The sequence below is a fragment of the Pseudocercospora fijiensis genome (genome assembly GCF_000340215.1).
Source record: "Pseudocercospora fijiensis CIRAD86 unplaced genomic scaffold MYCFIscaffold_7, whole genome shotgun sequence".
Taxonomy (NCBI): Eukaryota; Fungi; Ascomycota; class Dothideomycetes; order Mycosphaerellales; family Mycosphaerellaceae; genus Pseudocercospora; species Pseudocercospora fijiensis.
In genome coordinates, this window is record NW_006921538.1 from 822202 (window position 1) to 956607 (window position 134406).

General features: G+C 47.6%; 41 protein-coding genes across 41 annotated transcripts; 16 read left to right on the plus strand and 25 right to left on the minus strand.

Annotated features, from left to right (window-relative positions):
* Positions 1-18130: 18130 nt before the first annotated feature.
* On the minus strand, positions 18131-19288 carry MYCFIDRAFT_176973 (uncharacterized protein; the record flags this gene model as incomplete). The annotated part of the gene is made up of 10 exons (XM_007930869.1): positions 18131-18424; positions 18457-18529; positions 18561-18603; positions 18653-18764; positions 18806-18904; positions 18939-18956; positions 18989-19154; positions 19191-19213; positions 19245-19253; positions 19280-19288. The coding sequence occupies 10 exons, from the start codon at positions 19286-19288 to the stop codon at positions 18131-18133; spliced, it is 846 nt and encodes a 281-aa protein (XP_007929060.1).
* A 26-nt stretch (positions 19289-19314) lies between these two features.
* MYCFIDRAFT_176974 (uncharacterized protein) lies at positions 19315-20954 on the plus strand (the record flags this gene model as incomplete). The annotated part of the gene is made up of 10 exons (XM_007930870.1): positions 19315-19540; positions 19568-19691; positions 19762-19837; positions 19883-19909; positions 19941-20137; positions 20169-20221; positions 20247-20252; positions 20297-20372; positions 20404-20625; positions 20657-20954. 10 exons carry the CDS (start codon positions 19315-19317, stop codon positions 20952-20954), a joined length of 1305 nt encoding a protein of 434 aa, XP_007929061.1.
* Positions 20955-20978: 24 nt separating this feature from the next.
* On the minus strand, positions 20979-22152 carry MYCFIDRAFT_208434 (uncharacterized protein; the record flags this gene model as incomplete). Its single annotated transcript, XM_007930871.1, has 7 exons — positions 21515-22152; positions 21390-21485; positions 21344-21364; positions 21303-21318; positions 21261-21273; positions 21162-21223; positions 20979-21123 (listed from the first exon to the last, which is right to left on the minus strand). The coding sequence occupies exons 1-7, from the start codon at positions 21732-21734 to the stop codon at positions 20979-20981; spliced, it is 573 nt and encodes a 190-aa protein (XP_007929062.1). The 5' UTR covers positions 21735-22152.
* Positions 22153-22172: 20 nt separating this feature from the next.
* On the minus strand, positions 22173-22823 carry MYCFIDRAFT_31918 (uncharacterized protein; the record flags this gene model as incomplete). The annotated part of the gene is made up of 1 exon (XM_007930613.1): positions 22173-22823. The coding sequence occupies one exon, from the start codon at positions 22821-22823 to the stop codon at positions 22173-22175; it is 651 nt and encodes a 216-aa protein (XP_007928804.1).
* Positions 22824-23037: 214 nt separating this feature from the next.
* Positions 23038-23633, plus strand: MYCFIDRAFT_56530 (uncharacterized protein; the record flags this gene model as incomplete). Its single annotated transcript, XM_007930660.1, has 3 exons — positions 23038-23264; positions 23317-23408; positions 23467-23633. The coding sequence occupies exons 1-3, from the start codon at positions 23176-23178 to the stop codon at positions 23631-23633; spliced, it is 348 nt and encodes a 115-aa protein (XP_007928851.1). The 5' UTR covers positions 23038-23175.
* A 224-nt stretch (positions 23634-23857) lies between these two features.
* MYCFIDRAFT_211925 (uncharacterized protein) lies at positions 23858-24692 on the minus strand. The gene is made up of 2 exons (XM_007930872.1): positions 24343-24692; positions 23858-24293 (listed from the first exon to the last, which is right to left on the minus strand). Exons 1-2 carry the CDS (start codon positions 24412-24414, stop codon positions 23895-23897), a joined length of 471 nt encoding a protein of 156 aa, XP_007929063.1. The 5' UTR covers positions 24415-24692; the 3' UTR covers positions 23858-23894.
* A 685-nt stretch (positions 24693-25377) lies between these two features.
* On the plus strand, positions 25378-25858 carry MYCFIDRAFT_77778 (uncharacterized protein; the record flags this gene model as incomplete). The annotated part of the gene is made up of 2 exons (XM_007930706.1): positions 25378-25505; positions 25564-25858. 2 exons carry the CDS (start codon positions 25378-25380, stop codon positions 25856-25858), a joined length of 423 nt encoding a protein of 140 aa, XP_007928897.1.
* A 580-nt stretch (positions 25859-26438) lies between these two features.
* On the minus strand, positions 26439-29181 carry MYCFIDRAFT_77779 (uncharacterized protein; the record flags this gene model as incomplete). Its single annotated transcript, XM_007930707.1, has 3 exons — positions 26439-28295; positions 28348-29089; positions 29141-29181. 3 exons carry the CDS (start codon positions 29179-29181, stop codon positions 26439-26441), a joined length of 2640 nt encoding a protein of 879 aa, XP_007928898.1.
* A 551-nt stretch (positions 29182-29732) lies between these two features.
* MYCFIDRAFT_198333 (uncharacterized protein) lies at positions 29733-32291 on the plus strand (the record flags this gene model as incomplete). Its single annotated transcript, XM_007930873.1, has 3 exons — positions 29733-30075; positions 30129-32183; positions 32233-32291. 3 exons carry the CDS (start codon positions 29733-29735, stop codon positions 32289-32291), a joined length of 2457 nt encoding a protein of 818 aa, XP_007929064.1.
* A 326-nt stretch (positions 32292-32617) lies between these two features.
* MYCFIDRAFT_86729 (uncharacterized protein) lies at positions 32618-33664 on the plus strand (the record flags this gene model as incomplete). The annotated part of the gene is made up of 3 exons (XM_007930874.1): positions 32618-32812; positions 32877-33149; positions 33251-33664. 3 exons carry the CDS (start codon positions 32618-32620, stop codon positions 33431-33433), a joined length of 651 nt encoding a protein of 216 aa, XP_007929065.1. The 3' UTR covers positions 33434-33664.
* A 449-nt stretch (positions 33665-34113) lies between these two features.
* Positions 34114-34481, minus strand: MYCFIDRAFT_176982 (uncharacterized protein; the record flags this gene model as incomplete). The annotated part of the gene is made up of 4 exons (XM_007930875.1): positions 34114-34176; positions 34211-34331; positions 34397-34413; positions 34449-34481. The coding sequence occupies 4 exons, from the start codon at positions 34479-34481 to the stop codon at positions 34114-34116; spliced, it is 234 nt and encodes a 77-aa protein (XP_007929066.1).
* A 749-nt stretch (positions 34482-35230) lies between these two features.
* On the minus strand, positions 35231-35392 carry MYCFIDRAFT_18535 (uncharacterized protein; the record flags this gene model as incomplete). Its single annotated transcript, XM_007930555.1, has 1 exon — positions 35231-35392. A coding segment is annotated over one exon (162 nt), but the record flags the coding sequence as incomplete, so codon positions are not given.
* Positions 35393-39946: 4554 nt separating this feature from the next.
* Positions 39947-42010, minus strand: MYCFIDRAFT_49717 (uncharacterized protein). The gene is made up of 4 exons (XM_007930635.1): positions 41922-42010; positions 41727-41857; positions 40234-41671; positions 39947-40168 (listed from the first exon to the last, which is right to left on the minus strand). Exons 1-4 carry the CDS (start codon positions 41965-41967, stop codon positions 40098-40100), a joined length of 1686 nt encoding a protein of 561 aa, XP_007928826.1. The 5' UTR covers positions 41968-42010; the 3' UTR covers positions 39947-40097.
* Positions 42011-44074: 2064 nt separating this feature from the next.
* MYCFIDRAFT_18029 (uncharacterized protein) lies at positions 44075-44587 on the plus strand (the record flags this gene model as incomplete). The annotated part of the gene is made up of 2 exons (XM_007930552.1): positions 44075-44218; positions 44303-44587. Coding segments are annotated over 2 exons (429 nt in total), but the record flags the coding sequence as incomplete, so codon positions are not given.
* Positions 44588-44960: 373 nt separating this feature from the next.
* MYCFIDRAFT_211926 (uncharacterized protein) lies at positions 44961-46529 on the minus strand. Its single transcript, XM_007930876.1, has 3 exons — positions 45706-46529; positions 45563-45635; positions 44961-45491 (listed from the first exon to the last, which is right to left on the minus strand). The coding sequence occupies exons 1-3, from the start codon at positions 45776-45778 to the stop codon at positions 45179-45181; spliced, it is 459 nt and encodes a 152-aa protein (XP_007929067.1). The 5' UTR covers positions 45779-46529; the 3' UTR covers positions 44961-45178.
* An 802-nt stretch (positions 46530-47331) lies between these two features.
* Positions 47332-48087, plus strand: MYCFIDRAFT_204406 (uncharacterized protein). Its single transcript, XM_007930877.1, has one exon. It carries the CDS (start codon positions 47345-47347, stop codon positions 47597-47599), a length of 255 nt encoding a protein of 84 aa, XP_007929068.1. The 5' UTR covers positions 47332-47344; the 3' UTR covers positions 47600-48087.
* A 313-nt stretch (positions 48088-48400) lies between these two features.
* Positions 48401-50107, minus strand: MYCFIDRAFT_56540 (uncharacterized protein; the record flags this gene model as incomplete). The annotated part of the gene is made up of 3 exons (XM_007930661.1): positions 49994-50107; positions 48673-49928; positions 48401-48609 (listed from the first exon to the last, which is right to left on the minus strand). The coding sequence occupies exons 1-3, from the start codon at positions 50068-50070 to the stop codon at positions 48401-48403; spliced, it is 1542 nt and encodes a 513-aa protein (XP_007928852.1). The 5' UTR covers positions 50071-50107.
* A 645-nt stretch (positions 50108-50752) lies between these two features.
* MYCFIDRAFT_49725 (uncharacterized protein) lies at positions 50753-52064 on the minus strand. The gene is made up of 3 exons (XM_007930636.1): positions 51846-52064; positions 51066-51766; positions 50753-51002 (listed from the first exon to the last, which is right to left on the minus strand). The coding sequence occupies exons 1-3, from the start codon at positions 52029-52031 to the stop codon at positions 50795-50797; spliced, it is 1095 nt and encodes a 364-aa protein (XP_007928827.1). The 5' UTR covers positions 52032-52064; the 3' UTR covers positions 50753-50794.
* A 956-nt stretch (positions 52065-53020) lies between these two features.
* On the minus strand, positions 53021-54178 carry MYCFIDRAFT_77787 (uncharacterized protein; the record flags this gene model as incomplete). Its single annotated transcript, XM_007930708.1, has 1 exon — positions 53021-54178. One exon carries the CDS (start codon positions 54176-54178, stop codon positions 53021-53023), a length of 1158 nt encoding a protein of 385 aa, XP_007928899.1.
* Positions 54179-55362: 1184 nt separating this feature from the next.
* MYCFIDRAFT_155820 (uncharacterized protein) lies at positions 55363-58363 on the minus strand (the record flags this gene model as incomplete). The annotated part of the gene is made up of 1 exon (XM_007930878.1): positions 55363-58363. One exon carries the CDS (start codon positions 58361-58363, stop codon positions 55424-55426), a length of 2940 nt encoding a protein of 979 aa, XP_007929069.1. The 3' UTR covers positions 55363-55423.
* A 533-nt stretch (positions 58364-58896) lies between these two features.
* MYCFIDRAFT_211929 (uncharacterized protein) lies at positions 58897-59725 on the minus strand. Its single transcript, XM_007930879.1, has 2 exons — positions 59694-59725; positions 58897-59646 (listed from the first exon to the last, which is right to left on the minus strand). Exon 2 carries the CDS (start codon positions 59233-59235, stop codon positions 58996-58998), a length of 240 nt encoding a protein of 79 aa, XP_007929070.1. The 5' UTR covers positions 59236-59646; positions 59694-59725; the 3' UTR covers positions 58897-58995.
* Positions 58897-60340, minus strand: MYCFIDRAFT_86734 (uncharacterized protein; the record flags this gene model as incomplete). Its single annotated transcript, XM_007930880.1, has 3 exons — positions 58897-59646; positions 59694-59964; positions 60052-60340. 3 exons carry the CDS (start codon positions 60338-60340, stop codon positions 59412-59414), a joined length of 795 nt encoding a protein of 264 aa, XP_007929071.1. The 3' UTR covers positions 58897-59411.
* Positions 60341-60811: 471 nt separating this feature from the next.
* On the minus strand, positions 60812-61624 carry MYCFIDRAFT_204410 (uncharacterized protein). The gene has a single exon (XM_007930881.1). It carries the CDS (start codon positions 61529-61531, stop codon positions 61220-61222), a length of 312 nt encoding a protein of 103 aa, XP_007929072.1. The 5' UTR covers positions 61532-61624; the 3' UTR covers positions 60812-61219.
* A 1582-nt stretch (positions 61625-63206) lies between these two features.
* MYCFIDRAFT_216059 (uncharacterized protein) lies at positions 63207-66393 on the minus strand (the record flags this gene model as incomplete). The annotated part of the gene is made up of 1 exon (XM_007930882.1): positions 63207-66393. One exon carries the CDS (start codon positions 66391-66393, stop codon positions 63250-63252), a length of 3144 nt encoding a protein of 1047 aa, XP_007929073.1. The 3' UTR covers positions 63207-63249.
* A 484-nt stretch (positions 66394-66877) lies between these two features.
* Positions 66878-70019, plus strand: MYCFIDRAFT_166405 (uncharacterized protein). The gene is made up of 4 exons (XM_007930883.1): positions 66878-67595; positions 67645-68432; positions 68829-69090; positions 69148-70019. The coding sequence occupies exons 1-4, from the start codon at positions 67043-67045 to the stop codon at positions 69612-69614; spliced, it is 2070 nt and encodes a 689-aa protein (XP_007929074.1). The 5' UTR covers positions 66878-67042; the 3' UTR covers positions 69615-70019.
* Positions 70020-70157: 138 nt separating this feature from the next.
* Positions 70158-70997, plus strand: MYCFIDRAFT_204413 (uncharacterized protein). The gene is made up of 2 exons (XM_007930884.1): positions 70158-70585; positions 70659-70997. Exons 1-2 carry the CDS (start codon positions 70190-70192, stop codon positions 70719-70721), a joined length of 459 nt encoding a protein of 152 aa, XP_007929075.1. The 5' UTR covers positions 70158-70189; the 3' UTR covers positions 70722-70997.
* A 361-nt stretch (positions 70998-71358) lies between these two features.
* On the plus strand, positions 71359-72228 carry MYCFIDRAFT_141217 (uncharacterized protein; the record flags this gene model as incomplete). The annotated part of the gene is made up of 2 exons (XM_007930885.1): positions 71359-71561; positions 71622-72228. Coding segments are annotated over 2 exons (810 nt in total), but the record flags the coding sequence as incomplete, so codon positions are not given.
* Positions 72229-73414: 1186 nt separating this feature from the next.
* On the plus strand, positions 73415-74263 carry MYCFIDRAFT_77793 (uncharacterized protein; the record flags this gene model as incomplete). Its single annotated transcript, XM_007930709.1, has 3 exons — positions 73415-73876; positions 74015-74047; positions 74099-74263. 3 exons carry the CDS (start codon positions 73415-73417, stop codon positions 74261-74263), a joined length of 660 nt encoding a protein of 219 aa, XP_007928900.1.
* On the minus strand, positions 74230-74893 carry MYCFIDRAFT_211934 (uncharacterized protein). The gene has a single exon (XM_007930886.1). It carries the CDS (start codon positions 74830-74832, stop codon positions 74380-74382), a length of 453 nt encoding a protein of 150 aa, XP_007929077.1. The 5' UTR covers positions 74833-74893; the 3' UTR covers positions 74230-74379.
* Positions 74894-76637: 1744 nt separating this feature from the next.
* MYCFIDRAFT_176992 (uncharacterized protein) lies at positions 76638-79241 on the minus strand (the record flags this gene model as incomplete). Its single annotated transcript, XM_007930887.1, has 19 exons — positions 76638-76686; positions 76712-77182; positions 77213-77272; positions 77309-77340; positions 77383-77526; positions 77554-77708; positions 77739-77750; positions 77786-77984; positions 78020-78073; positions 78129-78139; positions 78169-78398; positions 78436-78515; positions 78544-78627; positions 78672-78711; positions 78736-78850; positions 78896-78971; positions 79001-79052; positions 79104-79187; positions 79231-79241. The coding sequence occupies 19 exons, from the start codon at positions 79239-79241 to the stop codon at positions 76638-76640; spliced, it is 1959 nt and encodes a 652-aa protein (XP_007929078.1).
* A 21-nt stretch (positions 79242-79262) lies between these two features.
* Positions 79263-81767, plus strand: MYCFIDRAFT_141872 (uncharacterized protein; the record flags this gene model as incomplete). Its single annotated transcript, XM_007930888.1, has 5 exons — positions 79263-80246; positions 80299-80523; positions 80630-80684; positions 80751-81405; positions 81524-81767. 5 exons carry the CDS (start codon positions 79263-79265, stop codon positions 81765-81767), a joined length of 2163 nt encoding a protein of 720 aa, XP_007929079.1.
* A 25-nt stretch (positions 81768-81792) lies between these two features.
* MYCFIDRAFT_176994 (uncharacterized protein) lies at positions 81793-82218 on the minus strand (the record flags this gene model as incomplete). Its single annotated transcript, XM_007930889.1, has 3 exons — positions 81793-81983; positions 82019-82151; positions 82192-82218. The coding sequence occupies 3 exons, from the start codon at positions 82216-82218 to the stop codon at positions 81793-81795; spliced, it is 351 nt and encodes a 116-aa protein (XP_007929080.1).
* A 32-nt stretch (positions 82219-82250) lies between these two features.
* MYCFIDRAFT_176995 (uncharacterized protein) lies at positions 82251-83849 on the minus strand (the record flags this gene model as incomplete). Its single annotated transcript, XM_007930890.1, has 1 exon — positions 82251-83849. The coding sequence occupies one exon, from the start codon at positions 83847-83849 to the stop codon at positions 82251-82253; it is 1599 nt and encodes a 532-aa protein (XP_007929081.1).
* A 295-nt stretch (positions 83850-84144) lies between these two features.
* Positions 84145-85968, plus strand: MYCFIDRAFT_155830 (uncharacterized protein; the record flags this gene model as incomplete). The annotated part of the gene is made up of 1 exon (XM_007930891.1): positions 84145-85968. The coding sequence occupies one exon, from the start codon at positions 84145-84147 to the stop codon at positions 85915-85917; it is 1773 nt and encodes a 590-aa protein (XP_007929082.1). The 3' UTR covers positions 85918-85968.
* A 149-nt stretch (positions 85969-86117) lies between these two features.
* On the minus strand, positions 86118-87391 carry MYCFIDRAFT_211935 (uncharacterized protein). The gene has a single exon (XM_007930892.1). It carries the CDS (start codon positions 87103-87105, stop codon positions 86275-86277), a length of 831 nt encoding a protein of 276 aa, XP_007929083.1. The 5' UTR covers positions 87106-87391; the 3' UTR covers positions 86118-86274.
* Positions 87392-87864: 473 nt separating this feature from the next.
* MYCFIDRAFT_198351 (uncharacterized protein) lies at positions 87865-88408 on the minus strand (the record flags this gene model as incomplete). Its single annotated transcript, XM_007930893.1, has 2 exons — positions 87865-88164; positions 88223-88408. 2 exons carry the CDS (start codon positions 88406-88408, stop codon positions 87865-87867), a joined length of 486 nt encoding a protein of 161 aa, XP_007929084.1.
* A 324-nt stretch (positions 88409-88732) lies between these two features.
* MYCFIDRAFT_198352 (uncharacterized protein) lies at positions 88733-89201 on the plus strand (the record flags this gene model as incomplete). The annotated part of the gene is made up of 2 exons (XM_007930894.1): positions 88733-88855; positions 88911-89201. The coding sequence occupies 2 exons, from the start codon at positions 88733-88735 to the stop codon at positions 89199-89201; spliced, it is 414 nt and encodes a 137-aa protein (XP_007929085.1).
* Positions 89202-90703: 1502 nt separating this feature from the next.
* On the minus strand, positions 90704-91723 carry MYCFIDRAFT_31463 (uncharacterized protein; the record flags this gene model as incomplete). Its single annotated transcript, XM_007930592.1, has 2 exons — positions 90704-91089; positions 91138-91723. The coding sequence occupies 2 exons, from the start codon at positions 91721-91723 to the stop codon at positions 90704-90706; spliced, it is 972 nt and encodes a 323-aa protein (XP_007928783.1).
* Positions 91724-91981: 258 nt separating this feature from the next.
* On the plus strand, positions 91982-93892 carry MYCFIDRAFT_204417 (uncharacterized protein). The gene has a single exon (XM_007930895.1). The coding sequence runs from the start codon at positions 92004-92006 to the stop codon at positions 92991-92993; it is 990 nt and encodes a 329-aa protein (XP_007929086.1). The 5' UTR covers positions 91982-92003; the 3' UTR covers positions 92994-93892.
* MYCFIDRAFT_86738 (uncharacterized protein) lies at positions 92689-94358 on the minus strand. The gene is made up of 4 exons (XM_007930896.1): positions 94266-94358; positions 94191-94208; positions 94075-94135; positions 92689-94012 (listed from the first exon to the last, which is right to left on the minus strand). The coding sequence occupies exons 1-4, from the start codon at positions 94270-94272 to the stop codon at positions 93421-93423; spliced, it is 678 nt and encodes a 225-aa protein (XP_007929087.1). The 5' UTR covers positions 94273-94358; the 3' UTR covers positions 92689-93420.
* An 18814-nt stretch (positions 94359-113172) lies between these two features.
* On the plus strand, positions 113173-121446 carry MYCFIDRAFT_177000 (uncharacterized protein; the record flags this gene model as incomplete). The annotated part of the gene is made up of 16 exons (XM_007930897.1): positions 113173-113181; positions 119559-119666; positions 119706-119808; positions 119844-119874; positions 119901-119960; positions 119984-120006; positions 120043-120057; positions 120081-120104; positions 120161-120213; positions 120241-120858; positions 120883-120913; positions 120954-120981; positions 121012-121047; positions 121073-121100; positions 121151-121184; positions 121211-121446. The coding sequence occupies 16 exons, from the start codon at positions 113173-113175 to the stop codon at positions 121444-121446; spliced, it is 1437 nt and encodes a 478-aa protein (XP_007929088.1).
* Between the last annotated feature and the right edge of the window lie 12960 nt (positions 121447-134406).

Here is a 134406-nt window from a genome sequence, read left to right on the forward strand (position 1 = left end):
TTTTAACATTCTTCGCTAAACCTAGGTCGAGACCTTAGGCTAAGTCGAAGCAGTAGTATCGTTTTAGTAAGTGCCTAATTAATAGCTTAGGCGATTAATACCGTAAGATCGTTAAGGTCTCCCTAGTATCGGACCTAGTATAGGCTCGGTAGGAGTTCCTTAAGTCTTTCGATATACTTCGCTTCGTCTATCTTACGGTAGCATCGTTTCTCTACCTAGGGCGCCCTCGGGATAGTACACTTAACTAGTGTAGCGACTAGGAGGTAGTTAGAGTGCTTATCGAGTAGAGACTAGGTCTAGCATTTAATAATCTACTCCTATATTCTCTCCGTACCCTATACTAAGTCGATAGTAGTTCCCTATTGCTCTATCGAGTCCGGTAGCCGTATAATCGTTCCTAGTTCTAGATATAGTTCTAGTCTAAACCGGGAGGCTATCTTAAACTATACTATATTCGATGCGGCGTGTCTACCGCCGACTACTCGGTCGGCCTATTTCTCGTAATAGAGATTAAAATCGCCGATTACGATCTAGTTATTCGCCTTAGTTGCTTCTAGCGCGCGAATAAGTATAGGTAGTATACTCTTCTCCGGGAGCTCTTAGAAGGTTTTATTATAAGGCGCTTTCGGTAGCGGGTTATATATATTATAGATAGTAATAGGAGTGCTATCTTATAGGCGAATAGTAAGCGAGGAGTTATACCTCCCGTAATCCTAGAGCTCTAACTTCTCCTTCGGGATTCGGCGGGAGACAAGCTAGCAGATCTTCGGCTTCCTTACCTCCGGTAGCACCGTATAGTACCGATCCTTTAGCGGGTTATATACTATTCTAGTACGTAGATTAAGCTACGGTTCCTAGAAGGCGATAATATCGTACTATAGTACGTTCTTATCTCGTAGGAATTCCGCTATAGTACCGTATAACTTCCTTATATTATACTATATAATGTTTAGGTATTCCGGATTGTTACTTATTGTAGGTATTAACGTCGGATATACTCTTTGCTCGCTAACGCCTTACCCGTAGCTTATAGCCTAGGTCGTTTATTCGCGAGTATTCGCCGGCGTCCTTACGCTTCGTACGTCCGCTTAACGTCGATGCCGTAGACTAGCTTATTTCCGAGTCGTCTCCTCCTATTGCTATTAGGTCGTCGTCGGCGGGTAGTCGCCGCTATATAAGCTCCGACTCTTTATTCTCCTAGTTCTCTTTATCTGCCTCTTTGTTTTAGGGTTTGTCGAACGCGAGTTTTCTAGTAACGGCCTTCGGGGTCTTACCGAATCTAGCGTTCGCGTCCTTGTCTACTAGTACTCTACAGATAGTATTTACGTCTACGCTCTTACTAGACTTATAGTATAGGCTGCCTAGGAGTAAGCCTACCTTTCTCTTAGTTGTCTTCTTCTTTTTCTATACTAGCGTAAATCCTTCTAGTTCTTACTCTATCTATAGATTAGCGGGCGCCCTTAGAGGTAGTGCTAGTAGATCTGTATAGCTTAAGGACTATAGTTGTACGTTTATAGAGCTTCGGCGGCTAATTACGACTTACGGCGATCTATGTGTCTTAGGGTTCGGAATAGGCCCTTTTACGGAGGCCTCCTTTAACTAACTATTAGCCGCTTTGTCGTTCCCTCCTATTGTTTGCGAAGGGCGTATACTAATTGGCGTTTTCCGAGCCGCTAGGGTCTTCTTAGGTTTAGTAGAGATAGATAAGTCCCCGCCGTTAACCGTAGATAGCCCTAGAGTAATATCCTTCGCTATCTCGGGGAAGAATAGGTTGTTTTTTACCCTCTCCTTTGCCTATTTAATACGCTAGAGTTCTGCCTTACGGTTCTTGCATTTAGATAACTACGCGCTATACGGGCTATAGTAGAGGGTACACTTCTTCTTACTTCCTAGCTAAGAGGCCTCGTAGCTCTTCTCTAAGTGCGGTAGCTCCCTCGGGTTCTCTTCTTTAGCTTTCTTACTATACTATCCGCATACGAATAGTTTGAAACAATAGCGTACTACGTAACTATATTGTTTGCAAATTTAGTACTACGTAACCCGGCATTCGTAGTCGTATTTAACGACTCGATAGCTGCGTCCTTTCTAGACGAGTTTGCCGGCGGCGAGTACTATATTTGTATCTTCTACGGTTCCGAACTTTACAACTAACGTACCTATTAGCTTCTGTCTCTACGGGACTACGAGCTATCCTATCTAGGTAATGTCTACGCTTCCGAGAATATAGTAGTTGTTTGTCTAGAGTAGTTTACGCTCTACGCCGGACCTAATCCCTCTTTCGGATCCCTTTAGTATCTAGTCTAATATTCTGACTGCCTGCATTACTATTCCGTATTCCGGCTAGACTACGGTTGCTTTATCGCCTAGGTATCGCTCCTATTAGGCTATTCCTTCGCAAGCTTAATTAGGCGTTTAGCGGTCGCTCCGTTTACTATAGTAAGGATAATATCGCCGCTTTTAAGGAACTTAGCGCTATTAACCTATTTATGCTTCCTAGGCGCAATTGTTAGTACGTTATTAGTAATCTTTCCCGATTAGGATAGCGTATTATTAATATACTCGACTATAGCGAGTTCTAGCGCGGCCGTGTTTCGTAGAGCTACGGCCTCCTAGGGATCTCCTATCTTAACCTTAATTTCGTAGAGCTCCTACTTATTAATCCGTGCTAATCCTATCCTATTCCGGGCCTATACTAAGGCCGGAATTGTAGTAGGAGGGGGGGGGGTATATAGCGGCGGCGGCGGCGTAGGAATGTATTCGGATACTCGTAAAGGCGGGTCCCGCTCTAGTCTTTATCTCGGAGACTATAAGATTCGTCTATTTCGTAGATACGGCGATATTAGTAATACAAGTAGCTAGCTCGTCGAACTTCTCCTCCTAAGTACAAGACGCGTCGATATAGGCGCCGATAGACTTAGAGAGGGCCTTAAATACTACCTAGGGTAGTGCCTTCGGGGATTAGCTATTAATTGTCGCGTATTCCCGCAGAGCTATTAGCTCCTACTAGAGTATAGTAGCGTATACTAATACGTATTTAGACCGTATACCGACCGAGGGCTATTTACTCGTTTTTAGCGGTATCGCGCGCGGCAGCGCAATAGCGCGCGTACTAAATAGCTAAATAGACTACGGCGGATACGATAGACAGTGTTTTAAAAGTGTATAGGTAACTTCGTACTTAATGTTGTGTTTTTTAGTCTTGCCCTACTATACTTAGCTAACTACGATAGGGGTTAATACCTAACGGTAGTACTATACAGTCCTCGAAGGGGGTCTCGGTCTCGTTTCCGTATACCTGCTATTAATATAGTACTTTGTAGCTAGTATAACGCCTAGAAAAGTGCTATACAATCTCAAACGAGTAGTCTTATTAGAATACCTACGAAGTCGAAGCTCTAGGTCAACTAAGAAAGCAGCTTCGTAGCAAGAAAACCCGATAACGCTACGTCGCAGCTCTAAAGCCTAGATAGTATCCGAGACGAAGGATATAGAAAGACAGGAGTTAGTGCTAAGAGTGCCCGATAGGACGAACGCCTTCTCTAGCGTAGAGTTCCGGCTATAGAATACTTATATTACCGTGCTAAGGTAAGCGTGCCTACCTAGGGTCTATATGCGTCGTTCGCGAAGCCTACTAATTAGTTAGTAAACCCGAACACCGAGTAGCTGCAATTAATCGTATTATTACTAGCATACTTATCGTCGCTTTTTTAATAGTATAGCCGTTCTTAGGTATTATTAGTCGCCTAGAATAGCGCGTACGGCTTAGAAACACGCGCTCCCGTACCGTACGCGTATACCGGAGGATTAGATTACCTTTATTAAAGATCTATAGGTAGAAGGCTATTCTAATCGTAGTATCGTACGGAAGACTCGTATTAGTAGGCGCGCCGTCGATACCCTAAGGATTAATATTATATTGTTTAGCGAGCCGTATCTATAATAGGCGAAGAAAGGACCGTCTCGAGCCCTTACTTTAGCGTAGGAGGTACGTATAATCGACTATCTTCGCGATCGACCGACTTCGTACTATTCTAAGACCGTATAGTTTATATTCGACGAGTTTAACGTTATAGTATCTAAGTCTACGGTTAGCAATATTATTAAGAGGTATAACTTCTCGAAGAAGAAGGCGTAGCGTAAGGCACTAGAATAGAGCTACGAGTTACGCGAGAACTAGCGGATACTGTAGAAGGGGATGCTAATAGATCGTATTTATTGTATCGACGAGTCTAGTTTAAACGAGCGCACTAGATAGAGGAAATATAGCTATTCTAAGGTTAATATACCGTATAAAGATATCGGGGGCTCGAAGAGGTTAAAGAGATAGTCTATACTACCTACTATAACAAGTAAGGGTTATCTAGACGATTACCTAATCTACTAAGGCTCTATTAAAGCCGTAGACTTCGAAGACTAGCTAGAGTTGTTTATACTACCTCGACTAGATAAAGGTATGTTTCTTACTATAGACAATGCCTTAATCTACTATAGTCTACGCGTTTAAGACCTATATAATAGGTTTAGCATTTACCTGCGTTACTTGCCGCTATACTTACTAGACTTCAATCCTATTAAGATATCCTTTAACTCGCTTAAAGTATAGATTAGACGCAATATAGACCTCGTAAAGGCATACAAGATATTCGGTCTGTTTCTTTAATATGCTATAGGGTGGGTTAATACAGCATTATACTTAAAAGCGTAGTTTTAGGCCTCTAGGTACCGATACTAATCGGATCTCCGACCAAAATATATCCGGTATTCGTAGGTCTACCTTATATACTCGGCGGTTCGCTAGATAAGCAAACGGTTACTAATTTGTTAGATAAAGTTATACTAAGACAAATCCTCTATTATCGTATACGGATTTCGACTACCGTAGGCGTAGTATTAAGGAGATCTCGTCGTTATTAAGTCGCTCGGCTTCTACTCGGATTCGCTCGGCTTTGCTCGGAGCTAGTAAAGCCGTATATCTCTTGTTACTTTCAGCTTCTACATAACTATTAGAATACAACAACAATATATAATACTTATCGTATAATAATTATTTCTCGATAGTATACGTATATAATAAGGCCGTCTCTTTTTTTTAGTGTTTTTCTGCGGTATGCTATTATATAGAAACTCTATAAATCTTAAAGCCGTCTATCCTTTATATACCTCCGCCCCGCTTAGCGGAAATACTCCTATTGCCCTTCTTTAAAGCCTAGTTTACACTACTTTCCTTTAGTTATACCGATATATCTCTATAACCTAAGCTCCCTGTCTTTAAATACTCGCTCTATATGCTCTAGGTCTTTTAATCTGTAGCTCTAATATGTCCTTTAACGAAGCTAGGCGAAGAAATCGTAGATTTAATCCCTTAGGTCTACCTATTCTGTATCCGGTTATAAGCTGCGTAGTAGACTCGAGGGCAGCTGTTCCTTTACTACTATAGAGCTAGGCATATAATTATTAACCGTTACGCCGCTACTGTATCTACCGTTAACCTTTGCGCTCTTCGCACTTTAAGCAAATAGATTGCGAGCTAAGTTGCTTATATAGCGCTGCTTATAGCGCTATATCTTATTAACAAGTATAGAGCCTAGATCTATAATAGTAAGCTCGCCTCTCGCTACTATTCTAGCCGCCTACGCTATAGCAACCTCTTTAAAGATTAAGCAGTAAGTAGTATCTAGGTTAGAGCCGTTATAATAGCAGTACTAACTATACTAGTTACAGATTGTCTTCTTATACGCCTATATACGCTTTATTATCTCTCGATAGTCGCTATTATCTTCCTTACGAAGCTCTTCGGCTAAAGGCGTTTGCCGTAGATTGCTAGCCTCTTCTTCTAACTCGAGACGCCGCTACCGACGCACTTTATCTAACTACCGCTAAGTCGCAGTTACCCTTTAAGAGCTACCGGGTGTTAGTCGCTACTATTGCCTCGCTCGTAGTTATATAGGCGTCTATAGCGGCTTTAGATCAACTACTAGCATATCTATAGTTATAATAAGGCCTTGCCTATTAGCGTTATACTAGTCGTCGAGTTAATTAAGAATAGTAAGCTATACCGAGTCTTGTTCTCGCTTATTACCGCCGATACTTATTAAGAAGATATCTCGCTATCGAAGACTATAGTACGAGCACTTAACGATAATCTCTCGATAGTCGTATTTGTCTTCCTACCCTTTATACTACTTATTATGTACCTTAAGGAAGTTGCGCTAGGTCTCGAAGCTAGTTACTCGCTATACGCGTAGTTAACAATCTCTATATAGGCGTTCTTTACTATAGGATATATATACTAGCGTACGGAAGTTATACTTAATCTCGGCTTCTTGCTACGCTTCTACGTCCTTATTCTCTTTATTAACCCTCTCTTTATCGTCCGCTCTAGTAGGCGCGGCTTCGTCTATTACTTCTACTCCGTCGTCTATAGGCGCGTCTTAACCCTCTAGATAACCGCTAGCTTCTAGCAATTAATCGTCTAGTTACGATTACTAATCGGCACTATTCTATCGCTTCTTCGAGGTACCTGCTTTAGCAGTACGTTTACGCTTCTTCTAAGTAGCAGTAGACTAAGCTTCTACTATAATAGCGGCGCTCTCGGCGGCCTCTTTAGCTTTACGAAACGCGTCGGGTTTACGGCAGAGAGGTATAGTTTAGTCGCTTAATCGATAGTAGGCTCGAGAAATACCTCCTTCTTAACCCTAAGCGTAACTACGAGTATAAGAACCTAAGCAAGTAAAGTCTCCTATTATGCCTTAGCAAGCCTATATAACAATTATGTAATGTTATTACGTATACTGCGGTGCTGTCTCGCCGGCGCAAAGCCTACTTAGCGTATACGCGGAAAAGCTCGGTCGCTCGTACGGATATACTCGGTTGCCGGCTCGGTATATATACTATTCGTACGTAGCCTAGTTAATAGTAAACGCTCTGCCCTGTTCTAAAAAAGGCACGGTTTAGTTCTACTTTCTACTATAGCGATTAGTAGAGGGTATTCTATACGTTGCTATATATCTATTTTCTTATAGTTCTAAACTGTCTACCCTTCGTAGCGGCCTATAGAACCCCGAAAGATGAACGTAAGCGATCCGAACGCGCCGGGCGCGGGAAACGCGTAGAATAATGCATTAGGAGCGCCTATAGTATTAGAAAACGACGCGGCGATATAATAAAACGAAGCCGAACATTAGGCGCGCCGAGAAGCGACCTGCCTACGGCTCGAACGATTTCTAGCTAAGCAAGAGGTACTTAGGCTAGAAGTCTAGGCTTAAGAAGCTAAGCGAGAGAATGCGCGTCTTTGTGCCCTTAGGGACGCCGGCGATGCGCTAGCTCCGAGTAGCGGTACCGCCGGCGAGGGTTCTACGATAACCCTATCCCTAGGCGACGACGACGATAAGGACAAGGAAGAATTAGCTAATAAGTCGATTTAGAGGCCTAAATCTTAGAGAGCTAAATCTGTCTCGTATCGACTACCTCTTTCCGGAAGTACGCTAAGCGTAGCTACTATACCTAGTATAAGCTACGTAGTCGCTAGTCTTACGGCTATTAAGCCTCGCCTAAAGGAACCTAAGCCCTTTAAAGGCGATACGATAAAGGAATCGAGGCGATTCCTTCGAGAACTTTCTATTACCTTTATACTATCCGGAGCTACCTATTATACGGACGAAAGCAAGGTGCTTTATAGTATTATATACCTCGTAGGCGATGCGTAGGAGCGATAGTACAATAAAAACAGCCTTAAGGACCTATAGAATTATATCTACTAGGACTTTAAAACCTTCTATCGGGACTACGTCGGGGACCCTATAAACCGTATACTAGACGTAACCCTCGAGTATAAGGCAGCCCGTTAGTATAAGGGATAGTTAGTCTAAAGCTTTGCCCTTAAGCTCGCAGTACTCGAAGATTAACTTAGCGACTATAGCGAGGAGTATAGAATCCGCTATCTCCTCGTTAAACTCTAGCCGGCGATTCGTAGCGCGATTATTAAATACTATACGGTGCTAACGACGCGTTACGAACTCGTAGAGCTTGCGACGCGCATCGAGACCCCTAATAAGCCGTCTAGTAAACGCAAGGATCGTAACTACGATAAAACCGGAGGCAGTAAAGGTAAGAAGCGTCGATCTAATAATTAGGCCCGCAAGTAGTAGTTAAATCGCGACCGTAGCGTAGGCAGAAAGTATACGAAGGGCGATAACTCGTAAGGCGGGTATAATATTAGCAAGGTCGAATGTTATAGCTATCGCTAGAAAGGCTATTATAAGAACGCGTACCCGAACCGCTATCTCTAGAAAAACGATAACCCTACGGTACGTAAGGTAGCCGCTAACGCTAAAGAAAAGAAGAACGACTCGAAGGCTAAGGGAAAAGATAAGGCACCTCCTAAGAGCTAGGGATAGGTGCGGAATCTTAACTAAGTAGCTTAGTAGTAGTAGTACCTACGGGACGCGTACGCGGAGCAATCGTTACGTAAGAAGGGGAAGTGTCCGTCGAATGCTTATTAGATAATGCTACTAACATTAATATAGTATCTTAAGAATTCGTTCTACGATACTAGCCTTAGCGGATTGTTAATGCCGTACTACCTAGTACCGATAGTTTCTAGAGTAACCGAGGATACTGCTACGGAGCGTATTATCTACGCTTGCGGATCGCCGACTCTATAGGCTAAGAACGTATTACTACCGGAGTGTTCTACGCTTTCGAGATACCCCTCCCTAATATTATTCTTAGTAGGCCTTAGAGGCGCGATTAAAAGGTAATCGTCGATAGCTCGACGGATGCCTAGACCTATAGGAACGAAGCCGTAGCGCGTTCGATACGCGTACGGGAACTATAGGAATTCTAGAAGGATATACGTAACGCCCTATACGTATATATAATTAGCGTTCGCTAGCTCCGCGATATCGCTAAAGGTTCCTCCTTACTAGAAGAATTTAAAGACTTCGAAGACGTCTTTATAATAATGCCCGAAGCGAGACGTAAGCTCCCCGAAGACGTAGAGTATACGATTAACCTAATCCCCGGAACGAAGCCGCCTTATAAACCTCTCTACTATTCTTTAGGAAGAGAGCTTAGCGACCTTCGTAATTACCTAAGCTTAGCCTTAGACAACGATTAGATCTAGCTTAGTATAAGCGAGGCGGGTGCGCCGATCCTGTTTATACTAAAGAAGGATAGTAGTCTAAGACTCTACGTCGATTATAGGGGGCTAAACGAGATTACTATTAAAAATCGTTACCCCCTGCCTCTTATTAGCGAAACGCTTAATAGGCTTAAGGACGCCGAATAGTATACGTCCTTAGACCTTTAGGATATATATTACCGTATCTATATTAAGCGAGGCGACGAGTAGAAGACTGCGTTCCGTACGCGGTACGGGCACTTCGAGTATAAGGTAATGCCTTTTAGGCTTACTAATGCCCCTACTACGTTCTAAGGATACATTAACAGGGCATTAGCTAGCCTTGTTAATATTTGCTATATCGTCTACCTTAACGACATTCTCGTCTATAGCAAAACGCGAGAGGACTACGTACGAGACGTACGCCGCTATCCTTACGCGGCTCCGGAAGTTCGCCTTATATACGAATAGAAAGAAATGTTCCTTCTAGAAGAAAGAAGTCGAATTCCTCGGGTTTATCGTTAGCACTAAAGACGTATCGATAGATTAGCGTAGGGTAAACACTATTACCGAGTAGCCTCGCCTATTAACGCTAAAGGAGGTTTAATCCTTCCTTAGATTCTACAACTTCTATCGGAGGTTTATCCTAAATTACTCCCAAATCGTTATACCGCTAACCGCCCTATCGAAAGGCGCCGTAAATAGCCGGAAGCTAGGTTAGGTCCCGTAGGGCGAAAGCGAGGAGTAAGCGTTCCGCTAGCTAAAGGCTGCCTTTAGCTCGGCCTCGATATTGCGACACTATAATCCTACGAAGCCCCTACGTATCGAAACCGATACCTCTACGTTTGCCTTAGTAGGAATTATATTACAATAGAGCGAAGATAGGAATTAGCACCCTATTACCTTCTAGTTACGGAAAATAGTCCTAGCCGAGACAAATTATAAGACCTATAACTAGGAGCTCCTAGCGGTTGTCGAGTCCTTTAAGCATTAGCGCCCGTACCTCGACGGCGCCTAGTATACGACCCGCGTAGTTATCGACTACGCTAATCTTAAGGGCTTTATAAAGATAAAGTAGCTTATTAAAAGGCAGGCAAGATAGGCAACCTTCCTTATACCTTTCGACTTTACTATTAAATATCGGGCTAGTAAACGAAATCTAGCCGATACGCCTTTACGACGTAGCGACTACGAAAGCGAGTCGTAGGCGGTAAACAACCTTCTCCCTATATTGTAGTCGAAACTAGCTCTATAGTTAAATCTGCCCGAGGATATCGAGCCGATTGTAAAACGTATCTCTATTATATATATAGGGATACGAGACGCTAGTATAGCGCTAGCGGAACGCAAGAGTTTTATTAGCAGTCCCGTAAGAGTAGCGGCTACTATCGTTAGGAATAACGGGCCCTACTACGAGATATCTAATATAATCCTTAGTTTCGTATGTACTCTATAATAGTTAGAGTAAGCGAGAGGAGGAGGCTTATACGAGACAAGCTTACCGTCGGGTAGCTTAGCCTCGTTAAGTAGTTCTAACCTCCCGCCTAGCTATTCTCGTCGTAGTAACCTTATTTACTACGGCGATACGCTATATATCCCTAAGGACTACGTATTACGTGCGCAACTAATACGTATATACTACGACGACCCTTTAGCTAGACACTTTAGTATAGCTAAGACTATAGACCTAATACGCCGAAAGTACTTCTAGCCGAAGATAGCCGAGGACATTACGGCCTATGTCCGCACCTATAGAATTTGTTAATAGTCGAAGGCGAAGCGCTATCGCCTATATAGCGAGCTTGCTACGCTACCTATACTAACCCGACTATAGCAAGAATTAACGATAGACTTTATTACTAATCTCCCGCCGAGCAAGCTCGGTACCTACGTATATACTACGATCCTCGTAATAGTCGACCGCTATACGAAGATAAGCCTCTTTATCCTAACGACGAAGAAGTATATAGTAGTAGAACTCGCGGATATCCTTTAAAGGGAGGTAATTAGGCGTTTTAGAGTGCTATTAGGCATTGTTAGCGATCGTAGATCGCTTTTTACTAGCTAGTTTTAGAGCGACTTCTGCTTCGAAGCGTATATAAAGCGTAGGCTTAGTATAGCCTTCTATCCTTAGACTAATAGGCAAACCGAACGCGCGAACTAGACCCTCGAGCAATACCTACGATACTATTGCTCCGAGAACTAGGATAATTAGGCTAAATTGTTGCCTTAGGCGGAGTTTGCCTACAATAATAGCGTTTATCCTACGTTACGTATAAGCCCCTTTAAGATACTCTACGGCTTTAACCCTAATTTAATGCCGAGCGCAAATAAGCTACTAGCTCGGGACGAGCTAACTAAGGGAAGGGTACTAGTAGCTATCGACGCTACGGAGCGACTACGGAAAGTATATAAGACGCTTACGGAACGCTAGTAGAAAGCAGCAGAATACTAGGCTAAGCAATACAATGTATACTATACTGCTAAGATATATAGTATAGGCGACCTAGTCTTACTATCGACAAAGAACATTAGCTTAGATATCCTAAAGAAGAAACTTAGCCCGAAGTATATAGAGCCTTTTCGCATTATCGACATAGTCGGAGCGTAGGCGTACCGCCTAGTACTACTATTAAGCACGAAGATCTATAATGTTTTCTATATTTCCCTCCTCGAGCCTTAGTATAGGCGCGATAGCGAGGAGTATAAGATAAGTATGCCTATCGCTAAAGGTAACGAGTAGTAGGTAGAAACAATCGTAGCTAAGAAGATAAAAAAGCGGAAGGCGTACTACCTTATTAAGTAGCAAGGTTAGCCTAAAGAATATAATACTTAGGAGCTAGCTGTTTATATTAAAGATTCTATAGCGTTAGACGAGTTCGAAGCTTAAGCGAAGCGCAAGCGTAGGCAGTAATTAAAACAAAAGAAAATAAAACTTAAGAAAAATAGTAGACACGTACTCGTTTCGCTACTAAAAAAGGCCTATTAGCCTAGCATATATAAAGAAGGCGCCGCGTAGGCGCGCCGACGGCGGGCCGTCTACTCTACTTATCCTTAGACTCTTCCTCTTCGTCCTCGGCCTCGATACCTATAGCGGTATCGATAGCGGCGACGGCCTTAGCGCCGACGCGCTAAGCGAGGTTCTAGTACGGTTAGTATACGAAGCGCAAGTAAGACAAGGCTATAGGGAAAAACTATACCTAACGACTAATCTCTACTAAGCCGGCTAAGTTAGTACCGATGTTCTCGAGAGCACTAAGTAGGTTAATATCCGTAAGGGACCCGCTAGCGGCCCCCTTACGGGCTAGGGCTTTACCGCCTAGGGTTACCTTATTCTTATTAATATAAAAGGCATCGAGCGTAGATAGGATAACTAATAACGAGGTTAGTATGCAAAGCGTAAGCGGAGCGTATAAGAAACCTACGTACGACGACGGCGTCTAGGTTAGCCTAAAGTACCTCTAAGGCCTCGTTAGACTCCTCGACGGAGTCGTAGCCGTCTAGATCGTAAAGGTCGCGCGTAGCGCGTACGGCGCGAATGCGCGCTAGCAGCGCTACGAGCGCGCGTGCCGTAATAGGAGTATAGGTATAGTAGCTGCCGCGGTAGCGGTCGCAGTTGCGCTTAGTAGTAGGGTCTATATTGCCGCCTATATATAGCTTAGATAGGTCTACTAAAGCGAGTTAGTTACGAAGCGCGTATACGTAGCAAAGGGCGAGAAAACGTACTATTAGCCGTTATATACCTAAAGCAACGGGTATAGCCCTCTAAGACTTTTAGTAGGTACTAGGTAGGCGTAGTAGGTATCGAGGGCGGAGCGCCTACGGCGCGCTTGCCTAAGGTACGCGAAGGAGTAGCTATACTAGTAATGTTTTTTTTAGATAGATGTTTAAAAAGAAAAATCTTTAAGTAATACTAGGGGGGCGCGAGGGGGGAGTAGGCGGGGAGTAGGCGGGTAGTATTCGGAGCGCTTAGAAAAAGAAGAAGTTTTTAAGCGAGCTTCGAATGCTTTAAATACTCGCCTCGCTTTCGGACAGCTTACGTTCTCGCGTAGCTACCGCGTTCTTAGAAATTTAGGCAACCTCTAGTTAGTGCTAGAAGTAGCTACGCTTTAAATCTATAAACAAACAAGCAACTACGAGGCAAATTATAACGTACCTAGCAACTATAGCCTAGCGACAAGTACGTATAAGACGCGCAAGTGTAGCGTAGAGTATAAGAAATAGTATAATTTACTATATTGCCCTATAGCTAGGATAGCTATACCGGGGGAAGGAGATAATTATAAGAACCTAAGTAAGTAAAGTCTCCTGTTATACCTTAGTAAGCCTATATAACAATTATATAATGTTATTACGTATACTGCGGTGCTGTCTCGCCGGCGTAAAGCCTGCTTAGCGCATACGCGGAAAAGCTTAGTCGCTTATACGGACATACTCGGTTGCCGGCTTAGCATATATACTATCCGTACGTAGCCTAGTTAATAGTAAACGCTCTGCCCTATTCTAAAAAAGGCACGGTTTAGTTCTACTTTCTACTACGGCGATTAGTAGAGGGTGTTCTATACGTTGCTATATATATCTATTTTCTTACAACGAGCGAGTTAGGTACGAGAAACTACTATAGATTCGCGGTTGCTAACAAACTAGTAGGGTCTACGAACCTCGCGTAACTAGCGCGAGGTAGGCACGCTTACCTTAGCAGCACAGTATTCTTAGCGACAAAAACCCTAAGCTTTTTAAGCTACGGGGCAGCTAATGCCGCCCCTATACTATCTATTATACTAATTCTACTACTATTCCTAATATACTGTACTAATAAATTCTATTAATTTCCTAATAAATACTATAAGCTCGCAGCTTTATTCTAATATAGATATCGACCTAATTAGTAGTATTGTTATTACGTAAGAATATAACGCAGATACTAGGGCGTATAGCGAGTTACTAAGTCGACCCGCTAAATACCTATTTTCTACTTTCTTAGCATTCTACGGTTTGTATAATGCACTAATATATACTATAATCGCAAGACACCGAGTTAATATATAATACAATAAGAATCTTCGTCGCTATTGCTTCTACTATAAGGTATAGACACGTAGGACTAGACTAAATTGCCTAACTTGTCGCAAATCTATACGGTTCCTCTACCTCTAATTCTCGAAGAAACACTACTACTAAGCGACGCCTTAATATACGATAATACCGACGATATTATAGCGGCGGAAGAAGGATTAATATATACTAAAAGAGATCTAGTAGATATTGCTTTATTATAGGACGTAAGAAGGTAGACTAGAAGGACGAGAAGTTAGATATAAAGCTAACCTCGATAGTCCCTACTACTACCTCCTATGCCTCCTAAGAAGCGTACGCCGAAGAGCGCTAAAGATGCTTATTTGCTAGCAAAACAGCTGGAAGCGGAGGTTGCCGCTACTTAGGCTAGTAGCTAGTCTACGAGTAAGAGGAGGACTTCTCGGGCAAGCTTAATAACAACTTAACAAGTGCCTCGAAGAAGGTAAAGAAGGTCTAATTTAAGGCTACTAAGGTCGCTAAGACTTAATAAAGCGATATTAGCTCGCTAATAAGTAATATACTTCTACTAGAAGAACCTCTACTAGAAGAACCTCTACTAGAAGAACCTCTACTAGAAGAACCTCTACTAGACGAGCCTCTACTAGACGAGCCTCTTCTAGAGGCTATTAAGCAAGAAGTTACTATTATACGGGTTACTAAGAGGGCTAAGAAGCCGCCTAAGAAGGCTATTATCGAGGAGGCTATACTAAAGCCGACTAAGAAGAAGGCTTCTTCTTCTACTATTAAAGCTACTTCTACTGCGAAGAATGTAGCTTTAAGGGCTTCTATAATACCTAAACCGGATGCTATTAACGTCGAGCTGTAGGTCTACTTTAACCGTAAAGACCTTAGCAAGGACTATAGTATTATAGGCGATAGTGCCGTACCTATTCGACGGTTAATTAACGAGGCTTCTACGAAGGTAATAATCTACGCTACTAAGAATAGCTTCAACTACTGCTTAATCCGTCGCTATTGCGAGATATAAGCCCTACTAGTAAAGAATAGCAAGCCCTAGTCTAAGGACTTCCTTATAATAGAAGGATAGTAAGAATAGATAGGCAAAGGTTCTAGTATCCTTAAATACTTCCGCTAGATAAAGCCTCTTAGTATTTAGGTCCTTATAACTAAATACTAGAGCTATAGAGCTAATACACCGTTTGCTAAACTTAGTCTAAGGATTGACTGTAAACCGGCGGCAGTGCAACAGCCTTCTTTATAAGCAGACCCGCTATCTTCCGATACTATTAATATACTATTAAGTCTACTACCTCGAGAGCCTAAGCCTAGCAAATAGAAGAAGAAGAAGGATAGCAATAAGGTTATAATAGACGAGACCGACAGCCGGCTTTAGTAATATAAGGCTATTCGTAGGGCGTACGCCTATATCGACCTATAGTATACCCTTAGAAGGTAGGCTAACGTTATAGGCTATTATAAGCTTATAGGTCTATACTATAAGCTAACCGCTGCAATACTAACCTTCTAGAGGGACTAGATGTCTCTTAATAACAAGTGCTTAGTCGAGGCACTAAACAAGAAGGTTATCGAAGAGATAATACAGTGCTATAGGGTTAAACACCCCGACAATAACGACTAAGGCAAGGCTAGCAAAGGTAAGAAGCAAGAGCCGGCGGTATAATAGAAATATTACTATTATAGTGCGCCTTAACTATTGCCTAATCTATAGTTATATCCGCCGCCGCCGCTATACTATTATTAGCAACCTATTACTCTATAGGCACCTTAGTTAAGCGCTCCTTAACTAAGCGCTCTACGGTTAAGTCCGCCTATTGCTAATAACGAGACTAATATAGCCGTTCTTGTTGTCTATTGCCGCTAGCTTCGGAAGCGCTATCTAATGCTTGCTATAAGCATTAAGGTAGGACAGGATTAGATAGCTTCTAAGGACTAGAGCTTAGATATAATCAAGGATAAGGAGAAGGCTATAGAGCTACGTAAACAGGTGCCTTCCGACGGTACTTATTTTAGGCTAAAGAGTAAAGTAGACCGGTTCTTAAGGCATTATAGGGCTAAGCGGATACCTAAGGATATGTTAAGTCTACTAGAAGAGGTAGAAGATAGAGTAGAGGGCTAGGCGTATAGCAAGCCGAGGAGGTCGGCTTTGTAATCGCGCTATAGTACTACTACTACGCAAGAGATCGTTACGAAAGTTATAGATAAGTCGGTCTATATAGTTTGCTTAGATCCTGTCTATTTAGTTTTTCTATATATTATTTATATAGTGTATACTACGTACATTTCGTCGCCTTAATCCTCTTAGTCGTGCCGCTAAGACCCCGCTTTTAGACCCTAAACCCTCTCGGCTTTTCGTAGCTTTTCTATATATATCTTAATACTATACTATAGAACATATATAGATAGCGAAGATACATTTCCTAATCGATTCTATATGTCTTTAAATAATTTACGAAAAATCGGTATATCGATACGTACTATATATACTATATTATAGACGTTTAAAATATATAGAGTCGGCTTCTATAAGACAAGCTTGCGACTAGGCGTCTTAGCACTATTATAAAATGCAGTATACTATATTCGAATCGATACTACTCGACTAAACCCGATCCGATTAGGACTATTTTTGAATGCTATTATAGCGCTAATACTAAGCTCTTATTTCTGTATCTAATCGCCCTATTCTAACCGCTAGAAGGTGATATATAAAGCCGACTTACTAGGCGTTAATACTAGCTCTACGGAAGAGCTTGCTATAGTCTATACCCTTACCCTAACTATTAATTGCTAGCTATAAGAAGCGCTTAAAAGCGGCCTGCTAATCGTCTCCTAGACTATATTTAGGCATTATATCCTAGTGTCTCTTTATCTAGTGTTTAAATAAGCTAAATAAAGGTTCTATTAGGTTCAAATATAGCGAATATAGTAGCAAGAAGTTAGCAATAACGCCGTACTAACGGTATATATTGCGGACGGCTCTTCTATTATAAGTTAAGCAGTTATCTATAATAATAACGGACCGTAGACCTAGAAATAGATTACACTAAGGAAGGACCTTCGTTTAAAGCTAATTTAGGAAGGACTAGCTATCGATACTGCCTTACTTAATAAGTGTAGCACCTAGAAGCTAGCCGTCTATTATATATACTAGAAGCATACTATATCGTTATAGACGGTATAAATAGTAAGTGCTTATATAAGGGAAGCCTTTAGGTGCCTATCTACGCCTTCGAATAGCTAATCGCTTACTAGTATATATCTCGTCTATAAAGACAATCTACTCGCTTATCTAGTAAGATATATTAATTAGGTATATAAGTTCTACCTCTTTAGAGCGTTAAGAAGCCTTCCGCTATACGACTTTGTATATAAAGTCCTTCTAGTAGACATACCGCTCTATTATCCTTATACTAATATAGGTCCCGAATTTAAGTAATAACTAGTCTTATATCTCGTCTATCTAGGTCGTATCTTTAGTAGTAAGAATGTCTATTATAAAATCCCTTATATATAGCAATATCCTCTTCGGCCGGCCTAGTTATCCTTAGCTATAGACTAAACGTAACCTCTTCTAATTCGTACTATACCGCTTTACTACTATAAACGACCTATTTAAATGCTCTTTACGCTACGATAACTAGATGTCCTTCGCCGATATACTATCTACTAATAGCTATCTAATAATGGCCTTATCTTGCTTAGTAAGAGGCGCTATATTAACTAGAAAGACCTCGAAGGCGAGTCTAGGGCGCGGTAGAAGAAGCGATAGTAAGGTATAGCGATAGCGGCGGCGATCGTAGCGGTAGAAACTCGATAGACCGATAGCAAGAATAATAACGAGTAACAACACCAATTATTGGAATTATAGACTGGATACAGCGATAGCTAATTGCTCAGTTTGTCACCAAATTAGTATAAGAGGCAGAGCTAAGGAAGTGCGGCTCAAAAAGCTCAGGGTTTTTGTCGCTGAGAATAATACCAGCCGCACCATTCGGAACTGCAGACTGCATCAACCATCGTCATCCTCTCCAAGCGCCCACTCAAGCCACTGATCGGATTTCTCAAATCGCAGCTCAAAGCCCAATTTGGCCAATCTTGTTTGCATACGACCGCGCCGATAGCACCTTCCTCATCTGGACGCCATTGCGCGCGGCCCCATTCCGCATCAGATTCCTCGGGCTTTCGAAAACGACATAAAGCGAAGTCCAGCATCACCACTCTATGCTCGTCGCCATCCGGAACTGACTACCACTGATTGAGGAATGTGTATCATTGACGAAGCCGCCGGTCTTCGTCATAAACACCACCATGTCCTGCTCGAGCATCGATCCTCCACGATCCAAATTCGGCCTGCCAGGCTTGCTTACAACGAGCCCAACACGCCTCCCAAAGAGATGCAGAAACGACATTAAAGAGAGAGAAACCTACATCATGACATTATGCTCCGTGAATAGCAGAGGCAGGAAGCACCACACAAGGCTGAAACAGTCGGAGGCTGATACATGACAAGTTTGCTGGCTGAGACTGCATCAACACATGGTGCTTCGTAGACCATGTTGGAGCACTTGTGCGCCTCGGAATCAGCCTCAGCCATGACATCTGCGTACTCCTCAATCTATATCGGACTGTGCGCGTACATCGTGTTGGTTTGTCAACTCGTTGATGTGCTTGCCGATCACTGTCCAGCCAGATCGGCATGTGCTCATTCACACAGTTCATGAGATGCTTCGGTGCCACGCTGTGCAGCTATTCAATACACAAGATCGGCAGCGGACATCTGGAACCCATTTCAACAATCAAGCACCGCACAGCCGGCGCCTCCGAAATAGCCAGCACTCGCACAGCCACTCCTTCATTTCCAAGCGAATGGTTTGGGTAGCCCAGGAGACTCAATGGCTGCAGGTTCAGTCGCAGAATCCGCTGTGCCTTCCCTTGAGCAGCCAGGAACACCAAGATCCCACCGGCACTCTCTCTTCTGTGGAGAATTGGGTGTCCTTCCTCGCTAATGCACGCAAAGTCCGCGCTTCGGACGGACTGCAATGTGGTGATTCTTCGCATCACACACTCTTCTCAACTATGCCTCTGCATCTTTCGCCATACTAATGACATCAGGTGTTCTCCGAGCGCATACCTCCATGGTCACCAACCACTCGAAATCTCACGATAGCTACATCAAACAGTCCACGCGGCTTCTCGAAACCAAGAAGGTTGTGCCTAGCAGCTTCGCTGGCGTGTCACTGCATGACAGCATTTGTCGCTTTCATAATTTAATCCTAGCGGCGAGCGACTTCAAGAGTCACGAGCCGGCACTGTATCGCGGACGGACTCCGCGCGCATCTGCTTTCGAGCAGCTTTCACCCAGTAAGACCTATGAGAAACACAGGTAAGCACTTTCTTATCAGCACAGGCTGACGCAATTGCACGACGTCAACGGTGCCGAAAGGACTACTGGTGCTCCACTACGAAGATCTTGGTCTCCTCGTCGTCACTCCTTTCTTGACATTGGAGTCACGTTTCAATTGTTAGGATAAGTCGGCGATATGGCTATAACTTCTTTTTCAAGGCATCACATTGCCTCGAAGTACTACATGGCACAAATTACCGACTAAACAGGCAATACTCGAGCCCTCGACATGCGCGGGTCTTCTTCCGATTGCAGTGCGACCTGCATAATCGTATAAGGCATCCACTCACCTGACGCAGCCGACTGTCATTTGTACCATAGCCATGGTCAAGGCAATTGTCGTGCTGAGGACTGCAGCGCAAGTCACACACCTTCGCCCGAACGAGTACGACTTCGCTTGGTCACAGGACCGATTCGACACCTCCTGTTTTGTGGTTCCTGCTCAAGCTGTCGGCGAAAGCTAACACCCGCGTGAACACCACGTTCATACAGCGTGACGAAGCGCGCAAAGGCGATCCGTGCTACCTTAAACACCGCCTCGTTGGCCAAGAATAGTGCAATTTGCTTCTTGCATCTGGGGAACAGCTCCCGCCGGGGCTTAGGCATGAACCGGTCGTCACAACAGCGAAGAACGAGCGGTCTGCATCGTTGCCCTGTTTGCAGCACTGTGTGACACACCAGCTTCCGCAGCATATCGCTCGAGGTAATATAAGTCTTACCATCAGCTCTGGACACCATTCGTCTCAATCCGAATCGATCAACAACGCCAACCCCAGGCACCATCCAATCGTGGCTACCTACGCTTTCTTCAACCCCTCAGCCCTGATCCATCAAACTTATCATCCACCCTGATGTCGTCCTACGGTTTCAGCTGGTGCAGCTGCCCACATTGCGGAGATGCAAACACTCAATCATACGGACTCATGTACGGATCTTCCGTGCCATACTACGACTCCGGCCACCAGCACTCCATCTGTCAGTGGTGCTATCTCTGGCAGAACTTCGCTCCAGGATACGTAAGCATAAGCATAAGCATCTACATGTGCCCACTCCACCTGTACTAACAACCCGAGCCAGGAAATGTCGAATCTCTACCGTCAACACGGCGACACATTCGAACAAATCCACGACTTCTTCCGCGGCCAACCCGCTTCGAGAGCATACATTCGTCGTCTCATCAGAGCAATTGGAAAAGTCATTGATGGAGTCAATGATATGAGATATAGATCTCAAAGGCTGAAAGAGCTTTGTGCGTATCTGTATGATCTGGCGGAGCAAGTTGATGGTGGCGTTGTGTATGATCCGAGGTACTATGCTCGACTTCCTAGGAGTGGGGGGTTGTATAGATTGGATCGACGGATTACTTATTGATCTCGTACACGGAGCGCTACGGGTTTATGGGGTGGTGAGGGGAGGGAGTGATGGACTGAGATGCTGTTGTAATTCTTCGATCGATGTACTCACGTTGCTATTAGAATTCTCATGTGCCGAACGAAATACCATTTCAGAAATTTTATCGGTATCGATGTATACATGTATTCTCGTCCTAGTGCCCATGATACTAAAATATATCTCTACCCTCCCTCAACTAAGACCAATAATTCCGCGCCGAAAAGCTCTGATAGGATTTCTTGAGGACACTTTTTTTTGAAAAAAAAAAAAAAATCTATAAACCACAACCTCTATCGCTCTTGTTTGCACCAAAGCAACCAACCACACCGACCTTGAGTTCCATCTATCTATCTCCGAACAAACAAAACCATGTTCCTCCCAACCAATATCTCCTAACAAAATCCTTCCGAGCACCGACGATTTCGATTTCTTCGACCTCGTCGACGGATAGCAAGCAGTACACCATCATATCCAAATCGACCGTTGCTTTCTTTTCAAAATCTTGGAAGTCTTCAACTACACCATTGAATTACTAGCACTCATATACTTCGCCGTTTTCATCTTCCTCTTTAAGCGCAACGGAGAGGGACGGACTAGAGACTTTTCTGGACTCTCGTTGTCGGTGGAATGGGTTTTAGCCGAGGTGAGGACATGTTTTGATTGCGGTTGGGGTTGCGGGTTGTCGGAGGGGACAGGGCAGGGTGGGTTGGTGTTGAGAAGGTGGAGAGAGGGGATGTGATGTTGAGGACGAGGAGTCATTGGTGCGGTTCGAAGTTGTGGAGGACGAGGTCAGGCTTGGATAGCTTTATGGATTGCGAGCTGGTATTTGATTTGATCTGAGCAGATCATTTTCGGGGCTGCGTATCGAATCCCCGCATTGGAATTTTGAAGCTCACGTATGATGAGTCGAGTTTGACCACAACCAAGGGTCGCCCTCACTCTTGTGCTAGTCGCTCCGAGACCTGGCCGATTGCTGCTCGTCGGGAGCAACAGCAGAGTCTCGAAGTCCGTTTGGTTTCCCATCATGGTTTCGAACGAATCAGGCGGTATTGTTCTCCTGCGCTTCCTTCCTTCACCTCAGAGACTCTCAAGTAAACGACATGGACATGCAGCCCGACGTCCAGGGTATGCGCATGGAAATCCGCATACCCGAAGCCCAGCTCTTGCGAAACCATGATCCCCAAGTTGCCGCAAACCTCACGCCGCCCTCCCCTTCTCAACCACCCTCCTCGCCCCCTCCACAACAAGCACATGTTCCGCCTGATGCACTCTATCCTTCAACTCCTCCAACGTCCCGCACCCCTCCATCTCAATCTCCTGCTGCAAAATCGGCTCCCCCTCATCAACCTCCGAAATAACATAATGAACCATAATCCCCGTCTTCGTCCTCTTCCCTTCCCGAAACTCCTCCCAAGCCCTCTCAATACACCGCGCCCCCACCAGATCGCCATGCAGCGAAGGATGTAAATTTATAATCGGAATTCCCGCCTCCGTGATAGGGTCCAGGAAGTTCGGAGTAAGGATCCGCATGAAACCGGCACAGATGATGAGGTTGGGGGAGTCGGATAGGACCAAATGTGCGAGGTCGGTATCGTAGGCTTTTCGGGCGGAATCTTCGTCGTCCGGGTGTGATTTGCGGTAGGGGATTATGCCTTGGTATGCGGTGGGTATGCCGGATTTTTCGGCGCGTTGGAGGCCGTAGGCGGATTTTCTGTCTGAGATTACGCGGACGAATTGGACGTTTTGGAGTTTGGGGGGTTGGGGTGGTGGGTGGGAGGCGTCGATTAAGGCTTGGAGATTGCTGCCGGAGCCGGATATTAGGACTGTGATACGGGTCGGGTGAGCCATGCTTGATGTGGACATATTGGGTTGCGTTACGTTTTGTGCTTGATTGACGTCGGTTCAACTTTTGCTTTCACATGCGGACCCGCCTCCGCAATCGGCAGGGGTATGAACTTTATCGGGTTCTGGAGAAAGTTTAGATGGCGCTAGAGCGGGTAGAACCGAGAGTCTAGGTCTATGACGACCAGTTGACGGGCTGGAACCAGAGTGCAGAGCCTGTGGAATGTTCTGCTGTTCGTCACAAAGACTCCTTGCTGCTTCTCTACATGCTCATTCACAGCTACGTCACTTCTAACTCAGGTTTTTGTCTGCATCTGTTATCTCTGGAAAACAAGCACTTTGCACATCACTATTGAACATGTCGAAGATATTAACGCCGCGAAACGCTGCCATTGGTGCTGGTGTGGTTGGTGTAATAGCCTACTTGGGCTCGAAACGAACTGCACCGTATGCTGCCTCCTTCCCCATTGCATATTACCCCTCTGACCTAGAATGTCAGGATTGAGACCTTCGGATCACAAAACGTTGCGAATCGGTTCTCTGCTGGCGGAGCGAGTAAGACACATACTCCGGCCATAGCGACAAAACTAGGTCAGTCTCCCTCGCTGTCATTGGCAGCTCTTCTTCCTGACGCAACCTGACTTGGAAGGAGGTGATCCTGATCATGTCACATCGAACCAGATGAATCCTAAGGGCATCGATTCCAAACACTTCAAGGAGCACATTGTGCCTCAGAAAGCGGGCGAATCTGGAGGTGGGGCACCATTTGGCAAGACACTGAATGAGTCGGCGTACGGTCATAAGGATGGAAAGTGATTGAAAGTCCAGAATATGCATAGGATTGGTTGAGCCGGTATAGATAAGAGCATGGAGTTGTTGGTCGGCGGTATACGGCGTCAAAGGATTTTCATCCTGAGGTGTGACAATCAAGAAAAAATCGGCAGATAATCAAGAATCAGAGATCAGTTCCGAGACGGTGCTGCCCATATCCTCATCTCCAGTCCGAAGCACGATGCTGTCCCTTTCGATTGGGCGCAGAGATGTGCCATGATATGTCGCGGCAACACCGCCATCGCCTCAGTTCCGCACTTTCATCCTCTTCAAGCTCTTCCTCAACCACTTCTTCAGCTTGCCGATGGCGCCGCCTCCTATCGTCTGGTCGCACGAAGGACTGTGTATATGCATAAAGAGCGAGGATAACAGAGGAAAGGTGCTCGTACAGGTCGGGCATTTGAATGGGCGATTCGCAGGATCTCCTCGATATCCAACATGGCTGCCCCTGAGCTCCTCACGAAAGTGTTTGACGATGTATTGCTTCCATTGGAAGCACTGCGCTGCGAGGCGATTGACCCTGCGCATCTCGATGCCAGAAGTGCAGTTACCAGCCTCGAGATGGATGATCATGCCATGGTAGGTGGTGAACATTCGCGTGCAACCGTAGCAGTGGACTGATCGGGTGAGGTGGGTGATTCGGTGCTGCCATAGTTAGTCGGTCTCCATGGCCAACACGAAACTGTTCACTCACGTGCTCCAAGGCATTAGGCGATGGGAATGACCTGGTGCAGCCGTACTCATCGCAGCTGTATGGACGTGCCATTGTTGGAGGGTTTGATCTTGCAGGTCAGGGGGTGGGAGATGATAGTTCAAGAAAGTTGGCTGCTTGACTCGCCATTCTTGGGCGAGGTTGAAAGGCTGTTTGTCGCGGCTTCATGGCGTTTGTCAAGCAGTCACGATAGTCGACTGGTCATCTTTCAGTTCCGTTCGACGTGTCATTTTGGCGCTGGACTTCCGGATGTCCACATCGACATGGTCTCGGCTGTTTGACTCTAGGGCAGTCAAGGCGGCGGCACTCCCAACAGCGTGTCACGGAATGGTGCATAGAATCAATGGAGATGTTGAAGGGCCGGCTCGACAACAGTGGTCATGTGACAATCACATGCATGTTGAGCATCTCGTCGTCCATCATGCCATGTTCGCCAAGACTGTTCCTCGCACGCCAGCAAGGGTGCAAGGATCTGCAGCGGCCGTCCGTTCTACGCTTGCCAAACACACACTCTTCGACTTTCCTTTATTTTCACCACTTCAGCCTCGAGACATATCTTTACGGATAGTACAGCGGAGCAAAAGTTGTAGTAAGATTGCGGCCAGATTTCCCCCAAAAGGCAGTAATGCGCCAGGGTTGTACGATCAAATCCAGCAAATAGAGACGAGTTTGGATGAAGTCGCTATGACTTCGGCATAACAAGTCAGTCAACATGCGCCTGTGCAGGCTGAGCACAGAGGCGTATGATATATCGATATATCCTGGGCAAGTGTGGCGCATTGATAGATCTGAGGCGCAGCAGTCAAGTTTTTGCTTGATGCCTTGGCTGACGCATGTGATTCCTTTTAGCGTCATCCATGCCATGAATGGAGCAAGACTGCCACCAGCACTGCCCGCATCAGGTGGCACATATACAAACAAAGAACACCCACGTTCCAAGTCCGACACGCGCGTCTTTATTACCAACCCAAATTTCCGACACTTGAGCCGTGCGATCACAAGCTTGCTTTCATCAACATGGCATACTGCTACAGAAACACATTCGGCCGCACCGTCTGCCGAGGCAGCAGATGGGGAAACTGGGGAAGATGGGTTCTGCTCGCAGTGGTAATTGGTGTTGTCCTTCTCATCGCCCTCCTATTCGCGTAAGTCGCACTTCCAGTCAATCAATCACCTTTACCTATCCTTATTGACAACCACCAGTTGCATCTCCGCGCGTAAACGCCGCAAAAACGGACGAAAGCCCTTCTACGGGACCGGCTGGGCAGCTCGCGGCCCGGTCACCCACGCGACGGAGAATAAGCCGAATGTTTATGCGGAACAAGGGGGCTACTACGGAACCCAAAATCCTTCTTACAATCCTCCGGCTTATCATGGACACTATCCTCCTGGTGGTGCTGCTCAGGATTTTTCTGGAAGCAATGCGCAGCCCGGAATGTATCGGCCTCCGCAGTACCCTCCACCTACCGCGGGGCGAAATGATGGGGTTGTGAGATAGGAAAAAAAGAGGGCATCGAGGATGGGGGTATGAGTTATGAAGAGATGAATGTATATGCAGTATCGAGGACACAGGCCTCGGAAGATGGATACTGTTTACGCTTGTATAGCGTTGCAATCAGAGGCTCACGCCACCTGTATCAGTCATAAGCAATTGAATGTCAGTGGACATGTTCCGAATCTTCTACATGGCATCTCGATTGCGAATCGTCAGGAGAAGGGTTTCTGTTCTTGTGTTGAAGTGGCAAGCCGGCCGGTCACGATTGTGCATGATAGTAGGAAATGCTCAAATCAAACTACGTCTTCCCGAGCTGGAAAACTTTTTTTTGTCATATGGAGTGGTCGCGCAGGGCAGTTACGGTCAGCCGACCGAATCTCACATGCCACTATGTTCTAGGGCGAAGTGTTGTCGCGCCTTAAGAAACAGTATGAGCAAGATCGAGCGGAAGGAGGAGGAGAGAAATCCCAGGAGTGAGTGAGTGAGTGAGTGAGTGAGTGAGTGAGTGATAGATGGAGATATTCTTGTCCAAGGCCCTGCTAATGATGATATTGGCAGCACGGAACCCAGCCTTCCAAGAAAATCATTCCCAATCCGAACCAGTCCGCGGCGTCCTCGCAACAAACCCATTCCCCCTCAACCACTCCCCCACAACGCCCCTCTCCCTCTCTCGAAACCTCGCATTCGCCCGGACAAAATCCAAAGCAACATCCACCCCCCTCCGATATCCCAACGTATCCTTCCCCTCAAAAAACCCCTCGATTTCTCTCCCCTCCTCCCTCGAACTCAACGTCTGCAAACACCTTCTGACAAAAGGCTCGAAAATCGCCATCGACCCCTCGAGACGCTCGCAAACCAATTCCCATTCGTTTTTCATGAACGTCCACACGACGCCCGCCACGGCGGGATTCTCGGCCATTTCTACCGCCAAGGTTTCCAGGTCTTGGGGTGTCATGGGGGATGAGAAGGTGGAGTGGAGACATTGCATTGCTTCGCTTGAGGAGGTGATTTGGGCGAGGGCTTTGGCGATTGATTCGCGTTCGTGCGGGGAAGGGGTTTTGGGGTAGAGGTTCATGAGGTAGGATGTTGCGTCGAGGCCGAGGGTTGAGACGACGATTTGGAAGACGGGGTCGAGGAGGGAGGGGTGGAGGGAGGGGTTGTGGCCTCGTTTTATGGAGGTGAAGAATTCGGTTGCTTTTTGAATGGTTTTTTCGTCGCCGTTGAGGCCGGCGGTGGTGAGGAGTAAAGGTCTTAGACGCTGCGTACTGTATGTTTCGTGGGGATTGGGGGACCAGCCGAGGGAATGGGCTTTGGAGGATACGAGATTGAGTTCGAATTCTTTGAGGCCGTCGCTGATTTCTTCGTCTGTGGAGAATGTTGAGGAGATTTTGTCTACGCAGGAAAGGATGCTGGTCCAGACGACGAAATCTGCTTCGTTGCTCATCTTCTTTATGAGGTCTAGCACTGTGGAGGTTGGAGTGCCGAGGCCATTGAAGGCTAGAGCCATTGCGTCGCCCAGTAAGCCTGCTTTGTCTCGTGTAGACAGGCTCGTGAGCGAGATGCTGGGATCAAGCAATGCTTGAACATTGATTTGAGATCGATAGAATCCTTGCTGCTCTACATTCAGCTTCATCAGAGCTCCGTCGATGCCAAATTGGCTGGAGGGACTTTCTAAGAGTGCCTTGCTTGTTGTTCCATTCGTAGACTGCAGCGTGAGAGGAATGGTCCAGATCGTATTCTCGGTTTGGGCCACAGCGGGCACCTGTTTGACAGAAAGTATTTCGGTGTCGATCTCTTGCGCCGAAACTACTGGAAAGCCCATGGTCGTGATCCAGGTTTCGACCAGTGATGCGACATCCTTTCCAGAAGCCTTCTTCAGGGCCGACCAGAGACTCTCGCCAGTGGCACTCTGATACACATTGGCCGAGAGGTAATCCGAGACTCCTCGTAAGAAGATTTCGCGGCCAAGATAGCCGATCAGCATACGAACAATTGAGGCTCCTTTGAGATATGAGATGGAGTCGAAGATGGAATCCACTTCCAAGCCATCAAACACCGGTACCTGTACAGGATGACTCGACGGCAGAGCATCCAAGTCTAACGCTTCTTGCATGTCATCCGCCACGAATTGGCCCCACACGTCCCATTCTGGATAGAGGAGGTCACACGCATCCCAGCCTGCCCACGTTGCGAAGCCTTCGTTGAGCCACAGCTCATCCCACCATGTCATAGTGACAAGGTTGCCGAACCATTGATGAGCCAGCTCATGAGCAATAATGTAAGCGACTCGTGTACGCGCTTCCAAACTCGTTGCTGCCTCGTCAAGTAAGAGAGCTGTTGATCGAAAGATGACCAGACCCCAGTTCTCCATAGCGTCATCCGACATTTCTGTCACTGCCAAGAGGTCGAGTTTGGGGAGAGGGTAGTCGATGCCGAAAATCTGTGCTCACGTTCAGAGAACTCCTCTATGCAAAGCGGAAATTGACTCCTACCTTTGAGAAGTAAGTAATGACTTGTCCTGCAAACTCCAAGGCGAACTTTCCATGCTGCAACGAAGATGGAGGAGCCCATACTCTGATTGGCAGAGGGGCGTCGCTGAAATTTCGAGCAATGATTGTCTCCATGCATTCGAGCTTTCCTATACCCCAGGCTAGGAGGTAGGTGCTCATGACAGGCGTTCTCTCAAATGCGACCACTTTACGATTGGCATCATGGGTGCTTGGTCCTGATGCCTTTTTGGGCATATTACTGAGGACGGTAAGGTCATTCGGCACTTCGATGGATAGATCGAAGGTCGCCTTGAACTCGGGCTCGTCCCAGCAAGGGAAGGCACTGCGTGCATCTGATGGTTGGAACTGGGTGGTGAGCACATAGTCTTGAGCACCGTCCTCTGGACCACCGGCCTCTTGAGATCGGTAGAAGCCTGTCAAATGGTCATCGATGGTAGCTTCATAGGTCAGGGTCAAGCGTGTCCCGGAATCAGCTATCGCGAGCTCCCTGTCCAGAAAGATATTGAGCCGCTGGACATCTTCGTCGATTGAAATTGATTCAACTGCAGCTTTGCAAGCGCTTGAAAGACTGGCGGACACATTGCGCAGCTCGTAGGCATTGAGCACGATCCTGTTCGTTGCTTCCTTGACATTGAGGTCAATTTCAACGCTTCCCTTGTATGTCCAGTCATCTCCAGCCAGATTGAGGTGGTGAAGCTGAACGCTGTAGTGCACAGGCTTGACGCTGTGATACGGTCAGCTGCTCGTCGTCCGGGGCAATATTCGATGCTCATACCCTTGAGGCAGTCGTCCACTCTCTGGCTCCGCAGCAGTCATGGCGGAGGGTATTGGCAGGTAGACTCGTTACAATGCGAAGACCGCATGGATCGTTCTGTGTTCTCAGGAGGATATTCATTGTGAAGATCGAAGTTGACGCGAGTCAGAGAACGTGTTCGATGCGCGAGAAGCTTTCATCAAGCTTTGTGCCAAGCTTTGCTAGTTCTACCCGCTACCCGGTGGTTTATTAGAACGACACAACGCCATGCTAGTTGGTCCAAGGGCAGATGTGCTCGGTGATGGCTGTGCGACAGTCGTTTTTGGAGCGGTCTTGATGCTGGACGCCCGTCGATTTCACTGTTCAGAGCGAGGAAACGTAACAGACGCTCGTATTGTTTATGAGGCGCAACTTTCCTTCGTATAGAAAGGAGCCAAGGATGGCCTAGCCTGGCCTGGATGCTGAATCTGGCAATCCCCCTCGAAGGCGACATGGGTGGGGCGGCAGATATTCCAAGGCCAGCATGCGGTGCATTAGAATAATATTTGCTGCCACATGCTCCGTGCTCGCCCACATGCAGGCGTGACGAACCTCGACGGTGCAATGCTCAGCAATGGCCACCCAGGAGAATCGTGGCCAAGAAGAGGCACCAGCCGGCGCGCAATCGACATCTGTCGACGTCGCAGAACGCCCGCAGACTACCGAGGTCGAGAGTGGCAGTGGCTACAATGCGCGCGCATCGACTTTCCACGACCCGAAGGCTGCTGAGGAGTCTTCAGGCCGCGCAAAAGCTCCCATGGAGCCCATAGGCATCGAGGAGAAGGAGCACGACTCGGTGAATGGCAAGGTCCACGCGCTCACGGCACCAGCGACCGCCGACGACGTGATCACGAATACGATTCATCTTCATGATGACCCATCACTGCCGGCCATCACCTTCCGCTCCATGTTCATAGGTAGGTTGGGAACAGGAATCGCCCCGCTCACGCCACGCCACGCTTCTGACCAGGCGGCCTCATAGGTGTTGGTCTGTCCATCTTCGGCGGCGTGCTCTCCGGCATCTACTACTTCAAGCCGCAGACCGTTGAGCTCCCAGCGGTGTTTTTAGCCGTCCTGGCATTCATGCTCGGAGAAAGCATGTCACGCATCATCCCTCGAAAAGGACGAATCGGCAGATTCTTGAACCCGTGTCCATTCAACATCAAGGAGCATCTTGCCATCACCATCATGGCAAACTCCGCAAGCATATCTGCCCTTGGACTAGAGATCATTGCTGTCGAGAGGCTCTACTACGACAGGAAGCTGAATGCGGCGATTTCCGTGTTTCTGCTCCTCTCGTCTCAGTTCATGGGCTATGGAATCGCCGGCTTGATGCGTCGCACTATGCTCTACCCCAAGGTCATGCTGTGGCCGGCGAACATTCCCATCAATTCCATGCTGGAGAACCTTCACCTCCGTCTACCCGAAGGTCGGAAGCCGCTTCGAGTCTTTCTCCTGGTCTTTGCCGCAATTTTCATCTGGGAGCTGTTCCCACAATGGATCATGCCAATCCTTACGGGTATCAGCGTCTTCTGTTTGGCGAATCGCAGGAGTAAACTGTTTACCAACATCTTTGGCGGTGCGCAGGGCAATGAAGGCCTGGGCCTTTTCTCAATCTGCCTTGATTGGCAGTACATCTCTGGAGGCTACTCACCCCTGTACTTCCCAATCAGCAGTTTGATCAGTCAGGGCATCGGCGTTTGCGGTTGCATCGTGCTATTCGCTGGTGTCTACTATGGCAACATCTGGAACGCTACCAAATACCCATTCCTGACGCAACTCATTTTCTCCGACACCTCGACCGTCGAAAATGTTGTGCAGTACAATCAATCATTCGTCATAACACCAGACAACAGCATTAACATGACCGCTGTGGAAGATCTCGGCCTGCCTGCTTTTTCTGCTTCCAACGTACTCAACTTGCTCCTCACCAACATGTGCATTGCCGCTGCGCTAGTCCACTTGTTCATCTGGTATCCGGACGAAGTCAAGGTGGCATTCTCATTCCTCGATCCACGAACCCTCTACCGCTCCATCCGCGACTTGCCGGTAACAGTACGCCGAGCATTTACTCCGGGCGCTCGGGCTGACGATGAGGAATGGAAGGACCATTATGATCCGCACTACGCTTTCATGAAATCGTACAAAGAGTGTCCAGACTGGTGGTTTGGTATCGTCCTCATCTTGTCGCTTGTCGTGGGGCTCATCGTCATCTATCAAGCGAATAGCACACTTCCGTGGTGGGGCTTCTTCATTGCTTCTTTGGTCGGCTACGTTCTCATCGTCCTTCTGGGCTCCATGCAAGGCATCACTGGAGTTCCTTTTAGCATCCAGTCCATCGTGCAGATGATCGGCGGCTACATCCAGCCTGGCAATCCTGTCGCGAACATGTACTTCTCTCTCTACGGCTATAATGCTCTTTTGCAGGGCAAGTCACTCGCCCAGGATCTCAAGCTTGCTCAGTATGGCCATCTCGCGCCAAGAGTCACATTCTTCGTCCAGATGCTCGGCACTCTGATTGGAGTCGTCTTCAACTATATCATGGCCAATAGCATCATCACCAACCAATTTGAAATCCTACGCAGTGTTGAGGGCACCAATATTTGGTCGGGCAATCAGGCGCAGCAGTTCAATGCTCAAGCCGTGACATTTGGTGGCTTACCACATCAGCTCTTCAGCGTTGGTGGAATATATGAGTGGGTCCCGCTCTCGATGTTCTTCGGATTTCTCGCGCCCGTCCCATTCTGGCTTGCGCACCGCAAATGGCCGAAGCTTGGGCTGAACCATGTCAATACTCCGGTCATCCTGTTCTACCTGTGCTATCTCAATGTTGGCATCAACTCGTCGCTGATGATGTTCTTCATCATCGGCTTCACCTCGCAGTGGTTCATCAGAAAGCACTATCCGAATCTGTTCGTGAGATACAACTACCTTGTATCAGCAGCATTGGACGGTGGGACATCGGTCATGGTCTTCATCTTATCGTTTGCTGTGCTTGGGGCTGCAGGAGCAGCGGTTGCATTCCGTAAGTGTCGCCTCTGGTCTCAAATGACTCTATTGCTGACCCCCTACAGCTTCTTACTGGGGCAATAATTCCTCCGGCAATATTGACTACTGTTACAAGTCTTCATAGTCGTGATGGAAGCAGTTCTTCACTGCTCACAGTTTACAATATCACATCACTCTCGTTCCATATTTTCAGTCTTTGCCTTTCTTCTGCATTTCGTCCCTTTTGCCGCATCAATCAATGCCACGCCGGTGACCATCTCCTTGCTCAGCATGTGCACGAATGTCACCCACCCCTAGAGGAGACCGGACACTGCAATCCATCAAGAAGTGCCCAATCAATCCCTCAATCAAAACTCCAATCAATATTTAACAAACACCCAACCTCACCTCACACCTTCCATCCACAAATTTCTCCCACTCCCATCTCCCTTCCCAACACCCCTTCCAACTATGGGACCCTCAGAAGAAGGCAAAGCCCTCGCAACCCCCGAATTCTGGAACACGCGCTACTCGAAATCCGACGGCTCAACCCCAACCCACGAATGGTTCCAAACATTCTCAGCCCTCAAACCGTTCCTCGACCGCCATCTCCTCCCCACCACAAAATCAAATCCCAGAATTCTCCACCTAGGCTCCGGCGATAGCGTAAGCCACCCCAAACACATAATCCCGAGGACGCCGCCGATCCTACTAATAATCAACAATGTAGACGATCCCTTTCGACCTCGCGAAGCTCGGATATGCGAATCAGATCTGTATCGACTTCTCACAAGTCGTCATCGATCTTATGAACAGCCGAGCGGATGCTGTCACCTCGGGGATTGAATGGATATGTGCCGATGTGCGAGACATGTCGGATACCATCGCTTCGAACTCTGTGGACGTGGCGTTTGACAAAGGTACTCTTGACGCGATGATTCATGGAAGTCCGTGGAGTCCACCTGAAGATGTGGTTGGGAATTGTGGGAGGTATTTAGATGAGGTGAGTAAGTGAACGAGTCTCCAAACGAGCGAAATTTGATATGACGAGAGCGAGTTTGGAAATTTTGCACCATATCAGCTGATTCGAGAGGGTTTTGCTAGGTTCGGCGTGTTTTGAAAGACGATGGGGTTTTTCTTTACGTTACGTATCGACAGCCGCATTTCATGAAGCCTTTGCTTAACCCTGAGGGGAAGTGGGAGATGGAGATGGAGGTTTTGGGGGGTGGGGGTGGGAGTTCTTTTGAGTATTTCGGGTGGGGGTTGAGGAAGGGGAAGGAGGCTTGATGGGTGCTTGCGTTGGGTCTGGAGATCTGGCGGGGCTGCATTCGTGGGGACGGTACTCTGGTTCTTTCCACCTCGGGGTTGTTTTGAGTAATGATGCTAGCAACTGGTTCAGGTTGGGCTGATGAGAGCAGATGCGCGACGATAAGAGCTCCTCTCAAGCTTTTGTGTGTGCACTCGCATTAGGCTGCGTTCAAGATTTCGATCACGCTGGATGGAGAAACAATTGCTCTCAAGCTGCATGTCTTCACTTGAATGCCTTGCAGAGAAATTCTTGCATTCACATGTCGACGGATATCTTGGCAAGGGAGTCAAGGATCTAGGGGAGAGTTGTCGTAGCATACGTTTTGGCATCCAGGCGCCCTGCTTACGCTATTCGGAATCGACCACGCTAATGTGCAAGTGGACTTCCATGACTTGTCACTTGAAGCTAGCGCGATGATCGCACACGTATCGAAACAGCTTCAATCCTTGCATCTTAGGGACCTGCAACGAACACGATTGCTCTCGTTCTAGCAGCTTCGGGCCCTTCATCCATTTTCGGATCCCTTTGCAGCTCAATCGTACAAGTCTTCGCCCTCGGCTGCGGCTGCTGGCAATTACTGATCATTTGGGCTGCTGTTGTGCTCCCAAATGATAGCGGATAGGTTTTCGCGCTGATGGGACGTAAACTATAGAACTCATTACTGCTCTTCGCTGCAAGGCCTCTTCAGGAATGCTCGAGATTCTGGAAAATTTGAGTCGACCTGCCGCGTACAAAGAAACATCTCCGAGTCGCACGGCCTGTCTCGAGCTGACGATCTCAGCCACTCCACGTATTGCCAGGCCCAGCAACACTGATGCAAGTGCAATTGTATGGCCATTTGGAATATCCTTACCCGTGCCCGAGATATGAAAGTCTCTTCAAGCCTTCGGACCTGCCGACTCTGATCATTATTTCCCGCTCGCATTAGGCTAAAAACAGACTCCCTCCTCAGGTTGCTCTACGGCCTGCCTCTGGAGTAGGTGCAGTCCTCACAGCGCTCGGCATTGACGGAGGTGAATTCCACATAGTTAGCTAGAAATCGTACGGGATCTCCTACCAGACGGTTCCGACCCCTGACTGCCGAAGAAAGCAATGACAATAGAGCCAGCGGTGATTCCAAGCTGCGAAAAAATTGTCAGAATCATTTTGGCCATACATCGTGATTAATGACATGGAACCTACCGAATCAAGAGACTTGTTCTGGAGGCATCTCTTGTGCTCGTTCCAGGTATGGGAGAGAAGGACTTTGCCCTTGAAGACAAGACCGATCTTGTTCTCTGGGACACCTCGACGATCTCCCAACTTCTTCGCAATATCGATCGCGGTCGTGCTGGGTTGGAGATCGCTGAGCCAGGAGTCCACTTCACCTGGACAACGTATCTTGATGCCGAATTTGGAGGTCAGGCCAGGAGTGCCTGCAGCCGCGTTCACGTTGGAATTGGCTTCGCGGATTGCAGTCATGGCATTGCGTCCTGAACCAGAAATTGCTGCGCCGCGGGAACCTGGATGGAGGCACATGTTATAAAACGCGGAGCCAGGTGGGCGTATGCGCAATAGAGGGTGGCCCTGCGCGCCCGAAGGAATATGGATTGGACCATTGCGAGGCTTGGGACATGTGCGCGTCCAGACGTGAAGATCAACAGTGCTTCCGTCGCCGACTTTGAGCTGCGGAAGAAGGAAGAAGGTCAGTGGCAGGGCTATAACACATGGAGAGCTTCAGAACTCACATCGCTCAGTTTCGTGCCAGCAACATTATCTAACCATCCGAACACCGGCTTACGCCGAAAAAGCAAGGTCTGTTCATCCTGTGGAATGCCGTCCTTCTCTTCAATCATCTCGGCGACTCTGTCAACTGTAGTCGACGACTGGACCTCCAGAGTAAGGACCTTCCCATCGGGGTTTTGTATGAAGATGGTGAAGCCGTTCTTGGACTTGATTTCGAACGGCAGAGCCTTCACAGCTGCTGTGACGGCTTTCTTCGCGGCATCTTGGTCAATGAGCTTCAGCCAGTCCCTCAATTCTGCGTCGAACTTTTTGCCTTGTTGTATGGCGGCAGCGGTTTCTAGTGGAAGTTCGAGGTCTACCGTGACCTTCAGTTTCAGCGATATCGTTGCGGCACTGCGATCAGATGAGTTCGGCGGAAGCTCGATAAATGCGAGGTTCTTGTGCGCGGAGATGTCGTGGTGAGGTTGTGCGATTGTGGAAGAGATTGCGGCAAGAGGTTGGTGGGTGTGACGTACGATTCTTGGCAAGAAAGTGATGGGGTCTTGGCTTTCACATGCTGACTTCAAATTTCACAGCATCATCCATTGCTCTGGTCTCTGCACAGCTGTTCAACAGGTTCTGCATTGCTATTTAATCTCAATCGCACATCTGGTCCCTTACTGATCAGTACGTCCTCCTCGTACGAAAGAGCACTTCTTCCCACCAGAAGCGCCGAGCCTCATCATCGCTCAACGTCATTCCTCAAGAAGTCCGGCCACCACAGGAATCCAATTCCACCAAATCCTTCCACCATCATCTATCCCAGCCTATAGAATCATCAGCATCAAAAATTCCTCCACTGGGAAGCTAGCAATCCTACCTCTTCCAAAGTCACCTCATCGTCGGTTTGTCGACCTGCAATTCGATCCTCAAATGACATGTACAACTCTGAAATTTCCGGGTCATGGCCGCGCTTGTGGTGATGGATAGCCTTCTTGACATCGAGAAAGGTGTTCGTGGGCCGCATATTGACCACCATGAGGACCGAATGGAGCTCTGGGCGCCGTGCACGAGCCTTCTGCGCCGCTATCATTTCAGGACCCGCTCGCACGAAGCCATGCCCATCTACCCATGAGTCGTCCGCTTCGGAAGCCTTGCCGTCATCGTGATAGATCATGATAGTGATGCGGATTTCGCGCTCTTCTGGTGCTGGTGCACTGCCTGGACCGGCGATTCTACACTCTCCAGCCCGTAAATGCACAATGCCGAACTTGCTGATGTCTGTCTGAAATTTGTCAGCCGTGGCAAAGTATTCAATGAATAGAGACTACTTACATTGCACAACTTCGTCGATCCACGCAGGACGATTGCTTCGGTGCCGGGTCTGAGGTCAGAGACCCATAGCAGGCGGCGATAATCGTTGGGAACGCCTGGGAGAGAGGCGCGAACCTCTGTCAGAAGGTCTTCGATCGTACTATTGCTGTGGATCTTGCGGGTGGAAGACAAGTTCTTGTATTGGACACGGACACTCACGAGTTCGTCGTCGATAGCGACATGGGGGGAGGCTCGTGGATCTTGTAAGGCCACTGAAGTTGTATTGACGGGACTGGTTTCAACATCGATCTCGGACGCGACGCTCGCACCCAAAGGCGATGAGTTACTGCCGCCGTCTTCCTCAAGCAAGATCTTGCTCGTCATCTCCTCGGCCTCCTGAATCGCTTTTGTCGCTTCTTCATCAGCTTCCTCTCTCCTGATGGGCAGTGAAGATTCTTTCCCATCGCCGCTTGCGGCATAGGTCTTGATTGCATCGATCGCAGCACTCCTTAGGGTAGCAGTGACTGCCTCGATGTCGAGAGTCTGCTGGTTGCCAGCTCGAACGGTGATCATAGTCTCTAGCGGCACTTCGATTGTGGTGTTGACGTTGACGTTGAACTTGACATGCTTCATGGTAGTGTTGGAATCCATGTTGTTCATCGCAGTGAGTTGTTGCCTTGAAAGAGATGTGCGATGGGTAAGCTGAATGGTTTTGCCGGTCGCGAAGATAAAGTCCGTGGAAGATCAAAGCGTAGGTGGTGAATTTCTAGACTTCATTGTTGGCATGGGATTCTGTTTGCTCTGACTTTCACATGCTAGAAGCGTCCATTTGCTTCTCCGTTCTGCGCTCGCCTCAACCCAGCTGAATTGAAACCTCCTTGGGCTCATCAGTACATCATATTCAGTGCTCATCTCCACACCCTTTCTTCTCAACCGCGCGCTATCGATCGTCCACACCAGCACCGCCAACCTCATATCCTCAACGATATGTAAGGAACACTTGAATGACTTCTCTTCCCCTGAATCCAAGCTATGAAACATCGTCAGCTAAATCAAACCTGCGTGAAGAGCTGTGGGAAGTCATCTCTGACATCGAGATGGGCGGCTGTGTAGCTCGAATCTCGTATGGCAGCGCCTTCACGGCGTCAACGACGGCGGCGGTGATGGCAGCGGGAATCTGGGGCGGCGCGACTTGCGTGCTGCTACCGTTTTCGCTGGTGGCGGCTTTGATCGCTGCCACGATCTCGAGAGGGAGTTGGAGGGTGACGTTGACGGACATTGTGACGGTAGCGCTGTAAGTACGTAGAGTCAGCGTCACGTTGCAGGAAGAAGAGCTTGAGTCAAGCTACCTTTTGGTGACCGAGCTTGCCGTGTGGCGGCTAGCCTCTGTCTTCGCGATGGCGGTGGTTTTTGTTGGCATTCGGATCTAGGATATTCCGACTTTCACATGCTAGGGACTTTGCATTCTGGCAGCCGGGTCCGACTCGCTTCGCAGCTTCTGTAACGTCGCGATCCTTCACATCACAGTCTGACGCGATCAGATATCATCCCTTTCAGGAGTGTCTGCCACTATCCGGTGCAGATTGCCACTTCTGTTAATCGATGCATCCTTCATCCTCTATCCATTCGTAAAGATCGTCGTTCATCTCATCAATCTCTGCGTCGAAGGCTCCATCCTCCTATTCAAAAGCCCCATCCCAGAGCGCAGAAGCCTTAGGGACAATCTCAATGACCTCTCCGCCGCGGAAGCCCAGCTGTCGGAAAAATTCAGCACAGTCCAGAAATATGCATCACGGCGTATGATATTTCTTACCACTTGAAGTGTCATATTACACTTGCGAAGACTCTCAACCACAGGACAAATTCTCCGCCCTTCATGAAGAAGGATTCGAGGAAGGAGACCCGCATCATCCTTTGATTGGGCCATTTCATTGAGCTGACTGATGGCTGTTGTTGGTTCGGCGTGGACGATGAATTGCTTCGAAGCACATCTCGAATGAGGTCGGAGTGGGTGAAGAAGGAGCTGGGCGGGCGAGATGATCTGGCGCTGTGGTCGGCAGAGCTGAGGGTGAGCGCTACTGGAAATGAGCCGGGCGAGACCGCGACTCTGATCCTGCTGAAGAATTTCGGTTCGGTGAGCGAGATCGACTTCGCGATTCTGGTATCAGAGTACGAGCAACTGGGTAGCGACTGCGATACTGTGACATCTGCTGAGCGCGAGCAGGTGATGCAGGTCGCGGCTGAATCTGAACTGCAAGAGCTTTGACAGCACGAATCAAGGCAGTTCTCGTACTGTCTTGGACTTCCTCTATGCCCGGCAGATCTTGGAAGTCGTTTGCAGTGTCGGCAGCAGCTTGCATTGCTGCGGCCAGCTCGAGCGGCACCTGAATCGTGGTATCGACGAGGATGTTGATTGTTGTTGGCTCAATTTCGAATATACACATATTGCGGCTAGGAAAGCTAGATACAGCTAATGTCGACTTCTGCTAAATAGTAAACGGAAGACTCTTAACGGCACTGCAGACCGCATTATTCATTTTGCCCCGAAGATCGTCTATGCCCGGTGCATATTCGAGGTCGCTTGTTATTAGCTCAATTTCGAATATACGCATATTGCGGCTAGGAAAGCTAGATACAGCTAATGTCGACTTCTGCTGAATAGTGAACGGAAGACTCTTAACGGCACTGTAGACCGCATTATTCATTTTGCCCCGAAGATCGTCTATGCCCGGTGCATATTCGAGGTCGCTTATTGTTAGCTCAATTTCGAATATACGCATATTGCGGCTAGGAAAGCTAGACACAGCTGATGTCGACTTCTGCTAAATAGTGAACGGAAGACTCTTAACGGCACTACAGACCGCATTATTCATTTTGCCCCGAAGATCGTCTATGCCCGATGCATATCCGAGGTCGCTTGTAGCGCTTCTAGCAGCTTGCATCGCGGCGGCCAGCTCGAGCGGCACTTGAAACGTGGTGTTGATGGTGAGATTGACCGACATGACGACTCTGAATGTAAGCTTGATGCGCTTGAAGGAAGAGTAGTGGAGGATGATCGGTCGCTGCTGGTGGTGTTGGCGGAAAGCGAAGTATGGTCTATCTCCGTTTCAGCCCCTTCCTGATTGAACGCAAGCAGAGGCAGGCACAATACGCACCTTCTATACTGATCTTTAATTGATGCTGCACCTACTCACTACTCCTTACGTTAGCAAGGGTCTAAGGACAAAACTAAGCTGTTGTAAGCCACCTGTCAGTACTCAACACAACCATCCCCATTCACATATCTCAACATCCTCTTCTTCCTCTGCTTTTCTTACCGTCCCAGATCATTCTACCATTACGCCCCCCCAAAAAAAGAAATTCCACCCCACTCAACTATAGCCTGCTCGACTCGCAACTCACATCGAGCTTCTAGCAATCACGCGGACGTCACCGGCAAAAAAAGATATCTGCTAAAGTGAGCATCAATCATTGAAAAGCTGTCCCCGATATTTTTTTTTGGTGTAGGACTGTCCACATCAGTAGCAACTTCAAGATGAGCCATGTCCACAGAGGCAATGAAACAAGATGTATGTTGAATAAAATCGCTAAACTGCCAGCATCAAAGACCTAAAATATTGAAATCTATCTCAGACGAGTGAGCTCCAACAAATCGTGTCTTGCAAAGAAAGATCGGTTTTTCTTGCCAAATAAGTCTGCAAAGTTACGATGAGTCAGCAAGGGCTTCAATAGGGCAAAGAATCACGTGACTTGGACTTACACATGGGGATCGTGAGGCAACAGATCACCACCTGTACGCTTGAAATCCAGTAGAAGACAGGCTTGATGTTGCCGGAAACGAGCCAGTTGTATCCCGAAAAGGTGAGGCCGAAAGAGAAGATGTTTTTGAAGATCATCTCGCAGGTGAAGCCTTCGATGGCGAGATCGCGGTGGCCGTCAACGATGTAGAGGGCAGCTGCGACAGTGCCGACGACCATTCCCGCCACCTCTGCGCCGAAGAAGAAGTCCGGCCAGAACCAGCGGTACTTGTGAGTGTTGGCGCTTGTGATTCCGAAGCCGTAGAGACCGGCGACACCGAGAATCATCATGGGGATTACGAGGAACATGCGGAACTCGGGCTCGTAGATACCGTTGTTGCGCTTCGTTAACCAGATCATGAAGCTGTCCGACATCAAGGCAGATACGGCAAGACCAACGAGGGATCCGATGAAAGCGCCAGTGTACATGTATCCAGTCTCCACCTCGTTGAAGAAGAGCGGTGGTCCCAGCATAATGGCAGCAAGCACAATACCGATCATGACTGTCCAGCCAATCATCACACCTTGAATCAAGCATGACCATAGAATGCCAGGGTGGAAGAAGAGGGGGAACGGACGCAGCACGAGCTTGAAGAAGCTCTCATCCGTCTTGCGACCATTGAACAAGGCGATGTTGTCTCGTGTGATGAACTTGAATGGCATAGGTTGGTGCACGTTTGCGATGGTCCTCTCGGCAGTGCGTGTTGCGCCTTTGTCCATAGAGGCGTTGCCAGGTTCATCTCCAGAGACGTGCTTCAGCTCGTGGTCGGAGATGCTGCCATCTGAAAGCTGGGACCAGGTCATGTCGGTGTTGAGTCTGCTGTCACGCACGAAAGCGGTCTCGGGACAGAACAAGATGACGACAGGTAGCAAAGCAGCAGCGAAGATGGCAATGAAGTAGAAAGTCCACTGCCAGCCCAAGGTGTGGGTCATCTTGCCCACAATAACTGGGGTAAAGAAGGCACCGCCAAAGAGAGCACAGTTGCTGACAGCCATTCTCTTGCCTCGTTCGTGCACGAAGTAGAGATCGCCAACACTCACATTGACCAGTGCTTCAAAAGGAGCCAGACCGACGCCCTGGAAGAAGCGTGCGGCCATGAGGGATTTGTAGCTGTGTCCACTGCCGCCTCCCCAGGCAGAACTGATGATGATGATGACGGTGCCCAGCACGTAGAGATGTCGTCTGCCCCAGATTCTTGCGCTGGCCACGAACATGAAGCCAGCCACGCCTACGCCGAGTAAATGATATCCTGTCAACAGCGCGATCTTCGTGAAGCTCTCCCTAAAGTATAGGGTCAAGGTGAGGGTATTCGCGGCGAGGAGCGGTGACATGGTCGACGCGATGACCGATAGCAGACATAGCACGCCGCATATAAGATCTCGTTTCCATAACGGCCAGTTCTGCTCACATCTCAGTATGCCGCTGCTCCATATCTTCTCCACACATTCTCTATACCAGCGGGTCTTTGGGATCGTCACTCGGCTGCGGTACCAAGATTAGACCAGTCTTGCTCTTTTTGAGCTTCGATGTGTCTCTGCCGCGCGCGAGCGATGCGGCCGGATCGAAGTCCTCGAGCGTAGCGGTTCCTGGCAGATCATGTTAGCTCGATGTCGCTCGACGCCGCAGGAGCATTTAGGGTAGCGTGCTTACCAGGCACATGGGAAAGCTTGGTGTCGTTCAGCACACCGAGCCCCATCTTGAATGAATATCAATACAATAAGACACTGCGCTGTACTACACAGAACGTCCGAGAAGCAGAGAAGAGAGAAAGGATGGCAACATGGCGACGGTGTCGGTGCGAGGCTCGTTAGTCCAGAACCTTGAAGCCTTAATTCAGGGAGGGTGCTGGGCATCTACCGTGAACCACAATCGCGAGCTTCCGGAGGTACCGGCGTACCGCATCATGGTCAACGGTTGGCAGCATGGGCATCGCGTTCATCTCAGAGGGTAGCAGACCTCGCTACGACACATTTCAGTAAAGCAAGAACCCACTCTGGTTATGCTGTGTGCTTCAAACTTTCATGAGCCAACGACAAACTCCTGCTTTCGGCCAATGCGGCTAAAGCATAATAAGATATAATAAGAGGTCGTGATGTCTACATATGATCGTGCTCCCATGTCTGTGCCATTTTTGGATCACAGCGGTCCCTTGCATGTTGAGCTGTACGAAGACGTCGAATAGCATGCTGATGGCGATGCTTTTCAGGTCATCTTTCTGAAAGCAGAGCTCCGTTAGAACCTACTTCTCACGCAGCAACGATGCTTTGAGGAGAACATGCCTCATTAGGCGCGCAGTCGACACAAAGCTCCAGGACTAGGCTCAAGCTGATACGTACTCAAATGACAAGGTAGCTTGCAGCCGGCGTTACAAATGCCGTCTCTGGCCATACTACTGACACGCCACGCCGACACTGCGTTCGAGTTTGTTCACCAATCGTGGAGCCTCGGTTACCACCTTCGCGAAATGGAGAGTGGAGACTTGTGGTCTGACAGGAGATGTATGTATACTGCGAGCACCACACGGTCGAGATCGAGAGCCAGTCTGGTCTGGTGCGCGGCCGAGATGAGAGGAGGTAACTCTTCTCTGTTATGGCAGACAGGGAGACAGATGGAGTCCTCTGCTTCTGTCGTTTCGCCAAGCGTCCGCAACCTACCACCGTACGGAGGGACCACAGACGTGAAAGCAAAGAGGAAGTCCTGCACCGCGCTTGTCGCACGCTCGAACTCTGAGTCGTGGTCGAAGAACTGCACGCATTCCGACAACGCGACCAGGAGACATAACTGGCATCATCGACAGAGAATTGACTGTCGTATTGGTTTGTACTCGCTTCTCGGACACCGAAATCCATCGCCACACTGAAGTGACCCATCGAAAACCAGCTTCCTATATCCACGAGAATCTTTCTACAGCGCCACGGACTCAGTAGAGTCCTGGCAACACACACCGTGGAAGTGCTCTCGGCTGCCGAAGCGACCAGAAGTGAGCGTAAGTGTGTGTCGTGGCTGGCGCTGGGTACTTTTCGATGAAGAAAAGATCAGGAAGAGATCGAAAGAGCGCTGGAGAATTCAGTGCGACAGCCGCGCTAGTGGCGGCAAGTCCCTAGCGTGCTTGGCGGAAACCTGAGGCCGTCACGGGTAGCGCCGAACTTGCGGAGGCCTTCTTTGTCTCCACGATTTTGAAACGAGATCTCGAACACTGTGTGCAATCTCAGCCAGACAACGGGATGGACACGGTTTAAGAGTGCCTCTCTTCCAAGGCGTCCGTCGCACACGAGAATAGCAAATCGGTTACTGCTTCACAGGTCAAGCACACATTTCCTTTCCTTTCCTTCTCTTCTTACACCTCCACTCTTTCGGAGCAGAAACGACCGTCGTTCTTATTTTCTCACGACCGCGTTGATCGCAGTCGCAAAAAGTCATTCGCTCCTTCCAGCAGCCCAAATCCACCGAGTCACGCGAAAAGGCTCTCGCAATCTGTTCGAGAGGCGAACTCACAGCGCAGAAGATCGACAGTTCCAAGCAGGATCTAATCCCTGCGTAACGCTAAAATGCCAGGCACATATTCGCTTCGCGTGCTGGCGAAGTCACTCTTTGTTGGAAGTGCCTTGGCTGCAGCAGCAGTCGATTCATATACGACATTGACGTCAACCACGACCGTCGCAACTGCCACTACAACGATCACTTTGACCCTTTCCAGAATCACAGCTTCATCCACCACAACACATTCGGCGATCGATCCTCCCACCCAAGCGAGACTGCTAGCCAGCTCGACTTTCACAACCACTTCACCCCTACCTTCTCCCACAATGAGCTCCTCATTCCAAAACGAAGTCCTCAACAGCACGAACTGGTATCGTGCCCAACACGAAGCCGCACCCTTAACCTGGAACTCCACTTTAGCCTCCTACGCCCAAGACTATGCCAAAAACTGTATCTGGAAACATTCCGTAAGTCTCTCTCTCAAAAAAAAAAAAAACAAGTCCTTGAAAATCAAAATCCACCACCTCGTAACATTTATTCGTCTTGCTTAGGGCGGCCCCTACGGCGAAAACCTCGCCTCAAACTTCCAAACCCCAACCCTCGCCATCTCCGCCTGGGCCCAAGAAGAAAAAACCTACAACTACGCCCACGGAAAATTCTCCGAAAAAGAAGGCCACTTCACCCAACTCGTCTGGCAAAACACAACTCAAATCGGCTGCGGACTCGTGCAATGCGACAACAATGACGCTGCGGATTCGGGCGTGAAAGGCGCATATCTCGTTTGCGAATACAGTCCGCGAGGAAACGTTGAGGGACAGTTTAAGGAGAATGTTGAGAAGGCTGGGATGGATGAGGAGGATGGGACACTTGGGTTTGGAGGTGCTGCGGCGGGGAATTTGCATGATGGGGCGAGGGAAATGGTTGTTACTTTGGTGGTTGTTTATGTGATTTTTGCGCTTTGCTTTTTGTGTTAGTGAGTGGGGATTGAGGATGAGGATGGGGATGGGGGTTTTGCGTGGTTGGTTGTGAGAGATACCCAAGGCTTGATTGTTGTTTTTTAATGGTGTTGTTTGTGCATAGCGTGGGTGTGGGAGAATCTGACCTAGAGCAGGTTTTGGTACTCGTTCTCTTCGTTTGCTGCGTTGGTCCTGTAGCGGTTTCTGGGAGTGGTCAGTCAAGTTTCTGTGCCCATTAGCTTTAATGCTCGTGCTCAGCTGATTTGTTCCCTCCCATTCGAACGCTTCCTAAGCTTGAGACGCGGAATCCTACTTCCCTATCCTGCCGAAATGCTTCAATGATGATTCACAAGCCGCTATACACATCCTTTAAAGCCCTGGTATCTCTAACCCGCTCATCTCGGAGCTAGACACGCAGCTTCTCTTCCACACCCACACCCCCAATCCTCTCTTCCCATCCCTCTCCCACCCCTATGATGATGCCTTCCCCCCAACATCCTTAACCTTCCCCTTAGCCCCCTCCACCACCTCTCCAGCCTTCAAACTCGCCCTCTGCACCGCATCCTTCGCCTGCCCCAACCCTTCCTTCGCCTTACTCTCCAGCGCCTTCTCTTTACCCCCCATATACCAATAATTCACAAACCTATAACCTTGCGTGACTTGCGCGCTGAAATTTACTAAATGGCAGCCGAAGAGCAGGTAGTTTTTGGGGCTTACGGCCAGCGAGTAGCGCATGAAGACGCCCGAGTAGCCGCAGAGGGCGAGGGTCATGCGGCCGGAGATGCTAAACGAGGAGAAGAAGAGGTGTTAGTTGGGGATGAGGAGGAGGTGGGGTTTGGGGGAGGCGCAGCTTACAAGTCTGGGTCTTTTTGTGTGTCCATTACTGCTGCGAGGGGGATGCCGAAGTTTGAGGCTGGACCCCAAAAATCTGTGGGCGCATGTCTTTGTGAGTCTCGTGGGTGTAGAGGGGTTGGGCCGTTTTGCTTCACTTCACGTACGTGTTGAGCAGAAGTAATCGGTTACCGGGTTGGACCGGATTTTGGCATTGAGGGCCTTGATTGCCGCCGCCATGGTGATCGCCTGGTAGGGTATTGGGGCTTCGGCGGCGGTGTGGACAGGCGGTGGTGGTGGTGGTGGTGGTGGTGGAGGTGTGGTTGTCGCTGCAACTTCAATGTCTGTGGAAGTGGAAGCTGTGAGCACTTCGGCGAAGCGGACGGACCGATCGGCGCCAAGATGGCGGGAGGAGGATCAGGGCAATGTGAATATCAAAGTGTAAACCCGTCTACCTTTCACTTAACTTCATCACAACTTGGCCTGGCCTGGAAAGACTTCACTGCGCAGCGCAGCACGCCCTGTTGACGACAACATACAACACATAGCTTGCAAAGCTCGGCGTGCTCAGTCAGCGTGCTCAGCGTGCACAAAAACCTCCACGGACTTCACTACTGCGGATTCCACACAATCCCACGGCACCGATCCATCATCTCCACGACAAAACTGAAAGATTTGTTCCAGTAGCGCGCGGAAATTCTTGCGTGCAGTGGTGCACACTATCTGTGCCCGGCTATGACACTCTACCACTGCCCTGCTCTACAACTCCTGCGAAGAAGGCAACCCTTGTCGGCACTGGACGTATACCGCTCGCGAACAGTCAAATACTCGTCAAATGATGCGGTAATCAGGAAAGCGGTGGGCACTCAACACAAGACCGATGAATCTCGGCGTCACGATGCACCTCAAGGCAAAGACGAACGGCCACCAGCTGGCCCAACAAACGAAAAAGGGTCCTTGGCAACCAGGTTGTCCCAATGGACACATGCTTCGCTCAGCCGTCACTCGCAAAATATTTCGCGGCGAGAGATAGCGGCATCCCAAGCACAGCCCGAGCATACTCGTCGTGTCGCCGAGCAATTACAACACTCCCCTGAGAATACATCACAAATTCTCATTAACTGTATCGATTCGGGGCATGTTGTTCCCCAACAGACGATCGCTCTGTGTCTCAAGCATGCGTTCGGAAGGAGACAGGAGAAGGATGAAGGACCAATCGCCCGTCCGATTCTGAAGTATATTCTGGAAGATAGCAATAGATGGCTCCCGCTGCTTCTCGACTCCAACGATGGTTCAAGGACCCATTTATGCTACTTCGCAATTCTAGAAGGGCTGGAACGAATCGTCCAGGACTTGTGCATGGTTGACGTCAAAGAGCAGGAGTTTGGTCGACAGCTCACGCTGCAAGAACGTAATGTATGGAGAGGAAATCTTTTCGGAGCACTCGTGCGTGCGCACACACATTTGACTCCAGGCAATGCCGATTCGGCCATGCGAGCCTTCTTTGAGGTGATAGATCGCAGGCAGAAGCGATTCGAGGAGTCCGGAATCAGAAGAGACGAATTTGCACGCGATACACGTACCGAAGCACCCGGAATAGTGACCTTGCCGCTGTGGTCTGCCACGATGTTCTTGATCAAGACGATAGCAAATGGCAGGCTGGTCAGCACCGATAGTGCCCTATATGGGCGATTTGAGGCATTTCACTGTTATCCAAAGGCGAGATCCAAGTCGACTCCTGAACAGCACGCCTGGCACCGTGCCTGTCTTGCTCTCTTTCGGCCGAACAGCCCGGATCAGCAGCCTATGATAGCATTGCTACGAAAACTTATAAGAGACCATCGGATCGAGCAGCGAGGAGAAGGAAATCCTATTCCTGACATGCTTCAAACAGCGTGGGCAATCAGAGCAATCAAGCGGACCCATGAGATTGCTCTGCGGAATGGCAATGCTCAAGATGCAGATTGGCTGGCAGATACATTCGGCGAAAACGTGCAGTTCTGGTCTCTGTCCAGTGGCGGTATTGCAGCTAGTGGCAAGCTCCCGCGCAGCAAAACATGACCTGAGATATATAAGTCCGAACAGCGTTCGAGATGCAATTCGTTCTGGATCTTTACGACCACCTTCCGCCCATCGCCTTTGTGCCTGAAGGCCTTGATAGCATCTTCGAGCCCGCCTGTCCCAATCTCCTCATACTCTTTGTAAAGGCTGAATCCTTCCTCCTTCAACGAGTGATTGCAGCATTTGTTTGTTCTGCCGTACCTAGTCATTGAGCTCTCATATATGGTCCCACCTTTGAAGTCGCCAACACTGCTCCAGTCATTTGTACCGGTATACGACACCTTCAGGCCCTGGACCATCCAAGAGCAGCTGTCTGGAAAGCAGCTCCTAACGTGACAGCTTGTGGAATCGTCAAGTTTGCTGCCTTCCGCATTGCCGCCATGGCATTCATGAGAAAGTACTCGCGTGCGGTGCTGCACTCTTTTTGAGGACCCGACTCCCGAGCCTAGAGATGGAAATATAACACCCTTCACGGTTGCTTGCAATTGCGAATGGGAAGACCGAGCTCAACTTGAATCTCATATTTCTGCTTTAGTCTTATTATACACGATGCACTTGTGCAGATTCGCGAATACAGTGGGGCCTTTCATCCTGGAAATCCATCCTCCACATGCTAGGCTCTCAGCAAGCAACAACACTGTCTGCGTGTGGCGTACTTCGCGTACGCCAACCCGAGGCGCTGTCATGTCTCATGCTGACTTACTGATGACGAAATCCGCAATTTCATGCTATTCTACGCAGACCAATACAGCGACTCTCATATCTCATCTCTTCCTTGGACAGCCTCCGAAAGCATCCCGACTAGTTCTTCTCCTCATGAACGCTAATTTGCTCAACCACACTCATGCGCTTCTCTGCGGAAACAGCGAACTCCCTGTAGCGGTGCTCCTCATCCGCAGCAGTGGCATGGATGACTCTTGTGGCCTCCTTGTCCAAACCCATCAGGGCTCTTGGGCTGTTGTAGAAAATTTCATCGATCTGCTCGAGAGAGCGACCAGAAGTTTCGACGCCTACGAAGGAAGGTCAGCAAATGTCTCAGACATTTTGGGGCTCTCGGGTTATTGGTGGCTTACCGAAGAAATAAGTGAGAGGCACGAAACTGGCGCAGACGATGGCCCAGATCCAGAAGTAATTGCCGCTAATGTGGTCCAGACCAATTGGGGTGACCATTACCACGACGAAGTTGGATGACCAGTGGCTGAAAACACCCACTGCGGTGGCCTTGTTTCGGACACGCAGAGGCTGGATCTCAGCACTGTAGGACCAAGAGACTGGAAGGATACCGAGGGTGAAGCAGTCGAGGTACAGGAACATGAATGCCACGGCAGCAGCGGCGCTGGAATGCGATTGCTTGATGAGACAGCCGGCAATGACAGCCATGCAAATCGCGCAACCGATACTGGACCAGATGACTGTCCATCGGCGACCGATCCTGTCGATGTAGAAGTATGGTGGCCAGGAGAAGACGGCATACTGAGTGAAGGCAACCGAGGCGAGGATCAGAGACATGGAGCTGCTAAAGCCGAGGTATGACTTGAGGATGTAGGCGAGGTAGTAGCAGAGGGCGTTGATACCAGACCACTGATTCATCATGAATGGGCCCATGCCGAGCAGGACACGCTGCAAAGTGCGAGTCTTGGTAGCGTTGGAGAAGACCTCGGTCCAGGTTGGCTCGCCATCTTGGTCCTCCGTTGCGATGGCTTCGAGAATCTCGTTCAGCTGGCCCTTGACTTCTGGGTCCTCCTCCGGCTTATCGAGAAGGCGAGAGATGACGTGGCGAGCCTCGTCGGTGCGCCCGTGCTTGGCGAGCCATCTTGGCGTTTCTGGGATGAAGGGGCAGCAGAGCAGGACCAGGAGGGAGAAGAGGATCTGGCACGCAATCGGGAATCTCCACTGCAAGCTGGAGTCGGCGTACAGGCAGCCGAAGCAGAGCCACGAAGCGATGGCAACCCCGATGATAATCAGAGCGGATTGCACGACTAGAAGTGCACCACGGTTGTGTGATGGCAGTGTCTCGGATTGTAAAATCGGCACAGCCACTGTCGACAAGCCGACACCGACCCCTGCGATCACTCTCGAGACGGCCATCTGTGCGTACGAAAAGCTTGCCGTCTGGATCGTGGCTCCAACGATGACGACGAAATTCGCAAAGATAATACTGCGTCGCCGTCCGATTTTTTCTCCCCAGACGAAAGCTGCTACGGCACCGGTGGCACAGCCGAGATCGTAGACTCCAGTGACGAGACCCGTCATCGTGGAACCGGGGTTCCCAAGCATATCCTGAAAGCGTTGACCACCCAGAATCCCGCCGAAGAGTCCCTGATCATATCTACGATGGATGGAATCAGTGCTGCAGCTGTGACGGCGTGGTTTGTATGCATGCATCATACATACCCAAAAAGCAAGAAGTCCAGCCCCGAAGCCAGCAGAATCACTGCCACGAGCTTCGAACCTCGGAGTTCAAATACCATCTTGTCGGTATCTCAAGTGGGCACAACGAAAGCCAAGTCGTAGTCTTGTTCAGAGACAAGGATCTTCTCCAAATTCTTCACGACAGGCGAAGTCGAAGAATCTTATATACTGGCTCCGTTCGGCCCTAGCCGAAGCATGTCATGCCTGTTCGACACGAGATTGTTTCTGATGATCTTCGGCAAATGTCTTCTGATTTCACTTTTTTGCTCCGCACGCGTTGAGATTTCCCCAGATAATGCTGGGGTCCATCGTGCGGAGTGATGTCTGGGGGCACGGCAAGTCTTGCGGTTTCCCCAGACGGGAATTCCTAAGGGTGGGCACGTGCTGCTCTGTGAAGGGGTGGTCGTTTTGGGGAAGCCGAGATTTGGGCCAAGACCTGCCTTCTTGAGAGAAGCATTTTGTCGTCGAAAATGGTGCAGACGCCTCCCTCTGGACTTGTGTTAAGAATCTGACAGCCACGCGATCGTCGCGTGCGGTCGGGACGAACCTTTCTTTGGGTGTGTCTTGAAGAGGAAGTCCGGGATCACAAGTGCTGACTGCATTGTCGTGCTACAGCATACAGTGTGGAAGCACGACGTTATCGATATGCCGCCACATGTTGCACGATGCGGTGATCATAGGTCACACGGTCAGAGGCAGGAGTTCGAGACTTCTTCGAATCGACTCACTCCGCGACAACATCGAGAAGAACGTCGATCTACGCCGCCTCGGACTGATAATGGACTAATCATAATACTTCACACTGACGCCCTTCAGCACCTCCTTCTTATTCCCCCCACGCGTCTCCGCCTTGTCCTGGTTCTGCTTGACACGCATTCTCACCCAGTCCCCAGCCTTGATACCAGCCGCTTCGCCCTCTTCATCAGTCTTGAGTCCAAGACGCCTCAGCAAAGGACTATCAACAGTCTTGAGGTCCAAATCGTACGCCGGGCTATCGAACAAGAATTAGCACACGATGAAAAACCCGCCAGCGAGCAGCACATCCATCACCTACCGCAAAAAATAAAGCAGACCTAATCGATCCAAATGAGCCTGATCCTCAGGCGGAGCACAAACCCGATGAATCGAAGACTTGAGATACCCATTCGTCCAAAACTGCAACACATCCGCAATATTCACCGTGATACTCCCCGGATACGGCTTCACCCACTTCCACGTACCATCAGGCATATAAACCTGCAGAGCCGCGATGGGCTGCCGGAACAGCAACGTCAACGACCCAAAATCCGTATGCCCCCGCGAATACAGATTCTGATACCGAGCATTCTCCTCCGCCGTCCTCGCTCGATAAACCATATACCTCAAATGACAATCACTGACGTCCTCGTACTTGTGCCCATTCGACAGGTACTCTTCCGGCAATTCCAGCACGATCGAGATGAGGACCAAAAGTTTCTGGATCGTGTTTTCGGCCATGTGGCGTTGGAAGGTCTCGATTTCGGCGCGGTGGTCGTGCAGGATTTGCGGGTGCGATCGCTCGAGGGCGGGGAGATGTTTGAAGACGTTGTACATTTCGATGTTGTCTCGCAGGCCGGGCAGAACTTCGCTTGTGCCTTGGGGTCGATAGCCGGAGTAATGGCCGTGTTCGAGATCGGCTCGATGAGCGAGCTTTTCTTCCACGGGGAGGGAGAAGAGTTCTTTTCCTATGGCGAATTGCCGGTCGATCTGTTCTTGGCTGAGACCGAAGTTCGTGATCTGTTCATTGAACTTTGTCGTTAGTGGATCGAGCATGTTTCTTTTTTTTTTCTTCTGCACGACACGACACGCAACGCACGTAGAAGAAGCCGACATTGTGAACGGCATCTCGGAGTTGGTTTGCTAGCTTCTGCTTCCCGCCTGGAAGTTCGAATTGCGATAAGTCGAGCGTGACGAGATCGGCCCAGTCCAAGTCGTATTTGGATTCAGCTGCTTGCTGATATGTTGGAAGTTCCCGACGCACTGTTTGGGTCGCGGTCGTCATGCTGGAAACGTTATGGTATGACAATCATGAGGATCTTTCTTCACCAACACTCAGACTGACAGCACTTCCATCATCAGGTTTATCTACGAAACACCTCTTGCCCACCTGGCCGATAGCCGGCACCCCTCATACATCGTCCAGTAGCAGTCGCCGCGTTCCTGAGTACGTACCATGTGAAAAGTGGATCTTGCTTACCGACCTCCATCACGTGTTTCGAGCTTGGCTAGCACGCAATATGCATGTCGACTTTGCAAAGGCTCGCTTCGAAGTACTTCATATTGAGCTACAATGTTGATGCTGTGATGCTATAGGATGACGATGCCCGCGTCGACTTAAGTGTTCAAAGATTTTGGTTTACTATTGGCGACTACGGCTTTCAATTCCACTGATCTGCTTAGACGTGATGCCTAAGACCCGGCTTAGGACTTGCGAATACCGGTGGAAGATGTCAGTTCTCGCATAGGTACTTTGAAACAACGGCCTGAAATCAGAAAACTCTGTCGTTTGGTCTCGCTACGATTCGAACGTAGATTTCCCGCTTAGCTCACAATTGATCTTGTAGCAAGTTCCCTCTGACGTTGAGGTGGGTTTCTCGGTCGACTGTGCGACGGATGTATTCGGATCGACAGTGCGAACAGTGGGTTTCGGTCGACTTGCGCGACGGAATGGTTATCGGTGTCGACTACGCGACAGGAGATTTTTCCTTCTGGGAGTTCGAGCCATCAAAGGTTGAGCGCGGACGTGCTTCCATTGCACTACGAGACCTTTCTTTCATTGTTATTGGAAGCTGAGTGGTGGTTTTAGAAAAAGATTTTACAGGCAGGTTTCGAGTTCTCAGCGAGAATGTGAGGTTGGAGTGATGGAACAGATGTCATTGAATTTGTTGGTTCGCCTCGCTCGCTGTGCTTAGTAGCAACAAGATGCCTGCCTGAATCACCTGGATTCATCTGCAGGCTCTTGATACAAAAGAAAACCAGCAACTGATTCGCTCAACCTGACATTGCCGCCGACTTGGTATCCTTCGCCCGCTTCACCTCCCTCGCCCAAGCAACAAAACCAGCCGGATCCTTGATAAACGCATCCACAACCACAGCATCCGTACGCTCAAGAACATCCTCACGAAACTGTTCCCCTGCCTTCCTCGGGCTCTCCTTCCTCATCAGCGTGCCCAGAATAGCCAGGTCGGAAGGCTGACAGCATCCAAGCGTGACGACATCGGAAGAAGCCATCTGCCTCGTCATAACTTTCGGCTGCGTGACAATCGGCCGAAGCAGGACTTCCATTCTCCTCATATTCGCTTCCCAGACCCCTGAAACCACGGCATCCTGCCAAGGAGGAGGTGCGTCGGCGATGACAGAGAATTTGGTGAGGCCTCGGACTTTTTTCAAAGTTTGGAACGCCATGGTCGCGGCGAGTTCTTCGTCGGTGAAAATGTCTCTAACCGCACGCGCTCCGTTTAGTTGCACGGTGTATGTGCCGGGACGGTATTCGATGCTTTTCAAAGCGGGAAATGCATCTGTACCACTCTGTCGCACAACGAGGTCTGATGTGGCGTGACACACCGTGAGCGTTTCGATATGTCGGGACAGGAATGAGGGTCTGGAGACCAGGGTTGTGCACGAGAAGTCGAGAATTTTGACAGCGTCTGCTACGGCTGAGAGTTCCCAGGTCTGGTTGCGAATATATGCCGATGCTGCTGCGTAGAAGAATGCTTTATTGACACCGAGGAAGTCGTTGATTTTGTGGCCTGGATATGCCTTGATGGAGGACTTGTGAGAGTTTCGGAATGCTTGAGAGATCTCTTTGGCGAATTTATGATCTGACTCCCACCGCCTGAAGCTTTTGATGCGGAAGTTTTCGACAGTCGGGTATGCGAAGTTGAAGATCATGTCCACCATTTCCTGCGGGAGGTCGAAAAGCTGGCGACATGGCTCACGCATATCGAGCACAGCGCCAGAGTTTGGGAGCGCACGGGCTGAGATGACTCCAGGAGATGAGGTGGAGTGGGTGCCGCCAGGAGAGACGCCGCGAGCTTGGGGGCTGTTGGCAGGTGGAAGCGATTTGAGAGGCGCCAGCGCCTCGAAGAGGATGTCGTCGTCTTCGATGACATAGGGATCTTGTTGGGTGCCTGCCCCAGTGTGCGCCATTTTGAGTGGACGTAAGGAAGTCTTGAGCGGGTTTGAGTGATGTGGAAAGAGAAAAGACTTGGGAAGCAAAGTGAAAAGTCATATATAGTCGTAGGAGGTGGTTGGGTAGTCTGTGCGTGCTATTGTTAGCATTCACTATTGTCACATGCAAGTGAAGTGAAATTCGTCCCCTATTGTCACATGCACGTTCAGCCGAATTCCTTTCCTATTGTCACATGCAAGTGAATCGGCATTACCTCCCTATTGTCACATGTAAGTTCAGCAGGATTCGTTCCCTACTATGACAGGCAAGTTCACCTGATACACTCACACTCACCTCCGCAATTCGACTTCACCCTGTTGTTGCTCGGACCGAACTCATTGTGGATGCCAGTCTGAAACATCGCCTTTAGGGAGTGTAGTCATAGGGTAAGTTCAGCAGTATTCCTTCCCCAATATCATTATCACAGGTGAGTTCGCCTGACACACTCACCGCCAAAATTTCGACTTCACCGGTTACCATGAAGCAGCAGCAGCACGATTCCTTTAGATCCCCACCGCTCCCCGAGTATCAGGTATCTCTCCAGACCCGGAAGTTGCCTCCAGCTTCTACCTCCTCCCCCTAGGTAGTAGTGTTGTGTGAAAGAAGTCTTCATCGCACGCAAGGTTAGGGATAGGTAGTAGATCGCAGCCCACCACCACCTGCCATACAAAGAAACAAACTTGCTTGCGCTCAGCGCTCAATCAGCAAAGGTAGTCTAGAAGCAAAGCGTGACAGCGCCCATCCTCACCATGCTCGCAAGATCCCCGCGATATAAAACCTCACTCACCAATGAAATACTCTGGCAAAGATGGAAAATAAAAATTAATGGGACACCCGAGCACGCCCGCCAGTATTCACCTCCTCCTCCGTCCGTCAAACCATCCCAACCTTGTCCCTCCGCGATATGACATTAATTTCCTTGTTCCGACGGTACGTACAAAGTTGTGGTCTGGTCACACAAAAAAGGCGCCAGGGAATTCCACAAGCCGGCCTGAAAAAAAAATGTGGAAATTCATGCATCTCCTCTCCTCCACCTCTACCAACAGCGATGAGGATGAGGATGAGGATCGAACCATGCAAACAAAACGGGGGGCTGGCTCTCATTCATCATGGCCACAGAATCGGAGGAAATGATCAGATAAGTTTTACTTTTCCTTGTTTTGCAGGCGCTTCTTCAATTCAAATTCCACCTACCTCTCTACCTCCCTTCTCCCTAAATATATCTAATCCCCATCAAAAACAACCTGCCTCTTCTTCTTCCTCTTAACCTTCCCCTTACTCGACTCCTCCTCCTCCTCCTTGACCTCCTCCTTGACCTCCTCCTTGACCTCCTCCATCCCAGCACCCTCTCCCCCATCCCGTCCCTCTTTCCTCTTCTTCTTCTTCCTCATCTTCTTCTTTTCCCCAACCCCCTCTCCTCTACCCTCCTCCTCCCTCTCTCCGCCATCCTCCCCAAGCACAACACTCTTAACCTTCCTCCTCCTCCCCCTCTTAACAACAACCCCCACCTCCTCCGGCTCCCCAATCCTCTCCTTCGCCCTCTGCATTTCCAACCTCAATCGTTCCACCTCCTTAATAGCTTTCGCCATTTCCTCCTGCTCTTCGAAGTCAAGTCTATGATGACGAGGATTCCCACTTTGATCGTGAAGGGAGAGGGAAGAAAGAGCACTACTATCGACTTGCAAAAGGGATTTCGCGCCTGCGCCTCGGGGTTTGGGGAGACTTGATGAGAGGGATGGTGCATCGTCACCGTCGCCGCCTAGAGTTTCGTCTGCGGCGATTTCAAAGTGTTTTCTGGGGTTTCGTGTGGGTTGGGGGGTGCTTGAGCGTGGGCGGGCAGATGGAGGGTCGAGTTTGAGTTCCATGACTGGGATGGAATCTACGTCTAAATCAGTGCCGTTCGCGTTGCGGAGGATGCTGTGCATTGGGGTGGAAGTTCCGGATCCGCGCTCTGAGTCGATGTAGTATGGGTCGTCTTTGTATCTTTCCCGTCTCTCGGCTTTCTTGCGAAGGAGGGATTCGCGATCGACGTCCTCTTCAGAGCCTTGATAAGACGCCTCCAAAAATTCTGCTGCTGGTCGCTGCTTCTCCACTACCGCCGTCGATGGCTTCTCGTGATAAAATCTGTATACTTCGTCGTTATCATCTTCATAATCTGTATCGTATTCTGCCTGGCTCAGAATCATCTGTAGACTGCTGTTGATGGGGGTGTCAAGGTCGAGTTCTTCGGGTTGCGGCACTTTACGTATCGCTGAAGCGGCGACGGGGTTCAACTCCATGCCTGCAAAGAGTGCTGGTATCGCTTGCGTGAGCAGCAAAGGCGGTTCAGCATAGCCACCGTCCGCATCAACGTCCTGATTTGACGCAGCTTCCGACGCCAATCTCATCAGATCAAGATATTCCACTGCGCGCTCCTGCACCTCCAAATTCGGATGCAGAGTCAAAGGCTCCAAGAAGTGCGTTATTCGCGCCGTCAGCAGGGTAGTCTGCGACTTGATCGCCGTATTCCAAGTCGACTGCTGACTTCCAGTCAATGCCGCAAAGATCTTCGGAATGGCTTGGAGATAGCTCGCAAGTGCTTCCGCAGGCAATGTCGCGCTCGATGGATGAGTCAGAGAAGTCAAGACAGCTTCTGCGTCGGGTAGCATATTCGCAAATTCGCCTGCGATGAATGCAGCAGCTGCCAGGACGCCTTGGCCACTAGTACCTCCAGCCGGGAAAAGCTTCTCGCGCTGATCGATAAGGAGAAGCGACTGCGCAGCAGCAGCAGCTTCAGGTCGAACAGCTTTGACTCTGACCGAGACATTCAGCAGCTCCGAGCCAATGCCATCTGCCATGCTCGAAGTATCGCTCGACCCGAACTTGCCAGAGGCAGAGCAAGGACATTGCCTCACCAACTCCACAAGCACTCCAATATACCACTCAAAATCACTCATGTTGGCGTAAGTATCGCGCGAACACATATCGAGGATGCGTTCGATTACTGAACTCCTGTAATCGTCTGGCAGAGGCGGCGCATGCGTAGACTTGGCTTGCTTCGGCCTCACAGTCGCTTGCATATCATCGTCGTCCATCGCCATCGGAACAATACCCTCATGCGTGCCACGATCATTCTCCGGCTCATCGTCCACGCTGGCCTTCCCAGCAGTCCTAAGCTGTTTCAACAACCTCTCCACAACCGTCTGCAAATTGCCCGCATTGATCATACCAACAGCAAGATCCAAAGCTCGTGTGCGGATCGAAATATCCGCGTCATCAATACACTCCAGAATGACGTCTTGATGCTGAGCCACAAGCTCCGCATGCGTAGTCGTAAGTTTCGCCAGAGCCAGAAGCGCAACATATCGCAAATTCGGATCTCCCTCTATCACCAGCATCGCCCTCAACTTACTGACACAAAGCCTCGCAATCTCATCCCCATCCGTCATTCCCCCTGCCGCCTCCATAATCCCACCCTGAATAATCCCATTGATACACTCATACAACAAACTCATCGCCGGCGTAGTCTTGATCAAGCTGGTCAAAGGCGGAAGCAACTTCTTCACCAATCGCGGCTCTAACGTCGTCAGGACGGAAAAGAGCTTAATAATTTTGATCGCCATCCAATTATTTCCCCCAGCAGTGAGCAGCTCAAACAATCTCGGCGCGAGAGGTAAGAAGTCATGAGGTCTCCGCCAACCCAGTTCACACACAACATTCACAATCGCCGCCGTGACACTGGCATCCTCATTCTCATCCAACAACCTCTCTTTAATCTTCGGCCACGCAGGTCTCAACGTCTCAGGATATACGAGCGCAAGCCGATACAGCGTGACAATCGTCTTTTTCCGAATCGTGGGGTTCGAATGACTGAGTCTCGGGAGTAAATCCGTAAGCAAAGAATTCGCCATACTGGGGTTGATAACATGCGGGATGGCGCCGAGTGGAAGCTGAAGAGTAATCTTATCCGGAGAATTGAGATCCTTCTTCAAAAGATTCTCCGCGAGCATCAGGACTTCTGTATCTGGCCGGAAACTCTGTACCGCAGCCAGGTATCCGACTCTTTTCTGCAGGTATTTGCCCGAAGACATGACTTCGAGGACGTTGAAGGATGCCCACGACATGTCGTGCCCGAACATTTCGAGGTATACGAGTTTCATGAGTGCGGTGGCTTTTTGATCCATGTCCTGGCTCTTGATTTCTTTGCGACATTCTTTCAGTGAGTCTTGGATGTATTCGCGCTCATTGCCTTTGTGGGCTCGCAGCCCTCTTATGAGCTGGTAGATGTCCTTTTCGAACATTGCGGAGGTGTCGAGATCGTATCATCGCGGGGCTTGCGTTACCGGAGCATCTCTCGTAATAGGCGTCGTCGTTTTGGCGGAAGAGTCTGGGTTGTTTCTACGTACAGCTCCGTGTCAAGCTACAAAAAGCTCCGCTCCGAGCACGTCAAGAAGATCGCGGCCCGTCGGCAAAAGCTTCCGAAAAGCATGTAATCGGATATCAGAGCATTACCAACGCACATCATACGATTGATGAGCGCTCGTATAATAATTCTCCGCCAATGGGCGAAATTGCAAAAAAATGCCAAGTTTCCTTCTCACAGCATCTTACTCTGATCATCAGATAACTACTCCAGCTTTCATCGATAGAAGTGCGTACGCATCCATTGGCATCCGCATCAACGAACCAGATATGAACAGAGAGACACAGATGCAGTACGTAGCATCACAATCACATGAATTTCCCTTTCCATTCCATTCCCATATCCATTTCCAAAAGTGTAGTAATAATCACTAACGCCTCCCAAGAACAAGTATCAAAAAACGCTTTGCCTCCGTTTCTGTATGCAGTCGAAAAAAAAAGTTCCCGCCATCACCGCAGTAGTAGTCACATGGATGGCATGCTCATGCTCATGCTGATTGCGCATCTCTTCCTGTCGTGAACATCTTGGACTGGGACCAAGTTTTTTTTCTCGGCCGTCACATTCGTCACAAAGACCTTTCCGAAAGCGCCTCATCGTCCAGTGACGCGTGCCTCCCTCATCACGACCCAACATTCGGCATGTGGTGCGAGTCGTTCTTCAGAATCGCAGATCCAGCAACCGCCCTCGCATTCGATAGTGACGCTTCCGCCCACCCACGGCGCTTGGTATTGCACCTACACAGCACCCCACATCAAAGGGCCGTTTCCAAAAGACCAATCACCTCGATGAGGTCCATTCGCGCTTATTGACTAATCCGCATCATCGTCGTCATTGCCCTCATTCTTGTTATCCTTCCTGATTGGAATCTTGATACCTTGCTGAGCGAAGCATTTGCTCAGCGGTGTAGACTCTATCACCCCGGGGAACTTCTTTGCGCTGTACACTTGGAACTTGTCCGAGAAGGTCCAGGCAAGTACCGGGGCAGTACCACGATTTACACCCGGAGCGCCTCGGTTGCTGATGTCGATGAAGCTCATACGTAATCTAGGAAACGAGTCAGCACTGACTTCGACGGAATTCGTCACCCTCACCTGAAAAAGCCCTCCGTCCGCACACTCAAGTCCTGCAGCACGAACCAATATCCGGACTTGTTGTCGTTATCAACCAATTTCGCGGCATTCACAGTAAGACTACCTATGAGATTGCGCGTATACATCGCATTGTTCGTCTGCGCTGGTGGCATGTATCCAATCGGCGCTCCTGCCCCAGGCATTCCTGGATAGTACACCCCACCTCCATACACGCCCGTTCTTTGCAGTGGAACAGCATACGAAGGTACTGCCGCATATATCGGGTGTCCGTCTGCGCCCATGTACACAACTTGGGCAGCTTCGGGAGGCATGTGGCGTGGTGGCTCGGCTGGAGGCGGATAGGAAGTCGTAGTGGCACTGCTGATGCTGACGGCCGGACTGTTACTGCTCGCGCGAACGACGTTGGCCTCCCGGTCGGCAGTCTCCGCCCACAGATCGACCTGGAGAACGAAGAAGCTCGCATCTGTCCCAATGTCCTCTGGATTGACTTCTTTGCCATCGATTCCGGTAATGACCAAACGAACACAAGGAGGAGGCGTGATCGGTCTGCGATCCTTGTCGCCGAAGCCACACATTCTGGCGCGCTGTGGCTGCTGCACGACTTCCAACGCGTACCGATAGCCATCCCTTTCACTGCTCGAGGACATCTTCTTTTCGCCGGTCGCAGAGTTTGTGCCCGGTCGGTTGCCTGGTTGAGGGGGTAAGGAGGATTGTTGCGGAGCTTGCATGATGGAGGGTTGCGGTATTGAGTATGGCTGTGGGGGCTGAAGTGGGTTAGCAGAGCTGTGCGGTCGTGAAGTTGGGGATTCCGTTACGGGTGGAATTCCAGGCATTGGCGGACCAATACCCATGCCCGGCAATGCAGGCAGCTGGTTTTGCGATTGCGGCATGTAGGGTCTCTGCTGCTGTGGCTGCTGCTGTTGATGTTGCTGAGGTGGAGGCTGCCCGTATGCTCCACCATACGCCTGATAGGGATTCATGTGCGGATTCATGTCGCCAGGACTGGCGTTCTGCACAACACTATGCCCGTTGGTGTAGTCGGTATGCTGTGGGCTGGCGTCGGGGTGGATGCCGTTGGAAGAATATTGGTATGGGTGAGGATTGCCGTACTGGTGGCTCTGCTGCGGGCGAGGGTTGTGCATTGCGCTGGTCGTGGCACGCGGGAAGGCGCAGAGGCTCCTTCCGCTCGAGGCAGCAAACAGAAGGGTGATGGAAGGAGTATGGTCGTGTCAAGGAGGGAGGGACCAGAGGGCTCGAATTCGAGCTTCGTGAGCAGGTGGTAGGTTGGTGGTGTGAAGCGGCGGTCCGGCAAGGTGTTCAGACAGAACAAGACAGGGCGGGCGATATGGATCTTTGACTTCGAGGCAATCCAGGTACGCGGTATCGTTCGCGACCACAAGACCATAAGCTTAGGATATTACAGCGAGCGCGACCGGCGACGGACCTTGCTCAGTGCAGCACTTTATTATTCAAGGGTATTCTACAGTAGTGTTCCTTGCTCATGCGCGCACATCTTGGCCTTGTGGTCACAAAAGTTTCGAATGGCAGCAGCTAGCACGTCTTATGCTGCTGGCGGTGGGGCATCGGGCAATAGGGTAGGGTAGGGTAGGGTAGGGTAGGGTAGGGCAGGGCAGGGCAGGGCAGGGTAGGGTGAGGCGTCGGTGTCGGTGGCGGGCGCAGGAGATGGAGGCGGAGGCGGAGGCGGAGGCGGCGTGGCGGCGATATGTCAGGATTCGTTGACTGCTGCTGTGTAGCACGAGAGCGAAATGCGTCTGCGAGCGCCAGTCAATTTGCCTTTTCTCGAACGGAGGCGCACAACGGCCATGTGCCGGGTTCATACATGAAAGCAGTGCGGGCTGCCGTGCAATGCCAAATGCCAGGTTGTGCCTGCCACCACGTCACGTCTGTCGATGCCGGAAACAAGTGGTGTGGGTGTGGGTGGGAGTGTTGTGTTGTACTCGGTCGGAGCAGGGCAGCGTGTTGATTATTTGGGTGGTGAGCCCGATGCAACGGACAGCTGCGCGACAGCAGCGCGGTGGAGCTTTGGGCTGGGCTGTCCTGTGCCTGCCTGCCTGCCGGGTGCGGGTGCGGGTGCTGTACCGCTTGCTTGGGCCCGCCGGCCAGCGCCAGTAGTGGCAGTAGAATAGGATGCGGCAGACACTCTCCGATTTCCGCGGCTAGCGCGTCCTGCACGCCAGAAGAAAGTGACAGGTCACCACTCACCACTCACCACTCACCACTCACCACTCACCACTTACCACTCACCGCTCATCACCACCACCTCGTCACGAACACCACGCCACTGCCCCGGGGCGGTGGGAACGCCGCCGAGGCCTGGGGCACTTCAAATCAGCACGAAATCCTGATCCCAGCGCTGTGTGCATTGGCCCGGCCCATGCCAGGTGCAACGTCGTTCCCCACGTGATGGAACTTTGACAACACATCTGTCTCTTCAAACAGACTTGAAGTTGTGGAACAGTGGACCAGAATAAATCCTGCAAGTGTCGGCGGAAAACGGCCGGTCTACCCACCTTGGCATGACAGCACTCGCCCGATATCTGAACACTGCCCACAAGATGAAGCAGTCTTGATGGAGTCCTTGACCTGCCGATCACGAATGACGCTCGCCAGCGTGCATAAGGATTGTGAGGATGATCAAGTGCCTGAATGGTCGGCATCCTGCCATGAACATCTCATCTCAGATCTGCGGTACTGCACCGTCGATGCACCTCACCAGAAGCACTCAGTCGCCTTCTTCAGACATCATGTAACGGCACCGAACATGAGGTCCTACCGTCCTGGCAGGTGCCGTTGGCGGAATACTGGGATGTGGAGATTCAATCCCGCGGCATCACAATTCCATTCCGCCCATTCTTCTGTGGCTCAGCGTTCCAAATGCTCCGGCAATGTCACGCCGAGAAGATCTCGCAACAGGTGTATGGCATGGCTAACCACGTAGACAACTTCAACCCCCCTATTACTACCAAACACTAAGAGCTAGTAGCAAGTATATACTAGATCTCCTTACCTCTAAACCCTAGCCTATCCTATCCCTCCCTAGTAGCCTACTTCCTATAGAAGTTAGTTCTATATACTTCTATAACCCTAAAGCCTACCCTACTAGTTGCTAATCTAGAATACCGGACTAGATACTTTATACCTAAACGGGGCTAGCTACTATATCTCGGGTCCCGCTAGAGAACTTTATAAGAATCCTAGTATAGTAGAATAGGGTAAAGATTAAAGAAGTAGAATATATACGACTACTAGTAGTAATATTAAGGTTAATAGAAGAGCGTATCGTATCTTAAGAAGAAGTAGAGAGGTTTGCTATTACTATCTTTACTTAGATAGACCTCTAGTAGAAGGGAAGAGAGTTAGCTTTATTAATACTATAAGGAAGAAGGAAGGAGGGTCTAGGGGGAGACGTCTAGCTAGCTAACTTGATATATCTTAGTATCTATGTAATTAAAGGAGTAGGTTAGGTACGAGTAATTCTAATGTTTCGATATTGAAAACTTCTGCTAAAGTTGTGGGGCTATAGATGGTATCTTGTCTAGTTATCGCCATCTTCGCCATCCTCGTCCTCATTATCCTCATCCTCATCATCCTCATCCTCTTCATCCTCCTCATCCTCCCCCTCACGTGCCTCAAGCCCATAATCATCCTCGAAGAAACTAAGCTCTTTCAATTCAACCTTGAAGCCCTCCTTCCCAAAATTCTCCACCATCTGATCCTTCATCCCATCAGCACAAGTCACGACCAAATTCGCGCTATCCCTATCAAAAAGCGGAGTCAACCATTTCCCAATCGAACCCTTCACCTCTTCAATCCTCACAGCCTGAATCTTCTTCAACATCCTCTTGTTCCAGTCCTTACTGATCCCTCGCAAAACCTGACTCGCAAAGCTCTCATCCGCAGCACTTCCCATCGTAGGTGCCTCATCAGCCATTTCGAATACGATTTCTCCCACGGCGGAATCTATGGCGAGTTTTTGAAGTTCTTTGGAGCCGTTCGCGTAGCCTTCGATTTCTGCTTTGGCGGCTGTGTAGGCTTTGTAGCAGTCTGGTGAGCGATCGATCCAGAAGTGGATTTTCCCCAGTTCCGTCGTGCGTCGGAGAGTGACGCCGTATGCGAGACCTGTGCCGCGGATTGCCACCCAGAGGGGACCTTCGACCGCACGGAGGTAGGCGATTGCGACCATCAAAGCGGGGAGGTCGGGATGTTCGTATGTGTCGGGACCGAAAGATGTGAGGACGGCGTAGGAGGAATCTATGGCTGGGATGGGCACGACGTACGCCGCCGAACCGGGGTTGAGGCCGACCTCGCTGATTGTTGACTTGCTGTTGTCGAGTGGCGCCAGAGGTTTTGAGAGGTCGAAGCCGGATGTAAGTGTCTTCCAGGCTGACACTGGGTTGGGAAGTTTGGTCAGGTCTGCTGCGACGTAAACGCGGAAGTTCGATGGCTGGTGGAGGGCTGAGCAGAGAGTCTTGAGTTTGGAAATTACTGCTTCTGGATCCGTCTTGATGAGTTTGCGAAGGCGTTTGAGGTAAAGAGTCTTGGTGAGGGCTGACATCGCACGACGGTTGGCGGACCGATTGGAGTGAATCATGGAGTTCACAGCCCAGGCCATAGAGTCACCAGCACGTCTTTCACTCGGCAGATCAGCGAGGAGTTTCGTGAGAGAGGCGTGTAGTCGGACTGGGTTGTGGATCGCGTCGAAGAGGACGGTACGAATGCGGCAGATGATGCCTTCGTAGGTGTCCGGCTCCGTGATGAAGCGAACTGCCAACATTTGCGAGTTGCCACCATGAGCTGAGTCGACCCAGTAAGAGGTCGTTTCCTTTTCTAGTGCTGATACCAGGTCTTCAAATTCTACCCGCTTGCCATCGATCATGACCGGAGTGGTAAAGAGATTTGCCATGTACAAGCTCAGCACTGGACGAAGCTCGTCAGGAATGCTGGCAGTGCCAAAGTACACTTTTACGCGCACGAAGTTGGACGGAATATGCTCGAAGTGGATGAATAGTGGCGAGCCATCATCGGCTTTGTCGATGATCATCTGTGCATCTTTATCGCCTTCCCCCATTTTGCGAGCCGCTCCAGATCGGGCGGTCGACGTGTTGATGAATTTGACAGACTCTGCCCTTGGTATTGGAAACTGCTCGAGGACAGAATCTGGTATATGCTGGCCGTTTGCCTTCTTTGCCTGCTCAAGCTTTTCGGCGAGATCTTTCAACCCTTGCTCGCCCAAGCGTTCTTGCTGGGCCTTGATGCGAGCCTTCTCTTCCGCAGCACTGCTCTTCTGCAGGTCTTTCGATGGCATGCCAAGCACACAGACGTGGCGACAGTCCACGAAGTACTTGATCAGGAATTCACGCCATTCCGACTCAGACCACCTGTCGACTACGTCTAGCTCGCTGATTGTTTGCAGATTTTTCAGAGCGCGGCCATCTCGTGGGCTGTAGAGATGGTCCTCCAAGATGGGCTGCGTGTAAAAGTCCTCGGAGTTCTCGGCACTCTCCTTGATTCTACGTCTTTCGCGCTTCAGACAATCTTTCATATAGCTCATGTCTAGAGGCTTGCTCGCAGTCTCCCTGAAGAGTTGCACAAACCGGTCGTACACTTCTCTCAGTCGTTCAGTCTCGACCGAGGTAAGATCAAACCAGATGACAACGTCTGGACGAGTCTCTTGTTCGTAGTATACGCCACTGCAGAGCTGCTCTCGCTCGACCAAAGTGTTCTCAAGTACACTTATTGGTGATCCTGCCAAGTAGCTCATAAGCACAGACAGCGCGGCGTTCGATACAGAATCGTCACATTTCGGGCCAACGTAGCCAACGGTGATCTCGCCCATGGATTCGTCTTCTTCAGGGAACTTGATCGTGTCGACTTTTGTTTCTTTGAGTGCAGGAGCAGGTTTGGAGTCTACCCAGGGCCTCCTGAATGGCGCCTCGAGTTTCGGCACATGATCGATAATGGATGTTTCGAAGTCGTCTGCTATTTGCAGAAGCTCATCGTGATCGACTTCGCCCGTGATGATCACACGAAGATTCTTGGGCTGATACATCTCCTTGTGGTAGGCCCGAATGCGATCTGCCGTCAAGACTCGCAACTCTGGGGTGGTACCTCCCGTTTCTGATCGGAAGCCGCTCCCTTCTGGGTAGAGCAGTTCTCTCCGTCTCAGCTCCATCAGATCTCCCGGAGTATTTTCCCGAGCTTGCATTTCCGAGTATACGACACCAGCATCGTGACCGGTCCCATCCACGTGATGCACCTCGGTATAACAGCCATGGTCGGTGAGGGTGGGCACGATCAAGTGCTCCAGGTAGATTGGTAATATCTGAGCAAATCCTTCCCAGCCCGCAGTCTTGAGCGAGTAAGATGTATAGTCTGTAGCTGTGCCGGCATTGGTTGTAGAAAACGCTCGCGAAGATAATCTATCGAGAAGACCTTGGTAGTGATAGGACTTTGACCCCATGAACACCAGATGCTCCAAGGTATGTGGCGAGCCGGAGTTGTCGGTGATCTCCGTCGCCAAGGCAAACTCGCCTTCGACCTTCGGACCTTTCTTGTCGACGACGGCAATGCGCATGCCTGTGCGTGTCGACTCATATTGCGTGATGGTGATGGGTGCATAGTCTAGGCTGAACTTTTGCACCGTCTTGAAGCGCGGGTTCTGCTTCGCCAACGCCGGCATACTTGGATGTTGTCGCCCTTCTCTTGTGTTTACCGGATCTTATTTGCTTCCGTGGCACATGTGATGTTGAACTGAGGCAAGCATGCAAGCAAGCAAGCAGATGCAGCCGTCAACTTAAGCAAGGCACCAGTTAAGGCACCAATTTTTCTGCCAACGACAACCCAACTATACCATTTCGTGAGATTTCCGTGCCGCCCTGGACCAGTTGACAATATTGGTTTCCACTATCTCTCAACAAACAAATGTGTCACTTCTCGCCATGGACGGAGATGAACGTGAGAGAGGGAGCAGGGGAAATGTCACGGTGGGCAAAAAGCATGCTTGGCGATCTGAAGCTTCATGCTTCGGATGACGCTCGCTGAAAGGGCCATAGAATACCGATTGCGGCGGCAGTCTCCGCAGCCTCATTCGATGGGAAGCTGGGAGCGTAGGAGCCACGTATTGAGCCTGCCATCGCTTACTGTCGCAATGCCACCCCGTCTCTCTTGTTCCATCCACAATGCGACCTCGACAATCGCGTCGCATACCATGAATTGCATCCGATGCTGAAGGCCATGCCGGGATATACGGTTACGCCTGGAAGCAAGCTTATCTATCTGATTGCGCCTACCCGTGTAGCTGTGTCAGGTTGAGACGACCTCCTGAAAGCATGAGCTCCCTCTCTCACATATTGGCCTCTGAGCCATCACCGCCCACCCCGCCCGCGCAACCACAACCACCTCCGCCCGCCGACGACGCTGGCCACAGTCCAATGCCTCCAAAGCGGAAAGCCGACGTGCTTGACGACGAGTCTGTCGCAACGCCCAAGCCAGACCACGGCGAAAAAAACGATGCCGACGAACTCTTGTACACAGCGACAACCACCTCGACCAGGACGAACAAGAACGGCGCAACGTCTTCCGTCTACTCGGGCAATAAGATCAAACACTTGAAGAAGGAAGATGGCATCCCGTTGTGGCGCAAGGATATCCAGTATGATTTTCTCAAGCTGGTGTTCTACGACCAGACGAAATGCTTCACCAAGTACAGCGACAAGACCAAGGGCCATACATTTGCCGACGTGTACATCGACGCCATGGCCAAGAGCAGCAAGTGTAGCAAGATTCTGAAGGAGAAGCTGCTGCAAGACCAGGAAGGCGCCATCACCATGGCCATGGTGTGCCTCCTGGTCAATGTTGGTAGAATGAACACGACACTGAATTGTAAGTGGAGGAATGAGGCACAGCTCATACCATCACTAACCCGTACCAGTCTTTCCAGAAATGCGCGCACAGCTTCGAACATACCATTCCATACCTGCGCTCCAAGCCCACCAAGACCCAAACGCATACAAGCAGCTTCAAGATGCTCCCCGCCTCAAGTCAATCCTCAAAGGCGCGACCGAAGATGAACCACAGCCAAGCACCATGGAAGACATCAAAGCAGCTTCGATCCCGCGCACGAATCCCGTCAACCTCATTTTCGTCATGAGCCAATATGCACCCAAGATCAGCGAAGTGCACTTTCCTCCGCCACGAGATTTCTTCGACCTCGTCATGAGATCGAGCTTGAGCAGTGAGAGCAGAGCCAGGGCATTCTTGTGGCTGATTTGGTGGTATCTGGAGAGCGACTTCAGCGTTGAAGATGCCAAGCGAAATCCGTTCGGTGCAGGACAATATGGCGAGGGCGAGGGCGAGGGCGAGGCAGGCACCGATGCCGTGCCGATGCAGGTGCCCACATTGGAGAGCTTGACGGACGACCAGGCTGCGGAAGAGAATGTGGACACAGAGGCAGAACAGCTCTTTGGCGAGCAGAAGAGGAAGGAGCGAATTGCGATCTTGGCAAGCGAACCGAGTCCCGCGATGACGGCACTCAAGCGCGCACGGAAGGAGAAGGGCTTGACGACAGGACACAATCCCGTGCCCAGCGACGATGAAGGCAGTGAGGCCGGCCACTACAGGTCCCTCCCAACATCCGTCGGGAAGTCCGCTCTGCATCACGAGACCGGCAGCGAGTACACGCGCTCGCCCTCTCCTGCTGCTTCCCGTGGCTTCCAAGCCGTCAACGCCGCCAAACCGAGCGGAATGGGAATCAACAACCTCCTCAATATGGACGACGCCGGTCCAGATCCCTCTCCGCCCCGTGCGACGCCCACCGCGCCGCCAGCGAAGAAAGGCCCTGGTCGAGGGAATTGGAGACGGAACAAGACGAAAGAGATGCATGCTGCAAAGGAAGCTGCCGCCTCTTCAGCACCAGTTCCGCTCTTGCCAAATACTGGGCAAATGCAATTCGTCAACAATGGTCCGACGTCGATGAGCAAGCCTGGACAAGGCTCGTTCAGCTATGGCAACAACCCGCTCGCTGCAGCAACGGGCATGTCGCCTGGTCAGAACATATCGTTCCAGAGCCCGTCGACTGCCCGTGATCACATACCTACCCCGTCATACCAGGCACAGAAGCGCCATCGCGGTGTCACTCAGCATCAATCGGCTGTTATCAACCACCGTAAGATGCAGATTGACTACAATCTGGATCGCCGGCTTCGCCACGCACACAACCAAGCACGCGACTTCCGAGAATCACAAAGCACCCTTCTCCGCTCCTGGAAGAGGATCCGAGAACTGCCATCAGGGTATGATTCCGAAGAGGAATCGATTCGAATCAAGAAAGCAAAGGACAGGGCGGAGAAGAATGATGATGATTGGCGAAGCATACATCGTGGGAAGGAGAATGACGAATATTTGGAGAACATCGACTTGTGGCGGCGACCCCGAGTGCTGTATGCGGGTTTTGCCAGGAGACCGAACGAGCCTAGTGATGTTGGAGAAGAAGCGAAGTCGCTCGCTCAGTCGTTCAGGCGGGCCAGCAGGCGCTTGGAAAGATGGCAAGAAGTGGCTCTGCCAGGACAAGCCATCATCAATCGGAGGCGGATGGAAGAACGAGGCATGCTTCGCCGCCCTGGTCGGGAGAGCCGCAAGCATAGCCTGGCCCACGATGGGGTAGAGATTTTGGATGACGGGCCTTCCGCACTGGCTGCTGTACAGAAGAAACGTGGCAGCGCTGGCAGACCAAGTGCGCGTAGGGAGCAGACAGAGCCTGAGGATAGCAAGATGGATGTCGATCCAGAGCCTGATGATGACGACGGCGGCGCGGAACTCGATGAGGAGGATAGAGAGCTGCTCGGTGAAGTTGATGCAGATGAGGATGAAGATGAGGATGAGGACGAGGAGATGGAGGACTGAGCTCCGACGATGGCGTAATGCCGCACTCGAGCCCGAACGAAGTCTCCGACACGACGCTGCCAACACAGAAGCGCCACTTGCTGCAATGTGGGCCGTCGATGCTGCTGCCATCCGCGAGAATGCTCTCACGCCAGATGCTTTCGCTGGACCGGGTCGCCCAGACTGCGTTCCGGCATGATCTCGACCAGTACATTATTTGGAGGATTGAGCTTCGACAGCGACGCTACCGACACAGAAGCTCCACTTGCTGCTGTATAGGCCGTCGATGCTACCACCATCCGCGAGAGTGCTCTCACGCCGGGTGCTTTCGCTGAGCAGGTCAATTAGATGCGTTTCGGCATGATGTTGCTGAGCAGTTGTAAATTATCACTTCATTGACATGAATAGAACGCGACTTCCACTTCCATCCCCTCCTGCGGGGCTTCATTGTGTCGCCGCTGCCTGTGCCTTTCACGCGACTTCCGATTCTAGCAAGCGCTTTCAGCTCTCGCAAGACTTGATGCAGCCAAGTCAGAAATCAGACACTCACCACTTATGCCAACTGAATTATCAAAATCTAGTGCAGTGCAGTCAACATGTTTCCCGCCACAGAAATCACCCTCTCCGTACCCATCACGTTCGACCTCGACGCCCTGCTCCAGATCAAAAACAGCGACGACGCGCCCGAAAAACAATACATTGTCTCAACCACCAAGAAAGCAATTCTTGCCGCCCTTCCCACCCGCATCGACACTCAGAAAAACCCAAACCCTTACGTCCGCGAACCCACTTTCGACCTGCATGTCCGCGGCAACCCCCTCCGCGTCCAACGCCTGACCCTCACCGTCGCGCCTTCAACTACGCTTAACGAACTCATGATGCTTATTGAGGATGAGACGCGCCTGCCGGCGAAGAGGCAGAGGATTTTTTTAAGTGGACGGATTATTTGTGATGGGGTTGGGGATGAGGCGAAACATCTTCCTGTTTGTCATGTGAGTGAAACAAAAATTACCGCCGGTTTTGGTTGGGGATCTGGTCGTGCTGATTTCTTTTGGTGTGGTGCAGTTTGGTATTGTGAATGGGTTTACGATTAAGGTCGTGGAACGGGTTGCTGGGAGAGATGCGTGAGGGAGAGGAGTGGGATGGGGTGGGAGGCGTTTTGATATTGGTTTTGTGCATCTTTTCTGTATGCATCGCGAGGAGGTGGCTACGTCGGGTATGGATATGGCGATCGAGGAACACTACAGCGGATCGTGAACAGTTGGCTGGAGTATACTCCGAGGATGAATGGGAGTTCTGTGGAGAAGAAGACGATTACGCTGGAGGAAAGGGTGAGACTTTTCGCGTGCAAATAGTCTGGAAGTGCTCTCTCATGCTGCTAGGTAAGGAGCAGAGATTACATCGACGGCTGCCTCGAGTCTTGCCACAATTTCCTGCACCTCTGGCTCGGTCACAACGAAAGGCGGACATATCACCACCGAGTCGACCTTCCAGGTACCAGGATGTCCCATATTTGCTAAGACTTGTAGACTTTGACCCGCAAGAGCCTGGCGCACGATTCTTTGAGAGAAGTCATCTTCAAGCGGAAACTCCTTGCGCTCTTTCGGATCAAGCATGAACTCCACCGCCCAGAACAGTCCGCGACCGCGAATGTCACCGACTAGGGGATGACACCCGAGACTCTCTTTGAGCAAATTCCCAAGAATAGCAGTACTCCTCATCCGTCTCACCATCCCATTTCCCTCGATATGCACAGCAAGCATCAACGATATTTTTCGTGCTGGGAAGTCTCGCGGTGGGCGTCAATGTGCCGTACAATGATCGCAAACTGATTGAAGCATATTCAAATGGCAAGGCAGGCGCCGCTGCGTCCCCGTTTGTACGCTCGATGGATATCTTGGGCATTCCTGTTTTGCCTCACATAGTCAATGCTCTTATTTTGACATCGGCATTCAGCGCAGGCAACAGGTACTCCTCCTCCTGCTCCTTATTCAGTGCCTGTCCGTAACGTTACTGATCCATGTCTAGCACCACTTACTGCGCAACACGAAGTTTATACGGCTTGGCTCTCGAAGGAAAAGCGCCCCGTCTCCTGACCAGATGCACGCGATACGGTGTGCCATATGTCTGCGTGACCATCGTCCTGTGCTTCGGAGGTCTCGCCTTCCTGCAAGTCTCGAATTCCGCCTCTGTCGTCTTGACATGGATCACAAACCTGGTCACCGCGAGTCAACTCATCAATTTCTGCGTCATCGCATACACATACATCCGCTTCCAGAAAGCCTGCAAAGCGCAAGGTCTCTCTCGCGATACATTACCTCACAAAGCATCCTTCCAACCCTACGCTGCGTGGCTCGGCCTCGCTGCGTGTTTTCTCGTGACTCTCGCAGCGGGTTACAGTATTTTCATCGACGATAACTTCAACGTACCGGATTTCCTTTTTCAATACATGATGGTTGGAGTCTTTCCTCTTATCTTCTTTGGGTGGAAATTTTGCAAACGCACCAAGTGGTTGAAACCTGATGAAGTGGATTTGGTTACTGGAGTCCTGGAAATCGAAGAGTATACTGCCAGTTTTCGACCAGATCCTGATAGCAGTCGGATTGGAAAAGCGTTGGATAAAGTTTTTAGCTGATATGTGAGTGACCCGGTGATCGAGATCCTATGATCAGAAGGATCGGCTCATTCGATTAGCGAGCGCAGTATTTCATGTTCCGGAGAGAAGAAAGATTAAGATCCAGGTCCAAGAGTGCCAATATCTCGAAGGGGCCGTGAAGTGCGGCCATATCAACCCGCCTTGGGTGAAGGAAGAAGGACTTCAGCGAAAACGCCAGCAGGAAAAGGGAGATCGTCGGCCAGGCTCCGCTCGCCAAAGAGCCGAAGCTGAACATCAAATCCGATAATCTGATTCGACGGGCGTACGCGATATTCACCCAAGACTCCCAAATGGGGCACCCTAGAACGTCACTACACGAATTAAGCATTTTATAAACAAACGACCACTCATCCGAAGAGATGTCCTAGAGGAAATGCTTAACCGTATAACCGCGGCTGTACCTTAAGACAAAGAAACGCAGCTTACCGCTTACCTTTAGGCTTTATTAACCTCGAAATCCTCCCCTTATAACAACTACCTAACGGCCGAGTAATAGCGACGACAACTAAAGAGGACCGCGAGATTACCTTTATCGAGACCTTAAACGACTATAACCGAAATTTTAAAAAACGAGTCCTTCGAAAAGTCGATCGAAGACTTCTACCGATACTAGGAGCTTTATATTGCATTGCACTCGTAGACCGGAACAACATTTTAGTAGCGAGAATCTTAGGTTTAGACGAGGATCTTGCGTTAAATATTAGGAATCGCGCGAGTATAGCTTTGCTAGTGTTTTTTTATAGGGTATATATTGTTCGAGACTCCTAGTAAGTAGAATAGCGATTTTATAATTTCTAGGTCTAAGACGTATTGATTTTTTAAGACTTATAGGTAATATCGTAATTCGAAGAGTTAGGCCTACGGAATAGCTTTCTATAATAGTACTTGCTTATAGAGCGTTAGTTTAGGAATTAGGTTTCTATAAACTTAGGTAGAACTAGCTATCCTTCGCGCTATCCTTAGGGTCCTAGAAGCGGGCTATTATCCTAGATATATATATCTAATTGCGAGCTAGTCTAAGCGATACGAGCTTCAGAAGCGCTTGTCGTTGTTCTTCGTAACTGCAACCCCGGTCTCCGGATTTGCGAATATATTTGCTCTCGGACTGGTCCAGATCTCGCGGGTTACTAGCTACGATGTATATCATCGAGGGGGGGGTATTACTATGGCTATAGCAATTTTGGCATACTTCGTTGTCGTCGACTTTCCGAACTCGCATCGCAATGAATTCCTTTCGGCAGAAGAGAAAGCGTTCGTGGTTGCTCGGTTGGCGAATGATCGTGGCAGCGATGAACATGCCGAGAAGACAACTTGGAGAGTTGTGCGGACTACAGCACTGGATTGGAGGCTATGGTCGTTCAGCTTCATGTACTTTGCCGGCGCTGCAGGAATCTATGCATTCGGGCTATTCTTGCCAATCAATCATTTTGCGAAATGGCCTGGGGTTCTCGAGAGAGCTGTCATTCTTGCTCGCAGCATTTCCTCCGGTATTCGCAGCACTGGAGGTCATGGTCCTTTCCGGGTGGTCGGACAAGATCCGGAAACGAGGAGTATTCGTGATTGGACAGGGACTTCTGGGGATATTCGGGTTGTGTCTGACAGCATTCCTGAACAATTCGGTGGGAAGGTATATTGGGACGTTTCTGGGACATGCAGGCGCTGTTGGACTGGTAGTCGGATCCTTGGCATGGTTGGCAAACAATGTTCGGAGCGATGGCAAAAGATCAGTGGCATCTGCTATTGCGATCATGATGTCTGGAATTAGTGGGATTTATCATCGCTTGTGTTTCGACAGCAGGTAAGTCGAAGTCATAGAGTGAATGGGAATGCATTGCTGACGATATCGTAGGATGCGCCGGACTATTTCCCAGGAATATATGCAGTGATAGCAGTCAACGTACTTGGAGTCTCGCTCGCGGCTGTGACAGTGATCGTACTTAAGCTGGAGAACAGAAAAGCCGATCGCGGCGAAAAGGTGCTGGAAGGTTTAACAGAGTTCAGATATACTCTTTAGGCAGTCAAGATCAGCCAAAGATATTTAAAGTTGTGACAATGAAGCTCCTTTCACCAGCCGGGAAAAGAGCGAAGCATTCTGCGTCCAACGATCGCTTGTTGATCGTCGGTCAAAGCTCACTGTTGACAGTATCGCGCTCTAGAGTTCTTACCTCCATTGGTGTAAGCCCACTCACCAATACCTTCGTCATCCGAGGTGAACCAGAACCAGCTGTACCCATCGTCGAAGGGATCACCATAATAAAATCCCACAGAATCACAGCTGTGAGATAGCCTCGTGATTGTTAGAGTTCTAGGCAAGTCGCCTCTGAAGTCGATGGACTGAGCAAACCAGAAGTCCTGAGGTTGACTGGTGCTAGTCAGATGAACCTTTGTCCCATTGCGATGCACGAAAATGTCCACGGAAACCTTTTCCCAGGATTCGCCTGTGGTGTTGAGGTCAACGTGGAACTGCTCGATGTCCCGAGTTTCCCCGTCGAGTCGATGGGTGTTCATCCTCGTCGCATCGTACGGCCACTCAAGTCTACCGACAAAGTGTGCTTGCGGTCCCACTTGGACGAGGTTAGTCATATGGAATTGACGACCATCCTTTTGACAATTATTGAACGGCGCGAAACGGTATGTGAGACTCCTATTAGATTTGTTAGTGGAGTTGATGATTGGTCTTGCTGCCACTCACTGTTTAATGTCCTGAAATTGGACAACATCTTCTGCAAATGGAGAGCGCCAGCTCTCGTCCATATGGTCATGTGTACCCGACACCGCCATACCTCTCATATCCGGCAAATTGTGGATGTCGTCCACCACCCAAAGATACCAGTCGCCATTGTCCTCATTGTTGCTGCGCAGGACTTCGTTCACGGTCTGCAGTGGATGGATAAGCTTGCTTAGTAATCAGACTTGGCGGTTGCGGTTGCACTTCGCACCACTCACACTTGCTGGAACATCATCCATCACAAACAATGCATATATGTCCATCCGCGTATCATCATCATACCATTCGCCGCGCCATTCGGACTCTTCTGCCTCGCCCTCTGCCATCCTGGATTCGGTGCGAAATGCTGGAAGCCGCTTGGATTTCGCCCTCTGGTCGCTGCCCTCGCCCACGGCCGCAAGCGAAGTGGAACGGTTGAAATGAAGATGCAGATGTGCGGCGTAGTTTTATTATTCTCGGAAGGACTGCCCAAACGCCCAATATGCTAGAAAAGAGCCGGGAAGTTGGTGGAACGAAGCCAGCGCAAGCGCGCGCCTACCCCTACGCCTTGTTCACTCGGCTTGCCAAGCACAAGCACCTGCCTGCCTTCCTCTTTCACATCCATACACGACTTCACAGTTCGCATGTGCGCGTGCCAAACTAAATTGGTACGGAGGGGGCACAGCAGCGAGGCGCCCGAGTTGAGTTTGGGGCTGGAACTGGAGATCAGTCCAATTCAGCTTATGCGAAGAGTGCAGAAATGGCCTTCGTGTCTGGGGCAGCAAAAGCCATGCGGAGGACGACATGCTTGCGCTGGTATATTGCAGACTGAAGTAAGTCAAATGCTTCATTTGGTGTCCGTTGCTCGCCAAAAATGCTACTCCTACTTTCATTTCTCACTCTCAACTGCCATTCAACGTCCGGCTCTGCCATACCAAGCAGACCCATTAGCATACCCGCTACATCGAGCAGTTCCACATCTTCAAGCTCTTCAACAACAGCAACAACAAGCACATCATCAACGCCGAGCATCATATCAACCTCAACTACCTCAACCGCACCAAGATCGACATCGGCCCCACCACAAGAAACCTCAACCCAACCGCCCGCAGCACCCTCAACATCTATCACGCCCCTCACAGTCCAACCCCCAACCTGCCACAACGAAGCCGACTTCCCGGGCCACGCCGACATCAGCAAAAGCGACGTAAAACACACATCCTCAACCTTCTGCAACATGTTCGGTCACATACTCTTGAACAATTCCTCTAAACCCTGTTCCGGACTCTTTTACAGCGATGACGACATCTCATGCGGTTATGAAGTGAGTTGGACGAAGGATTGTACTACTACTGTAGAGATCCAGGGACTTGCGGAACCTTTGGGGAAGGATGGGGTGAGGTGTAAAGAGATTATGCTTGAGGCTTACAATAAGTGTGATAATGGGGGTGTTGGGGGAGGGATTGGGGTGGGATGTTTGGGGTTTGATTTTACCGGGGGAAAGTAGGGGGATGGGATTGGAGGATTGGGAAGAAGGGGAAAGGAAATAGAACTTTTGTTTTTCTCTCTCTCGAAACATAATTAATTCATCGCGAAAAAAACACACACTAAGTAAATCAAATCAATCTCGACATCACAGCCCTGGCATTTCTCTCGTCTCGACATTATATAAACGATCGTGTCAAATCAAATCCAAATCCAAATCCAAAACTATCCCCATCTTGGTTTTTCTTTTCCTTTTCCACATTTCCCTACTTAAAGCGCCCCCAAAAGCGAATCAAGAGTATCCTGCAACCCATCAATAGAGTCTTGAATAGTGCCGACAGCGTCACCAGTAGCTGTCTGCAAAGTCGCCTCGAGACTGGAGATTGTCGCGGTGATGGAGGCGATGATGCCGGAGACTTGGCGAGCTGGGATATATATATTTTAGTACAAACTTGAGTGTTGGATGAGGAGTGAGTGGGTGGGGAAAGTTTTTTACCTTCGAGTGTCTTTGGGACGGCGGCGGCGTTGAGGGCGGTCAGGCCCATGAGGGAGATGATGAGGGTGGTGAACTGCATTTTGTTGGTTGTTTGGGTTGAGGGGGTTGGGAAGATTGATTTTTCTGGGTTGATGATGAGGTGTTGTTGTTGTTTGATGATTTTTTGTTCATGTAGGACTGTGACGGTCCTTATATACCCTTTCTCGCTCGCATGAAGGGCTGGGAGATCATGATGCTTTCTTGGGCTGAGTTGATGGATACCGCTGTGATGTCACGTCATCTGAACATCTTGGTCGTGGTTGGTATGCGTTTTCAATGGCTGAAGGAATGGAGAGCTAAGTGGTTTCAGATATAGAGGTATTTTTGCCGACCGGATAGGATGTGGTTCAGGTCGAATGGGATGCTGAAGCGAGGAAGTGTCTCAGTTGGGAGCATGTGGGTAGACGTTGGAATCGTGTAGGTAGACCTTGGACGCGTGTATGTAGACTTTGAAAGGGTTTAGACGAGATGGAATTTCTCCATATGTTGTGCTAGGCACGTGGTCGTCGCGGGCTTCGCTTGCGATGAGTGAATCTGGGTGCGCACGGACCTACCAAAAAGGACTGGTGAAGATCACATGCATGCTTAGCTGTACAAAGTCTATCCTAGCCTCCAATTGGAAGTGCAGTTCTGAAACGAGAACACGCGCTGATCGCTGTCTGGCGAGATCGTTGCGTAGATCTACCAAGATTGCGGGGATATAATGTTTGGTAGAGCGGGCAGTTGACAGAACTTTGCATGTGCTTGGTACAGGTCAGACACTGTCGCAGAGAGCTACGCGAAAACGTTCTCGGGGAACTTCCCTTTACAGAATCTCTGCTGCTTCCATTCTGACGCGCGTGAGAATGGTGTCCAGCGTTTTGAAGCGTATGGCATCCACTTGACGTGCAGGCCTGCTATGAGTGATGCTGTGTCCGAAGTTATTCCAGGATGAGCGTCACCAAGTTGTGTGTCGCAGCATGAGCGGAATGCGCGATAATGAGGGACACACTTTCCGTAGGGGGAAAGCTCTCTTCAAGCCCTAATTGACCGACGTAAAGAACTATCGCCATGGAGTGTGCGGATCTTTGCCCTGCCATGGACGGGACTTCGCTAATCTGAAGTGTATCTTCGCTCATCGTAGAAGAGCTCGCGTATCTTTGCATGGCGCACCGCATGGCCGGCTGTCAGATCGCATTATGCTTAGCGCAACGTAGATCAATCGTCCAACGTGGCAAAAGCATATTCTGGCAAGGCTGAGACAGACGTGGGAGTGGAGCAGATGTTTCAGAAGAGGCGGCCGTTTCTGCCGAGGAACGTGTGCGAACGCCCATCGCTACCAGACTTTGTTGATCGATCGCACAGCCCCAGTTTCGCCGAGAAAGCAGCACTATTGTGTTGAAGGCCAGGATAGATGGGAATGCACTTGCATCGGAGCAGCTTCTGAAGACAAAGCACATTCGCGTAGAGTGCCATGGACGCGAGTGGAGTAGGATCGCTAGCGTGCTGACACGATGAATCTAGAGAAGGCCAGAGCAGCGGAGGAAGAACGATCGATAGCTACAGATGGTGCTTAAGGCCTTCTGACGTCTCGTACAGAATGAGTGTTGCCGCCTGGACCACTCCAATGTGGATGCTCAAGCCTGTTGTTGGTTCTTGTCGATTTGCGCTGCTCTCTTTGATGGAGATGGGCCTTCTCGATAGCTGTTCTTTGACTAGAGCCGAGTGCAAGAGTGCGCATGCAACGGGTCTTAACCTGGCGCCTGCAAGGTTGCTGCACCCCGCCGGAGATGTTGTGGGATTAGTAGATATCTCTGATGGCTGCGCAGGGAGCAGTCCATAAGGACACCGTAGAAGTATGGTAAGATGGCCGAAGTCGAAGACCTGTCGTAAGTCTGCAGGCCAATGTCAAGACCTTCCAAGGCGGAGCATATTGTGACATGCTTCCATATGCTGGCTAGCTGGGAAGACAGTAGCAGCATTTTCAGTGATATAGGGTAGAATGGCGAGGCTATGCTTGCTCGTCCATCACATGCAGCCCTCACTTCGTGCTCATTCATTATGAGGCTGGCGCTTGGAGCCTCAGCCTGCTGCGCTCTGATGTCTCAGGCTGTCATATTGTTCGTAGCCTTGCTTCCGCGACATCACTTCAGTGCGCCGTCGTTGTTTCCCGCACCTTCCTCAGTTTGCTTCACCGGTGAGGTGAAAGCGGGCCGCAGCGGCTTTCCGCGTCTCTTCAGATATTTGAACACAAACACCACTTCAATTTCAACACGCCACCTCCATCGCCCTCACCTCACCTGAGCCATGGCGACCGACCACTATGGGCTCGGAGAGCCACGCATGCTGGAGAAGATTGACAAGCTCTTTGCATGTGGCGTCGGGGAGCTGGTCGACCTTCCACAGATTGTTGTTGTTGGCGACCAGTCTTCAGGCAAAAGCAGCGTGCTCGAGGGTCTCATCAAGAAGCCACTGCCTCGCGACAGTGGCCTCTGCACGCGTTTCGCCACCCAGATCGTCTTCCGCCGCGCACCGGCTTCTAAAATAGACGTCTCGATCATTCCATCTCGAGACGCGAAGCCTGAGCATGCCAGTCGCGCCAGAGGCTGGGGCAAGGCCGTCGAGAAGCTCGACTCGAAGGCCTTCATCAAGATCATGGACGAGGTACACGAGGTGATGGGGCTCAAGGCTGACAACAGCGACACGGAGGACAGTGCGCCAAGTCCAGTCAAGCCGCCGACATTCTCAAACGACGTGCTGCGACTCGAAATTTCCGGACCAGATCAAGAGCACCTGAGCGTCATCGATGTCCCTGGCATCTTCAAGTCTACGACCGTCGGGCTCACCACTAAGACAGACATCGACCTTGTTCGGAACATGGTAAAGAACTATATGGACAATCCACGCTCCGTCATGCTCGCAGTCATCCCAGCCAATGTAGACGTCGCAACGCAGGAAATTCTCGAATTGGCTAATGACGCCGACCCGCATGGAGACCGCACTCTAGGTGTACTCACGAAGCCGGATCTGGTTGACAAGGGCGCTGAACCGCGCGTGATCGACCTCGTCGATGGTCGCGCGCGTCCTATGAAGCTCGGATGGCACATCATCAGGAACCCAGGTCAAATGGAAATGGCAGATACGGGTCTAGATCGCGGCGCCTTGGAGGCAAATTTTTTCCGCTCACAAGCTCCATGGAACACCATCGAGAAGGATAAGGTTGGCATTGATGCCTTGCGCGTGCGACTCAAGGATGTATTGTCGTCGCTGGTCAAGCGAGAGTTCCCCAAGGTGCGTAGCGATCCATCTTTCGTGGAAGCTGTTGCTAATCTGAGCGCTTTAGGTGAGGACCGAGATCAAGAACAGGCTCGAAAACCGGAACGCGCGACTGGAGACTCTTGGCCCAGAGCGCTCCGATTCCAGCGACCAGCGGGCCTTCCTGACGAAACTCGCAACGCGGTTCCAGCGCCTTGTTTCTCTAGCTCTGTCAGCGAATCACGGTGCCGACAATGCCTTCAGCACGAGACCACAACTACGCATCGCGCCTGCCGCGATGGCTAGAATGAAGGTGAGGTGGCCGTATTCCTCCGCTGCAGCGCTGGACTCGTGCAGTCAAGCCAAAGAGTGCCAAATAGCCAGTGCTGTTTGGGGCGACATGCTGACCGTCTTCGTAGCTGTTTTCCGACGAAATGGCGGAAAATGGTCATACTTATGCCTTCCTCGACCACAGTGGGAAAGAACAACGCCCCATCGCGGTTGCCACCGGCGCCAAGCCGCAGAAAGCCAGTGAGCCAGCGTTCGGTACCACGTCGCCCTTCAACAATACCCTCGCAAATGTCGGCAGAGGCCCTCAGCAACAAGGCTTCCCCAACCGGAAGATTGTCAATGAGTCCGTGGAACTGGTGGACATATTGCAAGCGGCGTCGCATATCGCCTATCCAGAGAAGGGCGGCATCAAGGGCTGGCTGACGTACGTCTTCAAGAACAATCGAGGATTCGAGCTTGGCACGTTCAATACCACAATTTTGGCCACCGTCATGAAGAAGCAATCATCGAAATGGGCCGAAATGAGCCTGGCCTACGTGAGCGACATCATCGTCATGGTACACAATTTCATCGTGGCCGCTCTGGAAGCCGAGTGTGGCGACGTCAATGTTCGCGAAGCCCTGATGCAGATCCTGCTCGATGAGTTGTTGAAGCGCTACCAGAAGTCGCTCGATGCCGCCAAATTTCTGCTCGAAGTCGAGAGCACTGACACGCCCTTCACGCTCAATCACTATTTCAACGACAATCTGCAGAAGACACGACACGAAAAGGTCCACGCAGGTCTCAAGCGGAAGGCATTCGAGCTGGAAGGCACTCAGGTCGTGCGTGTGGACCAAGCTGCCGAGGTGAACGACATGAGTAACGACGAGCATGTTGTCCAAGAGATACATGATATCCTGAAGTCGTAAGTTTCCTCCAGCAAATGTCGACCTTGACCCCGCCAACCAAGCAAATCACGTCACAGACACGCGTGCTGTCTTGATCGCACAAGTTGGAGTCGAATGCTCACATGCCCCTCACAGGTACTACAAGGTCACCCGCAAGACCTTTGTCGACAACGTCTGCAAGCAGGCCACGAACCACTACCTCCTCACGAGCGATCAGTGCCCACTTGCCCTGTTCTCGCCTATCCTGGTAGGCCAGATGTCGGAGACCGACTTGGAGGAGATTGCTGGCGAGTTGCCTGAGGTGAAGCGCACCAGGGCCCAGCTGAAGAAGGAAATCACGAGCCTGGCACAGGCGGTCAAGATTCTTTCTCGTGCTTGATTGAGGATTCCACTCCGTTGCAAAATTATGGCGGAGCGATTGCATAGAATGTCCGGAGAAGTGTGTACGCGTGTTTGTAGCGTTTTCTGGGGTGCCGATACCTGAAGTGGCGTCTGATAGAATTGCATACTTGCTCTCCATCAACTTCAATTTCCATGACACCTGTCTCTTGCAGCATGTTCATACAGGGCCACAGACTCACGGAGTCGTCCTTCGCTCTTGTTCATTGAAGTGAACTAGAAATCGCTCACATCTCTCAATTCGCTCCATCTGGATCCTGCTTTGCGGTGTCCACGTCCAGTCCGGTACGGATTGTGCTAAAAGATGATTGAAGTTGGATATCCTCACGTTCTTACCCGTCACTCCATCTCCACGGAGATCCTCCTGCACACCCCCGATGGACCAGTGAAATTGCAATTTCCACCCTCATCTCAATCCCTCCACCCTGCATACCAGCGTACCGTTTTCAAAGCATCTTCCACTTCACCCCATCTCTTCCTCCACCAAATCCCTCCCATTAACCCCCTCCATCCCCTCCTCAGTATAAATCAACTTCCCAATCCTCCCTTTCCGTCCCCAATCGAAATGCTCCACACCCATATGCCTGACCGTACGATACGCGGCGAAGAAAAGTATCGTATCAAGCGTGCATGTAAGCGCGATAGAAAGTCCCAGACGACTGAGATATTTCCCCGCGTTTGAGAATGTTGTGGATGAGGGGGAACGGCAGAAGCTGGAGATTGGACCGCCGCCGAAGGGGAGGTAGAGGTGTGGGTTGTTTTTTGAAAAGAATTTTTTCGCTACGGATCTTGAGACTAGGGTTTCGAATGGGAGGCAGATTATGCGGGAGAAGAATTCGTCGAGGAATTCGGCTAGGAGTTGGGCGGGGAGGTGGGCGAGGGCTGTACTCCTGTGTATTGGCCATTTCGCGGTTCGGGGGGTTGGGATGACGGTGTCGTTTTCGTAGTCTTTTGCTCGGGTTGGTTTTCTTTCGCGTGTGATTACGTTCCAGCCTGTCCATTGCATGATGTGCTGGCGGAGAGTATAGCAGTAGTGCATGAGGCAGCCGAAAATGTCTAGACGTTTTGGTACGGGGACGTCGCGGACTTCTTCTGTGATTGGGGGGTAGCGGAAATCGGTTAGGAGGGAGAAGATGGGTATGTCGTAGTCTACGATGTCGTAATGGATCAGTTTGTGGAAGAGGAGGAGAACCGCTGGTGATGTGAGCGAGCTGAGGATCCCAAGGTTGGCGAGTGGTTTCCAGCCGAATTTGTGGAAGCTGTCTGGGTGCCAGGGAATGAATGTCGTCCAGGATGGAAAGAGTGGGAGGACCGGTGCGAGACCGAGTTGCTGGGCGCAGGCGTGGAATTCCATGGGGAGGAGAAAGATGTCGATTCCCAAGGCCAGGCTCTCGAAAAGGACATTGATGGCTGTGTACATATTCTGTCTGGTTTTGCGCGTGATACCTTTTCGTCGGAGAACTGCGTTCTGCATGGTTCCAGTCAGTTGCTCGCCGACCAGGAGCAGAGGTATTCTGACGCAGATGTGGGCAATGGTGTCGCCTAGAGCAGGAAAGCGAGTCGCCAGAGACCATTTCGTGCCGCCTCGCCACATGGCTGCCCATTCTGTGCTTAAGATCTCTGCCATGGTCCGAGAAGAGTCGTAGTAGCCAATCTGGATGCGCTGTCTGAAAGCATCGGTCCATAGATGGCTGAAGAACCTGACAGGGATGAAGACATATTCAAGAAGGTCGCCTCGCTCGTGCTCCTCATGCAAGAGTTCCTGACGATGCTTGTGAATGTATTTGAAGCGAAGTTCATTGACTTGATCCACATGGTCTTTCCTCTCGACTACGCCGACAAGAGCTAGCACTTCATTCTGAGCCTTTCGCATTTCTGCATTGAAGGCATCTATCTCAGGATTGACCTGTCTGCCCTTGCCATCGTACTGCTGGGTCGTGCCATCATCCTGTACAGTGGCAGAGTTTCCCCGAGACTCATTTGATCCTGTGGGCTCTTCCACGTCTGCTTCGAAGGCCGAGCGACCTAGGGCCAAACGCGTTAAAAATTGTCGTCGGCCCATGCCTAAGATAAGGTCATCTTGGCGCGATGACTGTCAGCATATAGGAAGAAGTAAGACCTTCTGAAGCGTCTCAGCTATGAGGTTCCTTAGCAGGAATGTTTGATCATGTTGGATGTGATAGTAGAAACGATGGAGGTCGCGTTCGTATAGGCTTCGGCACGAGAATTAGTCATCATGCGGCTCTGCGGGAGTCGGCGCGTCGGCATCTGCAAGAAAGTCTAACAATGCCAAAAGTTCGCGATGGCATTTCTCAAGCTTCCCGTCGAGAAAAGTTCGACTTCTGCACACTCGCAGTATGTCGTCGTTCTTCACCAAGCCCGCCTCTCAGGTAAAGCGGAAAAGGGCGACGAATGATGTTACAGCGCGGCCACAGAAAAGAGCAGCCACACAGTCAACGCGAAAAGCTCGCGACGAATCAATAAGTGGCAGTGATGACGAGGACGATGAGGGTCAGACTAGGGGAGGCGGCGAGGACTTTTTCGGGGACGAGAGCGAAGATGATGAGCTAGAAGGGTTAGAGCCGGCGGCGAGGAGAATCGCGCTGGCAGAAAGATATCTGAATTCCACCAGACAGCAAGTCATCGACGAAGCTGGATTCGATGCTGCAGAAATCGACAAGGAATTACTGGCGGAGCGTATGGGAGACAGGCTGAAAGAGGAGACGGCGGAGACAAGGGGCAAAATCTATCGCTGGATCTCCCAAGATTTTGACTGGTCAAAAGCTGGCCGAGCACAATTTCGACACCATCAGAAAGCCGTCACTGGCGTCGCAATAGCGGGGGACTATGCATACACTGTGGGCAATGATATGATTCTGGTCAAGTGGAGACTTCCTCCTGTCGATATTGAGCCGGGCAGGAGCAGGAAGCCGCAAAAGGTGGCCGTAAGCAGATCTTTTGGCAAGAGACGGGATGAGAAGGAAATGCACACAAAAGCGATTCGGTGTGTCGCAGCAAGTCAAGATGGAAAGTTTGTGGCGACTGGCGGGTTGGACAGGAAGCTGATCGTGTGGGATGCTGCGACATTAAAACCTTTGAAAGTGTTCAGCTACAACTCGCACCGAGATTCCGTGGAAAGTCTGGCATTTCGAAGAGGAACGAATCAGCTGTTCAGTGCAGGCCGGGACCGGAATGTGAAGATCTGGTCCTTGGATGAGCTCACATATGTTGATACCTTGTACGGACACCAGGATTCGGTCGTCGATGTCTCGGCCTTGGCGCAGGAAAAGTGCGTAACGGTGGGCTCGAGAGACAGGACTGCACGGTTGTGGAAAGTTGTTGAAGAGTCGCAACTTGTGTTTCGAGGTGGAGGTGCACCGAAGGCAAAATCAAAATCGGCTCCCAGCGATAGCGCCGTTGACCTCTGGGGCGATGACCCAGCGCACGAAGGCTCGCTGGATCGCATAGCTTGCCTGGACGACGAAAACTTTATCACTGGCTCGGACAACGGCTCGCTCTCGCTTTGGAATATACACAAGAAGAAGCCAGTATTTACATACCCACTCGCTCACGGCATCGACCCTCCTTTACCTCTGACAAAGCTAAGTGCGGAAGAAGAGCCGCCTGAAGATGCGAGGAACAAGCCCACGCCAAGATGGATCACAGCATTGCGAGCGATACCCTTCTCGGACATTTTCGTGACGGGAAGCTGGGACGGATATATCAGAGTGTGGAAGATCACATCCGACAAGCGAAGAATCGAGTCTTTAGGTCGATTGGGTCGCATCGACAGCTCCGTGGACAATCTGCTTGACGAATTTGGAGTCAGTGCGGGATCGCTCACGAACAGTGCTCTACAAGACATCACAGATGCAACGCAGAAGCACGGCTTGGTCGAAGGCGTCATCAACGATCTGGCTATAGAGGATCGTGGCGAAAGAGCAAAGGACGGCATCATCGTCATCGCAGCCGTTGGCAAAGAGCACAGGCTTGGCAGATGGAGGGAATTTGAAGATGGAAAGAACTATTCCGTCATCTTTGAAGTCCCACGGAAAGTGCTTGAGAAGGAACAGGAGGACTCATCTTCGGACGCAGCTTTCCATAGCGCGAAGGAAGATGTTGATAGCTAAAACAGTTGGCCGCGCATCTACACAACCGGCAGTATCAAGTGGTGTATGTCGTTTTCGAATCTCTTCTGGTCCACTTCGGTATCACCACGCCCCACCTTTTCGAGAATGGCAATCGTTGTCTGAGTGAATGATCGGTCACCTGATACATCTTCGTAGTCGCCATGTGTGCCTATGAATGGTATTGAGGTGAAAGCGCTTCACTTGGGCAACACCTAACTCCTGCAAGATACATTGATCAGTATATTTGCGAGGTTCGAGACCAACTAAATAGTTACGATACGCCAATTGACCGCGTCCAGATAATTCAAGACGCCGATCGAAGGCATGGCTGAGACTTGCTCCAGAAATCGATCACGATCACAGTTTCCCACCCTTCCTCGGCTGCGGCCAACTAAACCTGATATTATCATCCTCCAAACCCTTCTGCACAATTCCAATCCCACCATTCTTGATCAAAAACTCCAATCGATGATCTCTATATTCCCTCTTCCTACCACTACCCTTCTTCCAAGCCTCAGGCCCCATGGCTGCCATTTTCGGAGCAGCTTCAGCAACCTCATCCCAAGTCTGCTTGATCGCCGGGACCTCAGCACATCGCTTCCACCAAGCGTGCAAAGCAGAACCCGGAGCTGGCCCATCTCCGTTAATAACGGAACGATTCAAGATCGGAGCCACCGCGAAATCCGCATACCCAACCTTCTCACCAGAGAAGAAAGCTTTCGAGCCCAATTTCGTCGCCAACCACTCCTGAATCTGCTGAATCTGCTCCCTAGCTGCAGCTTTCAATCGCTCAGCTTCAGCCCCTTCAGCACGTTTAAACCACCCAATCTCCCCCAACGCCCAATTGATCGCTTCATAATGCGTATCAAGCATTTCTTCAATCATCCGAGCTTCCGCTTTTGCCTTTGCATCATTTCCTCCTTCCGGAAACAGGGATGGGGTATCAGGATATGCGTCTTCAAGATACATGAGAATGACGGTGGAATCAAAAATTTTGAAATCGCCATCGATCAAAGCTGGGACTTCCATTCGAGGATTTGCGGATTTGAAGGCGGTGTTTGGATTTCCTGCTCCGAGGTTCTCGGGCGTTTCTTTTTTGAATGCTAGGCCTTTGTGGCGAAGTGCCATTCGCACTTTCTGGGCGTAGGATGACATGGGATGGTCGTAGAGGAAGAGTTTGGAAGACATCTTGATTGTTTGGTACTGCAACGAGTCTCTGGGATAATGCTGATAACTTGGGGGATATTCGCTCTTCACTTTCTCCGGGGATTGATATAGACCAGTCTGTGCTGTATCTAGTAGTTCCTGGACCACCCGCGCCGAATGCGAGATATATATGCGAGTGCGATTTTCGGAGCTTCCGTCGGTGGTATGCGTTATATACAGCCGCTATGCTTAGCAATGCTAGCTGATGTGAGTCCAATTCTTCTTCGATGGCATTCACCTAATTACGATCAAAACTTGTAGGTCTTCGTTGAAAGACCTACAAGAGATGGAGTGGCACTACCTTCCGAGGTAAAGCGAGTCTGGCGCTTGATGTCAGCGCCCCACCCCATTCCAGTGCACTGACATGATTGGTGGATATTGAAGTGAGAGATGCCAAAGTCTCATGCCTACTGTACTAAGGATGGATAGAATATTTATGGAACAATCGATCGCGCAGTTACTTCAAGAGTACATCGAGCTTCCTAAGCCCATATTTGGATTGACTGCCGCTTGCATTAGAACACGCCTATTGATGTCCCCTCAAGCCTCCATCTGACTTGGTCGGACACATTATGAGATTATTCCTGACACTTCACATCCGCTCTCGACTCTTTTACCAGCCTCACATTGCCCTGATTACCTCCAATACCTGAGCATCGGGAACAAAAAATCCCAATCCCATTCCAACGGCTTCCACAGCTCCATCTTAATCCCCTCTCCTACTCCTTACTGCGTCTCCACTCACTCCTTCGTCGCCAAATCCCTCTCAACTTTCCCCAGAACATTCCTCTTCGCCTCAATCTCATCATCCAAATCTACAATCACTTTGACAGGAACATGCGCCAGATAAATCCGACGCTGTTCTATCGACAAATCATCGAATTCTTTGAAACTCAGGAGACGACTTCGGTCAGTACGTATCTGCTCCTCTGGTTGTTGCTTATCGTCGAGTTTGCTGCGAAGGGCGTTGATGCGAGAGATTAGGTCACTGAGTCTTTTCTCGCGGTCTTGGGACATGCTGGAGAGGTGGAGGTGAAGAATCTGTACAGGATTGTTAATAAGAGTTCTGCGTTCTGGAGAATTTGGACTTTGGTCTTACGGAGAGGACTGTGTCGTCTTCTGGGATGTCTGATGTTCTCACTTTGATGTTGGATGGTGTGGATTGCTGGATTTTCTTGTCGATTGATTCGAAGATTGCTTCAACTTCGTCGGCATCCATGGGCGGCGGTTGAGGACGGTACATGCTGATGCTGATGGCTTGGAGTATGCAGATCGATTGATGCATGACGATTTTTCTTTTCAATTACTTTCGTCATCTTTGGTCTCCAAACAGCAAGCAAACTTATTGAGTGTGATGGCAAGCACTGGTGACCTGAAGAGCGTCTGGCACTCGGCGAAAGAGATTGAGCGGCTATTCTTCAGTCAGAAATCGTCTCTTTGATGTAGCGTGCTATTCCAGAATAGTTACTCTTGGACATCAATGGTACTTTGACCTTATTTGTTTGCCTTATACCGGCAGCAAACCCGCGACAGTGATACAAAAAGTCCATTTTCGATCATACCTCCCATCTCAATTCAACAGTAAGCCAAAGTCTGCATAGCAACGATCATGGCACCACCACAGATCCCAAAACTGGGAGCCATTTGGAACTCTCTCAACCAGAAGCTTGAGAATTCTCGACCCGGCGCCATCACAGTGACTGGATCCGACATCCCAGAAATTTTCGTCAAAGTAAGCAAGCTCACACCATTTCTCCGCTCCAAAACTTATCTGAGCAAATCTTTAGGACCTCGCACTCCATCTTCTCAACGAATTCGAAGAGACTGAAGAAAAGTTGAAGGAGGTCCACAAGAAACTTCAGGACTTTGGCAACTCTGATGTGCCGGTAGATTGGAGAGCTGAGGGGTTCGAGAACCTTGCTGGTATGGCTGTGTTGACTAATGACGAACTGAAGGTTTATCTTCTGGATGTGTTAGTGAAGAAAGTTGTGGAGATGAAGGCGGAACTTGGAGAGAAGGAGGGAGAGCTTGCTTATGAGGACTTGAAGCATGAGAGCTTGAAAAAATTGAGGAAGTAGGTGCGTAGGGTGGCTGATGTTGCTCGTCATAGTCGATTTGAAGCAGAACTGTTGTGGCCTTGTTCTCCAAAGTCGCCACGCTCGGCTTTGATTTCGTAGCTCAGTTGAGCAAATCTGACGATAGCACGAATGAAGTCATACATGTCGTCTCGAAAGGTTCTCCTATCGTGAGGTGTGCCAACCACCACGCCATAGTCCGGAAATCGGTGCCCAAGAGCGCTCCTGGCGTGGCTGTCCAGCTCCATGAATAATTGAAGTGCAGTCGGAGTCTGATCGTGTAGGCGATGTACTGTTTGGTTGACTGACTCGCTCACGAGATGCCATTCATGCGCACAGAGATTGCCATATGCAGTTTGCGATGGCCTCGTCCAAATTAAAGCTGCCAGTTTGTGGTTCATGAAGGCTTGATCGAAGGCGACATAGCTCCGAGCGTGGTAGTCTGGTTCTATGCAGCCGTGGACGATGTAGGTATTGACAATTTGCAATATCTCATTGGAGGAGTCGTTGCCTCCGAATGCCATCAGACCGACTTGTGCTCCACTCACTGGCTGACCAGTAATTCTGAAGTCTGCTGGATTTGATGCAGGTTCTCGATAAAGCTGTGCGCGGCACAGCGGACATGTGTTTGTGCGCTCCATCCATATTATCAACCCGAGAAGACAGAACGTGTGTCCGCATTCGGTGGTGGTCGGTGCTTGGGGATCGCCTTGGCAAATGGCGCAGTCAGATGCAGGAGAGGGAGGCCTGATGTCTGGTTCGAGGCTAGCGAGGAATTGATCTTTCGTTGGGAGTGTCATTGCGCCAGCGCAGTGATGACTTGACCGTATTACGAAGTAGAGAGGTATGGATGAGTGCTAGATGGCACGACAGTGTTAAGATGTTGGAAAGTTGCACTGAGCTTCCGTGTGAGCGTTGTTTCTGCAATCCAAGATCAGCTCGCATGGAAGAATATATACCATGAGGCTTGCAGCATGCGAGACACAATAGCCATATCTCAAAGACATGTTTGACTCAACCCCTTGGTAACAACTCAGTTCAAATCCATAGGAAACACCATCGGCTCAGACCTCGGACTTGACAATACAGATTCGTCGTCGTCTTCTCTTCTCTCTGGATACAATTGCTCACTCCCTGAGCTGTCTGACAGTGCGTCAGGATCCTCGAACAATGCATTGCGGCAGGATGGACATGTGTGGTGGCCCGTTGTCAGCCACCGCCTGAGACATCTGAAACAAAAGATGTGACCGCAACTCGTGGTGCACGCAATGATCGCGATATCTCGGCAGATTGGGCAATCGGGAATGTAATCTGGTCGAAGTCGAGCAAGGAATTCGTCTCTTGAGAGTAGTGTCATTGCCGCAAATAATCGTAGAAGTCCAGCGATAGAAGGGAAAGTCGAGCGGCTATATCTGTCAACAACATGTAGATACGAACGTATGGGATATGGAGCGAGATCGATCACATCTCACCTCGAGGTGCGATGACGAGATTTCCGATGCTACTCAGCCATGCATGACCAACGCCACGTGCAAAAATCCGTCTGGATAAGCTGCCGCTTTTCCCAGATCATCTATCTGGGCAGATAATGGTACCACGGCTCCATGCAGCACGGCACTCGCGTAGATGGGATTCCTCCGCGATGGAAAGATCGTGGGTAATATACCATGAAGAGCCGTACCAAGCGTTTGGGGTTTCTTATCCTCCTGCCTCAGAGGCACCAAAGACTGAACGACTCGCAGCTGACCAGCTTTGGGCTCCTCTTCGATCGTGTCGGTGGTGTCTTGATTCGCTGATGTGGGCAGATAGATCTTCACCGGGATGTGCCGAAGCTCGATTCCTGGTGGATTCAGCAGCTTGTTATTGACGACATTGAACATGTCACGGTTGTCTGTGTTCGTCAGTATCAGCACTCAAGGCAGGTTCGGAGCATGCATACGCTTCTGAACTGCAAGCCACAAGTTGTCGGAATCGTCTTTGCTCAAAGACATGACCGTCCTGGCTGTCCCATTTCTGACGTAGTCTGCTTCCTTGACAGCGTTGATGAATGTATCCTGCATCGCTCTCAAATCTGGATCAAGCTGTATAAGTTGCCCGTCTGGAACATCGGAATAGTGTACTGTCAATTTCCACGGAAGACACTCGACGCTCGCAGGTGCCTCAGCTTCCGGATTGGCAGACTTGCTGACCTCGGCTTTGCTCGATGCATCTAACGGGAATGGTTCCACCCCAGCAAAGAGGTCATATAATAGGCCTGCGGGTAGATGCCATTTCAGCGGAACATCCTCGAACGAGAGCCAAGCATCGTAAAAGCCAACTTCCGGATTGATCAGGTCCGGGACGAAATTGGCGTGTAGTCTCGGTAGCAGAAAGGCCAGATACGACAGTCGAGGATACTGCACGAAATAAGGCTCGCTTTTGTCATAAGTCCGACAATCTGATGCGGCCAGCCGAATCTCCAGCGGTATTGATCCGTTCCATATTCTGGACTGCAAGGCGGCTACGGCAGCTTGCGATGCAGGCATTACCGCAGCTTGAGGTATAGCAGCGTGCTGTGCGTGGAGATGGCAACTCGCATGTTGGTGGAGATGGAGATGCCAGTGCGATGAGACGAGGGCTGATTGCTGCTTAATTGAAGTTGACTGGAGGAGTGAAGTCGGCAGCAGCTGGACCATGACAACCATTTTTTCGGCAAGTCCAGCCGAGGCCTTCATCGAGCTCCAGCATGTGAGCGACTCCAGACCAACGACCAACCGAATATCCCAACTCGACCTTCTACCGCCAAACAAACACGACATATCGAACATGTCGACCGCCCTCCTTGAACCACCAACCCGCGACCGCCCGCAAGCAACCCTCAAACTCTCCCAATCCGCACCCAACTTCATAAAATCCCAAACCTCAACCTTCCAACTCCCCTACCCACTCTCCCTCTTCAGCAACTCCGAGTCCCTAGAAAAATGGTCCGCAACCGAAAACCTCTTCCTCGCAACCCTCCGCTCAGGCGACAATGACAGCGCCTACGCCCTCCTAGAATCCCTCACCGACCGCTTTGGCCTCGAAAACGAACGCATAGCCGCACTTCGAGGTCTTTGGGCAGAAGCCACAGCCAAGACACCACAGGAACTCATCGATGTGCTGAAGAATTACGAGGAGATATTGAAAGAAGATCCGAGCAATTTCGCGATTCGGAAGAGGAGATGTGCGGTACTCAGGAGTATGGGACAAACGGAACAGGCTTTGAATGCGCTGACGAATTTCGTGGATACGAGTCCCACGGATGCGGAGGCGTGGAGTGAGTTGGGAGATTTGTATGTGGAATTGGGCATGTATGAGCAGGCGATCTTCTGTTTGGAAGAGGTGCTGGTGTTGATGCCGAATGCTTGGAATATGCAGGCGAAGATGGGAGAAGTGCTATACGTTTCTGCCAATCAGAAGCAGGAAAGTGGAGAGGTGGCGAGGAGTCTGAGTGAGAGTATGAGGAGGTTTTGTCGCAGTATTGAGCTTTGTGATGATTATTTGAGGGGGTATTTTGGTTTGAAGATTTCTACGACGAGATTATTGGACGTTTTGGGGACGGGGAAGAATGTGCAGTCGACTACACTGGCTGATGGGGAGCTTGCGTTGCCGAAGGTGGAGAGTGTGAGGAAGTTGAACCAGGTTGCCACTGCGAAGTTGGCCGAGATTGTGAGACGCGTGGGAGCTGGAGAGAAGGGGTGGGATGGATACAGTGAGGCTGAAATTGCTGCCGCCAAGGAGTTGCTGGCACGAGAGACGCAGAAGATTGAGAGATGAAGCAGATTGGTTGCGTGAGATGGGATAAGACAAGGCCGAAAACAGGCCTCCAGAGTCTGAGCTTCAATGAGCCTAGCACGGCGGCACACTGCGTACGACACGCAAAGAAAACCCTTTCATGCTGGCCGCCATGGCATGAGTTCACGAAGAGTCACAACACCGGAGACATGCGAGCAGGTGGAAAGATACATGTAGAAGATTCCATGTCGCTGAGATGGACCTTCCGATATAGACTTGGGCGAGATTTCGGAGTCGTTCTCCAGGGCAGCACAGATGAAGCGCAAGTCAAATACGTTCGCATCCAGGCTTCTGCGCCTACTCCGTATCAGGGTACTGTCGTGGTATCTAGCTCTCACAAAACACAAGCAAATCCGTCAATCATTCCGATTCCCTTCCCATCTCCCAAGCTCTTCCCCACGCCTCGCTACTAACTAATAGCATGCGCAAAAACCTTCTGCGCCAACTCACTCAACAACCTCATTTTCTCCGGCTGATCCAACTCCTGAAAAACACTGTAAACACTCTTTCCCCTCTTATCCCTGATCGCTCCCAGCCTATTCCCCGCCACAGCACCAGCAAGCGCTCCAGGCACATTCGCGACAATGAACCCCATAGCCCCACCACTCACCCCACCCACAATCGACCAGAAAACCTTTGTGGGCGAATTATTCGAATCCGCCATTCCTTCGTCTCTCATCATCTCTTCGAATACCGACCCGAATTGTTCGTTTGAGTATCGGTTTGCGTCATCTTCGGTCTTTGCGCTGCCGCCGAAACCGAAGGCCGACCATGGGAAGGAGCCGGGTTGCGGGCGTGGGATTTCCTCTTCGGCTGGGTCGGGTGCTGAACTGCTGGATGGGAAGCCGTGGAATTGGTTGCGGGTTAGGTCGTAGTCTTTTCGTCGGTTGGAGTCTGAGAGGGTGTAGTAGGCGTCGTTGATTTGTTGGAACTTTTTTGTGCGCGATTGGCGATCGGGGGACGTGGCGGGTACACGGTCGGGGTGGTGGCGGAGGGCTTGTCTGTAGGGAAGATATGGTTAGGAAGATTGCAGAATGAAGGCAAGGCGTATGGGAAGGAAAACCTTTTGTAGGCATCTCGGATTTGTTGTTGTGTGGCTTTGGAGTCGACTTCTAGCGCCGCGTCTATGCTTCGTTAGATTTTATGTTCATTTCGAAGTCTTCGGACTTGTGGACGTACAGTAGTCGACTGGCGGCGCTGTATTTACATTAGCATTCTGCTGTCGTCAGTACCCATGTTTGCGCCGGAGCTTACCAGACATGATGGTGCCGAACTGCTTTGGTTATGAATAGCCGTTATCTTGCGGGTGGATGTAGAAGACTCGTGCCTGACCCAGATTCGCGCGAGGTATGCTCCTAGGACGTTGTGTCGCGTGTTGCAAGGAGGAAAGCTATACGTCTTCACATGGGCCTGGTCATAGCAACGACGTCATCGTGCGCATGGACCAAGGCCCCCGGAAATGTCAGGGTACTGTGTTTTGCCGGAAGGTTGAGAATGCCAAGACTTGGGAAACCCTACTAAGAATTTACTAGCAAATCGCCTATTTCTTCCCATTCTTGCGCGATTATAGCCTTAAACACGATAAAATACAGGTTGTTAGTATAGCCGTTAAATATATAGTTTAAGGTATTGTTATTATTATTGCTCTATCTATTCTAGCTCTTCTACGCCGCCCGAGCCCTTCCTACCGCCCTACCTAAGTATACGATTCGACTCGCTAAAGAATACTTCGATAGCGGTTACGAGGTAATTAAAATAATAGCGAAAATAGATACAAGCTAGTCGACTATATATCGTTAGAAGTACTACTATAGCCTATTTAGTAAGGTATTCCTACCTTCGGAGAGGTTTAAATCGAGTCGTAAGAGGAGGATAACGAAGGAGATAGAAATCTTCCTACTTAAGTACTTATTAGTAAAGCTAGAGGCATATCTCGAGGAAATATATACTACGCTATACGACTAGTTTAATATTGAATTAGATCCTTCTACGGTATAGCGCTACCTATATAGACTCGGTTAGAGTCGCAAGGCTACTCGTAAAGTTGCTAAAGAACGTAGTGCGCTAGCAAGAGCGGCCTAGTATATAAAGAGCTAGAAATAGCCTATAGATAAGTTAGTATTTATCGATAAGACTGCCTCTAATAAGAAGACTAGACACCGCAAATATAGATAGTCTCTAAAGGGTGTCGATTGCTACGACTATTAGTATACGCAACGGCAAGAGCGAATATCGGTACTTCTAGCACTTACAATCTATAGATACTTGCCTTACACTCTCTATATCTAAGGCGCGGTTAACTAGGTTACATTTAACGATTAGATTAAGAATAAAGTGCTACCTTTTCTTAACGATAATATAATTATTATAATAGACAACGCTTTAATCTACTATAGCTAGAAGGTCGAGGAGATAATCCGCTTAGCTAGATATACCCTTAAGTATCTACTACTATACTCGCCGGACTTAAATCCTATTAAACAGACCTTCGCTATACTAAAGAAGTAGATTAAGAAGAACAAAGATCTTATAGAAGATTTTGAGACCTTCTACGACTTCCTTATATAGGCTCTTAGTTATGTTAGCAATATAGACGTTATAGGGTTGTTTAAACATAGCGGCTATAACGTATACGGCTTCGAGACTAACGAGGAAAGCTAGCTTACTAGCAACCTTTAGTCGCTTTAGATTTAACTACTACAATATCGATAATATATCTTAGTATCTGTAGGATATTAAGATAACGTGTATCTAAAGCTCCGCTGCGATTTTTATATATATAACTAGTATAGTGTTAGTATAGCAAAATTAATTAGGTATTAGTGCGTATACTAAGCTTTATATGTCTTACTAGCTTTCGATACTACCGAATTTCTCGAAGTAACGACGGTAATAGAGACATACGTAATGGAGCAAATAGAACGCCATTCAATTCGCTATTACTATATAAACGCCTATCAAATCTGAACTAATAAAAGCGGCCGTCGCTCCGTTATAAATATTATTATTTTCTTACTCCTTCTTAGACAGTTTTTCCTTCTAGAAGCGCTTCAAACAGTTACGCAAGGTGCCTAGGTTACCTTTATAGAAGCTAAGCTCCTTCTACTCTCTTAAAGGAAGTTAATATAACTAGTCGCAGTTATATCGTTTAGTTATAAAGTATACTTCTATCTTTAAGAGCTGTTCTTTGTCTTCCGGCTCTTTCTATTTATGCTATATCGCTGCCTATATAAAGAACTGTCTAAGTAGACTTCTTAGCGGAGTATTAAGCTACTAAGCAACCTACTTTAGAACAGGTAAGTCTTGTTCTTCTTATTATTGTTGTATAGGCTAAGCTTCTTGCTAAGCGGTAGAAGCAACGCCTAGCTGCTAATTAATTAAGTTAAACATAGTCTCGAAGAGCTTAATATAGTTAATAGCCGGCGGCGGCGGCGGTAGATAAACTAGCGCAGAGCGAGCCTTTGCTACTAGTGTCTATAGCTCCTTCGAGGCGGCAAGTAGACTATTTAGTTTGCGAGATTGCTGCTTCTCTTTATATAACTACATCTTCGCTAATACACTATACGGCGGCTTCTTAACAGTTACACCTTCTTACTTCGTAGTAAGGGTATAAGACTATAGCTTTGTAGCCTTACTATAGAGCTAGTAATAGTACCGATCGATATCTAGCAATCCTTTAGGCCTATAGTAGTAGTTGTTATAGTTCTCGTAGCTAGGAAGGGTATATATATATAGACCCCGTAGTAGTTCGGTTTCCGAACTACTAAACGTATATAGTTTGGTTTCTTAGCGGCGAACTAGCTCCCTAGTTCCGGTTTGGTTTTTTCGAACTATATAGATTCCTAGTTTAAACTAGAGACTATATTAGTTTTACCATAAGGACACTCTTATTCGACTGCCGGCTACGATTGCCGGCTATAATAGTAACTCTGTTACATTTACTACGCTCTTTTGCCGTTGCTAGGGCGTAGTTACCGTTGCTAGGGCGTAGTTGCCGTTGCTAGGGCGTAGTTTTGCTATAAGGACACTCTTATTCGACTGCCGGCTACGATTGCCGGCTATAATAGTTACTAGGTTGTATTTACTACGCTTTATTACCGTTGCTAGGGCGTAGTTACCGTTACTAGGGCGTAGTTGCCGTTGCTAGGGCGTAGTTGCTATTACCGGGGCGTAGTTACCGTAGTTACGAAAGCTTACCTATATAACGTTACGTAGGCGGCAACAATTAGGGCTTCGCGATATTCTTACACTTTTAACTTCTTCCTCTATACCTATACCGACAATAACTACTATACGCTACGCCCCCGCCCCTTTCCCTTATAATAGCAAGAGAGAAGCGCGCCGCGCGCTAAACAGAAGATAGAACTAAAGACCGCGAGTTTGTTTTGCCTAAGCGTCTAACTAAAAAGCGCAAAACTAAAGAGGAGTACTCTATAAAGAAGAATTCCGTATAAGACCGCGAGAGAAAGGATAAGATAGATAAGGATAAAAGAGCTAAGGATAAGAGAAGAAAGGCGCGGAATAAGGCATTCTATCGATAGCTAGCGCCTATAGAAAAAAGTGAAGGTTAGAATAAGAAGACAATCTAAGAGAAGGCTAAGAGGAGGAAAGAATTGCGGCTAGTTTTCGAGCGTAAAGTTCTAGCAGCGTAAGTCAATCTAGCTAGCGGCCGTAGCTAGTAGCTATAGCCGGCAGCCGTAGCCGGTAGCTATAGCCGGCATATTTTTCTTTAACACGTTAACTAATAGCATTTAGACCTATAGCCGCTACCTCTATCGATACGACCGATAGTAACGGAGATATTTAGATAGCCGAGAACAACAATGCTAGAGTTTAGGATGCCGCGATAGAGCTTAATACTACGAATAAAGGAACTAAAAAAAGCGAGGAGATACTATACGTCGATCTAGTAATAGGTACAGTCTTAGGGCCTAACGCTATAGACGATAAGCGTTAGGAGTAGATCGAGTATAGTTAAAGAGACGAGATACTAGTAAAGGGCTAAGGTATAAGTCCTATTAATCTAGAAAATTATAGTTAAAGCTACTACGAAAAGCTAGCAAGGATTGGAATCGAGACTAGTCGTCTTTATATCCTCGATATAGAGTAGAAGTTTCTTTATTAGTATTAGAGCGAAGCCTTTACGTCTAGAAAGGCAAAGTAGCTTGCGATTAATACGATCGGGGCTAGGTATCTAGGGACGGCAGAAGTGTTACTATAGGAGGAAGGGGTACAGGTAATTATTCTATACTCGGTATATATAGCCGGCGTTCGTAGCCGGCAGATACTAACAGTTAAATAGAAAGCGTTTCTCGAAGGCAGAGTGCTACTGCTACATGAAATCTTTACTAAGGCAGAGAGGGCTTGTATCCGGAATCTAAGCTGCTAGTGGGATAGGTTAGCGTTAGAATTCTCTAAATCTCTATATAAGCCTCCGAAGGATTACCTATTTCAGCGATACGGCTTTATCTCGACTACTCCGTAGGTACCCGAAGAAGCTCGAGCGCTCTTTAAGGTCTTTACTAAGAAGCGGAAGGAGTTCGAGGATTAGGATTGGTTACTAGAGCTATTAGTTAGTCTTAGGTTTCGTAGTTAGACTCGGCCTAAGCATTTGCTTGTCGAGTGTCTTATACCGAAAGAGGATAGATTAAGACTAAAAACGAGCTTAGATTCGTTAGGTATAGTAGCTCGGTTCCGTTAGTAGAGAGAGCGCGTATAGAAGGCAAAATCAGGTAGTTAGGGTAGCTAGGAAAGAAATTCTGGTAGTTAGGCTGGCTAGGGTAGCTAGGAAAAAAAATCTAGTAGTTGGGTAGCTAGGAAACAAAAAAAAAAGGTAGCTAGCTATTTACTGCCTAGCTGTTCCTAACGATACGATGCTATAAAAGAAAGGGTGTTTCTCTATAGCTACTAGTATACATCTACTACTCCTAAGTCCTTACCTTACCGTACGAAACCTTAAAACATGCCGACCGACATTGTCTATATACTAGGCGCTATACTAGGAAGGGTAACAACGAGACGACAGTCGAAACAGTCTAGTATACGAGCGAGATTGCGACAACGTCGAGAGGAGGTCGCATACTTACCTTCGAGCCTATCGAGTCCTAGACGACGATTAGGGCTAGATTCATCCTCTCCGAATCCTAGTAGTAGGAATTCATTATAGGGTACTACTACCTAGTCCTTACCTTTACGGAGTCTAAGTAGAAGGTTGTTCGGAGACATAAGAACATCGAGTATTAACCCGGAAATCTTCGAAAAGGCTAGCTAGGCGTATCTTTAGAAACCCGAGTATATAGAGCAGTTCAATTAATAGGTCTATAAGATATAGTTCCCTTTATACTTACGTTCGAAGGAGTGTAAACTCCGGAAGTACTCGATGCGATAGGGGAGTAAGGAGCGAACGGACACATTCTAGAAGTTCTTTATAGAGGGGGCATTACACCGTTATACGACTTCTCGACTTAAAGGTTAACTAGTAATTGTCTATAACTTCTACGGTTCAATCTTAAAACACCCGAAACTAGGGGATAGGAACTCATCGCCTACGAACTATCTCTATTCTAAACGGTATCGGGAATCTTAAGGAGAGAGGAGAGTTAATATAGATATAGCGTTCTAGAAAGAGGTATGTCTTCTAAAATGCCGGCTATAGCTGCCGGCTACAGCTGCCGGCTATAGATTCCGGCTACCTAAATCAACCGTAGAGATCTAGCTAATTATTATAGGCTACGCTTAAGGAAGCTCTAGGATTAAAGGCTACCGATTTCTCCCCCGAAGACTTTAAGCAACTAGCAAACGAAATGCTAGCTATAAACGGTCTTCCGGAAGACTTCTACGAAAGGGAGTCTATATAGAAGACATACCTATATCTTATAAACTACCCTCCCCTATTTCTCGGCGCGATAACCTAGCGTATTATATTCGAAAAGAACAAAGAGGCTGCGTTAGACGACATTCGGGAGATCCTCCGTAATACTCGCCGAGTAGCTATTACTATCGATAGCTAGTTAAGCCGGACTATAAGAGCCTCCTTCCTCTCGATTATACTATACTTTATTAATTCGGATTAGAAACTCTAGGAACTTATAATCGGATTCCCTAAAATTCTAGGTTCCTATACTAGTAAGGATATAGCGAAGCTTGTCTATACGGCAATAGATAGGGTTAGCGTAACAACGAAACTAATCTCGATTACTACGGACAACGCTAGTAATAATCGAATATTATATAAGGCGTTGTATATACAATTCACTCGTATATATCTTTGAAATTACTAATTGTATCGATAGGGTCGAGTACGTAGAGGAGACTACAAGGTCTATAATCTAGCTTAATCTTCCGAATATTAAGCTCGCTACGATTCCGGATACGTACGACAATACGCACGATAATAACGATAAAGAGGAGCCTATTAATAGCCCTAGCCCTAACGAATCGGAGCCGACGTCGTTGCTAGTTACATCCCTATAGAAGTTTCCCTACCTCGCTTATATAGTTCAAATCGCGATCCGAGCCCTCTTTAAGACGCTTAAAATTGTACTATTAAACGACGACTAATAGAAGATCCTAGATAAGGATAAAGCAAAGTCGAAAGTCGAGAAACTTATTATAGTAATAAGACGGGATAAGGTAGAGAGCCTCGCTCTCGTTTTATATAAGGTATAACTTTTGTCTGTAGCCGGCACCTATAGCCGGCAACCTAGTATAGTTCTAACTCTTTTTCTCTAGCTTCGTCGTCTAGCAATATATACGAACTCGAGCTTATAGAGATATAACCGATTCGAGGCTATTTAAAAGAACCTAATCGAGCGCCCTAAAACCGATACCTAGAATATCGTATAGAATAAGCGATAGCAAAAGCGGCCTCCTTAGCGCCTACTCCGTTTTACCTAAGACGTTAAGACCCGGTTCGATTCGACTTTCTATATAGTTACAAGGGGATGTACTTTACGTACCGCTCTCGAGATCTATTAGAGTTCCGAGAGTATTAAGTAGCTCGGCCTTACCGCCGCTAAATAGCGCTAAGTAGAGTATCTCGTCGATATTAGTAAGCATTACGCGAAGGTTACTACTACGATTAGAAGAACCCGAGGACCGACGATCTACCTTGTCTTTACGTACTACAACTAGCTCTTTAACGAGCTCGAGGAAACCGTAGCTAAGCTAGCTAAGAAGAGCGTTCCCTAGAAAGTAGCTATAACGAAAGCTATAGACACCTCCTATACTAAATTGCATAAATATTATAGTACTACCTTTAACTCGTTCGGGGATATCTATAGCGTTACGTGCTTACTTAACCCGGTAGAAAAGGATATATACTAGTAGAGGCTAGAATAGAAGGCGGACGAGGTATAGCCGAAGCATTACTAGACTATTCTAGAAAAGATGTTCTACGAGCGTCGGAAAGAAACTAGTCTAAATGCAGCTCCTATAAAGAAAAAGAAGGTTTAGAAGGCTCCGATATTATACCTATTTCGTAGGTAGGAAGTAGAGGCAGAAGAGGAAGCAACTACTAAAGTAAATAAGGAAGAGTTCGATCTCTATCGGCGCGCGAGTAAGTACAAACCCGTAGGCTCGGAAAGAGGGCTAATAATCTCTAGATCTTACCGGTCTTCTAGACGAATTCGGAGACGATATTCTCGCTATATAGCAGCGGTTAGAGCCTAAGTTTCTAACGATAGCGTCGGTCGCTCGGGACGTCCTCGCTATCCCGAGCGCAGGCATAGGCTATAAGAGGTCTTTTAGTATCGCTCGTTACTAGGGCCGCTTTAATCGAACATACTCGCCTACTACCTTCGAATCTATTATAGTATTCCGATACTATCTCCTCTACTAGAATCGCTAAGGTAGGTTACTAAAGATTATACTAAAGGAGTTGATCGAGGAATTAGAAAACCTTAAGATCGAAGAAACCTAGGAGCGCGAAGAGAATGCGAAATTTAGTCTAAGCGAAACCCTAATTAGCGATAACGAAGAGGAGGAGGGCGGAGGCAGAAGGCGATACCGGGTCGAGAAGCGGAAACGTATATAGGCTTAGAGTAGCTTTAAGGAGACGAAGCGTTTATATATAAGGTAATATAGCCGGCGTATATAGCCGGTATATATCCGAAATGTGTTTCGAATTCCTAGGACCTAAACAGACTAGTTGCTATAGCAACCGACCCCGCTTACCTGCGGACTATTTCTAATTCTCTATTCGCTCTTCCTCTCCTTCTTCCCTTTCCCTATATTCTTAAAGATAAACATGCCTTAAGGATTCGGCTCTTCGGGCCTTCCTAAGCCGGCTGCCTCCCCTTCCTTAAGCTACTATCCTTTATTCGAATCTAACGATGACCTAATAAGGCGGTTTAATAGAAGACTATTTGTTCTAGAAGGCAAGAAGCATTAATGTCTCCCTACGATTATATGCTTATTAATTTTCTAGGTCCTACCGATATACCCTCGTCGCCTAAACGCATAGATGAATATCTTTAGAGGCTAAAGGGCAAGGGTAAAGTAAGCTAAGTATAGGGAGACTGTAGCGAGAACGAGATATCGGAAGAGTAAGGCTCTCCGTAGTATATACGAAGGAAGGGGGTTCCTCGGAAAATAGTACCGAAAAACAAGAAGGCTATAGGTAGATAGAAGAAGGCTAAAAAGAGTAGGCGGACGAAGACTATTACGAAGAAAAGTTATCTTTCTATTAAAAGAAAGGGAACAAGGTAGGACTCGACGACAAAGAAGCGGCGCTTTAAACTAGGTACTATTGCCCTTCGCTAGATCCGGCTTTTCTAAAACAAAAGAGGGACCGAGCTTTTAATCCTTAAGACTCCCTTCTAGCGACTCGTCCGAGAAATTATATTAGATTTTCGGTTTAGTATGCGATTTACGGCTAAGGCGATTAGTGCTCTTTAGGAAGCTACGGAGGCATTTCTCGTAACCGAGCTTAAGCTTTTAAACCTCCTTACTATCTATACGAAGCGGGTTACTCTTTAAAATAAAGATATACAGCTTCTAGCTAAAATTCGGCGTCGGTTTATAGCGGATTAGTTAGAAATTGTATTTAGTCGTTAGATTAACCTAGGAGGAGGCCCATTTTCGCATCCTTTTACTAGCTATAGGTACCGGCTACATTTCTGATTTTATCTCCGCGCCGTCCCTAAATCTAAGGTACGAAGTAGAAACCTAGCGCTCTATATTTACCCGGCTATTACAGAGACGAGCTATATTTAGATTAGTTTCTTCGTATATCGCGACCTAGCGGGTAGTAAGCGAAAGGGCGATAGAACGTTTATAATACGTCTCTATTTAGACCTAAAACATAAAGGTCCTAAGGAGCCCTAGTATCCTAACTATAAGGAGATTCTTTAGTATTAGCACTTTAATCCTCTATACTACGAGGCAGATAGCAAGCCTACGAGAGAGAAACTTTAACGAGAAATTCTCTATAATGCGTAGCGCTATTATATAGCTATAGATGCGTACTAAGTCCGGCAACTCGAAGAAGAATTAAGACAGCGTATTAGCGACCGAGGAAGAGATCGATAGTATACTAGTAGAGTCGAGGTCTTATAAGCGAAGTATAAGATAATATAGGCTCTTAGTCGTATAGAGTAACGTACTATATAAATAACTAGGCGTACTACTCTTATTTACTTACGACCTATATCCTAGGATACTCTTCTCGTACTTTTTATACTCTTTTCTAATACCTTACCTATAAGCGCTCTGCGACAACCGAGTGAATATAAGCTATAGGGTTTCCGCTCGGTACCTTAGCCTCCGAGATAGGGCGGAGTTGAATTTAGAGCGATAGCCGGCACTCGTAGCCGGTATATAGAGACGGTAGTAGGCCTTTTCCTACTAAATAACTAGCTTGTTTAGTATAGCCTACCTGATATTTCTTATATTTACTAGCAATAGGCCTAGGTTACTTATAAGATTACTATAGCTAGTAAAGGCATTACTAAAGAATATCTATACTATAGTAAGATACTATTATTACGCCGGCTATTTATTAAAAGGAGGCTTTCGCCTATTACTATACTAGCTATATATGCCGGCTATATTTCAAAGTCTCCCGTACCTGCCTTTTTTAGCCGTGCCTGCCTTTTTTAGCCGTACCTACCTTCTTTCCTTGCTCTAACGTTACTATAATGTAGGCTTACGCGAAGCTTACTCTGTTGCCTAGCGATACCGCGATACTACCGCTATATTCAACCTTCGCATCGATACCTATACCTCTACGCTCTATATCTACTACCTCCGTAATACCCTCGCTCCGCGCGCTTTCGTATACCTTCGTAACGCACTTTTTTCCTTAATTCGACGACTTTTATAATAGCGAGTCTACTTAACTAAGTTACGACGCCTCGCAAGAAGGGACCTAGTGCTTCTACGGGTCGTAATAAGACCGGAAATAGTAGAACGAGCATAGTATATTAACGTAAGAGGGCTGCTACTACTACCGCTAGCTCCGGTACTAGAAAGGGCGTCGCGAGCAAGGCTCCGCGTAAGACAACGGCGGGCAAGGCTCTACGTAAGACGACAACTAGCGCTTCTACTACTAGTAGCAATCGTACGAAGCGTCGATAGCGCCTAGGAAGTAAGTCCTATTTATAGCCGGCAGCGTAGCCGGCAGCGTAGCCGGTAGCGTAGCCGGCATTCTTACTGTCTTTTTACTAATCCTTCTTTAGCCGTAGCCCTCCGTAAGATTCGGCAGTATTAGAAGAGTTCTTAGCTCCTAATCCGTAAAGCTCCTTTCTAACGACTTATTCGCGAAATTGCCTAGGATTATAGAACGGACCTTCGCTTCTAAGCCTCCGCGATAGGCGCCCTTTAAGAGGCTATAGAAGCCTACCTAGTTCGTATCTTCGAATATATGTTTCTCTTCTACCTCTTTTCGGACTATACTAATACTATTTTAGCGGTTAACCTTATAGCTATCTACGCGAAGCGTATAACGATTATAGACAAGGATTTCAAAGCACTCGATTAGATTCTAAAAGGCTAGAATGTCTACATTCGAGACGGTACTAGGTAGGATAGATGTTCTAGTAGAAAGGATGTTCGTAGTAATATCTATAAGCTTTTCTATATACGAAATGAGCCGCTGTTATACGGCGCTGTATACCGCGCTCTAAATACTCTCTAAGTATATATATATAGTACAGTATGCTTTATTAGCCGTACGGAATAGAAGTCTCCTAAAATCCCGTTAGTACTAAGCAGTAAAAAGGCCGGCTACGCTGCCGGCTACGCTGCCGGCTACGCTACTAGCTACGCTGCTAGGTTTTTTAAAGAACTAAAAGAAGATAGACATTCCGGTTGATTTGTATTAGTTTAGATTTTTATAAAAAGAAAACAGGGAAAAATAAGGAAGGTTAAAGAGCCTAATAGTTATAGTTATAGGCACTATCCCTGTTTTCTAGAGCATATTATATACCTGCCTTCGCAACTCTACCTAATACTCCCTCTAAATATCCTTATACTCTACCTACTAAAAATTCAACTAGGTACCTAGACCTATAGCTGCCTCTATATCTTTTACTATCTTCTATAGGTTAAAGGCCTCTTCTATAGCAGCCTCTACCTCCTTATACAACACGAAGTTACTACCTACCCTACCCTTTATATCTCCTAAATAACTAAGAGTTCTAAGGAACGAACTAGTATTCGGCCTTAGTATAGCGAGTAACTAGTGGAACGTTCTATAGAGCTGCCTTATAGCTCTTTTATATACTATGCCGATACCGAGGGAGGAGCTATCCTAGTACTTAATATTGTCGAATAGTTCAGTAGGAAAGTGTATAAACTTCTTAAGGAGGAGGACTTCTAGGGAAATCGATAAGTTCTACCTAGATCTAGATAAAGACATTCTACTAAGCAGTTAGGGAATTGAACCGTAAACGAAAGGATGAAATTCATACCTAAGGAATGCAGTTTCTAAACTAAACTATAATACCTTATATATATATATATGTGCTTTTGATTAGTTAGTGCCCTTAGCTAATTGTCTATAGATTTGAGGTTATATAAGTACCTTTATACAACTACGTAGCCTAAGTAGGATTCGAAAATTCTATAAGTACTAAGGACTAAAAATGCCGGCTACGCTGCCGGCTACACTGCTAAGTCTTACAAAGGGCTTGCTTGAAGCTACGTATACATTCGTACACTTCTTAAAAACCGATAAATTATATAGTTCGAACTAGCTACTTATATAGTTGCTTAGCAAACCAACCTAAACCAAACTAGAGTTTCGGCTTAGCAAACCAAACCAAACCAACCCGAACTACTACGAGGTCTATATATATAGTTAGTAAGAATCTCGGTAGTATAGTTGCTATCTTTACGCTCTTTAGTAATAAAGGTAAGACTATCTATATTCTGTTAATTATTCGGCTTTAATTTGCTAACCTTAAGGATAGCTCTAGCTCCGGTATCTTTAGTAGTAGTCTTAAACTCGATATTAATCTTAATCTTGTCTTTAGTATTATTTATTAATTCTATAGCGTAGTCGAGAGCCTTATTGTAATCTTCCGCTATAGAAGAAATTAGTATAGGTTAAGCGGAAGTAGCCGTTAGGCAAGAGCGATAGTAAGAGAACCTTACCCTTCTTCTAACTCTGCTTAAACTAGTTACCTTTCGCGACCTTCGCGGCGGATACGATTAATATATAGTCGCCGACGTAGAGCTACTTCTTCCTATCTCTATTCAGACCCTTACAGCTAGCGGAATGACGTTGTGGTTTATTTATAAACCCCTTGCGAAGCAAGGGTCTAAGGATAAGTTGTATAAAAGCGGCCATTTCTGTACTATAGAAATACTAGGTTAGCATATAGCACGAAATACACAGATATTAAAATAGGAGGTTGTAGAGCAAGCAATTACGAATTCAAATGTCTAAAAATCTCATCTATGCGACGTATAGATGTTAAGAAACTGGCGATGCCGCAAGCTAGGTTAGATAGGTTAGCTACAGCTAGGTGTGTAGCTAGCCGCCCGCTTACTAAGCGTAAAACCCATTTTGCTAATATATTAATTAAACACATCGAGCTTGTAGAGACAATGCATCCGCTTTATTTATCGACTATTCGACCTTCTAGCGACGTAGGGTTGTTAAGAAACAAGCAGTTAGAGAAAGTACCTGTCCTAGCAGCCGCCTTAGGCTAAAATCCGCGCTAAGCCTTCACTAACTACATCGTATCGCACCGCGCTAACTATGCCGTATCGTACTACATTATAACTAATCTTTAAGAGGTCGGCCTCTATATAGAAGATATCGAGCTCGCTGCGCTTAATTGCAGCCGATAATATACTTGTTCTCGCCCTTGTTCTCGTCCTTGTTCTCGTCCTTCTTCTCGTCCTTCTTCTCGTCCTTGTTTCCGCTAGTTCCTTCGGTTCGATCGAGGGCGATAACTTCGATAGCCGGCAGGCCTAATCGGTTAGCATTTGTATAAGATCTATATAAAGCGGCACTCGTACTAGTTATTATCGTATATGCCGATACAAGAACAGACTTCTTAGATTTAGTAACGTTGGCTAGAATAGCGGCATTCTTAAATACTAGTTCGTAGAGGATGTCGACCTGTCCGATACGTAGAAGCACGTTATAGCCTATAGTGTCCTTTAATACACGCTAAAGGCCCTCGCTAGCGATAGTATACTTAATGTTATTCGAATATGCTTTAGCATCGACGACTAGGTCCTATAAGGCTATATACGTAAGCGGTGTCTTAACTAGCTGCTTTAGCTTGTCGGAAATACGCTCAAAGGAATCGTATACGACAAAGTCGCGCTTCTTATCGAATAGGTTAATATAGGAGATACGGTCCTTTATCGCAGTAATATCGAGTTCCTTATTAGAGGCTATATTTACTAAGCAGTCGAGGGTTAGATAAGAGCGAGGTCGATATAGGTCGATAGAGGTCGATGTTAGGTTTAAAGTTGAAGTTAAAGTTGAAGTTCTAGAACACGGTGTCTTTAAGAAGCGCTTAGGCACTTCTATATAGGGCTATACGTAAATTATGTGCGACGTAACGCGACTAACATACGTTACGTTCAAACGCAGTAGACACCCGCTCGTTAACATCTCCTATTCCTTCGGCTCTTAAATACTTCCGGTCTCGAATACTAAACACACTAGCACTTAATCTAGCATACCGCACACCGCATAATGCTACGTACTACTAAGGCGAGTCGGCGCAAGCAGGCAAAGCTAGCGTCTAGCACAATCCGCGGTCGCCTAGCTAGCAAGTATTATACACGTATCGGACAAGAGAAGCAGCGTTAGTATAAGAAGCATACGAAGACTCGATTGCTAGGTCGTATATCTATTAATCGTGCGCGGCCGAAATAGTCCGAAGATCGTAGCGTACTACTGCCGGATAACGATGCATCGCTATAGACCTAGAAGCAGTACTTCTTAGACCTATGCGACCGTATTGTCTAGGATACTCTAGACTAGCTGTTATTATAGCAGATCTAGCGCCTTGTCTTCGATGCTAGCGAGCGACTAGAGGCTCTACTATTCTAGCGCCTAATTATCTAGGCTAGCTTATGCCGTATTCTATAGATAATGCATCTATAAGCCGACAATCCTTAGCCGACGGAAATGCAGATTAACGTTGTTAAGAGCCTTGTCTTCGGACAAAGTAATACGCTAATAATCGCGAAGACTAGTGCTAGTAAGACGCTTCTATTCTAGGCGTTTACGATGTTGACTGGCTTAATAACCATCTAGGTCGTGCTACTTACTCGTATTAGCGATGAGTAGAAGGACGATATCGAGCGCGTAATAAGTCGTCTTAAGGGCGAGTCTAATCTTGTTAAAGTCTGCCTAATTGATGCCGATACTAAGAAGCTCGACCCGACGATGTTTAATAATATCCGCGCTAGCCGCTACTAGTATATTATCCTTAGTCCTAAGCAGGCCTCTATGCCTAACTTCCGCGATATACTACGCAAGGTCTCCGATATAATCGGATTGGTCGTTATTAATAAGGTCTACCTAGTTAAGAAGTAGAAGGACTTCCGCAAACAGTTCTCGGAGATCTACTAGTTACGCCGCCTATTGCGTACCGACACGGTATAGCTCGGTGCCTCTGTAACAGTTACTAAAGATACTATAGAATACGTCCTCGATCGAGCTAGGTTTCGTAATATCGGTAATAACGCATTTATAACACAAATCTTCCGTATAAGCATCGACTAAGTTAAGACTTAGTATATTATAGAGACTGTACCGGATGTTAAAGACTTCTCGCCCCTCTACTTTATCGTTAATAATGCTATTAACGCTAAGACCGGCGAGGCGTCTCCGCAGAATGTCTCTAAGACTAAGATCTTCGTAGATAGCTTAATAGAGGTCGACAACTTGTCTTATATAATCCGTTTATAGCTAGTCGACCTAACTAAGGACATAGCAGACCTAAAGAAGAAGTATACTTGGGACAGCGGCGGCTATAATGTATATAATATCGTCAACTTTTATATAAGCCGTATCGCTAAAGTAGATAAGGATAAGCGATACAACGCCTTCAAATAGCGCGACTCCGTCTGTCGCTTTATAATTGGAACTCTAGCAACTGCGATTAGTACTAATGTTCTAGATATTACTATATTAATCCTCTAGGGCTTTCTAATTACTAAGAACATCGACGATATAGTCTAGAAGATTGGTCGTACTAGGCGTACACTGCTATATAGTGCGCGAGCGAAGGCGATTATCTTCCTGCCGTAGTAGGTCGATAACACGAAGAAGGATATACCTCCTAGCTCTAACTACAAGTCGATAGTACCTCCGAAGGCTAATAGGGCTTACAACACTTCTGCTAACACCTCTGCTTCCGCTCCGAGTGCTAGCACTAGTACTAGCACCGACATCTATAAGAATGCTCTACTATATGTTCTAGTACGCCGTAGCGGTCTTAGTTAAAGCTAAGTGCCTAGAGAGATCGTACCCGGAGAGGCATACGAAGCAGACGAGTTTCCGGATAATATCGACCTCGACGCGGACGATAAGGAAGAGGCAGAGCAGATTGTAGCTGTAACTGAGTCTGCCGAGCCTGCCGAGCCTACTAGGTCCGCTAAGTCCGCTAAGTCCGCGAAAAAGAAGGGCAAGACGAAGGGGAATACCTAGACTAAGGATAAGATAGGTAAGCGCGATAGGATAGGCGATAATTAGAGACTGCTCTAGAACTAGCGATATTATAAGACCGATCCTCGATACTTCCGCTAGGTTCTACTATATATCTACGACGACAGCGAGAACGACTATCCGGTTCCTAATAATTAGCAGGTCCTTAGTACCGAGAATTGCTATAGTTACTGCAATCCTACCTTGCTAGAGTTTGTACAACTAAAGCGCTAGTGTCTAGAAGTCCCGAAACTACTAAAGGCACCTACTAGTAACACGCGTCTAGGAATAGCAGTGCTATATATTAAGGAGTAGTTTACTATTAAGGCTACTGCCCTCTTCGACGACCTAAGTAGCAATGTCTTCGGACGTATTCCTTATAACGTTCTCGTGCTAGTCTAGATAGTATAGGAGCTAAGCTAGGTATTTAAGGGCTCGAAGACACTAGACGATTTCAAGACCCTCGCAATTAGCGATATGCCTTAGCTATTTAAGGAGTGGCACCGTACTACTCCGCGCCGACAAGAAGAGATTAAGTACTCTAAGCTATAGAAGGAGATCTCTAAGAATATCGCGCCGAAAGTGTATAAGGAATAGGACTAGAAGGAGGCCGAGCGTAAGAAGAAGCAGGCGGCTACGAAAGCAGCGAACAAGACCGGTAGCGTGCAGACAGCTAGTCTATCTATTAATCTATCTATACAGTAACCTCTAAGTATACAGGATCGCCGCGCCGCTAAGAAGGCCTAATAGAAGACTAATGCTCGTGCCGCTCTATTATTGCGTATACAGGCAGCAAACCGAGCGCAATCCTAAGTATAAGGCGGAGCTAATAATAGAGAGCCTAGTCCTTCTAATAGCCGTAGCAGGGGTAGTGGAGATAGTAGAGGTAGTAGAGATATCGATATAACTAATGCGAACCCAAATAAGCGCGGTACGAGTTAAGTAGTAGATACTCTACGTACTCCTCGTATAGCTACTCGCGCTAGTACTGTACGCCGCATTGCACTATCTAACTAAACACTAACGCTACAGCTACGTCGTCGACTAGGACAAGAAGAAGAAGAAGAAGCCGAGGATAACTAGGATAATATCGACACTACTATAGCGGCTACAGAGGCGGAGGCCGCTCTAGCTTAGGCTAGTATAAGAACGATTTCTAGTCGTAGCCGCCTTCGTACACTAAGCTAGCGTATTAAAGAGGGTGCCTTCTCGTTTAGTACTCGCTCGTATAAGAGTAGTCTAGTACGTATACCGACGTAGAGGGGTAGAGGCAAAGGTAAAGGCAGAGCTAAGGACTAATAGTAGAATAAGCATTAGATGAGACTAGCTTTTGTATTCGGCACATTCGGTGTCTAGGAATATAGTAATCCAACCTATTGTATCTATTATTCGATAGTCGCTAGCATAGCTTCTAGTCGCTAGCATAGCTTCTAGTCGCTAGTATAGCTTCTAGTCGCTAGCATAGCTTCTAGTCGCTAGCATAGCTTCTAGTCGCTAGCCGGTCTAGCCTTAGGCATTGAACTAGCAGTCGGCGGCTATTGCCTTGAAAGTGAGTGCGGCGATATATAGCCGTTATTATTGCCTTGCTATTGTTATAATAGCGTATTGCTATTAGTAGAGGCAAACCTTACCTACGATACGCCGATATAGACCTCCGCTTTCTAGCTTAACTTCTTCTTCTTCTATATATATATATATACACACTAACACACTAACACCCCTAGCAACATACTAGCTGTCGGCTTCTTAGTAACAGTATCGATACCTCTTTATCGCATATAGGTAGCTCTATAGCGATTAACACTATTCCTTGCTAGTCCTACGGCTTGCTACCGATAGAACCGCTTATCTAATAGTTGAGGTTCCTCGATAGGTAGTTTGTTTAGTCCTTCTTTAGTCTCCGATAGGCTTTGTCGATGCAAGACGTTACGAAGGCGACTCTCCTAGCGAGTAGGTATACTATAGCTTTAGCGGGCGCCGACTACGTATTCAACCGAAAGAGTATAGTTGTTATTGGATTATCGCAGTCTTAGTGCAAACTATAGAGGTCTTAGATAGATTGGCGGAGGTAAAAACTCTTTAGTAAGGTATACCTATAATGCGGCCGACGGTCTAACTTAAGGTAGAAACTCTTTAGCGAGGTATACCTTAAGTAGCGGCTCGATAGCAACTCTCCTACTAAGTGGATAGGTTCGTAGCATTGCTATAGGCTTCCTACGTTTGGATTCTTTATAGGATAATAGCTCTCGAGAACGCATCTAGTTAAGTCGGCGTAACGCCTTCGTTAGGACTATTAGATATAATAACCTTAGTCGTTGCGTAAGGGCCTCTAGTGTACTATATACTTAAGCCCGAAGGCGCTTAGTCTTAGTCTTCACTACTATACGACTGTAGCGCTCGGCGCATTAAGACTGCTATACGACTACAGTACGCATCGACTCGAGCATCCCTAAACCGAAAGCGTATTAATACTATTATCCGACTATAGTACGCCTCCTCCTTTCTTAGTAAGCGCATTAATATTGCTATACGACTACAACGCGCTCGACAACTTATCTCCGGTGTCTCTAATACTAAGGGCGCGGTTATACTCTATTGTTGTCTAGGAACCAATAAGTATCGCTTTAGCGAATAAGCTATCGTCGTTTCGCTTAATAAGTCCCTTCCTATATACCTTATCCCTTCAAAAGGTTATACGTGCTATAGTTAGTGATAGAATGCGCTAATTGCTGCGCATACGCGTACTCGTTACGCGTACCCGCAGTATATAGGCTATATATAATTCTAGTGTGCTTCGGGGCATATACTTCTATAGCCGCTTAGTGCCGCTAGTTAAATAGATCCCTAGACGCAACTGCACTTATCCGTACTGTCTTGCATAGCAGCTAGTCCTTCTAATAGATCGTGACTATAGGATTTAAGCAAAGGAGGGCGTTAACGTAAGAGGGCTATCGTAGCTTCTCGAAGAGTGCTTTTACGAGCGCTCGATGTATATTATCGCCTCGCGTATCTATCCTTGCCGTACATATTATAGTGCCAATGGCTGCGGTGCAATAAGTATAGTGTTAGTATCGCTAGTGTCGCTAGTGTTAGTAGTGTTAGTAGTGTTAGTAGTATTAGTAGTATTAGTAACTTCTCGAGTTTCGGAGGCGGTTCTTAGTGCCTAAGGCGGCCGTCGTTATCGTGTTAGACACTTTTGTTAGCGCTATTTGCTAGAAATGCGCGCAATCGACGTATCTCGCTACATTAGTAATATGCTATTGTAAAAGTCGTAAAAGTTATAAAGCCGGTATTGTTAATACGCGGAAGGAAGCAGCTATAACGTTTAATCCCGCTAATTATGCGCTCTGCTATACTAAATCCGGGGTCTTAGCGGGACTCGGCATCCTTGTTACTTCCTCGAATTTACGCTTCTCGACTAGCTCTTATATACGATTTAACTATCGATACCTACGACTATCGATACCTACGACTATCGATATCTACGACTATCGGCACCTACGACTATCGGCCGTATAAGACAGACACTATACAGGCTCCGCTTCTTATCTACAAACCCTTACCGGCAAGCGCGTTAATAGCAAAGGCAATGTGTTCGATTACGAAGGCAACCCTACCTCGTATAATAACGAAGTTACTAGAAAATTAGATCTATAACTACGAATGCAACCCTATCGGCAGGCTTTGAGCCCGTTAACAGCGAGTATAAAGGCTCTGCTATAGTAATCGAGACGTACTAGTTAGTATTGCGATAAGGGAGAGGGTTAATAGATAAGGTTTTTAATAAGTAAGGAGAGCGTCCTACTTAAAAGCAAACCTGCTTAGCGAGCTTATAAGGATATAATAGAAGGGTAGTAAGGAACTAGTACAGCGGGTTAGGCTCTCGTAGCACTAGATCTATCTATCTACGATTCAACTTTCGCCGCTTAATCGCTATAACTGCTATTGCTAGTGCTATTAGAAGAGACACGATAGAGTCTATATATATAAGCCTAGAATCTAACGAGCCTTTAACCTCTTAACCCTAGCTTTCAATCTTACTACTAAAGAGCGCCGCTTATTAGAGCCTCGCTATCGCTATCGCTACCGGCTCCTCCGGTTAAGTCTAGTACATCAACGATATTAGCAACCTCTTTAATATATATCCCGTAGATGTCTTTATCTCCTTCTAGGTTAATAGCAGCGGCGGTACCTCCGCGGTCGCCTCTAGACTCGACGCGCTTAGCAGTATTAGCAGCATCGATCTCGTTAATGCCCTCGATAGCAGCATTATTAGCCGCACGTATTAGCTTTCTTAAGCGTCGCTAGTTAGTAGTGTTCTCCTTCTTAATAGTATTAGTTATTATCTTAAGGCCTTTCTCCTAGATATTATTAGAGATAGCAGTAGTATTTACGACCTTTCTACGCTTAACCCGATTTCCCCGAGGTCGCTGCGATTGTACCGGCTCTATTTGCTTTATAACAAGACCTTTAGCAACTATCTTATCCGCATATACGCAGACCTCTACTATAGTATTCTTCGCGGTATAGTAATTAGTACCCTTTACACTAATAGACTAGAAGGCTTTACGCATTTGGAAGGCTGCCTCGCGGTTAAGAGATACCTTCTCGATAGTCTTCTCGATATCGTAGGTTGAGTTACTAAAGTGCTTAATATCTAGAGACAAATCTATATTAAACAGCTCGACCTGCTCGTTAGACGCTATACCCTTGCTAGGCTTACTAGACATGTTTATAACACTAGTAGCTAAGATCGCATTCTGGAGAATGTTATTACAACTAGGACCGAGCATCTAGCGGAGGTAGACCATTTCCTCGCCGTAGTTACGCTACCTAGCGCCGAGGAATAGGGCGACAAGCTAGTCGACTATACGGCGCATTTAACTAAGATCTATTTTGCGAATAGCTATCTGTACGGTTATAGTGTTCTCGATTGTCTTTAGCATACGACACATTGTCGTAAATGCTAGATCGGTAGTGTCCTACTAGGCCTCCTTAGTGAATGCTATTGTATAGATCTTGTCGACGATTTTAAGGTACTTCGACGGGCGGAGTCGCTTTACCGCATCCTATAATAGCTAATTGCGAGTCTTACTGCCCTCCGATGCGACTACGACGGCGATAGCACTAGAATAATCAAGCAGGTTCTAGTCTAGCATCTCCTAAATAAACAAGCCAACTATACGCGACCGATAGCTCCGGAATGTTAGGCTCTTTATCTAGTAGAATTTAGGCTTGCTAGGATTTAGGTTAGATATATTAAAGTATATAGTATCTTCCTCGAGGTTATAGGTTAGCTACTCGCTATCCTTGTTTATATTCCAATAAGTACGCAACACCGTATAGCAGGAGTTTATTAAGATATAGAACTATACTAGAGATGCGAGGATCTAGTTACGCTTATCGAATGCCTACGATGCTTTAACACTCTCGCTCTAAGTACTTAAGATACGCTTAATCGTAAGCTAGTCGCTAACAACAATCTAAAGTCGCTTTGCAAAGTCGCGCATCTTACGGAGCTTTAGGAAGTTTAAGAAGATGTCCTTTATAACCTAATATATACTAGCAATAGACACCTCGTTATAGAACGATACCGGCAGAGAGCGAATCTTAGCCTCCTAGCCTAGCATCTCCTCGGCGATACGGATATTCGGCTAAGGAATACGGGCTTTCTTAGTACCGCCTTAAGGATAGGCGGCAAAGTCTATAGATAAACGAAGGGTGTTCTCGTAATTATTAAAGTTAAAGTCTGCGAAGATAGTATTCTCTAACTCGTCCTTAAACGCTAACCCGAGAGTCTAATCGATATAATATATCGATATCTACTTGCGATACGAATCTTCCTATATCGACTAAAGAACCTCTCGTATATCTAGCGGCCGATCGAGATGTAATATATCCTAGGTTAGGCCGGTCTCTAGGATTAGCGGATTCTCGGCAATATAAGAGGTAGTTATATTGATCTACTTAGTAGCATTACCGGTTATCTGCTCGTTCTTCTTCTATTAGCGGTTGAAGTTGTTATAGCATATATACGTACGGAGGTTCCTAGCTATCTTCCTAGAGTCCTTAATCTAAACCTATATAGTCTTCTATATAAGAATCTATAGGGTACGGCTAGAAGGGCAGAGGCCTATATTGTTCAAGACACTTAGTACCCGATACTTAACGCCGCTAGTAACTAAGAAGATTCTAAAGGATTTGGAAAAGCTAGAGGCCTTATATAGTGCTATCGAGCGCACTACTATCTACGTAATCACATTAATGCGCTTCTATATACGACCGGCCTTGTCTTTAATCTCTTTACTCTACTTAATGCGCTAGTTTAGCAATAGCTTACGTAGTATACGGTCCTAACTTAGACAGTTGTTCTTAATAATAGCCGATATCTCCTGCAAATCGATAGGCTAAAGACTCTTCTCGGGCTTATACTCCTTAAAGAACCTAACCTGCTTAGTAACTAGCCGCTTTAGCTCGGATCGCAACCGACGGGCACTATAGAAGCGCTCCTTAACTAATGGTCTATCTAACATCTTATTAATTCGCCGACGGTACGTACGAGTGCTAGTCTTACCGAGCTAGCGCCTAATAAGTTCCGGAGGAGGCATGCGGGCGTTCTTATAAGCGTTTATAATGTCGGTGTACTTCTAATCTAGCGTACGGCGTAGAGCACGACTAATAATCTAATTATCATTATTACTATCGAGCTGTTGTCTACGCCTAATACTAGTTTAACGCCCGGTACGACTACCTCCTCGACCGCCGCCTCTGCTACCTCGAGTGCTACCGGATCTACGAGTAGTAGCGGCGCTACGAGTTCTACGCTTAAAGTCTCCTATAAGTGCATCTTCGACGCCGCTATCGAACTCGTTAGATAGGTCGTAGTCGCTAGCATCGTCGGTATTTATCTCCGCCTCGATCTCGTCGTTACTAAAGTTCTATAAATAGTCGTCGATGTCTTCTTCTGCCTTATCCTCTATATACAAGTCGATTTCCTCTTCCTTAATATCGACTTCCTCTTCCTTATCCTTATCCTTATCGTCGACGCCCTCTTCTTCGTTACCGGCTTCCTAAGCACCTATATATAATACATTCCTAGCCTGCAATATAGCTGCTTCGATATCGAGCTCGCTAGTTAGAGGGGCCTAGCTAATATCGCTACTAGGATAAGCTATATACACAGTCTAGTTGGCCTGTAGTATGCTATTAATCTCGGCAAAGACATTGAGATATACGCGGTTGCGGGCAGAGTCGATTAGCACGATTGGATTATTAAAGTTGAAATCCTGCTATTACTGCTTTGTTAGATCGGAATGCGAAGGCTTATCGCTACCGCTAGCTACGAGAATACGCTCGAGCGTAAACAGATTAAGCGGCTTAGTCGCATTAAGTACTATATTAGCCTACTCGAGGATCTAGCGCTCGAGGCAGATGCCCTTCTCTTTCTCGGCCTTCTTAACAAAGCTCTCGAGTTCTACCTTCAGCCTAGTAACTTGCTTGTCTACTAGGCTTGCGAGTTGTCGCTCGACGGTACGCGAAGTCTTCTTAGTCTTCGAGCAATACTTATAATATATAAAAGCATACTTAGACTAAGACTAGACCTACTAGCTATAGCCTCGACTATATAGCTTACGCTTACGATTATAGGCGGCGCGGTCTAAATCGGCGTAGTAGGCGACTCGAGCTAGATCGAAGAGGGTATAGCGCTTCTTAGAATTACTATCGGAGGGCGATAATAGCTTAGATAGCGCCGCTATCTGTTCGATACTAGGGGTTTTTTTAGCGCTGGATTGGTGCTAGATTAATGCTGGATTAGTGCTAGATTAGTGCTAGATTAGTGCTAGATTAGTACTAAATTAGTGCTAAATTGAGTGTTAGCTTATAGATGTTTAGTATTAGGCGGATGCGATGCTCGACTAGCGCCCGGCGTTTTCGAATGTCGAGGATGCTTATAGAGGCGCGCTCTCGTATATTCTAGTATATTAGAGGTGTCGGAAGTGCCGCATAGGTATTGCGAAGGTCGCAAGTAGCAAGTTAGCTTCTAAATCTAGCCCGTAGGTGAAGCCCTCCGATACGGCCTTAGGACTTAACAACCCGTCGCTTTTACGACTAGCAAACACTTTAGGGTTATTGCGCGGGTAATTCTAAGGGGCCGCGTCTATTTCGCGTGTTGCAAACGACGTTGTTTGCCTTCGTATCGAATACATTTCGAGAGGGACTCTAAATTTCTAAGATAGTACAAAAATAACATTTTATGTTTTCTATTTATCGTTTCCGCTACTGCATATAATATTTTCTATATGCAATAAACCTGTAGACTTTAAGATACGCTGCGTTTCCCTCTCTTATATTGATTTTTAATGCGATATGTAGTTGCGGAGCTATATCCGATATTCAATCTTAGTCTTAGTAGTAATCTGACTAAGATAGTACAAGAATAACCGGATTCTAACACAATGTCCTTAGGCGCTTCGCTAACGCTCGCAACTAGTCCACTATACTATATCGAGAAGGCCGGGAACCGAAACGTAGGTTTTAAGATAAAGGAAGTTATATATAAAGGAAAATAGAAGGTAGGTAGAAGTTACGAGCTTATATACGGAGCGGCTAAGTGGAGGTAGACTTCTTCTACGCTTCTTCGTTAGCCTAATAGTACGTATCTTCGGCGTATTAAGTGCTAGCGCTAGTGCGGTTATAGTTCTCGAAAGCGAGCTTATTATTACTAGTAAGAAGGCGCTAGGTTTGCTTATACTATAGGTCCTTACGAGGGTTATAAGAGACCGTAGAAATATCCTCCTTATTTATCTACTAACTATTAACTAGGCGCCGCGCCTACGCTAGCACCGCATTAGCTAAGCGTATTAACTTACTAACCTTAACTTCGCTAGCTATAACTTCTTCTTCTTCCTCTTCTATAGTAGTAGTAGCATCGTTAACCTAGAAGTCCTTTTAAGCCGCTGCCTCGAAGGCCGGTATATTACTAAACTTCTCCTACTACGCCGTCTTCTTCTTTCCGCTAACCGCCTTCTTTCCGCTAACTACTTTCTTTTCGACCGCCTTCTTCTCGACCGCCTTCTTCTCGACCGCCTTCTTCTTAACTGCCTTCTTCTTATCCTTAGTAGGCGACTCGCGCTGCTTAACCGCTTCCTTATACGTAGGAAGGTCCTTCGAAGCCGCTTTCCGCGATCGAGACGCCCGCTCTATAGCCGAGTATTCGAGATATAGACGCTATAACTTAGTCGCTATCGACGTAGCGATAAGAATAGCAACTTCTAGAGGTAACAAGGCGTAACAACATATATTAAAGAGGCTAGTTAACAAGCGGTATGACAATAACTAGGTATAGAGAAGGCTAATCGACGCGTTCTATAAGGCTCAAAAAACCAAGGTCTTGGCATTCTCAACCTTCCGGCAAAACACAGTAGCAACTTCATCCCAGCACATCGACTTCTCCTATGCAAACCACTTCAATCACTTTGTCTTATGCCAACAGCCATCAAAGCAACCAAGACACATACCTGAGGCTCCAACACGTGAGCGTCTGAAAGGAGACAGCATCCAAGCATCTTCAGACTAAAGCCCCCATCCATTGCCGGCGAACACTTTACTATATTGCGACTTCCACTTTGACAACACCTTCGCATCCTCGTCCGCAAGCTCCTCAAATACTCCGGGGTTTGCCTATCCACTTCGCTTCGCTCGGATCATAGCGTTTCTCATGCAGAGAACTGTGCCAAGGATGTCGCAGCAACCTGCGCACGATCCAGTCAAACAACATCTCACTTCGAGCCTGCTATGCATCAGATCGCAGACAACATCCTGAGATTGTTGCCGCAATGAGTTGTTCCAGGATCACTCAGCGATCTAAGAGCTGTGCCTTTGTAGGGCTTCAGTGCAGCAACAAGTGAGACATCAGCCGTCCATGTCTTGCATAGGCTGGAACTGAGGGCATGGCTCATATTTCATGAAACGTGCGCTTGAAACATTACTATTGAGCTGTTCTATACCTTCAGAAATATAACTTGAGCACAAGCTGGAGGGAGAGCTGACTTTGGACACAGGACACACCCGGAAAGCACCGTCAAACAGCATTGAATCACAATAAAGTCAAAAAGTCAGCACTGGCTTGCCACCTATTCTACCCCTTGTTGTCAGCATTCCTCCACGATGTCCTTGCCCACCAAAGAAGAGCTCCTAGCTCAGCTCTTACCTGACCCGAAACCGGAATGTCCGGTCTGCCGGGACGAAATGGAAGAATCCACATCGACACCTTGCACCCACACTTTCCACTTGCACTGCCTCGCATCCTGGTTGGAGAAGTCAAATACATGCCCTCTCTGTCGGACTAAGCTGTACCGCGAGGCTCTCGAACCATACTACTTTCGCGACTCACAAGAGCCACTAACCATCAACGATATCAGTCCGCATCCACACGTCTGGGCGGCCAATTGGGCGGCCAATCGTAACATCGTCTTACGAAACCATCGCAACAATGTGTTGAATCACATCAACAAGTTCAGGGCGCTACAGCAAAGCACTTTCACTGGGCCCGAGAGAGCTTTCATTGGACTCGATCACGATATCTTGGACCGTCTAGTTGCTGCTTACTGCTGGTCGAGACCTAATTCCGTCAACAATCTCGGCAACGCTGATCGGTGCCTCACGCAATGGTGGCTGGTTTTCACGGCGTTCCTGGAAGTCATTGATCGGCTGCGAGGAATGTTGGTGACAACTGGCACTTTATCCGAGCTCCTGTCGAAGAAAGTTGAGTTTGCTTTGAGTGGAAGGTATCCGAACTATTGCGAGGCACTTGCACAAAGACCGAGCGCTACGACTTTTAAGGATGACGTCGAGATTTTTGTTGCTTTGTTTGTGAAGATGGCGCAGGATGCGTACGAGGAAAGGGTTGGTGCGGTGGGATTGGGAACGGGTCCGGGAGCGTTTACGACGACCTGATGAGAGCCGCAGTAAGATTTGGCGCGAATTCCTTAGCTAGGAAGGGCGAGTGCTCAATTAGTCCCAATTTGAGGGTAGGAATCGATCTTCATATGGTGTCAATCACACGCTACTTGTCCAGTCATCTTGCTTTCCATGCGCAGTCTTAGTAGCCACACATCATTCCAGGTGTGCTCGCTGGCATTGTGTGAAGAAATTCGATCGAGCGTAAACGTCTTCCCAGATGAGGGAAAGAGTGGCGCGTGCGAATGCTTTCTCAGCCTGTCCGCCTCCGCGTGGAGACACGTTTCTCCGCCGCCCGAGAGCATGACTCGCGCGCTCCCCACCATGAAGCCTCACCGATGCGAGCATGACTAATGTGCCGAACCTATCGAAGTACCTGTATTATATATACCTCATGCTACTGCAATTAGTATAGGTCTTAGGCCGACCGGGCCTCGACTCGACCTAATATGTGCCTAATACATCGTCCTCGGCCTATACTTCTCTAGCGGATAATTAATAGTACTACGGAAGGGCCTATAATTATCCTATATAGACCGGCGCTATATAGATATACTGCGGTTTTAAAATTCTTAGTTAAATGTCCGACAAGAACCTACGGATCTCTAGGATGCTATCGATAACCGTAGGCTTATAGTCTAGTCTATTCCGGATATATAGCTTACGTATATAAATACCGTATACCTAGAAGGCCTTCTCTATATTAACCTATACGAACTATCTCCTATTAGACCCTTGCTTAGAGCGCACGAGCTACTAGTTTATTTATAAACCCCTTGCGTAGCAAGGGTCTAATAGTAAAAGTACCGATCGGGCTAGATCTAAGATCCCTAATTTGCGATATTATATATAACGCGATATATATTAATATTTTGTAATAAGGACGTAGAGCAGGCGATCGGATTTTATTCTACCTAAAAATCATATTAATACGACGTTAGGTTATTATATTATAGTCTATAAGCCGAAGGCACTACCTAGCTAAAAGCCGGCTTTAGTAACAGACTTAGTCTTACTAAAAACACCTATTTTAAAACATCGCCTAATCGATATGCAAACACTTAGAGGCCCTAGCGCTGCTAATTTCATAATAATCCCCGTTTAGTATATATATATATACGATAATGTAGTATTATATTATATCTAGATAGCAGAGGTTACTCTAAGCTACGTACTAAGACTTAGCTTTATCGACTTTATATATATTTCTAGTCCGTGCGTCTTTATGTGTTTGCTACGGTTAGACGCGCCGCTCGCGGGCACTAGTCGCTACTATTATAATCTATTCCTTCGACGCCGTCGCTATTAATCTAGTCGTAACAATCTAGCATTTAATCTAGCATTTAATCTAGCATTTAATCTAGCATTTAATCTAGCATTTAATCTAGCATTTAATCTAGCATTTAATCTAGTATTTAATCTAGTATTTAATCTAGCGACAATGTCGGACGATAGCGATACTATTATAGCCGATATAGACGATAAGCCGCTACTAATAGAGCCTTCTAGCTTGCCTATGCTACTATAGCAATATAATACATTCGATACGAGCGAGCTCGGCTTAGCGCTACTATTAGACTAGCTTATAGATATAGCAGCAGAATATAGCCTCGTAGAATATAGCCTCGTAGAACATAGCCTCGTAGAATATAGCCTCGTAGAATATAGCCTCGTAGAATATAGCCTCGTAGAATATAGCCTTGTAGAATATAGCCCTTACTAGACGAGCGAGCTTTTAGCGTTGCTATTAGACTAGCTTAAAGATATAGTAGCAGAATACGGCCTTCCGATAGCGCTAGCTCTAGTTGTTCTAACCCGCTAAGAGCGCCGTATAGGTCTACGCGCTAACGTCGCGCTACCTATTATCGAGGAAGAAGAGGAGGAAATAAATAAAGATAATTACGAGACTAAGGATTAGGATAATAAGATAAGCGATAATAAGGTCGAAGCTAAAGCCGCTAGTACTAAAGGTAGCTAGTTCTTTCGACTAGAAGATAAAAGAGACTTCTTAGATAATAATAATAATGTCGAGCCTTAGATTGTCGGTACTACTCGCCCTAGCACCGCTCGGAAGCGCTAGTTTCTAGCTAGTTTAGCAGCTAAGAAGAAGAAGAAGCATAAGAGTCTAAAGACTCTACTATAGAAGTATACTAATATTATAGACCTACTAAACTACGAGTACCTTACTGCGCTAAAGCTACTCTTAATATAGGTAGGAGATCTAGGAACAAAGATATAGCGCCGTCGCATCGATAAGATTATCGATATCTTCTCCTTCGAGGGTCTCGTAAGTACTCGTAGGCTCCGTTCTAAGTTAAAGAGGCTCGTTAGCAAGAAATTCTTTAACTAGTACGATCCGGACTCTACTATCGACAGACAAGAGAAGCTAAGTAAGATAGACAAAGTTATTAAAGATATAGCGCTAACTTAGTATAGTGTCCTATAGGGTTTGCTTCCTAATAAGCGCTATACCGCTAAAGATGTCGCTAAGGAAGATTAACCTAGTATCCGAGAGGACCGAGACAAATTTAGCCGCTAGAAGAAGCGTATCGCTACGATTACGCAGATCGTTACTCGATCGATTTTATTAAAGAAGGCGTCCTAGTTTAGCAAGTCCTTTAGGCTGTTCCTATATACTAGTAGTGTTAAGCGACGAGTCGTCGATGTCCTTAGTACGATAGGTCTTTGTCCTGCCTATCGTATACTATAGCGGCTAGCGAGGAAGACTGCTCGTACTAACTAAGAACAGGTAGTTAAGATGTTTATTAAGGGTAGATATATAATCGTATACGACAACTTCTATATCTAGGAGAACCGGAAGGCTATCTAGACGACTAGTAGCAATACTAAGCAGCGCAATATAACGACCTCGTATATTGCTAGGCATTAAGCCGTCTAGAAGGGTCTAAAGAAGCATATACTAAAGCTAAAGAAGAAGATAAACCCTCGGATTATCCTACGTAAGATCTGCGCTAATAAGTATAAGAAGGCGACCTCTTTATACTATATCGACTAGGCTATAGGATTCCTTGCTAGCGATAAGCTATAGCATCTGTTTAAGGAACACGATAGCTTTAAGGGCCCTAATATAGACGATCGTATTCGCGGCAGTAGTCTAACTAAGCGGTTCCTATAGCGTACGATCTAGATTAAAGACAAGAAGGATAGCAAGACTCTTATAATTTTACTACTAGTATCCGATTATAACGAAGCCTCGATTAAAGATACGTACTAGGTATATAACGATATCTTCTAGAAGTTCTTAAAGCTCGATCTAGATAATAAGGCGTTCTAGGACTAGCTTATTATCGTTATCGGAGACTAAATAACCGTCGATCGTATCCGTAGTATTAAGCTCGGCAGCGTCGAGAGTACGCGCGTATATAATAGGAAGGACTTTATCGTCGGTATACTAGCCTTCTTCTATATCGAGATAAATACGTGCTATACTCTTCTACGAACCTATTATAATACTAACAAGGCAGGCAAGCACCTAGCCTATACCTTTAAGGACATCGCTAAGTATTATACTATCCGCCGCTTTAGTAGTACTAAGGCGGAGTACTACATCGTTCGACAGGTAGTATTCGCAGCATATCGTACGTATATTAGTGCCTAATTTCTTTAAGAGGCAGAGGAACAGCTCGGATTCAATTTCGGTGCTCCTTAGTTTATAAGTATAAACTATATCGAGGTAGTAAAGGCTCTAATTAAATACTATCTTACGCCTCGGTAGTATATTAATATCGTAGAGGCTATTTACGACAAGCTCTTTACATAGGCTGCTTAGATTGGATTAAATAAGGATAGTAAGATAGACGACCCGTTATATACTACTATAGCTCGACTATTATAGGAGATCGAGAAGTTAGAACTTCTTAACCGTATATATTGCGATCCGCAAAATAGACCTTAGATATCTTCGCCGCATAGTAGAACATCTTATTCTAAACTTCTTTAGTGCTCGGTAGCTGAATTATAGGCGGGAGATAGTAAATCTTTCGTAGATGCTAAATATATCTAATCCTATCCTATAGGAGGCTATCCTAGACTTAGCTATCGTTAATCTCGGAAATAGCAAGGGCGTTGCTACTAATAAAATGCTTAAGCTGTATAACAAGGATTACAAGCTCGATATTTAGGCCCGTAGTAACTCGACCTACGACGTATCTACTATAATAGAACTAATCTCGTAGAACTAGGAGGCATCGTAGGCCGTACGTAGTATATTAGAGAGCATCGGACTAAAGGGTACTAGATACTATATCGAGAAGGATACTACTAAGCAGGTATAGGCTAGAGTAATTAAGAAGTACTAAGAGGGCAGTATAATACCGGATAAGTACGATCCGGACGCTAATTTTATAGATCTAATCGAAGTACTAAAGCTAGATCTACGCCCTATCTCTAATAATATTTAGTAGATTAGGGCAGGGCTAATCCCTAGTATATACGAGTAGCTTAACAATATTAACTAGCGTCTATTAAATAGCGTAACCCGTAGCGCTCCTAATATAGCTACTAATAGTATAGACAATATCGACGGCGTAGATACGAGAGAGCGCGTTAGTAGTAGTACTTAGCGGGGCCCTATATAAGTAGGCATTGTCGATAATGCTATAGCTGCTATATACTAGCTATACGTCGACGCTAAGGGCTTTACTAACCTAGACCTAGATATAGTAGATCTAACTAGTAGTCCCTAAAGGCTCTTATAATAGCAATAGGTAATAGTAGCGGTTATAGCGATTAAGGATTAAATGAATCTAGCTTTTGTATTCGTTTGTAGTAATCTAACCTGCTATATCTACTATTTAGGCCTTCCTTACTAGCTTTATCTCTTAGGTGCTAGCTTTATCTTACAAGTGCGCTTGCCGTCGACAACGATAGCCTTGTTAACTAGGCGGTTAGCAGCGAAGTAGTAGCGGTAGACTAGAGTACGTACCTAGTAGCGAAGTAGTAGCGGTAGACTAGAGTGCGTGCCTAGTAGCGAAGTAGTAGCGGTAGACTAGAGTGCGTGCCTCGTTAATAACCGGCTAACGAGCGTAGAGCAATTCTAGCCTTAGGCATTCGACTAGCAGTAGTCGGCGGCTATTACGTTAAAAGTGCGATAATATATAGCCGTTATTGTTACCCCGCCCTTATAGCGTAAATAGCGCAATCCTATTAGTAGAGGCAAACCTTACCTACGATACGCTAATATAGACCTACGCTTCCTAGTTTAACTTCTTCTTCTTCTTCTTCTATATATACTAATATACTAATACCCCTAGTAATATACTAGCTATCGGCTTCTTAGTAATAGTATCGATACCTCTTTGTCGTATATAGGTAGCTCTATAGCGATTAACACTATTCCTTACTAGTTCTGCGGCTTGCTACCGATAGAGCCGCTTATCTAATAGTTAAGGTTCCTCGGCAGGTAGTTTGTTTAGTCCTTTTAGTCTCCGATAGGCTTTGTCGACGTAAGACGTTGCGAAGGCGACTCTCCTAGCGAGTAGGTTGTTTTCTATAGCTTTAGCGGGCGCCGACTACGCATTTAACCGAAAGAGCATAGTTGTTATTATTAGAACATCGCAGTCTTATCTTAGTGTAACAAACTACGGGTCTCGGGTAGATTAGCGGAGGTAAAAACTCTTTAGTAAGGTATACCTATAATGCGGCTAACGGTCTAACTCGGTAAAAACTCTTTAGTAAGGTATACCTTAAGTAGCGGCTCGATAGCGACTCTCCTACTAAGTAGGTTAATAGGTTCGTAGCATTACTATAGGCCTAACTCGGTAAAAACTCTTTAGTAAGGTATACCTTAAGTAGCGGCTATAGGCTTCCTACGTTCGGATTCTTTATAGGATAACATACGCGCATCTAGTTAAGTCGGCGTAACGCCTTCGTTAGGACTATTAGTTATAATAACCTTAGTCGTTGCGTAAGGGCCTCTAGTATACTTAAGCCTAAAGGCGCTTAGTCTTAGTCTTTACTACTATACGACTATAGCCCTTTACGCATTAAGACTACTATTCGACTATAGTACGTACCGATCCGAAAGCGTATTAAGACTATTATCCGACTATAGTGCGCCTCCTCTTCTAGTAAGCGTATTAATATTGCTATACGACTGCAACGCGCTCGACAACCCTTTTCTACGGTGTCTCTAATACTAAGGGCGCGGTTACACTCTATTATTGTCTAGGTACTAATAAGTGTCGCTTTAGCGAATAAGCTATTATTGTTTCGCTTAATAAGTCCCGTCCTATATACCTTGTCTTCGGCTATACGTACTATAGTTAGTAATAGAATGCGTTAATTGTTGCGTATTACGCGTAGTATATAGGCTATATATAATGCTAGTATACTTCGGAGTATGTACTTCTATAGCCGCTTAGTGCCGCTAGTTAATTAGATCCCCGGACGCTACTATTCGTTTTCTCTGCCTTGTATAGTAACTAGTTATCGGAATAATCGTTCTAGGGAGAGTCTAAGCAATAGAGGGCGTTAACGTAAGAGGGCTATCATAGCTTCTCGAAGAGTGCTTGCGCTCGATATATATTATCGCCCTACGTATCTATCCTTGCCGTATATATTGTAGTGCTAATAGCTACGGTGCAATAAGTATAGTACTAGTATCGCTAGTATTAGTAACTTCTCGGGTTTTAGAGGCGGTTCTTAGTACCTAAGGCGGCCGTCGTTATCGTATTAGACACTTTTGTTAGCGCTATTTGCTAGAAATGCGCGCAATCGGCGTATCTCGATGTATTAGTAATGTACTATTATAAAAGTCGTAAAAGTCGTAAAAGTCGGTATTATAAATGCGCGGAAGGAAGCAGCTATAACGTTTAATCCTACTAATTAAGCGCTCTGCTATACTAAATCCGGGGTCTTAGCGGAACTCGGCATCCTTATCGCTTCCTCGAATTTACGCTTCTCGCCTAGCTCTTATATGCTATCGATATATACGACTATCGACACCTACGACTATCGACACCTACGACTATCGATATATACGACTATTTACAAACCCTCGTCGCAAAGAATACAATAGAAAAGCCTGCTTAGCGAGCTTATAAGGACACGATAGAAGAGCCTACTTAGTAGAAGCAGCTTAACTAGGCATCCTATATTATACGCTAGCTCTCGTAGGAGTAGCTAAACTAGGCATTATACGCTAGCTCTCGTAGAAGCAGCTAAACTAGGCATTATACGCTAGCTCTCGTAGAAGCAGCTAAACTAGGTATTACAAGCTAGCTCTCGCAGAAGCAGCTTAATACTGCTACCGACATCTAATCTAGAAGATATTATAGTATATAACCTATCCGATCTAGAAGATAGCATAGTATATAACCTGCGATCGAGCGTAGTATTACGGCTTACTTTTCCGGGGATAGGACAAGGACTTAGCGAGCTTATAAGGATATAATAGAAGGGTAGTAAGGAAGGACCTTATTAAATGCTAATTCTAGCGCTAATTCTAGCGCTAATTCTAGTGCCAATTCTAGTGCCAATTCTAATACCATTTTACCGCTAATTCTAGCGCTAATTCTAGCGCCAATTCTAGCGCCAATTCTAGTGCCAATTCTAGTGCCAATTCTAGCGCTATTTTACCGCTAATTGCAGCGCTAATTCTAGCGCCATTTTACCGCTAATTGTAGCGCTAATTCTAGCGCTAGCTCTCGTAGAATATTATATACTAAATATTAGTAAGTCTTCTATATCGTTACCTTCCTACTAGCTAGCCTTACGCCTACGCTCTCTCTCTCGAGCCGATAGTGTACGGCTACGGCCTAACCGACGGCTTAATCTACTATTACTATCCCCTACTTAGCTGCCTCCTACTGCTTAGCGACGCGCAGTTTCCTCGTAATCTAGATCCTATATGCCTCTAGTGTTCTTTGCTACTATCCTCTTACGGGCCTTAATAGTAGAGCGGGCAGAGTTTTATATATTCTTCTATAGCTACTTACGGCGCTATTGTTAGTTAGTAGGCCGATTAGCGACAGGTTAGCTTGTCCGAGTTACGGCGGTAGCAGTAGCAGTAGTAGTGGCAGTAGCTTCTTCGGCCTTCTTCTTCTTCTCGGCATCTCTATTTCTAACGAATACATTATACTTAGCAAATACGCTAAAGATAATGCGATTTAGCTCTAGTAAGAGGTCTTCTTCTAGCTAGATCTCTCGAAGGTTATTAGCCTCCGCTTAATACTAGGTATAGAACCCTATAGCCCGCTCCTAGATATCCGCCTCTTTAATTAGGGTATCGTAGTCCTTACTAGATATATAGGTTCGAAATACATTCTCGGTCCGGCCGTACTTAGCACTAAAGATATTACACAGATCCTATAGAATAGGCTCGGGTACTAAGAAGGTCGATAGGATAACCCCGAAGAGGCGAATATCGTACTAGTCTAGAAAGATCTGTTCTGCGATATTAGATACGAAGCTCTCGAGGAATAGGAGAGTATAGTGCTAGGTTAATCCAAGATTAGGAGCTGTTAGTAGCTTTAGAACTACTAGAGTAGTATAGCCCTTCTAGACTAGTCGATCTAGTAGGTCTAGATTATATATACTGCAACAATCGGCAGTGCCTACTACGACCTTGTTAATACTATACGTACAATCGTGTTCGCTATATATCTCTAAGATTATATTACGAAAGCAGCGGCGATATTCTAGGTTCGGGTAGTAGCGCGTATTCTATAACTATAACTAGATGTCTAGTATATTGTTACGCTAGCCTATCTCTTTAGTAGACTAGGACTTCTTAGTCGCGTTCTCGGCGATTGCTATTACGACAGTATTATAAAAAGGGTAGCTAGTAGTTCGAATAGGACGAGGCGGCATAGTAACTACTAGTAGATCGGTAACGATAGTATCCTTATCTTCCTCGCCTATATCCTAGCTATACGTATCGAAGATAGACTTATCGACGTCGAATTCCTTACTAGGAATAGTAGTATGCCGTAGATTAGATAGTCGTACTAGAACATAATCCTATGCTTAGTATAGCCTAGTACTAGTACTAGCACTAGCACTAGCACTAGCACTAGTACTAGCACTAGTACTAGCGCTAGCTACTATAGGGTCTCGTAGAACTATCGAGCGGTAGTTAGAACTATATAGTATACGCTTCTCTGTATTATTTAACTAATATAGTGCGAACATAACTGCTAATGCCTCTATACTAGGAATGCGAGCCGTACGACTAAACTTCTATATTAGATCGTCGACATCCTTAGTAATTAGAAGCTTAATCTAGATAACTAAGCCGATATCTAGTACGTTTACCCTAGTAGAAGTCGCTAGAGTGCCGAATAGGATACGGATTTGAGACTTAGGCTTCTTAAATTCCTTATACCGCTTGTCCTTATTAATATCGGCGATATACGTAGTATAGAAAGAGACAACGCCGAGCATATAGATAGTCCTATAGCTACTAGGTACTACCGGCTCTCTATCCTAGGTATACTATACTAACCTCATATATAAGAGACTATAACTATAATTTAGAATTAATGGTAGCGAACAATCAGAGACGAAGGGAAGACAGTTAAGAAGGAAGGGAGGACGAATAGAAAGTACTATATACTAGAGTAGAGGAGGTACTAAAGGTAGAAGATAGAAGAACCCCTAAGAGGGCATATAGGATAATAATCTTAGAACTCCTTAGAGGACTGAAAGCAATCTATAACTAGGCAAGCTACGTTATTACAAAGGTAGCTAATATAGTCGTAGCAAAGATTACGAAGAAACAATAGGAGACAAGCCTAAACTACCGCACCTAGGCAGCAGTAGCTAGTTAGGAGGCGCTAAAACCCCCGAGGACAGTAGTTAGAGTCTATATTACGGACCTATAGGAGCAAAAGGAAATCTAAGGACTTATAGGGAAAGAGATTATAGAAAGAATTGTAGTTAAAGAAGTAATTAGGGCTAGGAACGAAGGTAAAGGGGTAATTAAGCTATTTATAGTACAAGAGTAGGACAAAAAGAAGCTAGAAACACAAAAAGAATAGACAACTAAGATAGGGAAAACAGTAAAGGTCTCCTAATAGCAATTTATAATTATAGCCTATAGTATAACAAGAAGCTTTAAGGAAGAACAGGATGTTAAGAGCCTATAGAGACAAAACTAAGCTATATACCTAGGCCTAAAGATTACAAAAGTAGTATAGATTAAAAGGAAAATTGAAGAGACTAAGAAGCAGTCTTCCCTAATTATCTAGGTAGGGAGTATAGAGCAAGCTAATATAGTGCTAGACTAGGGGTTATTCTAGGACTTTAAAAGATTGGAAACAGAGATATATAGAAGCAACTATAGGATAATGTAGTACTTTAAATATCAATACTATAGATACTTAGTAGCTAAGTGCATAAAGACAACTAACACCTGCTCCTATTATATAGGGGATTACTAGGTCAAAGAATGCAAAGCATATAAGGGAGAGGCAAGATATATATACTATACCAAAAGACACCCCTCTTAAGCGAAGGAATACCTAGTAAGAATATAGGTAGCTAGGAAGGCAAAGGAAGCTAGAATCAATATACTAAAAAGATATACAACAAGCTAGGGCAGCTAGGTATAGAAGCAACCTAGCTAAGTGCTATAAAAGAGGTCTAGATAGGATAATAGGTTTACATTCAGGGCCTTACTAGTATAAGAAAGTTACTAGCAACTAGGGAGACTAAGATACCTCGATATTGTAGGAAAGGAAGCAGGGCAGACAAAGCTTAGTTAAATGTTAGTCTAAAGTAAGGGAAGACTAAAGGAAAACTTATAGGGAAATAATATAGATAAAACCTAATGAATATTGCAATATTACTAAACATTATATAGTACAATATCAATAAGAGCAAAGATAAGGTATAGAGGAGCTTCCTTTAAGCACTGAACCTAAAAGAACATTATATTATTGCAATTCAAGAGCCCTAGCTCAACCTATATATAAAGAGACTAGCAATAGTCAAAGACCTAAGATACTACCTAATTATCTACAACTAGGGAGCCCTAAGGATATACATCTACATTAGTAAGGAGATAGTAAAGGACGGAAACCAAAACTACTACTACTACTACCTGCAGTAATAGTATAGGCTACCGAGGGTAACATAACCTATAGCAATATAGGCAGCTATGTTTAGTATAATAGGATAACAAGACGGTTGCTTAGGCTAATAACTAGAGCCCTGCAATATAGGCATTGTAGAAGTGTAACATAAACAATATGCTATACGAGATTAGTGCCCTATCTATAATATAGAAGGAGGCCTCTTATATAGGCTCAAAACTCAGCCTAGGTATGTAGGGCCGGTTACTAGCCAATATCCCTCCCTTTCTTCGTATCTAACTAGACACGCTTTATATTGTGCGCTCAAAACAAACAGTTATACAGTAACCTTAGGCGTCTTAGCTAAGGCTATCTTTTAGAGACTCCGCAATAACACCCCCGGGGTAGCATTATTCCTAGATTCTATTAATATGTAAAAACAACTTCCTAAGTATCCAATCCACTACGCTAACTTACTACTGCTTTAATGCACCGTAATCCTTACTAGTAATAACCTTATCTGCTAGTCGGCTCTCGAAATCTCCTCCGTATACGTTGAAGCTATTAGTACCGAAGTACTATCCCTCGTAGAAAGCTTAATTAACGAGGAGGTTAACAGCCTTTTCCGTCGTAGCATTCTCCCAATTATGCAGATATTCCTTAAGTCCCTCGTTATTAAGCTAGAGGATCTGTTCAACTTCGTTCTAAATAACGTAACTTAACTAAGGAATCCTACTAACTAGAGCGTCGGAGATGCAGCTAAGGCCTTCGACTAAGATCGCCGTAGGGAAAGCGAATAGTACGAAGGAGTTAGAGGCCGGGAGGGCGGTTAGATTGCGGTGCGCTTTAGCAACCTAGGAGACTATCAAGTTCTCGTAACCCTTAACCTTAGTGCTATTAATAACGCGAGAGTAGCCTAGGTTAATTAATATACGGTTACTCTCGGTCTTTAGATTACTATATAGTAGGTGCGGCATCTAAACAGAGACCTCGCACTCCTTTAGAGGGTTGAGGATCTACTCTGCCTTACGCCCCTTACTATTAGGCTAACTATCGAATATATAGTCGAGGTCGTCGTCGGTAAGGTGCTTATTAGTAAGCTTGCCGATTTTGCTTAGTAGGACTAGGCTACGAGCCTTAAGCTTCTTAACCTAGTTCGCAAAGACCTCGGGCTAATGCATACCTTCGATAATAGTAGAGCAGCTAGTCTTATCCTTAGATATAAGACAGACCTTAATGCGTAGGTAACTAGCACCCTCGCTAGCTACGAGCTTAACTATATCTTGTCCGAGACGAGCAGACTCCTTAGAAGGACAGTTTTCGTAAGTACCGCCAACCTTAAAGAACTTAGTAGGCTTAGGGACGGAGATAAGCTCGTATACGTAATTAGGTCGAAGGGCGATAGCTAAGAGCTATAGGGCAGGGTGCTAGCGGACGATTTAGTTGCTTATACTATAAGTTTGAAGGGCATTGCGGCCTTCTTGCTTAGACTTAGGCATGTTACGTATATACTAAAGGTATATCTCAAACTCTTCCTATATTAGGTCGATAAGGAAAGGAAGATGTACTCTACGAGGCTCTTATAACTAACTAAAGACTTAAGGGAAGATAGTATTGCTAGTCTAGCGAAAGCGATCGAAGGAGGTGCCTTAGCTAAGAATACCGGTAACGAACTTGCTCTAGCGATCCGTTAGCGTAAGGGCGCGAGTAATAGTACTAGTAGGGTTGAACGCGTAGAGTCCTAGAGATATCGGGGCGGCAATAGGGCGTCTAGGAAACCAGTTAGTATAGGCCTAATCAGCCTTAAGGGCAGCGAAGGCGTCTTAATTAGGAACCTCGCGACCAATCTTTAATAGGCGACCGACGAGGATACTCGCCTTAGCACTAGTATAGAGACTATAGACCTTAGCGGCCTTCTTAATATAGTTAGCATATATAGAGAACGGCTCTTCTCCTAGCTTGCTAAGGTCGTCGAGCTGTTAATAAATAGAGAGGGCGGTAGGGGCTTCGCCTATTACGGCTTTAGGAACTATATCGATGTCGGTAATAAGGTGCGCGATAGAGTCGCCCTTATAAGAACCGTAAATGTTCTTAGTTAATAGGATCGGCGAAAGGCCTCTATTTCTACGCTCGCTAAAGGAGCCTTCGGAGGAGACATCTTCTAGTAGTATATCTAGCATATTAACATCCGAGTTACTATAGTTAGTACTATAGTTAGTACTATAGTCGGTACTAGAAGGAGCGCTATATTTCTTAGTAGCCTTACGGAGGGCCTAGC

Excerpts from the sequence above, each read along its gene's own strand:
- MYCFIDRAFT_204413 (XM_007930884.1), top strand. The coding sequence starts at position 70,190 with ATGTTTCCCGCCACAGAAATCACCCTCTCCGTACCCATCACGTTCGAC. Across the intron at positions 70,586-70,658 it reads AACATCTTCCTGTTTGTCAT|TTTGGTATTGTGAATGGGTT; the intron begins GTGAGTGAAACA and ends GGTGTGGTGCAG.
- MYCFIDRAFT_211925 (XM_007930872.1), bottom strand. The coding sequence starts at position 24,414 with ATGGCACGTCCATACAGCTGCGATGAGTACGGCTGCACCAGGTCATTC. Across the intron at positions 24,294-24,342 it reads CGCCTAATGCCTTGGAGCAC|CACCGAATCACCCACCTCAC; the intron begins GTGAGTGAACAG and ends TAACTATGGCAG.
- MYCFIDRAFT_211935 (XM_007930892.1), bottom strand. The coding sequence starts at position 87,105 with ATGTCTTCCAAACTCTTCCTCTACGACCATCCCATGTCATCCTACGCC.
- MYCFIDRAFT_86738 (XM_007930896.1), bottom strand. Across the intron at positions 94,013-94,074 it reads ATCCGAGATGCCTACAAAAG|ACAAGCCCTCCGCCACCACC; the intron begins GTTTTCCTTCCC and ends TCTTCCCTACAG.
- MYCFIDRAFT_49717 (XM_007930635.1), bottom strand. The coding sequence starts at position 41,967 with ATGGGGCTCGGTGTGCTGAACGACACCAAGCTTTCCCATGTGCCTG. Across the intron at positions 41,858-41,921 it reads CAAGCTTTCCCATGTGCCTG|GAACCGCTACGCTCGAGGAC; the intron begins GTAAGCACGCTA and ends ATGATCTGCCAG. Across the intron at positions 41,672-41,726 it reads ACGATCCCAAAGACCCGCTG|AACTGGCCGTTATGGAAACG; the intron begins GTATAGAGAATG and ends AGATGTGAGCAG.
- MYCFIDRAFT_204417 (XM_007930895.1), top strand. The coding sequence starts at position 92,004 with ATGTCGACCGCCCTCCTTGAACCACCAACCCGCGACCGCCCGCAAGCA.
- MYCFIDRAFT_204410 (XM_007930881.1), bottom strand. The coding sequence starts at position 61,531 with ATGAACCCGGCACATGGCCGTTGTGCGCCTCCGTTCGAGAAAAGGCAA.
- MYCFIDRAFT_166405 (XM_007930883.1), top strand. The coding sequence starts at position 67,043 with ATGAGCTCCCTCTCTCACATATTGGCCTCTGAGCCATCACCGCCCACC. Across the intron at positions 67,596-67,644 it reads AATGAACACGACACTGAATT|TCTTTCCAGAAATGCGCGCA; the intron begins GTAAGTGGAGGA and ends AACCCGTACCAG. Across the intron at positions 68,433-68,828 it reads CTTCCCGTGGCTTCCAAGCC|AAGCGCCATCGCGGTGTCAC; the intron begins GTCAACGCCGCC and ends TACCAGGCACAG.
- MYCFIDRAFT_211934 (XM_007930886.1), bottom strand. The coding sequence starts at position 74,832 with ATGACTAACCTCGTCCAAGTGGGACCGCAAGCACACTTTGTCGGTAGA.
- MYCFIDRAFT_49725 (XM_007930636.1), bottom strand. The coding sequence starts at position 52,031 with ATGACGACCGCGACCCAAACAGTGCGTCGGGAACTTCCAACATATCAG. Across the intron at positions 51,767-51,845 it reads ACAATGTCGGCTTCTTCTAC|ATCACGAACTTCGGTCTCAG; the intron begins GTGCGTTGCGTG and ends TTCAATGAACAG. Across the intron at positions 51,003-51,065 it reads GGTCTGCTTTATTTTTTGCG|CCCGGCGTACGATTTGGACC; the intron begins GTAGGTGATGGA and ends CTTGTTCGATAG.
- MYCFIDRAFT_211929 (XM_007930879.1), bottom strand. The coding sequence starts at position 59,235 with ATGTTGGGTCGTGATGAGGGAGGCACGCGTCACTGGACGATGAGGCGC.
- MYCFIDRAFT_204406 (XM_007930877.1), top strand. The coding sequence starts at position 47,345 with ATGATAGCATTGCTACGAAAACTTATAAGAGACCATCGGATCGAGCAG.
- MYCFIDRAFT_211926 (XM_007930876.1), bottom strand. The coding sequence starts at position 45,778 with ATGGCGGCGGCAATCAAGGCCCTCAATGCCAAAATCCGGTCCAACCCG. Across the intron at positions 45,636-45,705 it reads CGATTACTTCTGCTCAACAC|ATTTTTGGGGTCCAGCCTCA; the intron begins GTACGTGAAGTG and ends ATGCGCCCACAG. Across the intron at positions 45,492-45,562 it reads ACACAAAAAGACCCAGACTT|CATCTCCGGCCGCATGACCC; the intron begins GTAAGCTGCGCC and ends CTCCTCGTTTAG.